At 42.7% G+C, this 121591-nt stretch overlaps 1 protein-coding gene and 1 long non-coding RNA gene across 4 annotated transcripts; one reads left to right on the top strand and one right to left on the bottom strand.

Moving 5' to 3' along the window:
• The first annotated feature begins 35115 nt into the window (after positions 1-35115).
• LOC115152419 (uncharacterized) lies at positions 35116-40192 on the top strand. The gene is made up of 2 exons (XR_003867480.1): positions 35116-36789; positions 39413-40192. It is a non-coding gene; the product is annotated as an uncharacterized LOC115152419 (long non-coding RNA).
• Positions 40193-50050: 9858 nt separating this feature from the next.
• On the bottom strand, positions 50051-108932 carry LOC115152418 (tyrosine-protein phosphatase non-receptor type 9). Of its 3 annotated transcripts, XM_029697274.1 has the most exons (14): positions 108421-108932; positions 106755-106830; positions 85497-85640; positions 82721-82810; positions 70940-71064; positions 61471-61576; positions 61192-61302; positions 55508-55824; positions 55007-55094; positions 54341-54410; positions 53376-53454; positions 52994-53144; positions 52469-52676; positions 50051-51891 (listed from the first exon to the last, which is right to left on the bottom strand). In XM_029697274.1, exons 2-14 carry the CDS (start codon positions 106818-106820, stop codon positions 51701-51703), a joined length of 1746 nt encoding a protein of 581 aa, XP_029553134.1. In that variant the 5' UTR covers positions 106821-106830; positions 108421-108932; the 3' UTR covers positions 50051-51700. The 3 variants fall into 3 exon arrangements, with proteins under 3 accessions (XP_029553134.1, XP_029553135.1, XP_029553136.1); XM_029697275.1 differs by lacking the exon at positions 106755-106830 and having other exon boundaries at positions 108421-108930; XM_029697276.1 differs by lacking the exons at positions 82721-82810; positions 85497-85640; positions 106755-106830; positions 108421-108932 and adding an exon at positions 71469-72441.
• Positions 108933-121591: the final 12659 nt, after the last annotated feature.

The raw sequence follows: 121591 nt of genomic DNA, 5'->3' as shown, positions 1-121591 counted from the left end.
TCATTAATCTGCTAAAATTACAAGTTAATTAGTGGGTGATGGTTATTTCAGAGCCAAAGTGGGGGGACAAAAAACATCATTGCCCCCTCACTCCAATCTATAGTGGTAGTGGGGAGGTAGATGCCTAGTCTCCCTTATGGCTCAGCTCAAGTGCCTACATAGTGCATACACCATAGACATACAGTACCAGTCAAAGGTTTGGACACACCTACTCATTCAAGAGTTTTTTCTTTATTTTTACTATTTTCTACATTGTAGAATAATAGTGTAAGACATCAAAACTATGAAATTACACCTATGGATTCGAGTAGTAACCAAAAAAGTGTTAAACAAATCAAAATATATTTTAGATTCTTCAAAGTAGCCACCCTTTGCCTTGATGACAGATTTGCACACTCTTGGCATTCTCTCAACCAGCTTCACCTGGAATGGTTTTCCAAAAGTCTTTAACCTCTCTGGGCTACGTGGGACGCTTGCCAGTGAAATATCAGGGTGGCAAATTCAAAAACAACAAAATGTCATAATTCAACTTTCTCAAACATACAACTATTTTACACCATTTTAAAGATACACTTCTCCTTGATGTAACCACATTGTCCGATTTTAAAAAGGCTTTACAGCGAAAGCAAAACTTTTGATTATGTTAGGAGAGTAGATAGACAAAAATAATCACACAGCCATTTTCCAAGCAAGGACATGTGTCAATAAAACCCAAAACACAGCTAAATGAAGCACTAACCTTTGACGATCTTCATCAGATAACACTCCTAGGACATTATGTTACACAATACATGTGTGTTTTGTTCAATAAAGTTCATATTTATATCCAAAAACAGCATTTTACATTGGCGCATGATGTTCAGAAAATGTATTCCCACCAAAACGTCCAGTGAATGTGCACATCAATTTACAAAAATACTCATCATAAACAATGACAAAATATATAACAATTATTTAAAGAATTTTAGATAGACTACCCCTGGATGCAACCGCTGTGTCAGATTTTAAAATAGCTTTACAGAGAAAGCACATTTTTCAATATTCTGAGTACATAGCTCAGCCATCATGGTGAGCTATACAGACACCCGCCAAGTTCGGGGCAACCTAAACTCAGAATTAGTATTAGAAATATTCTCTTACCTTTGCTGATCTTTGTCAGAATGCACTCCCAGGACTGCTACTTCCACATGAAATGTTGTTTTTGTTCCAAATAATCCATATTTATGTCCAAATACCTCCGTTTTGTTCGTGCATACAGATCACTTATCCAAAGGCATAACGCGCGAGCGTGGAACCAAAGACGAAAAGTCAAAATGTTCCATTACCGTACTTAGAAACATGTCAAACGCTGTTTAAAATCAATCTTTATGGTATTTTTAACGTAAAAATGCAGATAATATTCCAACCGGACAATAGCGTATTCATTGAAGGAGAAAAAGAAGGAACAGCGTGCTCGCGTGACCGCGCATATCCAATCCCTTTGTTGCCAGGCAGACCACTCAGTAACTGAGCTCCTATACTCTGCCCAGTGACAAAAGAATGCTCAAACCACTTTCTGAAGGCTTTAGACAGCCAATGGAAGCCTTAGGAAGTGCAACGTAACCCCACGGATACTGTAGTTTCGAAAGGGACTAGAAAGAAGAACTACAATTCTCAGATCCTCCACTTCCGGGTTGACTTTTTCTCAGGTTTTTGCCTGCCATATGGGTTCTGTTATACTCACAGACACCATTCAAACCGTTTTAGAAACTTCAGAGTGTTTTCTATCCAAATCTACTAATAATATGCATATTCTAGTTTCTGGGCCAGAGTAGTAACCTGTTTAAATTGGGTACGTTTCTCATCAGGCCGTGAAAATACTCCCCCCTAGCCCAGACAGGTTAAGGAGTTCCCACATATGCTGAGCGCTGTTGGCTGCTTTTCTTTCATTCTGCGGTCCAACTCATCCAAAACCCTCTCAATTGGGTTGAGGTCGGGTGATTGTGGAGGCCAGTTCATCTGATTCAGCACTACATCACTATCCTTCTTGGTCAAATAGCCCTTATACAGCCTGGATGTGTGTTGGGTCATTGTCCTGTTGAAAAACAAATGTTTGTCCCACTAAGTGCAAACCAGATGGGATGGCGTATCGCTGCAGAATGCTGTGGTAGCCATGCTGGTTAAGTGTACCTTGAATTCTAAATAAATCACTGACAGTGTTACCAGCAAAGCACCATCACACCACCTCCTCCATGCTTCACAGTGGGAACAACACATGCGGAGATCATCAGTTCACCTACTCTGCGTCTCACAAAGACATGGCGGTTGGAACCAAAAATCTCAAATTTGGACTCATTAGACTGTAAGAATATTTTGAAAATAAATACAACGCAGAGTTCGAGAGTATGAGAGGAGTAAAAACTAGAGTACTAATGGTCAATAGTGAATTATAAATAGGAGTTGGGTTTCAGTTTAACATCTGTTCAGAATCTGTGGAATGTCACTCCTGAACTCAGAGCGAAGTGTGCTATGTGGGCCACGTTTTCATTGGTCTGTACAATGAGTCTGGAGTGGGATGATTGGTTAACCCCAGGCTAGGGTGGGGGGTTATAAGTGGCATCCTGTTCTTTGTTCTGGGGGAAAAGCTGAGGACAGTGGGAGACTGAACATCTGCGTCCCAGCATAACATCTTGATTTGTCCTCTGAATAAACCTATTTTTCTCCCCTGATTTGCTTTGGAGTTTGTGTTATTGAAGAATAACATAAATTGCTAACAAGACCAAAGGACAGACTTCCACCGGTCTAATGTCCATTGCTCGTGTTTTTTGGCCCAAGCAAGTCTCTTCTTATTGGTGTCCTTTAGTAGTGGTTTCTTTGCAGCAATTTGACTATGAAGGCCTGATTCAAGCAGTCTCCTCTGAACAGTTGATGTTGAGATGTGTCTGTTACTTGAACTCTGTGAAACATTTAGGCTGCAATCTGAGGTGCAGTTAACTCTAATGAATTTATCCTTTGCAGCAGAGGTAACTCTGGGTCTTCCTTTCCTGGGATGGTCCTCAAGAGAGCCAGTTTCATCATAAAGTCGGCTGTTCCGGAATGACTGACCTTCATGTCTTAAAGTAATGTTGGACTGTAGTTTCTCTTTGCTTATTTGAGGTGTTCTTGCCATAATCTAGACTTGGTATTTTACCAAATAGGGCTATCTTCTGTATACCACCCCTACCTTGTCACAACACAACTGATTGGCTAAAACGCATTAAGGAAAGAAATTCCACAAATGAACTTTTAACAAGGCACACCTGTTAATTTAAATGCATTCCAGGTGACTACCTCATGAAGCTGGTTGAGAGAATGCCAAGAGTGCATAGCTGTCATCAAGGCAAAGGGTGGCTACTTTGAAGAATCTGACATAAAACACTTTATTGGTTACTACAGTTGAAGTCGGAAGTTTACATACACTTAGGTTGGAGTCATTAAAACTCGTTTTTCAACCACTCCACACATTTCTTGTTAACCAACTATAGTTTTGGCAAGTCGGTTAGCACATCTACTTTGTGCATGACACAATACATTTTTCCAACAATTGTTTACAGACAGATTATTTCACTTATAATTCACTGTATCACAATTCCAGTGGGTCAGAAGTTTACATACACTAAGTTGACTGTGCCTTTAAACAGCTTGGAAAATTCCAGAAAATGTCATGGCTTTAGAAGCTTCTGATAGGTTAATTGACATCATTTGAGTCAATTGGAGGTGTACCTGTGGATGTATTTCAAGGCCTACCTTCAAACTCAGTGCCTCTTTACTTGACATCATGGGAAAATCAAAAGAAATCAGCCAAGACCTCAGAAAAAAAATTGTAGACCTCCACAAGTCTGCTTCATCATTGGGAGCAATTTCCAAACGCCTGAAGGTACTACGTTCATCTGTACAAACAATAGCACACAAGTATAAACATCAACGGACAACACAGTCGTCATATCGCTCAGGGAGGAGACGCATTCTGTCTCCTAGAGATGAATGTACTTTGGAGCAAAAAGTGCAAATCAATCCCAGAACAACAGCAAAGGACCTTGTGAAGATGCTGGAGGAAACAGGTACAAAAGTATATCTACAGTAAAACGAGTCCTATATCGACATAACCTGAAAGGCCGCTCAGCAATGAAGAAGCCACTGCTCCAAAACCACTATGAAAAAGCCAGACTACGGTTTGCAACTGCACATGGGGACAAAGATTGTACTTTTTGGAGAAATGTCCTCTGGTCTGATGAAACAAAAATATAACTTTTTGGCCATAATGACCATAGTTATGTTTGGAGGAAAAAGGGGGAGGCTTGCAAGTCGAGGAACACAATCCCAACCGTGAAGCACAGGGGTGGCAGCATCATATTGTGGGGGTGCTTTGCTGCAGGAGGGACTTGTGCACTTCACAAAATAGATGGCATGATGAGAAAGGAAAATTATGTGGATATATTGAAGCAACATCTCAACACATCAGTCAGGAAGTTGAAGCTTGGTCGCAAATGAGTCTTCCAAATGGACAATGACCCCAAGCATACTTCCAAAGTTGTGGCAAAATGGCTTAAGGACATTTTGACAAAGTCAAGGTATTGGAGTGGCCATCACAAAGCCCTGACCTCAATCCTATAGAAAATTTGTGGACAGAACTGAAAAAGCATGTGCGAGCGAGGAGAAATGGGCCAAAATTCACCCAACTTATTGTGGAAATCTTGTGGAAGGCTACCTGAAACCTTTAACCCAATTTAATCAATTTAAAGGCAATGCTACCAAATACTAATTGAGTGTATGAAAACTTCTGACCCACTGGGAATGTGATGAAAGGAATAAAAGCTGAAATAAATCATTTTCTCAACTATAATTCTGACATTTCACATTCTTAAAATAAACTGGTGATCCTAACTGACCTAAGACAGGGAATTTTTACTAGGATTAAATGTCAGGAATTGTGAAAACTGAGTTTAAATGTATTTGCTAAGGTGTATGTAAACTTCCGACTTCAACTGTACATGATTCCATATGTGTTAATTCATAGTTTTGATGTCTTAACTACTTGACTTTTGACTGGTACTGTATATCCTGTTTTGGTGATTGATATTTTTATTGTGGCTTTGATGGTATTAAAATATTCCATCAGGAGGAATATATTATTTTAGTTATATTGCCTTAACAAATGTAGGCCTACATTATTTTGTATAATATTAGTTTTGCAAGGTGAATGAACATGATTAAAGTTAGCTTAAATAGCCATACATTCGCCAACATTCGTTATTCAAAATATTGTTACTTTGCAGATATTTCTTGCATTTATTATTGTATTTCTCATTGCTTCCCATTGCCGTCGGCTGTCGGTTAACCAGCCGGTTACAGACTCATTTTCAGCCGGCACATTTTTCCACTTCATATCAAACTAGGCATACTTTTCATTTAAAAGTTTTAGTTCACTAGTCCATCGTGCCCTCTCCTGCCGGAATGAACAATTTGCATGTTCTAGCGATCTATTGATAGGATAGGCGCCTATCAGAGACAAAGCGAGCGATGACAGGAAAAACGCAGTCTGCTGTCTGTCCCGCCTCCCGGTATTTTATTTTCTGCTTCACAAAGCCAGCTACGCGCAATCGTGGCGCACAGTAGGCTATTTACTGTGCAGTGATTATCAACTGAACAGCAAGTGGTGACGAGTTTATGAAAGGTGTCAAACTGACGGAATAAATTCAATCTTCTATATCCATTTGGCATTCATAAATCATGCAACGTGGTTATATGTCCAAGGTATCGCATCGAGACAAGTAAACCGAAAGATTTCCTAGGATGTCGGTGCTTGCCAGACAATGACGCTTAAATGGGAGGAACGTCTTGGCGATTATCAGCAGATAAATTATGAAAACATTAGATTAAGATCGTGAATCATCACTGCAGGAACAGTAGCTAGTGGAGAGCATTCTGGTCCAAATACAATATTCAGGGCCCTCAAGGAATCCAGGCATTACAATGTAATTCAACCATATACATTTTGTTATTGACCTTTAGTAGGGCATCAACTAAATATTGAAAATGTATAAATTTTCCCAAGTTTATCATAAGACATGAACAGAAAGCATCAGTGATTCGTGTTTCCTGCAACTTTCTGGAGGCAATGAGAATGCCTGTGTGTGTGTGCGAGCTGCAAGTGTCTACCACTTTTTGTAGCAGTTAGTGATGATGTTAATGAAAACAGTCTTCTGGTAGATGGAAAGGCTTTCCCAAAAACTGCAAAGTAGCCTATGCTTACCTGCCAGAATGATCTGATTATTTTCATCTATCCTATAGGTATTTGTTTTGCAAACTCTACCATCACAGGTGCGCTACAACACACCCTCTTGCTAGTGTAACAGTGTAGGTTCCGTCCCAACCCGGGATCGAACCAGGGACCCTTGCACACATCAACAACTGACACCCCAGGAAGCATCGTTACCCATCGCGCCACAAAAGCCGCGGCTCTTGCAACGCAAGGGGAAACCCTACTTCAAGTCTCAGAGCGAGTGACGTCACTGATTGAAACTCTGTTAGCGCGCACCACCGCTAACTAACTAGCCATTTCACATCGGTTACACTAGGTGCTCACTTGAATAAAGGGTAACTACACTCGAAAATCAACATTTCTCACATTTTTCACATACCTCAAAAGTGGACTTCTGATGTGGTTTGAAGCATTTTTGTACATTTAGAACATCTATGTTGTTTTTCTATGAAAAGGGGGTGATATTGAGCGCAACAACCTGAAAACACTGGGAAAAAGAGAAACCTGGGAGAAAAAAACGTTTTTTTCAAGATGTTACATAATTTGAAGAAAACATAATTATGGCAAGTCATATCTTGCAGAAAAACTAAAGACTTTAATCTCAATAGAAGACAGGTTAAATATTTAAAAATGTTTAATGTTCTCTTACGTAGAAAATACTCCTGATTGTATAGGACTAGACAATATCCAAAGCAACTAATAACACACCGAATTCATACATTTTCAGTAATTTAAATTGTAAATTAATGTCTTTCTACACAATAACACAATATATTTTTCCAATCTGGGAAGTAAACATGATAAAGTATTCAATAATTTTGCTGTGTATTTCGGCTATACTCTGTACTTGTGGAAAACATTGCATTTCTCTTTGCATTTACTTCTCTTGACAAATCTTATGTAGGACAGCTTTGAGAGACATATATTACTGCAATGTAGTCACAATGTGTGCATTATGTATAAGTATATGATTTATGGCCACATTCAAGACAATTTAGAGGTAAACATTATTTTGCCCATTTTATTATATAATTTACTAAATGACAATACCTAATTAAGTAGTGGAAAGAAAGTTTCCCTGATATGCATTTTGCATAATATTTGTGGCTGCTACAGTTGTTGTTGTACATGCCATAATTTCGATTTCAGAAGGGTCTGGGTAACTGGAATGTGTTGAGATAATATATTGACATCTTTCCTTGCTTTGCTTTTTTAAAAGAATTTGAGATAATATCTTTAATCAGTTATACAAAACACAGATCATTTCAGATGGAGTGAATATGCATTGAAAATCCCACAAACCACTAACTTTGCACCCGTGTTGTATGACCTGAACTGTAAGTAACTGTTAACTAAGGTTGATGGGATCCATTCTCTCATGTTGTTTAATGACTAAGACCTTTTCACTTTATTGTTGGAAATGTACTGTGTATTGTAAATGTATTATACTTTATATTGACTATTTAAAGTTAAGTGGCCATGCATTAATATGTAACATATATTTTTGCTTGTATATTGAAAGTGAATTATTGGGACTTAATTTTTGTTGTTATATTGAGCATTTTGGTTTCAACATGATTTGTTTAAATTGTTAACAATTGAATTAAAGGCATACCACTTTATGGTGACTGTCTGAGACAGACAGTTTGAAGCCTCTGATTTCACTTTTAAATTAATGAATGTCATTTGTTTGCATGTTTGGTGTACAGTACCAGTCAAAAGTTTGGACACACCTACTCATTCCAGGGTTTTTCTTTATTTTTACTATTGTCTACATTGTAGAATAATAGTGAAGACATCAAAACTATGAAATAAGACATAGGGAAACGTAGTAACCAAAAAAGTGTTAAACAAATATAAATATATTTGAGATTCTTCAAAGTAGCCATCATTTGCCTTGATGACAGCTTTGCACACTCTTGGCATTCTCTCAACCAGGTGTGCCTTGTTAAAAGTTCATTTGTGGAATATCACATCAAATGTATTTATAAAGCCCTTCTTACATCAGCTGATATCTCAAAGTGCTGTACAGAAACCCAGCCTAAAACCCCAAACAGCAAGCAATGCAGGTGTATAAGCACAGTGGCTAGGAAAAACTCCCTAGAAAGGCCAGAACCTAGGAAGAAACCTAGAGAGGAACCAGGCTATGAGGTGTGGTCAGTCCTCTTCTGGCTGTGCCGGGTGGAGATTTTAACAGAACATGGCCAAGATGTTCAAATGTTCATAGATGACCAGCAGGGTCAAATAATAATAATCACAGTGGTTGTCGAGGGTGCAACAGGTCAGCACCTCAGGAGTAAATGTCAGTTGGCTTTTCATAGCCGGTCATTCAGAGTATCTCTACCGCTCCAGCTGTCTCTAGAGAGTTGAAAACAGTAGGTCTGGGACAGGTAGCACATCCGGTGAACAGGTCAGGGTTCCATAGCCGCAGGCAGAACAGTTGAAACTGGAGCAGCAGCACGGCCAGGTGGACTGGGGACAGCAAGGAGTCATCAGGCCAGGTAGTTCTGAGGCATGGTTCTAGGGCTCAGATACTCCAACACATAAACCACTGCAGCATAAATACTGGAGGCTGAGACAGGAGAGGTCAGGAGACACTGTGGCCCTGTCCGACGATACCACCAGACGGCCAAACAAGGAGGATTTAACCCCACCCACTTTGCCAAAGCACAGCCCCCACACCACTAGAGGGATATCTTCAACCACCAACATACCATCCTGAGACAAGGCCGAGTATAGCCCACAAAGATCTCCACCACGGCACAACCCAAGGGGTGGCGCCAACCCAGACAGGAAGACCACATCAGTGACTCAATCCACTCAAGTGACGCACCCCTCCTAGGGGCGACATGGAAGAGCACCAGTAAGCCAGTGACTCAGCCCCTATAATAGGGTTAGAGGCAGAGAATCCCAGTGGAGAGAGGGGAACCGGCCAGGCAGAGGTCGTTGCTCCAGTGCCTTTCCGTTCACCATCACACTCCTGGGCCTGACTACACTCAATCATAGGACCTACTGAAGAGATGAGTCTTCAATAAAGACTTAAAAGTTGAGACCAACTCTGCGTCTCACATAGGTAGGCAGACCATTCCATAAAAATGGAGCTCTATAGGAGAAAGCCCTGCCACTAGCTGTTTGCTTAGAAATTCTAGGGACAGTTAGGAGGCCTGCGTCTTGTGACCGTAGCGTACGTGTAGGTATGTATGGCAGGACCAAATCGGAAAGATAGGTAGGAGCAAGCCCATGTAATGCTTTGTAGGTTAGCAGTAAAACCTTGAAATCAACCTTTGCCTTAACAGGAAGCCAGTGTAGAGAGGCTAGCACTGGAGTAATATGATCAAATTTCTTTGGGTTCTAGTCAAGATTCTAGCAGCCGTGTTTAGCACTAACTGAAGTTTATTTAGTGCTTTATCCGGGTAGCCGGAAAGTAGAGCATTGCAGTAGTCTAACCTAGAAGTGACAAAAGAATGGATACATTTTTCGGCATCTTTTTTGGACATACAGTTACTCACCAAGTTTTGGAGTCAACTAAACTCAGAATTAGTATTATAAATCTTCCCTTACCTTTGCTGATCTTCGTCGGAATGCACTCCCAGGACTCCCGCAAGAAATGTTCTTTTTGTTCGAAATACTCCATATTTATGTTCAAATACCTCCGTTTTGTTCGCACGTTCAGATCACTAATCCAAAGGCATAACGCGAGAGCGCAAAACCAGAGACAAAAAGTCAAATAGTTCCATTACCATTCGTAGAAACATGTCAAACGATGTTTACAATCAATCCTTAGGGTCTTTTTAAAATAAAACTTCGATAATATTCCAACCGGACAATAGCGTATTCATTACAGAGGAAAAAGAGGGAGCAGCGCGCCAGTGTGCCCGCGCAGTAAACAACTCACTGGTCCCAGGCAGTCCACTGATTGACTGAGCTCCTATTCTCTGCCCAGTAACAGTAGACACTTCAAACAAGTTTCTAAAGGCTGTTGACAGCCAATGGAAGCCTTAGGAAGTGCAAAATGACCCCACAGACACTGTAGTTGGAATAGGGATTAAAACCACAAGTTTCTTCCTGGTTGGATTTTTTCTCAGATTTTTGCCTGCCATATGAGTTCTGTTGTACTCACAGACATCATTCAAACAGTTTTAGAAACTTCAGAGTGTTTTCTATTCAAATCTACTAATAATATGCATATCCTACCTTCTGGGCCCGAGAAGCAGGCAGTTTAATTTGGGCACGCCTTTCATCCGGACGTCAAAATACTGCCCCCTATCCTAGAGAAGTTAAGACATGAAGGTCAGTTTCAAGAACTTGGAAAGTTTCTTCAAGTGCAGTCTCAAATACCATCAAGTGCTATGATGAAACTGGCTCTCATGAGGGCCGCCACAGGAAAGAAAGACCCAGAGTTACCTCTGCGGCAGAGGATAAGTTTATTGGAGTTACCAGCCTGTCACGTCCTGACCAGTGAAAAGGGTCATTTGCCATAGTAGAATGGTCAGGGCGTGGCGGGGGGTTGTTTTCTGTGTTTTGGGGTTTTGTGTTTCTAGGGGAATTTGTTCTAGTTTTCTATTTCTATGTTTCGTTTTCCATGCTTGGCCGAGTATGGTTGCCAATCAGAGGCAGGTGTATTTCATTGTTTGGTGAGGGTCAAACTTGGTGGGTGTCAAAATAGCTAGCCGTGATGGCTGGGCTATCTACTCAGAATATTGCAAAATGTGCTTTCACCGAAAAGCTATTTTAAAATCGGACACCTCGATTGCATAAAGGAGTTCTCTATCTATAATTCTTAAAATAACTGTTATGTTTTTTGTGAACGTTTATCGTGAGTAATTTAGTAAATTCACCGGAAGTTTTCGGTGGGTATGCTAGTTCTGAACATCACATGCTAATGTAAAAAGCTGGTTTTTGATATAAATATGAACTTGATTGAACAAAACATGCATGTATTGTATAACATAATGTCCTAGAAGTGTCATCTGATGAAGACCATCAAAGGTTAGTGCTGCATTTAGCTGTGGTTTTGGTTTTTGTGACATATATGCTTGCTTTGGCTGTGTGATTATTTTTGTCAGGGTACTCTCCTGACATAATCTAATGTTTTGCTTTCGCTGTAAAGCCTTTTTGAAATCGGACAACGTGGTTTGATTAACGAGAGTCTTATCTTTCAAATGGTGTAAAATAGTCATATGTTTGAGAAATTGAAGTTATAGCATTTTTGAGGTATTTGTATTTCGCGCCACGCAATTCCACTGGCTGTTGACTAGAGTGGGACGCAAATGTCCCACTGGCCCAGAGAGGTTAAACCCCGAACCACATAAAACAAATACCCCCTGCCACGTCCTGACCAAACTACAATAACCAATAACCCCTATTACTGGTCAGGACGTGACAGAACCCCCCCCCCAAGGTGCAGACCCCGGATGCACCTCACACAAATATAAACACAAAATAAACCACCCAAACTAAAGGGAGGGAAGGGAGGGTGGCTGCCGTCACCGATGGTTCCCGTGCTACACCCCCCCTCCCCAATCCTCCTACTGTGGAGGTGGCTCAGGCTCTGGCCTTAGTCCACCACCTAACCTGTCCACCCCCGCTGAATACCTCTGGCTGAGGCACGTCGCTGTAGACCTCGGGCTGAAGCACTTCGCTGTAGACCTCAGGCCGAAGGACAATTCTGGGAGCTCTGGACTGTAGGGCGACTCTAGGAGCTCTGGACTGTAGGGCGACTCTGGGAGCTCTGGACTGTAGGCCGACTCACTCGGTTCCGGACTGTAGGCCGTCTCACTCGGTTCCGGACTGTGGGCCGTCTCACTCGGTTCCGGACTGTGGGCCGTCTCACTCGGTTCCGGACTGTGGGCCGTCTCACTCGGTTCCGGACTGTGGGCCGTCTCACTCGGTTCCGGACTGTGGGCTGTCTCACTCGGTTCCGGACTGTGGGCCGTCTCACTCGGTTCCGGACTGTGGGCCATCTCTAGATGGGGGACTGTCGCCGGACACTCTGGACGGGGCACTGTCGTCGGACACTCTGGACGGGGCACTGTTTCCGGACACTCTGGACGGGGCACTGTTTCCGGACACTCTGGACGGGGCACTGTTGCCGGAAGCTCTGGACGAGGCACTATTGCCGGAAGCTCTGGACGTGGTACTGTCGTCGGAAGCTCTGGACGGGGTACTGTCGCCGGAAGCTCTGGACGGGGACTGCGCACTGAAAGCCTGATGCGTGGGGCTGGTAGTGGAGGTACCAGACTGGAGACACGCACCCCAAGGCTAGTGCAAGGAGCAGGAACAGGACGAGTTGGACTGGGCTGACGCACTGGAGGCCTGGTGCGTGGGGCTGGTACTGGAGATGGCAGACTGGATACACGCACCCCAAGGCTAGTGCGAGGAGCAGGAACAGGACGAGTTGGACTGGGCTGACGCACTGGAAGCCTGGTGCGTGGGAGTGGCTTTGGATACGCCAGACTAAATACACGCACCTCAGGGCTAGTGTGAGGAGCAGGAACAGGACGAGTTGGACTAGGCTGACGCACTGGAGGCCTGGTGTGTGGTGCTGGCTTAGGATGTGCCAGACTAGAAGCACGCACCTCAGGGCTAGTGCGAGGAGCAGGAACAGGACGAGTTGGACTGGGCTGACGCACTGGAAGCCTGGTGCGTGGTGCTGGCTTTGGATGTGCCAGACTGGAATCACGCACCTCAGGGCTAGTGCGAGGAGCAGGAACAGGATGAGTTGGACTGGGCTGACGCACTGGAAGCCTGGTGCGTGGTGCTGGCTTTGGATGTGCCAGACTGGAAACACGCACCTCAGGACCAGTGCGAGGAGAAGGAGTAGGACGAGCTGGACTGGGCTGACGCACTGGAGGCCTGGTGCGTGGGCCTGGTACTGTCTTCACCAGACGGCTAGCACGCACCTCAGGACAAGTATGGAGAGCTGACTCAGGTGACATCAATTTTAGGACACGCTCCGTAGGGCGTATGTCGTGCCTAAAACACCAACACAGCAGCTCTCTCATAGTTTTCTCCTTCAATTTTCCCATCAACTCCTTTACAGTCTCTGCTTCGCTCACCTCCAATTTCACCCCGACTGGCTCTGGTTCCATTCTCGGCTCCGCCAATCTGTCCGTGTGCCCCCCCCCCCCAATTTTTTTTTATTGGGGCTGCCTCTCAGGCTTAAATGCCAACCGTGTGTATAGAGCCTCATACCGGCGCCGCTCCGCCTTGGCTGCCTCTATCTCCTCCGGTGGGCAATGATATTCCCCAGCTTGGTGCCATGGTCCAGCCCCGTCCAGGATCTCCTCCCATGTCCAAATTTCCTTATAGTCCACATAATTCTTCTGTTGCTCTTTACCCCGCTGCTTGGTCCATTTGTGGTGGGAAGTTCTGTAACGGTCGTAGTACGTAGTGGACCAAGCCGCAGCGGGTCGAATGCTCATAGGGACTTTTATTGAACACAAAATTAAACAAAACAAGAAAACGATCGAACAAACAGGATTGCAGGCTACACACACAGCTATGCAAACAACAACAACTTCCCACAACGGGACAGGTGAAAACAGGGCTACTTAAGTATGACTCTCAATCAGCAACAACGATGCACAGCTGTTCCTGATTGAGAGCCATACCAGGCCAACAAAGAAATACACAACATAGAAAAACATAGAAATACAAAACTTGAACATTACCCAAAAACCCCGGAACACATAAATCAAACACCCCTCTTACATAAATACATATCCCATTAAACCCCTGTCGTGGACGAATCAGAATTAGTTGGGTAACATAGATAATTAAGATGTTTTATTAGTATAATATGCTTATTTGAGGTACTTGTCATTAGAAAGTGTCCATTGGACTCTGGTGTCTTTTCAGTTGCATGTCTACCTTAGCTGGGGCTCAGACACTTGGGGCCCAGAGAGGGGAGAGGTCAGATTTGTTGTCATGGGAATGTGTCTTTACTTATTCTTAAACCATGTGAAGGGATGGCGTGATTAATGGGGAACCAATGACTTGTCTCCACAATGTCTGTGAGCAAGTCACTCCCTCCTTTTCTTTATTGTGGGGAGGATTATGGCAGTAAATGGACCCTTGTATGTCCTCTCTTAGATCTCGCACTTAATTATCCTGTGATAATATATGGCCTAGAGGCTCACTCCCCAGTGAGCCTGTCCAGGAGTAGGGTCAAGAGGGGGTTTGCTTGAGATGGGAGTATCTAGAGTTGACAATTGATATATGCCATTGGATGAAATGGTGTTTTTGTTCTATACCGTACCAGGGAGGGACGGTTCTAAGGAGACCAGATACTGGGCTATTCAATGAACCAGGTTGACATAGCAGTTACTGTCTGCTGTGTTTTATGGATATCTGTCATACAAAACTTAACCTTTGTGAACTGTTACTAAGTATCTGTGGTTTGTCAATGTACGTTGAAGGGGGTGTATCGTTGCTATAAAAGATCTCTTTAGCCATTGTGTAATTACCTCATTCAATGGTTCATTTGAGAGAGTGCATTATTGGGGGTCAAGTACTTTTGCAAAAGTATCTTAAGTATTAAAGATGTAGTTTAACTCGGACTGGTGTGTTTGTAACTCTTCTCATTTGGTAATGCAGAAATTAGCCACCACACCCCGAACCACATAAAACAAATACCCCCTGCCACGTCCTGACCAAATTACAATAACCAATAACCCCTATTACTGGTCAGGACGTGACAGGTTAGAATGGATATTTCAAAGCAACATTCATTAATGTCGTCATAGAATGGATGTTTTGTCGGTCTTCGCATTCAATGATACCGAATTTCTAGCTGCAGACTAGTAATTAATATCAAAGACTTGATATTATTCTGTCGGTATCGATAGTCTAAAAGTTTAACCACGTGGTATGGTTAAAGTTCAGTAGAGGAATGCATGGTCAAACCTTGGCTCTCTCTCTTCTCGAGGTAAGCTGGTCTGAAGAAAGAAATTCTGGGTGGGGCTTATATACTGAACGTAGAAAAGGCTGTCACATGACGCCTTGTCCTGTCTGTGTCCCTGGGGGCGTGCCGATGACTTAGTTAAGCTTTGAACAGACACACAATTCTCTCACATTAACATAAGTACATAGCATCTCAACATATTCCAAATAGCTTTATCCTTATTCATAAATGTTATACAACCATTAGATGTAAGTCTCATCGCTGAGGCTAGTATATTAACCTTAGTATGGTAATATGGCCATATTGTCTCTAATGAGTTTCACAAAATTGTACCAAATGGACCAGTTCGTAGCTGGATTCGTCACCGATCTTTTATACCTTCTCCAGAACCTAAATGTCGATCGGTTCTCCAATCCTGTGAGGTGGAAGAATCCTTTGTTCTCTATACAAAACCCACTCTGTCTCAAAACTGTGGCCTGTGAGGCAGGACATTCCCTTTGGAATTTACGACCGCCTTCACACAGCCTTGTGTCAGAAGTATAGAGGTCGGGGGATGGTGCATAGAAAACCCAGAGGGCAACGTCATGACAGAGATACCGACTTCAGTGGAAGTCGTGACATAGATGAATGAGATGCCCAATTCCAAATCGAACACTAGCACCCTATTCCTCTTGCACTTCTTAAAAATCAAGATAAAGGATTGGATAAAAGTAAGCAATACGTAAGGCTATATGTAGTTGTTGCTGAAAGCTATCTTTACCTTTTCAGATTTAGTGCCTAGGGTTAGGGGTCTGGGGGATCATTTGGAATTAAGTCAGACACGTGTATAGCCACATTCAACATGCAAAGTTTGGGAGGATCCTTAACTGTCTGTAGTCACAAGTTGATACGGCAGTTGAATTTCTCAAGTTTGATTGAATTTCTTTAACCCTATTTTTGACATGATCGGTTAACCTCTTATGGCTAGGGGGCAGTATTTTCACGGCTGGATAAAAAACGTACCCGATTTAATCTGATTATTAGTCCTGCCCAGAAACTAGAATATGCATATAATTATTAGCTTTGGAGAGAAAACACTCCACAGTTTCTGAAACTGTTTGAATGGTGTCTGTGAGTATAACAGAACTCCTATGGCAGGCAAAAACCTGAGATGCTTCTGTTCAGGAAGTAACCTGTCAGACCTTTTATTTTCTTTGTTTGACATCTCTCCCAAAAACTAAGGATCTCTGCTGTTACGTGACACTTCCCACGTCTCCAATGGAGTCTCAGAGCCCGGGAAAAACAGGAATGACGTAATTCAAAGCCCTGGCTGAAACAAAGGAGAGCAAAAGCTAAGTGGTCACTCAGTGGACTAAGCCTTACGCTCGCGACCCGCCCCGCCCCCGGCTTTCGGTTTTTCCCTCAGTATACAGACAGGCAGATTCCCGGTCGGAATATTATCGCTTTTCTACGAGATAAATTGCATAAAAATTGGTTTTAAACAGCGGTTGACATGCTTCGAAGTACGGTAATGGAATATTTAGAAATTTTTTGTCACATTCTGCGTCATGCTCGTGGCCGAGATTTAGCGTTGGGATAGTGTCTAGAACGCACGAACAAAACGTCTTGATGGAACATAACGATGGATTATTTGGGACCAAACCTACATTTGTTATTGAAGTAGAAGTCCTGGGAGTGCATTCTGATGAAGAACAAGCAAGGTAAGAACATTTTTCTTATAGGAAATGTGATTTTGGTGAAGGCTAAACTGGTTGGGTGTCTAAATAGCTAGCCCGTGATGGCTGGGCTATGTACTTAGATTATTGCAAAATGTGCTTCATCCGAAAAGCTATTTTAAAATCGGACATATCGAGTGCATAGAGGAGTTCTGTATCTATAATTCTTAAAATAATTGTTATGCTTTTTGTGAACGTTTATCGTGAGTAATTTAGTAAAATCACCGGAAGTGTTCGGTGGGAATGCTAGTTCTGAACGTCACATGCTAATGTAAAAAGCTGGTTTCTGATATAAATATGAACTTGATTGAACAGACATGCATGTATTGTATAACATAATGTCCTAGGTGTGTCATCTGATGAAGATCATAAAAGGTTAGTGCTACATTTAGCTATGGTTTGGGTTTATGTGACATGATATGCTAGCTTGAAAAATGGGTGTCTGATTATTTCTGGCTGGGTACTCTGCTGACATAATCTAATGTTTTGCTTTCGCTGTAAAGCCTTTTTGAAATCGGACAGTGTGGTTAGATAAAGGAGAGTCTTGTCTTTAAATAGCTGTAAAATAGTCATATGTTTGAAAAATGGAAGTTTTCGGATTTTAGAGGAGTTTGTATTTCGCGCCCCGCCCATCATTGGATATTGGAGCAGACGTTCCGTGTAGATGTAAGAGGTTAAATTACTGTGCTATGTAGACACTCGCGGACATAACCATAGTGCAAATGGACATGAGATTTTAACCTTCCAAAATAAATGTAAAGAAATTAAGTTAGAACCATACTAGAAAGATTGATTAAAGTGTGAAAACAATGTAAAATGTTTAAACTACGTTGGTAACTGTTGAAAGGGCAACCACCTCTGAGGATGTTCTGTTACATGTTTAGGCGATAGCACACATACCTCCGGGATTTGGGAGTTGATTTAGCACCTTGCGATCGTAGATGATTTGTTGATCTTGGTGAGCTGTAGTTTACAGTAGGTCAAGTAGGCTTTCTCAGCCCCCCTTGAGTCACTGAAAATAGTGGTTCATTGGAAAAGTGATTTTATTTACACCTTCTAGAAAAGTCCTTCATTTCAATGGAAGCTGTCTTTATCTGACAGTTATTGTCGATTTGTGTGATTAGTTTGTGGCTAGATGGCATCAAATTTGAAGGGGGGGGGGGAAACTGTTGTTCACGGAAATATTCATACATCAACCCCCAGTCAAATTTTCTCAATGTACATTCATTAGCTAGTTAATTAGGTACACTCATCTAGTACTGGATCAGACCCCATTGCCTCCAGAACAGCCTGCATTCTTCAGAGCATAGATTCTACAAGGTGTGGTGTTCACACGCTGCTCAATTGGTATCAAGGGACCTAACGTGTGCCAGGAAAACATTCCCCACACCATTATACCACTGCCACCAGCCTGTACCGTTGACACCATGCAGGATGAGGCCATGGACTCACGCTGTTTACGCCAAAACCTGACTCTGCCATCAGCATGATTCATTGTACCAGGCAATATTTTTCCACTACTCAATTGTCCAGTGTTGGTGATTGCGTGCCCACTGGAGGCGCTTCTTTTTGTTTTTAGCTGATAAGAGTGGAAACCGGTGTGATCGTCTGCTGCAATAGCCCATCTGTGACAAGGAACAATGAGTTGTGCATTCTGAGAGGCTGTTCTGCACACCAGTATTGGACTGCGCTGTTATTTGCCTGTTTATGGCCCGCCTATTAGCGTGCACGATTCTTGCCATTCTCCTTCGACCTCTCTCAACGAGTTGTTTTCACCCACAGGACTGCCGTTGACTGGATTTTTTTTTTTTTGCACTATTCTCGGTAAACCCAAGACGCTGTTGTGCGTGAAAAGCCCAGGAGGCCGGCCGTTTCTGAGATACTGGAACCTAATAAACTGGCAACTGAATGTACATTGTAGTTTTCACTTTGCATGCAGTTGATGCATAAAAAACTGCTTCTATTGAAATGAGCAACTACCTGTTTCCTATGTGGAACAGAGTGGTGACATGTTACTTTACCAGAACAATAGGTAATAGGTCTTTAATTCAGTAGTCTAGGTAGTAATGAGGTTGGGTTTGTCATCCTGGTTGAGTGAAACCTCCTGGACCTTGGTCAAACCATTGATCATGAGTTATTTGCTCAAAGCAGAGCCATGTATAGGCTATATACATGTCTCAGACTAATTGATATGCACAGAAAGTGATTTTAAGATCATGTTTTGACAGCTGAAAGCAAGTCCTTAAGCCTATGCAGTAGACAATTGCTCATCTCACACGTCTTTACATACATTTTTCTAATTTTCGAATTTCAATAGCTCCTTGGTCATGTGACCTACTGACCTCAAACTACTTTCAGAATGTCCACGGACTGGCGGAGACGGGCGTCGTGATGTATCCAGTGCAGTAACGCGACCGATCCCGGAGAAGCTGGCGGGAGCCCTGGGGAAAGTTTCCTTTTCTTTGTGAAGGGCAGGGTGCCCTGTAATGGGTTTGTTCCGAGAGAGGGGCCCAAGCCCTGGAAAGCGGTGCGGAGTCCGGTGAGCTCTCCCTGGCCCTTGAAAATCTGGGGGAGAGGGTGTAAATCTCAGGCCGGGCTGTACCCATATCCGCAGCAGGTCTCCAAGGTGAACAGCCTCTGGCGTGTTATAACAATGTAGGTAAGGGAAGTTGTCAAAAAAGATCTGTAACTTCGGGATTAGGATTGGCTCTAAGGGCTTGGTCGGTCGGGCTTGGGTGCGATGCAGGGCTAGGCTTGAACCGTGGCTAGGGGAGCAGTCGCTCCATCGCCCTCCTCTCACCATCATTGGAAGTTTGTTGTGCGGCCCATCTTGCGGTCTCTCGTGTGTAGTCTTGGAAGGGGCTGCGTGCGGGGGTTCGTCGGGGTGGTGTCCATCGGCGGGCCAAAGGCGGACCTGTGGGGGGTTGGGTCCGGCGGTTGGGTCGCGGATCTCCCCAGCTACAGCGCTCGCCGGCCCCACACATTGTAGGTGGGGAGGTCTCCTCTACTAGACTTGAGGTGGAGACTAAACCCATTGGCCCCGCAGTGATCGGGCATGCCCTACAAAGTGGGGAGAGGTATCCAGCTTGTCTGGGAAGGGAGGCCTACATCTGATGTGGGTAGTACCATCCACGCCCATTGATTTGCTGCTGAACTATAAAATGAACGGAAGAAGCCTAGGTTCGTACTGGGCACAGATCACTGAATGTCAACTTGATGAAATTCAAAGGAGCGTACCTACCTGTCGAGGTCGCACTCAAATCACCCGTGGGTGACTGTGACCCCCTCATGTCAAAGTGAGGAAGATCTAGGAAGCGCAGGTAAAGGTGGTTCCTATGGTTCTGTCCTGGATGGCTGACTGGGAAAGGAAATGATTGAAAGGGTTATTATTTCTGTTGCTTCTTCTGACACCCGGTTGATGGTGCCGCTAGATACTGCGAGGGGTATTTTGTTCTCAAGCCTATAAATATTGAGCTGGTACTTGATGTCGATTGGCTCTAAAACCAGTTAAAGTCCGCTGAAGGTTAGTAGCGGCAACTGATGTCCAGCTTGTAAGACAGAAAAGCCTCTGATGATACCACCGGGTGTGACTCAGGGGTTGGGGGAAGCACTCAGGCTGTGGAGGTTGGGTTGGGGACTTAGTCTCTGAGCGGATAAAAACGGGCGGGTCACCAGGTGCACAGAGCTTGTTTCAGGTTACCAGGTGCGCAGAGCCTGTTCCTGACAGTGGGACTATACACGTCTTAGTAATTCCAGGGAGCATGCTATACTCTAAGGCCAAGGGAGAGGGTGTTGACCGGGTAGCGAGAGTAGGTGTGGAGCCCTGGAGGTCTGTAGTTCCAGGGAGTAAGCTATAGACTCTCAGGCCCAGGGAGAGGGCAGGCAGGCGAGCAGGGAGCGTATGCCTAGAGGCCAGAAGTCAGAGGTCAACAGGTCAATGGAGGACCTGCCTTGAGGTCAGGAAGTCCCCAGGGAGAAGGCCCAAGTGAATAGGTGTGTGAGTGACACTATCCTTCAGGGGGGCAGAGCAGGCAAATTACTGTAAAATTGTGTGAGATGAAATGGACAAACAAAAGGGTGTGCCAATGTGTAGGCCCACTGAGTGTACATTCTGAATCTTGTTTGACGTCAGTAGGTCACATGACCTAGGAGCTATTGACATTTTACATTTTGAAAAATTCATGTAAAATCGAGTGAGATGAAAATGGACCAACTAAAGTGTGTGCAATATATAAAGGGTAGTCAGTGGACATTCTGAACCTTGTTTGAAGTCAGTAGGTCACATGATCAAGTGGACATTCTCCAGCTTTGAAATTAGAAAAACTGAAAAACCTTGAAAATTCATGTAAAATTGTGTGAGATGAAAATGGACAAACTAAAAAGGTGTGCAACATGTAGGCCCGCTGAGTGTACATTCTGAACCTTGTTTGAAGTCAGTAGGTCACATGACAAAAGAGCAATTGAATTTCAAAAATGTAAATAAATAATTTAAAATAGTGCGAGATGTAAATCGACAAAAAAAGTGTGTGCAATGTGTGTCTATGCCATCGGGTTAGCTAGAAGTAGTTTTGAAAGTTCTAGGAGTAATGGTTAAAGAGCAATTGAAATTTGAAAAATTTGATTTGTCACTATGTTGACGGTCCACAACTGCTGTTGGTGGACGTAAGGAAAACTACAGGCAAATATCCGTTGAATATCCAACCTGAAACTGTCTTTACCTCGGTATCTAACGTTAGCTAGCTTGCTAGTCTAGCTGAGTAAATTTGCTAACCATTACAGTCCTGTACTGAACTCTGAAAGCCATCAGCTAAATCATATAGCTGCTATCTTTTGGGATACACTGTCAATCAATTTTTCTTATGCCATGGCAGTCACTGCTAGACTGAAAGATGCTTTCAGTGGAGTAAATATGTTTGTTCGCTCGATCTTTGACTGATGTTAGCTAAGGCAAGCTAGCTAATGTTACTCTTATTTGGTAGCTCAATTTGGTACCCATCTATTCCACCCTTGTCTGGAAAACACTCCGGTACTAAAACTAGATTTGTCGATATGCAGTTGAAGTTGGAAGTTTACATACATTTTAACCAAATACATTTAATTTCAGTTTTTAACAATTCCTGACATGTAATCCTAGTAAAAATTCCCTGTCTTAGGTCAGTTAGGATCACCACTTTATTTTAAGAATGAAATGTCAGAATAATAGTAGAGAGAATGATTTATTTCAGCTTTTAGTTCTTTCATCACATTCCCAATGGGTCAGAAGTTTACATACACTCAATTAGTATTTGGTAGCATTGCCTTTAAAATTGTTTAACTTGGGTTAAACGTTTCAGGTAGCCTTCCACAAGCTTCTCGCAATAAGTTGGGTGAATTTTGGCCCATTCCTCCTGACAGAGCTTGTGTAACTGTGTCAGGTTTGTAGGCCTACTTGCTCACACACACTTTTTCAGTTCTGCCCACAAATTTTCTATAGGATTGAGGTCAGGGCTTTGTGAAGGCCACTCCAATACCTTGACTTTGTTGTCCTTAAGCCATTTTGCCACAACTTTGGAAGTATGCTTGGGGTCATTGTCCATTTGGAAGACCCATTTGCGACCAAGCTTTAACTTCCTGACTGATGTCTTGAGATGTTGCTTCAATATATCCACATAATTTATTTTAAAATATCAATCACCAAAACAGGATATACAGTACCAGTCAAAAGTCAAGTAGTTAAGACATCAAAACTATGAATTAACACATATGGAATCATGTACAGTTGAAGTCGGAAGTTTACATACACCTTAGCAAATACATTTAAACTCAGTTTTCACAATTCCTGACATTTAATCCTAGTAAAAATTCCCTGTCTTAGGTCAGTTAGGATCACCAGTTTATTTTAAGAATGTGAAATGTCAGAATTATAGTTGAGAAAATGATTTATTTCAGCTTTTATTCCTTTCATCACATTCCCAGTGGGTCAGAAGTTTTCATACACTCAATTAGTATTTGGTAGCATTGCCTTTAAATTGATTAAATTGGGTTAAAGGTTTCAGGTAGCCTTCCACAAGATTTCCACAATAAGTTGGGTGAATTTTGGCCCATTTCTCCTCGCTCGCACACGCTTTTTCAGTTCTGTCCACAAATTTTCTATAGGATTGAGGTCAGGGCTTTGTGATGGCCACTCCAATACCTTGACTTTGTCAAAATGTCCTTAAGCCATTTTGCCACAACTTTGGAAGTATGCTTGGGGTCATTGTCCATTTGGAAGACTCATTTGCGACCAAGCTTCAACTTCCTGACTGATGTGTTGAGATGTTGCTTCAATATATCCACATAATTTTCCTTTCTCATCATGCCATCTATTTTGTGAAGTGCACAAGTCCCTCCTGCAGCAAAGCACCCCCACAATATGATGCTGCCACCCCTGTGCTTCACGTTTGGGATTGTGTTCCTCGACTTGCAAGCCTCCCCCTTTTTCCTCCAAACATAACGATGGTCATTATGGCCAAACAGTTCTATTTCTGTTTCATTAGACCAGAGGACATTTCTCCAAAAAGTACAATATTTGTCCCCATGTGCAGTTGCAAACCGTAGTCTGGCTTTTTTATGGCGGTTTTTGAGCAGTGGCTTCTTCCTTGATGAGCGGCCTTTCATGTTATGTCAATATAGGACTTGTTTTACTGTGGATATAGATACTTTTGTATCTGTTTCCTCCAGCATCTTCACAAGGTCCTTTACTGTTGTTCTGGGATTGATTTGCATTTTTCGCACCAAAGTACGTTCATCTTTAGGAGGCAGAACGCATCTCCTTCCTGAGCGGTATGATGGCTGCGTGGTCACATGGTGTTTATACTTGCGTACTATTGTTTGTACAGATGAACGTGGTACCTTCAGGCGTTTGGAGATTGCTCCCAAGGGTGAACCAGACCTGTGGAGATTGGCTGATTTTCTCATGATGTCAAGCAATGAGGCACTGAGTTTGAAGGTAGGCCTTGAAATACATCCACAGGTACACCTCCAATTGTATTAAATGATGTCAATTAGCCTGCCAGAAGTTCATAAAGCCATGTCATATTTTTCTGGAACTTTCCAAGCTGTTTAACGCACAGTCAACTTGGTGTATGTAAACTTCTGACCCACTGGAATTGTGATACAGTGAATTATAAGTGAAATAATCTGTCTGTAAACAATTGTTGGAAAAATGACTTGTCATGCACAAAGTAGATGTCCTAATCAACTTGCAAAACTATAGTTGTTAATCAGAAATTTGTGGAGTGGTTGAAAAACGAGTTTTAATGACTCCAACCTACGTGTTTGTCAACTTCCGACTTCAACTGTAGCTCAGTCACACTCTGTTTGTGTGTTGGTAGCAATGATGAATGTGTATAAATCATCTATGGTTGGTTAGTTAATTCTCAGCCAGTCTCAGGACACACCTCGTGGTTATGGAGCACAACATTGTGGGATAGAAATCCAAATAAAATGTTATTGGTCACATACACATATTTAGAAGATGTTATTGCGGGTGTAGAGAGCAAGCGTCACGACTTCCGCCGAAGTCAGCTCCCCTCCTTGTTTGGGCGGCATTCGGCGGTCGACGTCACCGGCCTTCTAGCCATCGCCGCTCCATTTTTCATTGTTCCATTTGTTTTGTCTTGTTCCCCGCACACCTGGTTTGCATTCCCTAATCACACTGCATATATATATTCCTCTGTTCCCCCCATGTCTTTGTGTGGAATTGTTTTGTTACGTGTTTACTGTTACACGCCAGACTGGTTTTTCCCCGGGTATCGTATTTTGACCCGTAGTATGTTTATTGTCATACATTTGCATTATTGTGAGTGTTTTTGCGCTTATTCCTATTTGCCATTGGCTGGAGGTTTTTTGACGCCGTTGTGTCTGTCTTTTGTGCTTCTGCCATATAAAGTGCGCCTGATCACAACTCTCTGCTCTCCTGCACCTGACTTCTTACCAGTAGCGCACAACCTTGACAGCAAGTCCATCATTACTATAAGACATGAAGGTCAGTCAATCCGGAAAAATTAAAGAACTTGGAAAGGCTGAGCTATAGTCAATGAACAGCATTCTTTTCTCTGCAGATTCTTGAAACACAATACAAACCCATCTCTACAAAATTCCCATGCGAAGGGCTACTTTGACAAGAAAAATCTGTCAAAGTCAATGGGCTGGGGGAGGTTTACAGACGGTACTTTGAGATGAGGAAGGGGGTTTTGGTTGTGCTTAGACAGTAAATGTATTGTTGTGTATGAGAGCATTTGAGGTTCCATTTCTCAATCTCCCATACACAACAATTTATACTGTGTAAGAACTTTTTACACCTTCAGCCACCCCAGCTCATTCACTTTGTTGACTGATCTTTCCTCTCAAAAGCAGCTCCCAATGTCCCCTCATTGTTTCTAAACAATACGCTTGCCGGCCCCATTCGGTTGATCCCTTTAATCAGAAGATAATCGGTCAGATATTATGATATCTGGAAAGTTATATTAGGAAAATTATAACTTTGTAATATGAATATTTTCCTTGGTGCCCCGACCTCCTAGTTAATTACAGTTACACGATTAATCAGTTAATCGCGTAATAATAATTACAGAGAGTTATTTGATAAACATGTCTTCAAGTTAATGATGCCCAAAGACACGACATCTCCTTGTTTGAGCGGCGTTCGGCGGTTGGCGTCACCGGTCTTCTAGCAATCGTCGATCCACTTTTCATTTTCCATTTGTTTTGTCTTGTTTTCCTACACACCTGGTTCTCATTTCCCTCATTATGTGTTGTGTATTTAACCCTCTGTTCACCCCCATGTCTTTGTGTGGAATTGTTTGTTGTAAGTGCTTGTGCACATGTTTACTGGTGTGCGATGACCGCCGAACGCCGCCCGAACAAGGAGAGGAACCGACTTCGGTGGAAGTCGTGACAATCTAGGTCCCCTTGAAAGCTCCAGACTTGGTAGAATCTCTTCTCCCCAACCCGGGCTCGAACCAGGGACCCTTGCACACATCAACAACTGACACCCACGAAGCATCGTTACCCATCGCGCCACAAAAGCCGTGGCCCTTGCAACGCAAGGGGAACAACCACTTCAGGTCTCAGAGCGAGTGACGTCACTGATTGAAACGCTATTAGCGCGCACCACCGCTAACTAACTAGCCATTTCACATCGGTTACACTCACCCCCCTTTTGACCTCCTCCTTCTTTCGCAGCAACCAATGATCCGGGTCAACAGCATCAATGGAACAGTGTAGGTTCCGTCCCTCTCTTCGCCCCAACCTGGGCTCGAACCAGGGACCCTTGCACACATCAACAACTGACACCCACGAAGCATCGTTACCCATCGCGCCACAAAAGCCGCGGCCCTTGCAACGCAAGGGGAACATCCACTTCAGGTCTCAGAGCGAGTGACGTCACTGATTGAAACACTATTAGTGCGCACCACCGCTAACTAACTAGCCATTTCACATCGGTTACAGTTGCTTGGTGTGTCAATCATATTTTGTACTTCTTTCATATTTAGTTCATTGACATAGCTATCAAGCCATTTTGCACCACACACTGTTCGTGTACATGCAGTGTCAATCACAGCAGATCCTAAGGATTCAACTATAAAGATGTCAGTATCAGAAGCAGATTTGTTTGAAAGCAATGTAATGTTACATTGCTCTAGCTCTGTGTTTACATTTTCCTCTGTTAGTTTAACTTGTTCATTTTTATGAGGACAGTCTTTAATCAATGGTAAGTGCTTTGACAAATAGCACAATAGCACAGTCTCCTTCCATACCTGTCCAGTGATTGTGCCGGGCAATGGCTCCCTCATCTGGTTGTCTTGAATGTGATTTATTGGAACCTTTTCTCTGCTGCTCAGTGTAATATGCTGCGCCTCACACTTGCATTCCATCTGTTATTGGCGCAACAGACGTCTTTTCAGCGACAAAAATGTGTTAGTGCCGACTTCATTGACGCAAAAGTCAGCACAGTACAAGCAGTCAAAGCCAACTGTTTCTCCCTACCATCTAGACAGGCAGTGTCTAGCAACTTGAAAGCTAACACTGCATCCGGGAGAACCATGTCGTACTTGCGCATCCTATTGTACCTCTGTTTGAAATACATTATGTAGTCCGTTATGCAACTGAAATATCTCTAGTAACACTGTCAAAGTTTGAATATGCCTTGTAGGCATGGTCTTCTCTTCTGCTAGGCTACCTGCTGCAAAACAGAGTTTTTATCCTCCCCTTATCCACCACACAAACTTCACAAAAGGTCGTACCTCAAACCTGAGCACTTCCTTGCGAACTGGAACAGACACTCTGTCAAAGTCTCTCCCATACTGAGTCACTTTGGACTCCCACTAGGAAAGAGAGGAGTAAAGAAGAGGCACAGTTGTGTTGGCATGTAAGCAATGCACATTTACTTCCCTTTTGGTTTATATGCTAATGAGTGTCCAGCTGGAGTCAAATCCAGTATACACAGTGGATCCACAGAATAAATGTTGAGAACCATTATTGTGGTGAGCAATGGGTGAAAGGCAAGTTTAATTTCAGGTTAAAATTCATGCCATAATGATATGGAGGACTGAGGGGGAGTCTTTGAAAGTAAGAGGAACAAATGCATTCATTGGCATTAGTCCCAAAAAAGATTTTCCAGGTAGTTTGTGTTTGCACTTTGTCTGGTTGCCACAGGAGACAGAACTACCTGACTGTCTTTTTAAGCCTGGGACATGTTCATTAGGGCATGCGACAGAAAATGTTTTACAACAGAAAATGTAAATAAACTTTTTTATTCGACAGATCAATATATTCCCTCCCTGTTTCAGATAGTTTTCTTCTAATTGGTGCTTAATGAATGTTAAGTTCATGTTTTAAGTATCCCTGTATTTCTTTTATTACGGGGCTATCACTCTGTCAAGAGTGCGCCTGCGAGGGAAGTCTTGCTGTTGATGGACCTAGCCTGGTGTGCGATGGCTACCTTGTAGTGTGTTCATACGGTATAGTAAACGTTGTTAAACTGGAACCTAGTCGTTGTGTCATTTCAAGTTAACATTGGTAGCAGAGGATGGCAAATAACTACCAGAGGATGGCAAATAACTACAATGTGCCACCTCGCTTCGACAAGAAGAGGTCGTACGAAAGTTGGAAAAATAAACTTGGAATCTGGACGCGAAAAAGCAAGCACTTGCGGTGTTATCGCTTGAGGGAAGATTGAGAGATACAGCATTGGAAATATCCATTGAGGATTTGAACAAGGATGATGGTATGGGAACTTTGATCAGAGCACTGGATTCTGTATTTTTTAAAGAAGAGAAAGACCGTGCCTACGAGTCATATTCAAACTTTGACAGTGTTAGGAGAGATATTTCGGTTGCAATGACAGACTACATCATTGATTTCGAACAGAGGTACAATAGGATGCACAAGTACGACATGGTTCTCCCGGATGCAGTGTTAGCAGTGCTATCCACCTGTATCCGAATACCCGAGACCCAAGCAGGTTCAGATCCAGAATTCTAAATAATGTGATCTGTGTCAGATCTGAAATGATTGTCACGGGTATGTGTAAAGTTAACTGACATGTCCAGAATGGCACGTACAGATCAGAAGTCCCGAGCAGGATAGATCCTGTGGAGGGTAAGCCTCATAGCGAGTAAGTCCCGAGCAGAATAAATCTGTGGAGGGTAAATCTCAGGGAGTCCTGAACAGAGTAGTCCTGCATTAGTCCCAGCTATAGGGGCCGGGAAGTGAGAGGTGTGAGTGTGTATGAATGTGTGGCCAGTATTAGGAAGTATCAGTAAAGAGAGCAGTGGGTTCAAGACTATCAGGAAGTGAATCGATACATTTTAGTATTAACAAGCACTAAAAAAGGTACAAAAGTGTCCAAATTACTAATAGGCGAGATAGTTATTACTTAACGCTGTTGGGAGAGTGACGCCGAGACAATAAAACTGAAATGGCTTCTAAAGGTAAAAAAAGTGTATGATCAAAACCAAGAACCAAATAAATGGTAGGGAAAATTTGCGAAATTGGGCAAAATTGGTACACATTTTCCGATAGATGGAAAGTAAAAAAATAGTCAAGAGAGTATGGATGCAATCGTACTGTGGAACACTGAGATAAGAGAACGGTCCAAACCACAATACGCAGGCATCCTAATCACAGCATTTTATCAGCAGCGGATAAAACTAGAAAAAGAGAAAAATAAAGATCTGCTAGGTAGAATGGACCAGGCAGTAGACAAGAATGAGGCGACAAAAAAAAAAACAGGAATATCCGAAGGGCATGCACGTAGATTAGATGAACAGAAACAGGAATTGGCTAATGAGCTAGAAAAGAGTCAAAACCTAAATCAAGAGTTAGAGAAAGACCTTGAGGATAGGCAAAACCAACTTAAACAACTCAGGGTTACGCTTCAACAATATCAGAATACATGTTGTGGCGTATATGCAATTGCAACTCCTACGCCGTTCACTCCATGCTATAAGGTGAAACAGGTCACAACTGGGGGATCACCATTATACCCTCTCTTAAAGAGGAAAAAGAGCGATATGGGTTGTGAGAGGCTGGGTACAGCCACATTACGAGTCCGGACATAATGGTCCCGGACTGGATAGTTGATCAGCATAATCCAGGTAATCATAGAGAGGTGAGACCGGTACGAACACACGCAACCCCGATTACATATTATCCGGGACAAATAGTACCAGGGGAGGACAACCCTATTCCAGATGATGCGCAGCCCCAAGTACGGATACAAATACAGCATCACCATCAGCCATTGAGCGTGAGCGAAATGCGTAGTATTATGAAAGAAGGACCAGATCCAGTAAGAGAGGGATGGGAATTTATCAGTTTCTTGAGGAGACAAGGTAGATTTTTGGGTTCAATGCTGGTGATTACGATCATATAGTACGCTCACTGTTGCCAAGAGCCATGTTGACAACACTCTCACTGTCACGTCCTGACCGGTATAGGGGTTATTTGTTATTGTAGTTTGGTCAGGACGTGGCAGAGGGTATTTGTTTTATGTGGTTCGGGTGGTTGGTTGTTTAGAAGGGTGTTTGGTTTATTATTTCCGGGTTTTGGGCTATGTTATATGTTTTGTGTTTCTATGTTCATTCTAGTATTAGTATTTCTTTGTTTAGGTCATTGGGTGTTGGACTCTCAATTGGAGGCAGGTGTTTCCTAGTTGCCTCTGATTGAGAGTCCTATATATAGGTATGTGTTTGTGTTGGTGGTTTGTGGGAGATTGTGCTAGGTATAGCCTTCATGCCTTACCGGCCTGTTATTCGTCATTGTGTTTTGTGTACATGTTTATTTTGGTTTTTCCTTCTTTGCCAATCTAATAAAAGAGGATGAGTGCACATAACCCCGCTGCGTTTTGGTCCGACAATGATTTTTCTTTATCATCTGACGAAGAAGAATGTGACAGAATCTCCCACCAACCAAGGACCAAGCAGCGGGGTAAGGAGCAACGGAACACTAATATGGACTATCGGGAGTTTTGGACATGGGAGCAGATTCTGGCCGGAGAGGGCCCATGGAGGAAGTCGGGTGAAGACCGGGAACGTTACCGGGGAACACGGCTGGCGAGAAAGCCGGAGAGGCAACCCCAATAATTTTTTGGTGGGGGAACACGGGTAGTTTGGCTGGGTCAAGGGTGAGCCCTAAGCCAGCTCCCCGTGCTTTTTGGGAAGAACGTATGGAGTGGAGAGCGCCTAGGTATGCGGAAGTACGCACGATCTCGCCCATACGCACGCACAGTCCGGTGCCAGGGATCCCAGCCCCTCGCAAATGCTGTGCTAGAGTGGGCATCCAGCCTGGTAGGAGGATGCCTGCGCAGCGCATCTGGTCACCGGTGCGCCTCCTAGGTCCAGGCTACCCTACGCCTGCTCTACGCTCGGCAACCATCAGGCCCCTGCACAGCCTAGTTCACCCTGTACCAGCACTCTGCTCGTACAGGGCTACTAGTTCCATCCAGCCAGGACGGGTTGTGCAGGAGGTGCGATCGAGACCGCCAGTGCTTCTCCACGGCCCGGTATATCCAGTACCAGCACCACGCACCAGGCCTCCAATACGTCAGCCCAGTCCAACTCAGCCTGTTCCCGCTCCTCGCACTAGCCTTAAAGTGCGTGTCTCCAGTCTGGTAGCTCCACTACCAGCCCCACGCACTAGGCTTCCAGTGCGTCAGCCCAGTCCTATTCAGCCTGTTCCCGCTCCTCGCACTAGTCTTAAAGTGCGTGTCTCCAGTCTGGTAGCTCCACTACCAGCCCCACGCATTAGGCTTCCAGTGCGTCAGCTCAGTCTCGAGCTTCCGACAACAGTGTCCAGTCCAAAGTGTCCGGCAACAGTGTCCAGTCCAGAGTGTCCGGCAACAGTGTCCAGTCCAGAGTGTCCGGCAACAGTGTCCAGTCCAGAGTATCCGACAACAGTGTCCAGTCCAGAGTATCTGGCAACAGTGTCCAGTCCAGAGTATCCGGCAACAGTGTCCAGTCCAGAGTATCCGGCAACAGTGTCCAGTCCGGAACCGAGTGAGTCTGCCTACAGTCCGGAACCGAGTGAGTCTGCCTACAGTCCGGAACCGAGTGAGTCTGCCTACAGTCCGGAACCGAGTGAGTCTGCCTACAGTCCGGCACCGAGTGAGTCTGCCTACAGTCCGGCACCGAGTGAGTCTGCCTACAGTCCGGCACCGAGTGAGTCTGCCTACAGTCCGGCACCGAGTGAGTCTGCCTACAGTCCGGAACCGAGTGAGTCTGCCTACAGTCCGGAACCGAGTGAGTCGTCCTACAGCTCGGAGCTCCCAGAGTCGCCCTACAGTCCAGGGTCATCAGTGAATGGCCTCAGGCAGAGGATTTCAGTGGGGGTGGATGGGTCAGGTAGGGGACTGAGGCCTGAGCCGGAGCCCCCTCCATTGTAGGTTTGGGGAGGGGGGGGGGGTGTAGCACAGGAGCCGTCGTTGACGGCAGCCACCCTCTCTTCCCTCCCTTTAGTTAGGGGTTTATTTTTTTTAATATATTTTTTTTAGAAGGGTGTTTGATTTATTATTTCCGGGTTTTGGGCTATGTTATATGTTTTGTATTTCTATGTTCATTCTAGTATTAGTATTTCTTTGTTTAGGTCATTGGGTGTTGGACTCTCAATTGGAGGCAGGTGTTTCCTAGTTGCCTCTGATTGAGAGTCCTATATATATATATAGGTATGTGTTTGTGGTTTGTGGGAGATTGTGCTAGGTATAGCCTTCATGCCTTACCGGCCTGTTATTCGTCATTGTGTTTTGTGTACGTGTTTATTTTGGTTTTTCCTTCTTTTCCAAACTAATAAAAGAGGAAGAGTGCGCATAACCCCGCTGCGTTTTGGTCCGACATTGATTTTTCTTTATCATCTGACGAAGAAGAATGTGACACTCACAGGGGTATAGAACGTCGGCTTGGTCCTCAGGACGAGAAGCATGTGACCCAGCGACAGCCAATGATGAAATTGAAAGATTCTTAACTACGGTTGGGAAGGTGTTGTTCCGACCAGATGCTAGTAAAAATAGTAACTGTATTATGTGCATTGAATGGATGATGCGTTGCGTACTAACTTGACGATGTGGGATAGATATGATCAAAATGCAGGAATATGCACGTCTGCGTTGATGACAGGTTTGAAACCTGTTATCAAAATGGCTATTACTGGGGTGGTGGATCAGCATTCTCACTGGAATGAAATAGTACAAGCAGCATTGAGAGTAGAATCGAATTCCATTTTCTACGCAGCAGTACGAGTGCTTAATGCTGCCACAGTGAAAGTCACTAACAGTGGTTACAATGGCCCAAATAAGACAAATGGACAGGGAAGGAAAGTGGTGGAATCATGTCAAGGCGTAAAGCTTTAGATCCCTGTTTTAGGTGTGGGGCTATCGGGCATTGGAAGAATGAGTGTATGGTGGTACTGGAACCTGCTGCTTTGGGAGGAAATGGCGCTGTAAAAGCGTTTGCATCTTTGTCAAAAGAACAGAAGCAAACCCTCTTAAAAGCAGTGGGACAGGAACATTTTGCATAGCAGTACATGGCCTCCATTCGATCAATAGTGGTTCATAGAGATGACGTTTTTTATGTGAAAGGAGACGTAAATGTCACGTCTCGCACAACTTTCTAATAGATACAGGCGCTCAAATATCACTAATTCCATACGATGACGGGAAAAAGTATCACGTTCAGGGGGTAACAGGGGCACAATCTAAAGCGATACAACTATTACCTATGTCTTTAAAACTAGGACCAGGATCATTTTACATGGCTACGGGAATAGAACCGATTTTGGGGTTGGATAATCTTTGCGAGATGCCGGGGGAATGGATTCTGAAAGGTAATAAATTAAAATTGGCCTTAAGAACGACGAAAGCCGAGCAATTGTTGTTTCAGGACCATCCATTATGGGCAAAAGACGCATTAGATTGTGGGCTAGTCAAAGGTTGCAAGCCTGTTGTAGTTGAGGGAGAACCGCCACCACCAATGAAGCAATACCCTTTTAAACCAGAGGCTGAGAAATCGGTGGCGGAGGACCTTCCAATATTACTTGAACGTGATCGTGATCTATTCCCTCAGACTCAGAATGGTACAGTGTGTTAGACATGACAAACGGATTTTGGTTGGTGAGGCTGAGGAGTCACGACACTGGTTCGGGTTCTGTTGCCAGGGGGAGCAATTTACGTGGGCTAGAGTACCGATGCGATTTACAAATAGTCCCACTTGGTATCATTCTGCATTGAAACAATCGTTAAAAGGGTGTACATTTGAAGGTTCTGTGTTGATACAGTATGTGGATGATTTGTTATTACTGTCAAAAGACGAAGAAACTCATATGCGAGACCTCACCACATTGGTTGACTATTTCGCAGAATAGGGTCATAAAGCATCTTATGAGATAGCACAACTAGCAAAGAAAGAGGTAGCCTATTTGGGGGTGTCGATTTCTTAGGGAAAGAAACACATTACCCGGGATCGGGTAGAAACCATGCGTTCTTTGGCACGGCCAAACACTCCTTGCACGCTCAGGAAAACTTTAGGAGTTTTCAATTTTGTTAGACATTTTATTCCGTCATTCTCTGAAATTACTGAGCCACTTACAGAGTTGACAAAAGGGGAGAAGGGTCCCCATGAGTCGATAGAGTGGAATCAAGAGTGTGAGGAAGTGTTTGTCGAGTTAAAGAAGCAATTGTGTCAAGCGCCAGCATTGGGATTGCCAAACCTAAAATTACCTTTGAAAGTTTTGTTCATGAACAAGAAGGACATTGTAGCGCGGTGGTTACGCAAAATCATGGGGGTAGAGAGAGACCAATAATGTACTGGAGTAAATCGCTAGACTCGGTGGCAAAAGGAATGCCACCGTGCCTTAGGGCGGTACAGGCGACTGAAATGGTGTTGCATAACACGGCTTCCATTACAATGGGTCAAAAAGTAGATTTGTATGTTCCACACGCAGTAGCAACCATTGTGAACAGCACGAAAGCACAACATGTTACTAGTGCAAGATGGACAAAATGGGAGTTAACGTTAAATGGGGAAAATATACAATTTCATAAGATAGGTGCTTAAATCCTGCGTCATTAATGCCGTTACCTGGGGAAGGTGAATCGCATACATGTAACCCAAATCAGATTACTCCAAAACCTAGGCCTGCTTTGCAAGGGACAGCATTAGAATCGGGAAAAGTATTGTATACAGATGGCTCTAGTTCAGTGGTTCTTAACCTGGGTTCGATCGAACCCCAGGGGTTCGGTGAGTCAGTCTCAGGGGTTCGGCGGAGGTCAAGACACACACCCGACTCATATGATTCGTGATGACACGCCCCGCTTGGCCATCATTGGCTGCAGGTGATCACGCAACATCGCTTGGCCTATCTGTGCTGCAGGGAATTTGGCGCGCTCAGTAGTCGAATTGTGACTGTCGTGATGGTACGTCGTGTGATTTCTTTCTTAATATTTTAATCCCTTCATACTAACTATGTCGAGCAAAAAAAGAAAGTGGTCGGACGAATACGTACAATATGGATTCACATGTATAACGGAACGTGATGAGAGTCAGCGTCCTAACTGCATGATTTGCAATGCCAAGTTGAGCAATTCTAGTCTAGCACCGGCAAAACTAAGAGAACACTTCCTTAAGCTGCATGGAGATGGACAATACAAGAACACAACGCTCGCTGAATTCAAGGTGAAGAGAGCCATTTTTCCAATTAAGAAGGGTTCGGTGAATGCGCATATGAAACTGGTGGGGGTCAGTACCTCCAACAAGGTTAAGAACCACTGCTCTAGTTACATGACCACAGCTTGGAAGAGAGTTACGGATTACGCTGTGTGTGATGACAGAGGAGTAGTAAAGGCTGACCCAATGTCAGCCTCGGTGTCAGCCCAGGGGGCGGAGGTACATGCACTGGCCGAGGCTTGTAGGTGGTCGGAAGGGGAGAATGTAACAATATACACAGATTCCCGGTATGCATTTGGAGAAGTTCATGATTTCAGTACATTGTGGTCAGAACGGGGCATGTTAACAGCGACAAGAACACAAATAAAAAAATTGACTAGAGGTAGAGGCATTATTAGAAGCAGTTGCCCAATAAATTAGCAGTGGTGAAATGTGAAGCTCATACTTGTCGCACAGATAATATCGCCATAGGTAATCGTAGAGCAGACGAAATGGCTAAGGCGGCTGCCTTGGTGAGAGAAAGTGTTAGAGAACCACATGTAAAAATTGTGAATACGAAGGCTGGGATTGTGAGTCTAATAGATTTACAGCAGCAAACTAACAAGAAAGAAATGTGGGAGTGGTTAGAGCAGGGGTGCCAAGTAGACAGTGAAGGGTTATGGTATAACCCTACCACTGGAAGGCCCGTGGCGCCAAGTGGGATACATGTTACTCTTTCTGAAATGTATCATGGACCAACTCATCAATCGGCTGTGAACATGTACTCTCAGTTCAAGATGACGTGGTGGGGAAAGGGCGTGTTAGGAACATTTCGGGACTGGGTTTTAAGGTGTGTGATATGTGCCCAACATAATATTGCACCAACAATGCCTACTCCTGCCTGACAGCACCCCCTGCCGGAAGAACCATTCACATCATTGTAGATTGACTTTATAGGGCCACTCCCTCGAAGCAGGGGAAAGACCCATGCATTGGTGGTGGTGGACAGATTTTCAAGGTGGACGGAAGTATTTGCAACTTCCACAGCATCAGCGAACTTTGCGGCACAAACTTTGTGGAGGGAGGTGATACCAAGATGGGGCTTATTTCGGACATTGGATTCCGATCAAGGAACGCATTTCACTTCTAAAGTGCTACAAGCGGTATGTAAGGCTTTGGGAATCTCCCATCCTTTTCATTGTCCGTATAGGCCGCAAGCGGCAGGGATTACGGAGCGTCAGAATCGTTCGATTAAGGAGAAATTGCCCAAGACTTTAAGGTACCGAAGGGAAAGACTGGGTTACAAATGTACCCGTGGTACTGATGTCAATGAGGGCTTCAACTAATGCCACTACTGGACTCACGCCACACTAAGTGGTGACTGGCAGACCAATGAGGGTTCCAGGGGCTGTTATTCACATGTCACAAATTAGTGATTTGACAATAATGGGAGAATCTATGTTGTCATATTGTCAGAAAATGACCCATGCATTGCAGTGTGTATATTCCCAGGTGAAAGCTGCACACAAGGAACAGGCGCCAGGAGATAACCGAGAGCACGGGCTGACTCCTGGAGATCGAGTGTACATCAAAATCCACCAGGCGGGGGCGTTGGGACGGCGTTGGTCAGGACCATACACCGTACTACTAACTGCACCCGTAGCGGTGAAGACCACAGCCTCTCCTTGGTGGGTTCACACTTCTCACGTGAAGCGAGATCCCACAGCATAATGGGTGAGCTAGAAGTCGCCATGATGCCTTTACCTCCCTTATCTCACCTCATTTGCTCACATTGTATATAGACTTATTTTTCTACTGTATTATTGACTGTATGTTTGTTTTACTCCATGCGTAACTCCGTGTTGTTGTATGTGTCGAACTGCTTTGCTTTATTTTGGCCAGGCCGCAATTGTAAATGAGAACTTGTTCTCAACTTGCCTACCTGGTTAAATAAAGGTGAAATAAAAAAATAAAAAAAATAAACGATAGCTGAAGCGGAGCTAAAGCGAGAGAGAAAGGGTAGAGTCCACTGTAGACAAGCAGTTGGGGTGGGTCTGGGAGCGATTTTAATCGTCACCATTTTAGTGTCGGTTGCTCTGATGGTTAATGAACCATGTAAAGACGATAGATTGACTATTAACATAGAATGGGTTGCCAAATATGAAGACACGAGAATGCATTGGGGTAAAGTCGATACTAACGCTTCGACTACTAGACAGGTCACTAATCACGATGGTATAGTGATATAGATGGAGCCACTTGATCAGAGAACTAGCACATTGGATGTAGGTTGTTCTAAACAAGGTGTGACAGGAGTGTGGAAGGAATGTACAGACAGGAGTGTGGAAGGAATGTAATAATACTGAGTTTACAAAACGAATCTAGATTTTCTCTGTTGCCACAAATAGACGTCATGTGCCAGGGTTCAAGATCAGCTAAAGCTCAGTTGATAACTTTCAGATTAATGTTACCCGAACTTAAAACATTTCAGAAGGTTAATAGTGTGGACACAACCATTGCTGACGGTGGAGCAGCAAAGGATAGTGTGGGGGAAGTGCTATCTCTTTAAAGGATGTTGTATTCACCAGTAATGCCCTTTAGTACAGCAACTAAGGTAGTGAAGTGGGCAGGGAAAGTTTTGGACACCAGTAGACCACGAACCTGGGGAAAGATAGCTTTTTGGGGTAATTATACTCTGGACAACATCCTAAGGGGGGAATATGGGAACTGGACTATTTTACTGTCAAGCGACAGGGGGAAGAAGATGCATATGAGCAGATGAAAGCATACTTACAGACACATTTAGGGCCTGAACTAGTGACAGAGACAGACATACATCAATGTAGATGGTATGATGGAGGGGTCAAGGGTCAGTCCTACGAAGTTTTAGTTGCAGATTCTGGCAGGACCAATATCAGTGCATTCTATGGGGTCCCAAAAACCAAGGCATTAACGTTACAGGGAGTTGGGAGAGCAGAATTTAATATGACTGGGGCGGAAGTTTGTGTGGCTAGTAAGTTAAGGAAGTGGGTACTAGAGTCTCTGGGGAACGATACTACTCCTTTATGTATATTAATACAGGAAATAGCTCGTAGGAAAGGGAGGACGGCTAGATGTGTACAATATAGGGACTATTATGAAGAGGAATTGAACGTTACACATACCCCGATCATGGTGAAAGTAGCAGAGATAGTGTTGTCATTTCAGACGCTGTTGTCAACTTTCGGTAATGAGTTCGTCACAGAAGGCATAACACTTGAAAGAATAGCAACTGATCCCTGTATACAGGAGGCCACATCGCCAGAAGGAAAATGTGCTGTGATAATAGCATCACATCTCTTGCAGAGTGTGATTAAGAAACATGTGACTCAGAGTTTTGTACGGTTGGATACTCTTCCAACGCCATTAATCTCTGCCGCCTTTCTGACAGCTAGTAAACACTTGACATACCTTCCAGTAGATTGGGACCGACCCACAGTAAACAGAAAATGTCAGAAAGTGGCAGCTTATCAACCATTGGGGCCCAAAGTCTACACTGTAACAAGTGTGTTTACAAACGGGTGGGGGGTAGATCGGCCTTGGGATGAGAGATGTGTACCTAACTTGAGCACAGGGATGTATTATCTGCAGGTACCAACTGTAGCAGAACACATGAGGTCATTGGAGATGTCGGTAGCTAGAGACCAAGGGATAAACTGGGAAACAGGTAGGGGGTATCAGAAAGGTTCAGTTCTAGACCTATCAGTAAACTACAAAGACAATAGGAGAGCAGGAGACAAATTCCGAGCAATAGCTATTCTCACAGCAGTCGCTGTAGGGACAGTAACAGAAGGAGCAGTAGTAGTAGCGCAGGAGGCTATAGTGACTGCATGGAACTGGACACAGCACAAATGAGGGGAATAGTGAGATATGCGTCAGGAGCAGTGTTAGTAATAGCAGGGGGTACTTTGGTGATATTGTTGGGATATCATGTGCTGAGGGCATTGATGTTAAAACCAATACACAGTGTTGAGTTACCTCAAGATGAGGTAAAATTGATTAAGGCTACCGCACGTATATATCGGGTGTCTATGGAGGTAGATGATGAGGAGCAAAGTGAGAATGACATGGCTTGGGAACACCTCTTGGATCCTGTAGTCTGATGGGGAAGACTGGGTGTAAGCATGAGGAAGCTTTTTAGCGCTTCCATTTTTGCCAAGCTCAGCAGAAAAGTATCCTGAAGGCATAGACAGGCTAAGAGAGAGTGGGAATTGTCATGTTATCAAACTTTGAGTTGTCATTCATATATAATTGTGAATATCTTAACACAATATTAATGCTATTATGTGTGTGTGTGTTTTTTTTGTGTCTTTCCAAGTCTTGTGCTATTACTCTCTTAGGAACCAGAAGGGGGAAGTGGAGAAACCACAGCCGCTCCATCTGCCATTGAACAAGACGGCAGATTCAGCTGAAATGGCATTTTGTTATGTAATGATAGATGGGAATAAAATTGTGGGATCATAGTGTAGAGGCCATACGTCTCTGAGTTTGTACACCTCGCGGTGACTGGCTGTTCATTGTTTGTTCATTTGTTTGTTTGTTTAATTTATGTTTTATAATCATTTGTTAGTTTATTTTTATTCATGCTTTATTACTATTGTTTATCCCTTTAAGTAATTTCCAAGCTTATGTAAAGTGAACATTAGGACGCTATTGTTCAAGAGGAAGGACTGTTGGAATCGGCTAAACTTTGATCATTGAGGTAGCAAATGAATGATAGGAAATGAAAGAGACTGGGTGTTATGTTAAAGTTAATGGTTCTCTGAAGAAAGACAGAAGGCTTTGGAATGTGTTTGATGGAGGAGAGGAGAGGAGAGCGAGGGGTTGATATAGGGAAGACAGATGGACATCTGTGTATTGGATGAAAGAGGGGTTAAGGTCAGGAGGTGAGGCCAGATTCTCTTAAGAGAGTAGTAAATGTTTGGAATCCTGTTACACTCTTTATTAGCTTCCTGTAGAGCCATAAAATGTAAGGATTGGAGAGAAAGAGGAGTGTCTTAAGTGGGATGTATATAACTGTGACCCTGAATGTTTTGCTGTCTGATTTCAGCTGTACAGAACCTTTGGGAAGAATAAACTTGGTTAAAGCTTCTCTAAAGTCCGTGGGTTATTTACTCTGAAAAATAAGAACCTAACTGTTTTTTAAATGTATTTATTTTACCTTTGTTTAACCAGGTAGGCAAGTTGAGAACAAGCTCTCATTTACAACTGCGCCCTGGCCAAGATAAAGCAAAGACACATACAACAACACAGAGTTACACATGGAGTAAAACAAACATACAGTCAATAATACAGTACAAAACAAGTCTATATACAATGTGAGCAAATGAGGTGAGATAAGGGAGGTAAAGGCAATAAAAAGGCCACGGTGGCGAAGTAAATACAATATAGCAATTTAAAAACACTGGAATTGTAGATTCCAAAGGAGGAATTGGCCCTGGGCGTGACCAGTAAATACACCTGCTAGAGCGCGTGCTACGGGTGGGTGCTGCTATGGTGACTAGCGAGCTGAGATAAGGCGGGACTTTACCTAGCAGGGTCCTGTAGATGACCTGGAACCAGTGGGTTTGGAGACGAGTATGAAGCGAGGGCCAGCCAACGAGAGCGTACAGGTTGCAGTGGTGGGTAGTATATGGGACTTTGGTGACAAAACGGATGGCAATGTGATAGACTGCATCCAATTTGTTGAGTAGGGTGTTGGAGGCTATTTTGTAAATTACATCGCCGAAGTCGAGGATCGGTAGGATGGTCAGTTTTACAAGGGCATGTTTGGCAGCATCAGTGAAGGATGCTTTGTTGCGAAATAGGAAGCCAATTCTAGATTTAACTTTGGATTGGAGATGTTTGATGTGAGTCTGGAAGGAGAGTTTACAGTCTAGCCAGACACCTAGGTATTTGAAGTTGTCCACATATTCTAAGTCAGAACCGTCCAGAGTAGTGATGCTGGGCGGGCAGGCAGGTGTAGGCAGCGATCGGTTGAAGAGCATGCATTTAGTTTGACTTGTATTTAGGAGCAGTTGGAGGCTACGGAAGGAGAGTTGTATGGCATTGAAGCTCGTCTGGAGGGTAGTTAACACAATGTCCAAAGAAGGGCCAGAAGTATACAGAATGGTGTCGTCTGCGTAGAGGTGGATCAGGGACTCACCAGCAGCAAGAGCGACATCATTGATGTATACAGAGAAAAGAGTTGGCCCAAGAATTGAACCCTGTGGCACCCCCATAGAGACTTCCAGAGGCCCAGACAACAGGCCCTCAGATTTGACACACTGAACTCTATCGGAAAAGTAGTTGGTGAACCAAGCGAGGCAATCATTTGAGAAACCAAGGCTACTAAGTCTGCCGATGAGGATGTGGTGATTAACAGAGTCAAAAGCCTTGGCCAGGTCAATGAATACGGCTGCATAGTATTGTTTCTTATCGATAGCGGTTAAGATATCGTTTAGGACCTTGAGCGTGGCTGAGGTGCACCCATGACCACCTCTGAAACCAGATTGCATAGTGGAGAAGGTACGGTGGGATTCGAAATGGTCGGTAATCTGTTTGATAACTTGGCTTTCAAAGACCTTAGAAATGCAGGGTAGGATAGATATAGGTCTGTAGCAGTTTGGGGAACGAATGTCCCCCCCTTTGAAGAGGGGGATGACCGCAGCTGCTTTCCAATCTTTGTGAATATCAGATGACACGAAAGAGAGGTTGAACAGGCTAGTAATAGGGGTTGCAACAATTTCGGCAGATACTTTTAGAAAGACAGGGTCCAGACTGTCTAGCCCGGTTGATTTGTAGGGGTCCAGATTTTGCAGCTTTTTCAGAACATCAGCTGACTGGATTTGGGAGAAGGAGAAATGGGGAAGGCTTGGGCGAGTTGCTGTGGGGGGGTGCAGTGCTGTTGACCAGGGTAGGGGTAGGGGTAGCCAGGTGGAAAGCATGGCCAGCCGTAGAAAAATGCTTATTGAAATTCTCAATTATAGTGGATTTATCGGTGGTGAGACAGTTTCCTATCCTCAGTGCAGTGGGCAGCTAGGAGGAGGTGCTCTTATTCTCCATAGACTTTACAGTGTCCCAGAACTTTTTTGAGTTTGTGTTGCAGGAGGCAAAATTCTGCTTGAAAAAGCTAACCTTGGCTTTTCTAACTGCCTGTGTATATTGGTTTTGAACTTCCCTGAAAAGTTGCATATCACGTTCCGTGTGGTAGAGGGGACCAATCCATTTGGCAAAATAGTTAAAGTTATAGTGGCCCAGGAAAATTGTACGATAGACCTATTCAGCTAGCAGCCGATATGCTCAAGACAGCTTATGGGCGTTCAGGTTAAGTTGCGACGGAGGGGCCAGTTGAATAACTCCCTCGGGCAGATAACGTTGGTAGTCCAGTCATTGGAGTCATTAAAACTCGTTTTTCAACCACTCCACAAATTTCTTGTTAACAAACTATAGTTTTGGCAAGTTGGTTAGGACATCTACTTTGTGCATGACACAAGTAATTTTTCCAAAAACTGTTTACAGACAGATTGTTTAACTTATAATTCACTGTATCACAATTCCAGTGGGTCAGAAGTTTACATACACTAAGTTGACTGTGCCTTTATACAGCTTGGAAAATTCCAGAAAAGGATGTCATGGCTTTAGAAGCTTCTGATAGGCTAATTGACATACTTTGAGTCAATTGGAGGTGTACCTGTGGATGTATTTCAAGGCCTACCTTCAAACTCAGTGCCTCATTGCTTGACATCATGAGAAAATCAAAAGAAATTAGCCAACACCGCAGAAAAAAAAATTGTAGACCTCCACAAGTCTGCTTCATCCTTTGGAGCAATTTCCAAATGCCTGAAGGTACCACGTTCATCTGTACAAACAATAGTACGCAAGTATGAACACCATGGGACCTTGTAGCCGTCATACCGCTCAGTAAGGAGACGCATTCTGTCTCCTAGAGATGAACGTACTTTGGTGCAAAAAGTGCAAATCAATCCCAGAACAACAGCAAAGGACCTTGTGAAGATGCTGGGGGAAACAGGTACAAAGTATCTATATCCACAGTAAAATGAGTCCTATATCGACATAACCTGAAAGGCTGCTCAGAAAGGAAGAAGCCACTGCTCCAAAACAGCCATAAAAAAGCAAGCCTACGGTTTGCAACTGCACATGGGGACAAAGATTGTACTTTTTGGAGAAATATCATCTGGTCTGATGAAACAAAAATAGAACTGTTTGGTCATAATGACCATCGTTATGTTTGGAGGAAAAAGGGGGAGGCTTGCAAGCCGAAGAACACCATCCCAACCGTGAAGCACGGGGGTAGCTGCATCATGTTGTGGGGGTGCTTTGCTGCAGGAGGGAATTGTGCACTTTACAAAATAGATATGGCATCATGAGGCAGGAAAATTAGGTGGATATATTGAAGCAACATCTCAAGACATCAGTCGGGAAGTTAAAGCTTGTTCACAAATGGGTCTTCCAAATGGACAATGACCCCAAGCATACTTCCAAAGTTGTGGGAAAATGGCTTAAGGACAACAAAATCAAGGTATTGGAGTGGCCATCACAAAGCCCCGACTTCAATCCTATAGAAAATGAGTGGACAGAACTGAAAAAGCATGTGCGAGCTAGGAGGCCTAGAATCCTGACTCAGTTACACCAGCTCTGTCAGGAGGAATGTGCCAAAATTCACCCAACTTATTGTGGGAAGCTTGTGGAAGGCTACCCAAAACCTTTGACCCAAGTTAAACAATTTAAAGGCAATGCTACCAAATGCTCATTTAGTGTATGTAAACTTCTGACCCACTGGGAATGTGATGAAATAAATAAAATGCTGAAATAAATAATTATTTCTACTATTATTCTGACATTTCTCATTCTTAAAATAAAGTGGTGATCCTAGCTGACCTAAAACAGGGAATTTTTACTAGGATTAAATGTTAGGAATTGTGAAAAACTGAGTTTAAATGTATTTGGCTAAGGTGTATGTAAACTTCCGACTTCAACTGTATCACTCGATACACTTCTAATTATCACTCGAGGTGTGCAAACTTCAATCTAAAAAAGCTCAGAGGACTGGTAAATCCCACATTTTGGCACTACTCACAATGTGATTAATGTGAAATAAAAAACAACACTGCTGGTTAAATAAAATAAGAAAATAACAAATCAAATTAGAATTACTAGCCTTAATAATTCCAATAGGAAATAATTGTAGCCCAAAATATATAGGTCATAGTAAAATAGACTAGAGACAGGTCTGTCCGTCTCATGGTCCGAATCACACATATAACTATTAATTATAAACTTTACCGTAATTATGAGTGTTTACATGTTACATATAAATCTCACCCAATGTTTCTGGGCTCTCTAGTAAAGGTGATCAGATCTCACCAGAAAGTCAGAATAGAGGTCAGAGGTCATTTAACCCCTTCAAGTGAGTGTTTCTCTCCCTTTCCTCTCCCTGTACCTCAGACTATTCAGATACTTTTGTACCTGTTTCCTCCAGCATTTTCACAAGGTCCTTTGCTGTTGTTCTGGGATTGATTTGCACTTTTCGCACCAAAGTACGTTCATCTCTATGAGACAGAATGCGTCTCTAACTATTCACTTCAATCTACTTCAAATACTTGACAATGTTCCACGTAATGGAAACAGATTTTCATTTCAAATGACATTACATTTTTGCTTAAATTCACTGGCGGTACCCAAACTATAAAATGTAATAATAATAATAATAATAAGTAGAAATTGTCAAAAACATCTCCCATTCCTCTGCTCCAAATGTCCCACTTTGTCCCTTATAGCCTGATATAGCCCAGCGAGGACGACTCACTTTCACACACGGACTAAAATATTTCATTATTAGAGTCTATTCCAAAACCACTATTAGAAGGAGTTGTTTTCATATTAGTCTACCCAAACAATGTTACTCTATATTTTTAATACCAACCTCTATTGGATATTCCCTTTCTGCTTCATGATGGTGCTTGCCTTCCCCAAGCTCTGTTTCGAGTAGATGTCCTGGATAGGTGGGAGCACAGTCCTTAGGTCCTGTTGTAACAGTATAATCGATACAACACTGCTCTTTTGATGAGTCATCAAAAACTATTAGATTCAGTGCATTCGGAAGGTATTCAGAACCCTTCCCTTTTCCCACATTTTGTTTACGTTACAGACTTTCCTAAAAATGGATTACATTTTTTCCTCATCAATCTACACACAAAACCCCATAATGACAAAACTAAAACAGTTTTTTTGAAACAATTTGAAACAAAACAAGAAAATGTATATATAAAAAAACAAATACCTTATTCTGACCCTTTGCTATGAGACTTGAAATTAAGCTCAGGTGCATCCTGTTTCCAATGATCATCCTTGAGATGTTTCTACAACTTGATTGGTAAATTCAATTGATTGGACATAATTTTGAAAGGCACATACCTGTCTATATAAGGTCCCACAGTTGACAGTGCATGTCAGAGCCAAAACCAAGCCATGAGGTTAAAGGAATTGTCCATAGAGCTCCGAGACAGGATTGCGGGGCTGGGTACCAAAACATTTTTTGCAGCATTGAAGGTCTGTAAGAACACCGTGGCCTCCATCATTATTAAATGGAAGAAGTTTTGAACCACTAAGACTCTTCATAGAGCTATCCATACTGAGCAATTGGGGGAGAAGGGCATGGCCAGGGATGTGACCATTAACCCGATGGTCACACTGACAGAGTTTCTCTATGGAGGTGGGAGAACCTTCCAGAAGGACAACCATCTCTGCAGCACTACACCAATCAGGCCTTTATGGCAGAGTGGCCAGACAGAAGCCATTCCTCAGTAAAAGGCACATGACAGCCAACTTGGAGTTTGCCAAAAGCCACCTTAAGACTCTCAGACCATGAGAAACAAGATTCTCTGGTCTGATGAAACCAAGATTGAACTCTTTGGCCTGAATGCCAAGCGTCACATCTGGAGGAAACTTGGCACCATCCCTACGGTGAAGCATGGTGGTGGCAGCATCATGCTGTGGGGATGTTTTTTTTAGCAGCAGGGACTGGGAGACTAGTCAGGATCGAGGGGAAAGATGAACGGAGCAAAGTACAGAGAGATGCTTGATGAAAACTTTCTCCAGAGTGCTCAGGACCTCAGACTGGGGCGATGGTTCACCTTCCAACAGGACAACAACCCTAAGCACACGGCCAATGGCTTTGGGACAAGTCTCTGAATGTCCTTGAGTTGCCCAGCCACAGCCTGGACTTGAACCCAATCGAACATGTCTGGAGAGACTTGAAAATAGCTGCGCAGCGACACTCCCCATCCAACCTAACAGAGCTTGAGAGGATCTGCAGTGTAGAATGAGAGAAACATCCCAAATACAGGTGTGCCAAGCTTGTAGCGTCATACCCAAGAAGACTCAAGGCTTTAATCGCTGCCAAGGGGGCTTATTTTTATTTAATCAGGTAAGTCAGTTAAGTACAAATTCTTATTTATAATGATGGCCTAGGAACAGTGCCTTGTTCAGGGGCAGAACAACAGACTTTTACCTTGTCAGCTCTGGGATTCAATCTAGCAACCTTTCGGTTACTGGCCCAACGCTCTAACCACTAGGCTACCTGCCACCCCAAAGTATCGACCCAAAGAACAAAGTACTAAGTAAAGTGTCTGAACTTGTAAATGTGATATTCTTTTTTTTTATACATTTGCAAACATTTCCATGTCATTATGGGGTATTTTTTACATCCATTTTAGAATAAGGCTGTAATGTAACAAAAGGTGGAAAAGTCAAGGGTCTGAATACTTTCCAAATGCACTGTCTAGGATTACGTATATTTTGATAATCATTATCACTATCATCGCTGGAATAGCTGACATTAGCTAGCTAGCTGTCAACTAGCTGGCTAACATTAGCCTACCTCAATACTGCTTGAATTTGGCTTGGAAACACGCTAACATTTCAAAAGAAGGCAAATAATTTGTAGGAAAACCTTTTGTCATGATTGTGATGTCGCCAGATTGACTTTAGATGGAGAATAACTTTAGCCAGCTAACTAAGATTGAGGGGACCACTGTATTTGTTAACTAGCTAACATTAGCATTGCTAGCTATTTTTAAAGAGCGTTGCTAGTAACAGTAATGGAAACATTGCGATCTCTCTATAGTAAATTTGACTACATTATAATATGGCAATGTTGTTTCCTACTAGTTATTTTCCTACTTTATCAATGTCGTCATATTTCCATGCCACTCTAAATTAGTGTAATTTAGACAAAACAGTCACAATAGCCTCTGAGGTGCAACCCATGTCTAGGGCACAAATAAATATTGGATGCAGTTATGATGGTACTAGCTAACTCATGTCTGACTAGAAGAGTGTTGCCGCTAGTTAGTACAAACTCAAACCAACCCAGGGCCATAGCAAAACATGTCACAGTTGGTTGCATAGTGTAATGGTCTGAATCTAATCCAATCTGTAGCCAGTCTGTATTGTATAGAATTATCCTCCAAACGAGATTACATAGTTTAAGAAATAATGTTTATAACTGAGGGATGATGACAACCGTTGACCCTGTTTTTCTGTTAGACAAAGTGCACAGTTGGGTGACAAACTGATCCTCTGGTTATGAACGGATGCCAGGACCTACTAGAAGGCGCAAAGGTGGGGTTCATAACATGTCCAGCAATGTGATTGCAATGGTTTAGCGACCTCCAAAAATCACTTAATATACTGTTCACTTGCTACCCTTGTGACACCTCCTCCATTGTTGCCAGTCTCCCTCGACTCTTATGATAAGGACACGCCATTGTGAATCCTCCTATAGTTACTGCCCTGACTACACAGACGGCTTCATCAACAACGATGGGTAATGTGTTATGTGAAAAGCTGTATTAAAAAATACCCGTCTTGATAAGCTAGTAGGCTCATTCCCCAGCCAAGCAGATTCAACTAGTAGGGTCATTTTGGTTGTAAAGTGTCCTTTCTTAGAACAAAATGCAGTTTACCACTTGGCTGTCTATTATAAACTCCTCTCACTGTCAACTGAGTTTATTTTCAGCGAAGTTAACGTGTAAATATTTGTATGAACATAACAAGATTCAACAACAGACATAAACAGAACAAGTTCCACAGACATGTGACTAACAGAAATGGAATAATGTGTCCATGAACAAAGGGGGAGGTCAAAATCAAAAGTAACAGTCAGTATCTGGTGTGGCCACCAGCTGCATTAACCTGTTGGGGCTAGGGGGCAGTATTGAGAATTTTGAAAAAAATATGTGCCCATTTTTAACTGCCACCTACTGTTAGTGTCTTAATGACCGTTCCACAGGTGCATGTTCATTAATTGTTTATGGTTCATTGAACAAGCATGGGAAGTGTTGAAACCCTTTACAATGAAGATCTGTGAAGTTATTTGGATTTTTATAAATTATCTTTGAAAGACAGGGTCCTGAAAAAGGGACGTTTCTTTTTTTGCTGATTTTATAACCCTTCCACAGGCCTCCGAGTCAACACCACCTCATAAGATTTCCTGCTGCAGTTGTTCAAGAGATGTCCAGTGTTCAGCCAAACATGAAGCATAGAGAATACCAGTAAGGGGGCCCTCATCAGCATCATGCAGACATGCCCTCGCTGTAAGCATTCCTGTTAATGGAACAGTCAGCCACATGTTGACAAGTATCCAGCCAGCAACCTTGACCTGTCAGCGGCAACAGCTTTCACAGGCTCATCATTTGTACAAATTACTTTGATACATTTCATAACCCAATTGTGAAACTTACTTTATGTAGACATTATTTGCTTCTTATTTTCTACTTTTAAGATGCATATAATGTCCAGTGCATAACCTAGCCTGCTGGAACCAGCCTGATCACTGTGTCTTTTTTTATTATTGAATTGAATGGTATCAGTCAATATGGGGAGGAAGAAACCTTTTTATTTTTCCAACAGGATCAGGGAACCCTGTTGTATATGGCAGGATTTCACAAACTTGGTCCTGCAAACTTGATAGGACTGTCTGGAGGAAGGGAGAACTGAAAACTAGCTGTTATTGACAAACTGGTTTAGAACTCTTTCTTATTGGTCTATTAACTAAATGAATGCCTCGTGATGTCACCAGGCAGGACAAAACGCCATCTCACCAAAACAGGCTGAAATTTCAGGCGGTCTTTGCAAACAGCTCTTAAACAAACAGTATTATTCCAACCTCAGTGTGGAAATATATATGTTGTAAGTTTACTTACACTTAGGTTGGAGTCATTAAAACTCGTTTTTTCAACCACTCCACACACGTGTTAACAAACTATAGTTTTGGCAAGTCAGTTAGGACATCTACTTTGTGCATGACACAAGTCATTTTTTTAAACAATTGTTTACAGATTATTTCACTATCACAATTCCAGTGGGTCAGAAGTTTACCCCAAGCATACTTCCAAAGTTGTGGCAAAATGGCTTAAGGACAAAGTCAAGGTATTGGAGTGGCCATCACAAAGCCCTGACCTGAATCCTATAGAAAATTTGTGGGCAGAACTGAAAAAGCATGTGTGAGCAAGGAGGCCTACAAACCTGACTCAGTTACACCAGCTCTGTCAGGAATTGGCCAAAATTCACCCAACTTATTGTGGGAAGCTTGTGGAAGGCTACCCGAAATGCTTGACCCAAGTTAAACGCAATGCTACCAAATGCTCATATGTAAATTCTGACCCACTGGGAATGTGATGAAATAAGTCATTCTCTCTACAATTATTCTGACATTTCACATTCTTAAAATAAAGTGGCGATCTTAAGACAGGGAATTTTTACTAGGATTAAATGTCAGGAATTGTGAAAAACTGAGTTAAAAGTATTTGGCTAAGGTGTATGTAAACTTCCGACTTCAACTAATATATATATATATATATATTAAAAAACACAGGAATTCACGACTGCACTGGGCATTTAAACTCTAGACACAAACCAGACTAAAATATGACAAAAGCACGCTGAATACACGTTTGGTCTTCATTTGAAATGTTATTGAACATATCCCAATCTCCTTTGGTTGGAAAACATAATTGGCAAAATAATGTATTGGGTCATAAGACCGAAGCATTTGAAAAGTACATGTGTAGACAAATTATTTTTCATACAGCAACATTTGATTCAATTGTCCTCAATCATACTACCTAATAGTAACAGAGCAAATATAATGCAATTTTAATGTATACTTTTAAAGTCTGAATACTTGTAAGAAAAAGTTGTTTAATACAATAGAAAAATACAATTGGTCACACTGTCCTTCATTGAAAGTAATCATTCTAAAATCACTAAGAGTGCACGAGGATAGCAGACTTAAACAAGGCTCCACTACAAGCAAATTCAATATGAATTCAGTAGCAAAGAACAAATTCTTTCATCCAACAAGATATGTAATATGATGCACACACAGTTCAGCAATGGGAACGGTAATATTCTACATGTAATCATGACAAGATGTCAGGGTAAGATGGTCTCTAAGTGTCCATTGAACTACCAGACAAGCCTGAAGGTCAAAGGTCCAATCAACAGTAACAATCAAGTTATGCCTATATCACATGTTTAGAACCTCCCATAATTGCAATTTGACCTTAAATGCACTATACCACCACCAGAACTGCAATATCTTAAAGCACGATGGGAAGAGCCATTTCAAAGTGCTTCAACATGGCTGTGTATAAAAGTATATTGCACTTTACTGAGGTGAGGTCTAAGACTGGGGTCTTAAGGCGGAAGCAGGGTTATGGCCTTCCTACATCATGTTCATCGCAGCATTGGCGGCTCAACAGAAGTACATGACAGTGTCTCACTGAAGCATACGTAACGACTATTGCGGCGACCAAACATTTAATTTCATGATCACAAGGTTTTCACAAGAAATTTGAACAGCCAATGTGAATAACTTACAATGAAGTCTGTGTTGTGAGGGCAGCCCTTAAATTCTTCAATCTGCAGGAAATGCATTGAGATGGCAACATTATCAGCAGCTCGCAAATGTTTTAAGGTGTAGCATTACTTTAAGTTGAACTTAAGGTCATCTATGCATTTTATCGTGGTTGAGGCTTGGATTGGGGGTAGGACAACTTCTACAAGTAGGAAAACTTCAGGACAACTTCTACAAGTAGCCATTCGATTTAATCAGATCCAGGAGAAGTTTAAGTCAAGAGGAAATTTTCCTCTTGAGTTTTCCAAGAACAATGCAAGATTGTCTCTCTGTCCCTATGTGGATATTATTGACAAAATAAAAATACAGATTTCAGTGAGGACACAGAACTAATAATATAGGAAAGACTTGAATGTAGCTAAACTATTTCTATTTGGTGGGGTTTACATTGCCCAAACTACCTAAACAAATAAATGGTGGTCCATGCATAGAAAACAACAATAACTTGAACCGTGACTTCTTGAGATACTACAAATCAGTCTTACTAGTCATTAAAATGTGAGAATCAGGAGGAATGAGTCTGTCTTAGAGGCCTCTTAAAGGGTAGAATAAGTGATGGCAATCCCTAGAAGCAGACATGCTGATTGGCTACAAAGTGTCCCCTTGATTTACAGACTGCCTGCGAGAACAACACCCAGGGCATCACTGATTGGCTGCGAGAACTATGAGGCGACCCCCTTGGCATCACTGACTGGCTGAGAGCAGGCCCTGTCTTTGAGCATGCTCCAGGATGGCGTTGTGGCAGAAGTAGTACTGGTCGGGGGTCTGGATCGTGAAGGCCCTCTGTGTTCTCATCCACCGCACCGTCTGACACACATTGAGTGTCCCCATGTCCTGCAACTGGGACAGACAAATGTCCAGGGCACAGAAGGTACCTGGGGAGAAGGAAGGTGGGAGACATCATTATCAACAGATATATTATGAACTGGGGAAGATGCAGGAATAACATTAATTCACTATGGACTCCATACATTATAGCCAAGGTGATAGCCATAGAAATAGAATCCCTATTAGAGAAATGGGGTGACACCTATGACTATCACATCAGATATTCTATTTAATTGTGTGCATTACATGTTATTGAGGTGATCTGGGGGGAATTAACTTGTTATAAGCATGTATGAGCCTTTATATTGTCTTATTAGGGCCCTGTGGTTTGTGCAATCATGTGACATGCCTGGATTTTTAACCTTTTATAGCTTTTTCATCAAACTGTCCCAGCAGATGGTCCAGCTGCATCCTCAGACAATTGCTTTCCTTTTTGATGTAATTCTAATGTCTGGATAAGGCTTAAAATACAGGATAAAATCTTGCCATGTCACATGATTGTGCAAAATACAGAGCCTACATAATATATTTTGTGTGTCTTTATTTTGGTCTCAAGGACTGGAGTAAAGTCTGACACGCATAGACTAAAGGAGTGGTGGTCATCAGTGAGAATGAATAGTTCACCTGTTCTGCCTATGCCCGCACTGCAGTGAACCACCATTGGGGGTCCCAGGGGGTGGCCTCTCCACTGGGGCCCCATGCCCTTCACCGCCTGTCTCTGCTGCCTCTTGACGGCCCCCAGGAAGTCGATGAGCGTCAAGGCCGAAGTGGGGACGCCGTAGTCAGGCCAGCTCAGGTATTGGAAGTGGGTCACCTGCTTCTGCTCACAATTCTGGTAGGGACGGGATAGACAGACAGACACACCATGATAAGTGTTAAATTGTGGTAAACAAACACTGATATGCACGAGTTCTAACATGTTCAAACTTGTTGGAAGTTTTGATGTTAGCCCAACACCAACACTAAGATAGTGTTGCACAGTGAAAATTGTTCCAGCTAAAGTGAACAGCCATCCCTATACAGCTAGCCTGTGCTACAGATAATCTCAGATTTTCATCCTTAAAAAACAACAAATCAGCAATAGGAAATGTGTTCTTCGTTGTGTAAAGGGAGCAGAGGTCACTTTAGACCTGTAGCTAGCTACTGTACCTCCATGTTGTGCAGCTCCAGGGTGGTCTGGCTGTAGTGGGAGTGGTTGTCCACTCTCTGGTTGACCACAGCCATGTGACTGTACACCTCCTGGCCACCTTCCTCCAGAGGCCAGTACTGACCACATTTCTTCCGACCGCCCTCGTCCGTCCTGCAACACACAGATAAATTTTTTTCCAGGAGGGTAATGACAATCTCTCTAGAATTCAAGAAGTGCCCCATTGTAACATATATGGGTCTGGTTCACAACAGTCACCACATAACAGCATTTCCAAATGTCAGTGAATCATTTAACAACAATCCTCCACTTCATGCCATGACAAAGACTTTATATAATTTCAACTCCCACTGGGTAAAGGAAAGGTGTAAGAAAAGTAACTACCTTGTTGTCATGACAATGACTAGCACATTTTGCTCCCAGACCATTCTCCAAAAATCACCATAGGTTTTCTCCAGTGGTCCTGTGGACAGTAGAGTAGAATGAAGGGAATGATCTACTTGTTACATCAAGGCTCATACACACTTACAAAATGTTGAGGTCTTTATGTATAAAATGTTCAACCGACTCAAAATTGTTATTTAGGCTGGATCATCAGGGGGTCATACACTGAGTGTACAAAACATAATGAACACCTGCTCTTTCCATGACAGACTGACCAGATGAATACAGGTGAAAACTATGATCCTTTATTGATGTCACTTGTTAAATCCACTTCAAGTCAGTGTAGATGAAGGGGAGGAGACAGGTTAAAGAATAATTTTTAAGCCTTGAGACAATTGAAACATGGATTGTATATGTGTCATTCAGAGGGTGAATGGGCAAGACAAAAGATTTAAGTGCCTTTGAACGGGGTATGGTAGTAGGTGCCAGGCGTACCGGTTTGTGTGAGTCAAGAACTGCAACAGTGCTGGATTTTTCACGCTCAACAGTTTCCCGTGTGTATCAGGAATGGTCCACCACCCAAAGGACATCCAACCAACTTGACAACTATGAGAAGCATTGGAGTCAACATGGGCCAGCATCCCTGTGGAACACTTTCGACACTTTGTATAGTCCATGCCCCTACAAATTGAGGCTGTTCTGAGGGCAAAAGGGGTGTGCAACTCAATATTAGGAAGGTGTTCCTAATGTTTTGTACACAGTGCGCATGCTTATGACAAGTCTTTCAATGCATCAAGCACATCATAATGCATTATACCTATCGACTTTAGTGTTACCAAAATACCAATAGTTTGAGAACCAAAGGAACCTCTTACAAATGAATGAATATCCCATCAAAACGACTAGTGCAAAGTCTCTGATGGTGAAACTAGCAGATGTAATATCATAGATGGCCATCGTTGTACCTTGAGTACCGATGTATGCATTCTTCTGTTTGTAGCCATCCATGAAGCTGGCGTTGATGTAGTCTGATCTCTGTGGGAACAAACAGGCCTTTGTCACAGCGACCGAGAGAATAGGGGTCCTATAACATCAGAGCTGTACAGAAGCAATCCAGATCACATTATAGAGCCCTGTTAGATGAATGCCAAATAAATTGAGCAAATAAAAAGAGGGGGCTATCAAGGCGGTTTTAAGCCGTTTATCAGAGGCCTTTGGTGAGCCAGCTGAGTGTAAAAGTAGAGGCTTTCTCACAAACACATGAACCAAAGATGTCCTTTGACATTCTATGAGGCTGAAAGAGAGCATTCACGTATGGCAATATTGAGCAGTTCTTTTGTGTTTTTTTTTGTCCCCTTAACAGCCTATTCAAGATGAATATTTAAAAAAAAATTGAATTAATATTTGAAGTTCTAGGAACCACATGTAATGTGCAGGTATATGTGCATTTACAAATACTGTATGGAGCCATATTATGCTGTTGTGAATGGTGACAGCAAGTCAACTAATGCACATTGTGCTTGATAAAAGGCAATATATGCACATGTGGTTACTAGAAAGTGTTACTGATATCTCTTATGATACACTAACTGCATGATGACATTGCCATATGACTTTTGAGAAGTACACACCTCGTTTTGTCGAGTTTTCAGACGAACTCTTGTTTGGTCAAGACACAGGACATCCCCATAGCGATTCCTCTCCTGGTTGTATGCAGTACTGGAGAGATTGACAGACATAATCAACCATTGGTAATTTAAGAATATAATGAATCGAGTTACTGCTCCAAGGGACTGATGCAAAGTTTTGCCATCCAGTTTGATGCTTTCCTTGGTAGTTTAATGGACAAACCCAAAGTCTCATCCTTTTCAACCCAGTGAGGGCTGGGGGGCCCGTATTCACAAAGGGCCAGAGTAGAATTGCTGGTATATGATCAGTTTAGCCATTTAGATAATAAAGAATAAGATTATAAATCGATAGGAGGGTTCTGATCCAAGAAAAGCTCTGATCAGCTTCTACTCTGAGACGCCTTGTGAATACAGGACCAGAACTCTCTAGGCTTCTCCCTATGCAGCTCAAATGCCTGGAAATGTAGATCAACCCTTTAAAAGGGATTGTACTCATCTACTCACAGGGCACAATGGAAGGTCCCTGGCGGTTTCTCCTTGCGGATTTCCACATACTCCAGGTGGATGCCAGAGCGCTGGAGCCTGCCCAGGTGGGCCATGAACTCCGGCAGGCACATGGCCTCCAGACCGGGGGTGTGGACCGACGAGTCCGCCAGTGGGATGCCTACCAGCTCGTCAACGGGGTCCACGCGGCCGTTCTGCCCAGCCAGGAGCTGCTCGTTCCAGCCGTGAGCATCCAGGGGCAGCAGCCCCCCCAGGTGCTCTGGGAGACAATCCCGGGGGAGGTGCTGGCGGAGGTCGGACATTTTGACCATCTGGACCTGGGAGAGGAGAAGGAGGTAGGAGAGTATGAGGGCTTCAATTTCCAAAGTCAAGTGATAACATCTGATCTTAAGTCCTTGCTCCGATTAAAAAATATATATATATTGAAACTGGACCACATGTCAAAAATATAGAATCCTTTTTAGGACATCCTGATTTGTAAGCTGTAGGTTTCAGTCTTGTCCTAAAATGGATTCCATGCATTAATAGGGGTTTAGGTTGATTTCATTCCCATTCAATGAATCACTGGGACAGTCAATGAATCAACGTCAAGGAATCAAACAGTGTGCTTTTCAATTATGTTCCCTGCCCTGTTCAATAAATGGATTCCGATTTGATATTGCATATTAGAGCCATTTTACAAACGTCATATCATCAATGAATAATGTGATTGTGGTGATAACACCAAGCATTCAATCTCATGACCTCAAGTTCATAAAAAAGTCAGTTAAACAAGATCATTAATGACTAAATTAACTTTGTAAAAAAATGTAAATCACTCTCCTACTGCCTTCTGCTTTAAGAGATGCAAGTCCATCAGAGCCACATGAATGATCTGTTACATCTACTATTTCTTGTGAAATCAACAGTGACTTGGGCTGAGTATAAATGGCACCTTATTCCCTATGTTGTGAACTACTTTTGACCAGGGCCCATAGGGGTAGAGTGTGGATCGAAATGATTTACACCCTTGATAAAGATGAGCAAGTTAGTGACTGTATAAAATAAGTCATTCTAATTCTGAGCAACATTTTTATGCACGAAATTATATTCTTACAATTGCTCAGAGAAAGATTTTGTTAAACAAGTAATACTTTTTTCTCAAAAAGATAGGGGTCAAAATTGACACCCCTGAAGATTTTTACAGATAAAGTAGTCAAGTTAAGTATTTGGTCCCATATTCCTAGCACGCAATGACTACATCGAACTTGTGACTAGGGTTGCAAGGGGTCGGAAACTTTCCGGTAAATGTCCGTAATTTTTCCGGAAACTTTCCATGGGAAGTTAAGCCTGGGAATTTTGCTTAAATTCATCAAAAGTTAGCTTATAACAGTAAATATTTTTTTGTGGGATACGCAAGGCAACTCTAGGTCTTGTGGCATATTTTGGTTAAACTATCCCCAATTAAATGGAATCGCAACCCTCTGCATGTACAGTGCATTCTTCCATCACATGTACAGCTGATTCTCAAGATCTTGCACACTAATGAGATGCTATTGAGCTCACACTACTAGACAGTCTGAGCCAAGGACTACATTCTTTCTGGTAAGTTTCGATTACAATACCGGGTGGGATGAATATATTTTATATGACATACATAATTTGTTTGTTAACTAGTAGCCTACAGCAAACTGTGTTTCAATAATTTCTAACTTGTACATTTTTGCTACCATGTGGGTTTTAGCTTGCTTGAGCCTGCTAACTGAGGAGTGTTAATTCACCTGTTTCCATACATGTTTAATTTTAAAACATTTATCTTACAAAGGAGTTGTTTAATCTAACTGCTTAACTATTTAACTGTACATGAAATTGTATTTGTTTTTTTTATTCTTTTTTTCTCATCTTTACATGAAAATGCAACGGGCACTATTTGATGTGTGGAGATATTTCACTGCAGCTAATGTAGAAGGAAAAGCTGTGTACATTTGCAAATACTGTGCCAAATCATGTATGAAGAATGCAACAAAGACAGAGAATCATCTGGCCAAGAGCATAAAGTTCCCTCAGCGCACCTTTGACAAAAGTTTCTCTTTTTGAGGTGAAAATGATGAATCAGACAGCCCCATCAAGAGGATCCTCCTGGATGATGCATTTTGGGAGAGAGTGGTAAGCAGCCTGAAACTCCTGAAACCTATAGCAGTAGCCATTGCACAGATTGAGGGAGACAATGCCATCCTGTCTGATGTTCAGACTCGGCTCGCAGATATAAGAGAAGAAATCTGTACTGCCCTGCCTACTTCACTGTTGCTCCAAGCAGAGGAAACTACAGTTCTGAAATACATCAAAAAGCGAAGACTTCTGCCTGAAGTCCATACACGCCGCAGAGCACATGTTGGACCCCAAGTATGCAGGCAAGAGCATCCTGTCTGGTGCAGAGATCAACAAGGCCTATGATGTCATCACTACCGTGTCTCACCACCTTGGCCTGGACGAGGGCAAGGTTCTTGGCAGTCTGGCAAAATTTTTGGCTTTTTGAGCCTGACAACGAGCCAACCTCAACAAGGTTGGAAAGTGACAGTGAAGATGAGGCCTCAGAGTCTGATGTTCAAGAGGTGGACATTGAGGAGGTCCAGGGAGAAGACATAGAAGCCTGAGAGGAAGACAACCAAAGCTTTAGTTTCTAGACTATCATTTTACAGATGTATGTTAAATGTTTTTAGGAGATGCGATGGATCATTCAATATTCCCTTTCTTTTGTTGTTCAGTGAAATCATCCCATGTGAAGAGTCAAGTCATTTAATTAAAGTTCAATTCATAACTAAATAGTTTTTTTTATTTCTATTGGAAGGATTTAATAATTTGCAATTATGTCTACTTATAATATGGTAAAAGGTTTAAGTTTGTCTCCATATGGTAAATATATCCAATGCAAAAAAAACATCTACATTTAAATGGTATTAATAATAATTTGAATATATTCCCATATGTTTCCACCTCCCGAATATTCCCCAAAATGTGCAACCCTACTTGTGACTGACTACAAACATGTTGGATGCATTTGCAGTTTGTTTTGGTTGTGTTTCAGATTATTTTGTGCCCAATAGAAATGGGTAAATAACGTATTGTGACGAGTGAATAATGATGAGTGAGAAAGTTAGAGGGTCAAAGATCATAACCACAAGACATGTTAACCATTACCAATAACAGGGGTGGTTAGCATGTCTTGGGGATATGATCTTTGACCCACAGTAACTTTCTCACTCATCATTATTCAGGATTATGCGTAATCATGGTAGCATCCACATTAATGTAGAAGTGTTTAGAAACATTCTATTCTTATTTACAATAAAGGTGACTCCAAAATGGCATAAAATAATCTGAAACACAACCAAAACAAGCTGCAAAATTCATCCAACAAGTTTGTAGTCACATTCTTGACGTAGTCATTGCATACTAGGAATATGGGACCAAATAGTAAACTTTTGACCTCTTTATTTATAAGAATCTTTAGGGGTGTCAATAATTTCGACCCCTACCTTTTTGAGAAAAAAAAGTATTACTTGTTAAACAAAATCTCTTTCTCTGAGCAATTGTAATAGTATTAAAGAATAATTTCACAATTTTCTGGAGGATACAAATATAGCTCAGTATTTAAATTATTTATTTTATACAGTCACTATTGCTCATCTTTATCGATGGTGTCAATCATTTTACAATTTCAAACACAGCCGATGTGATTTATGATCCCAAACGTTCGCTTTCCCTGGGAGGAGTTAGTTCCTGAGTAAAGGTCACAGTGGAAACGCCTTGCATCCATCCATCAATAATTTATTTATTTAACTAGGCAAGTCAGTTAAGAACAAATTCTTATTTACAATGACGTCCTACCAAAAGGCAAAAGGCCTCCTATGGGGACGGAGGTTGGGATTAAAAATAAAAATAATCTGACAGCTGAGGAAGTGCCTTGTGTATCAATTACATTGCAGGGCTGGACGGCGGTTCACCCTCCAATGTCAGGTGTTATATACTGGAAGGGAGCATAACGATCATCCCCAGGTCCCAGGAGTGTTTATCTGCTTCTAATATTGTTGATGTTCCCAAACTAGGACAGGGAGTTACTGAAGCAATGTCTGAGAGATATAGGGGGCATGTTTGGCTCTACATTGTGAGGTCCTACTTCTGCACCATGCCAGAACATCTCTATCATGCTGAATCAGAAAAAAACATTGTCTCGAAGGCTAAATTGCTTGGTCCAAACCGTTATGTTACAGCTTTATTCTAAAATGGATTAAATAGTTGTTTTCCCTCAATCTACACACAATACCCCATAATGACAAAGCAAAAACAGGTTTTTAGAAATGTTTGCAAATGTATTATAAATAATAAACTTATATCACATTTACACAAGTATTCACACCCTTTACTTTGTTGAAGCACCTTTGGCAGCGATTAAAGCCTTCAGTCTTCTTGGGTATGATCGGGTTCAAATCCTGGTTCTAGATGGGCTACTCAAGGTCATTCAGAGACTTGTCCCGAAGCCACGCCTGCGTTGTCTTGGCCGTGTGCTTAGGATCGTTGACCTGTTGGAAGGTGAACCTTCACCCCAGTAGGAGGTCCTGAGCGCTCTGGAGCAGGTTTTCATCAAGGATCTCTCTGTACTTTGTTCCGTTCATCTTTCACTCTATCCCAACTAGTCTCCCAGTCCCTGCTGCTGAAAAACATCCCCACAGCATGATGCTTCCACCACCATGCTTCACCGTAGGGATGGTGCCAGGTTTCCTCCAGGTGTGACACTTGGCCAAAGATTTCAATCTTGGTTTCATCAGACCAAAGAATGTTGTTTTTCATTGTCTGAGAGTCTTTAGGTGCATTTTGGCAAACTCAAAGCAGGCTGTTATGTGCCTTTTACTGAGGAGTGGCTTTCATCTGGCCACTACCACGAAGGCCTGATTTGTGGAATGCTGCAGAGATGGTTGTCCTTCTGGAAGGTTCTCTCTTCTCCACAGAGGAACTCTGTCAGAGTGACAATCAGGTTCTTGGTCACCTCTCTGACAAGGCCCTTCTCCCCCGATTGCTCACCTTGGCCAGGTGGCCAGAGTCTTGGTGGTTCCAAACTTCTTCCATTTAAGAATGATGGAGGCCACTGTGTCCTTGGGGACCTTCAATGCTGCAGACATTTTTTGGTATTCTTCCCCAGATCTGTGCCTCGACACAATCCTGTCTCAGAGCTCTACAGGCAATTCCTTCAACCTCATGGCTTGGTTTTTGCTCTGACATGCACTGTCAACTGTGGGACCTTATATAAACAGGTGTGTGCCTTTCCAAATAATGTCCAATCAATTGAATTTACCACAGGTGGACTCCAATCAAGTTGTACAAACATCAAGGATGAACAATGGAAACAGGATGAATCAGAGCTCAATTTCAAGTCTCATAGCAAAGGGTCTGAATAACAACATGTTTTTGCTTTGTCATTTTGGGGTATTGTGTGTAGATTGAGTTTAGAAAAAGGCTGTAACGTAACAAAATGTGGAAAAAGTTAAGGGGTCTGAATACTTTCCGAATGCATTGAGTAAGTCGGTTTGGATGGAAGCTAAATGATCATTACTACAGTCACATTCTTGACAGTTCTTTATAGATGGAATTAGTGCTTGTTTTTGAAGATACAAGTCTACCCATAGTGAGGATAGTACCATTGCACTCACCCTCTCCCTGAGTTTCTCCTTAAGCAGCAGGCTCAGCAGGTTGTAGGGCACGCGGAACCAGACAGGGGCGCCCACTATCAACACCTTCTTCAGCCTGGCAGGAAAAGCCCCCTGGTGTAGAACAGAGCAGACCTGCAGTTTTGGAACACCACTTCGCAATCCTGGCCTCTCATTCATACACATGGAGTGTACTTTTTTGTCTGTCATCAGTCAACATATTAAGCCTGGTGAACAGATATTGATAAAATACTACAATATGCTGCCTCAGTACTTTCTAACCTTGAGTAAGTTGAGAATCTTCTTGCTGAGGTCCAGCTCAAAGTTGGTATAGTTGGAGCCCGCCATGTCATAAATGAACACCAGGCCATTTCTTTGAGTTTCAAAGCTGGGGGAAGAGAGAGAAAATGTTTAACACTTTTTATGAACATTAAATGGGTATATTTATAGAATGAATGAGTTTGGAGGGGTAAAACTATTAAATATCAAGGCATAAACCTCTCAAATTGTATGTTATACTAAAACTGTATTAACAGTACCAGTCAAAAGTTCACACACCTACTCATTCAAGGGTTTATCTTTATTTGTACTATTTTCTACATTGTAGAATAATAGTGAAGACATCAAAACTATGAAATAACACATATGGAATCATGAAGTAACTAGTGCTGTTGCAGTGACCGTATTACCGCCACACTGGCGGTCATGAGCACATTGCTTATATTTACAACAGGAGTATAGCCTACCTGGCTGGTATGAAAATAAACCACGGGGAAAAGCGTAATCCATTCGCTATTTAAGTGCATAGATGACATGTATTTTTTCCTCCTGCCCCTGTTTCGATACAGGTGCATGATAATGGTCCATTCTAAATAAAAACAAATGTCACACATATAGTATATGTAAAGACAATATTAAATCAAGAAAAGTCTGAAGGGTGACAATTTTAGACTAATCAATTGTGAATTATATATTATCACTTGTGAATGAATGCCCAACATAAGAAACAATGCCTTTTGTTTGGGACTTTTTTAAATCATAGTCGCACACCTCATATGTTGCCTAGCCCATAGTGCTATATGTTTTAATAAAGTTAACCACAACTAATTTAGCACATTAATCCATTTTACAACGGGTGTAGAGCCTAACTGGAAAATATAAGCAGCCCGTGAGTTTCAAGTTTGGGGAAGTTCATTTTCAACATAAAAATGCACCTTTATAATAAAAGCATTACATGCATTTGCGGTCACTTTTGATGATGTTTTCCCCTAATGGAACATTCAAGCTTATAGCCTACTACCATGTGCGCATTGCTGCGCTTATAAATGTGAAGAAATAGCCTAATAGTTTATCAACATTGTAAGCTAAACATTCTGATCGGTTACGTCAGTCCCATTGCATAAAAAAGGCATTTTGGTTCTAGTGGTTGTATTAATTTGGGATCTATCGCATCCCACAACTGTACCAGACTATGTTTGGAATATTTATTTCTCACACAGAATTTTTGTACTGTGGGGGATAGTAGATTGACGTAAGCTAGTGCTTTTGCTGTTCGTTAGACCTACTCATCTTGTTGGCTGTCAAAGTAAATGTGGACAGTTCTTCCAATATGCACCTCGGAATTGGATAAGAATGTACGCAGTTGCATCCCAGATGTGTCTCTTCATTTGTAGCCTGTGAGAAAGACCAGATCATGTGACAGAGAGCCATGTGAGTGAGAGGGTTTCCGATTGTGCAGCACACTCAGGGAGAAGGGCACAACGCAGCACTCCGAGCCGCAAAAGTCATGGCTCTTTTTAGGGTGCATTACGGCCACAAAGGGGATATCGCCCTGAAATTTGAGGCATTATCAAGTGCTTGTCAAATTGTGAATGAAAGGGAGACTATTGGAGTGTGTATAGCCTGCGTAAAAACTAAGCAGAGCTCATGCCTTTCAAGCAACTTTTTTCAAATCATTAGAATCTCATCATGCAGTCTTACAATGTATTAAAAAGCAAAACATATAATCAAACATTTGTAGAATAACTAATGTTAGTTTAATAACTCTAAATTAAGCATATAGGAATACCCATTTCATTGTCAACCGCTCAACACAGAATAGCCGCATGTGCGCACTCCCTCAAATTGTTTGGAAACAATATTTATATTTTATTCAGCTTTGTTCAATTGTATTCTTATTACTATAAGTAATATAAACTAATGCCACGGAATTTTAAGCAAATCTTGTCTGCTAAATGAACTAGTGTAGCCCACAGCCTAAGAGGGTTTTATAAATAAGCATCAACCAGTGGGTCTTGCGGCAGTTATACAGGGATGACCAGCTTACAGAGGAGTTTAGGAGTGCAATGATGTGTCCTATAAGGAGCATTGGTGGCAAATCTGATGGCCGAATGGTAAAGAACATCTAGCCGCTCGAGAGCAACCTTACCTGCCGATCTATAAATTATGTCTCCGTAATCTAGCATGGGTAGGATGGTCATTTGAGTCAGGGTTAGTTTGGCAGCTGGGGTGAAAGAGGAGCGATTACAATAGAGGAAACCAAGTCTAGATTTAACTTCAGCCTGCAGCTTTGATATGTGCTGAGAGAAGGACAGTGCACCGTCTAGCCATACTCCCAAGGACTTGTATGAGGCGACTACCTCAAGTTCTAAACCCTCAGAGGTAGTAATAACACCTGTGGGAAGAGGGGCATTCTTCTTAAAACCTCTTGAGGATACAATCCCGATAACGGGATTGGTTGGACAACAAAACATTCAAGTATTATACGGCATTTTAAAGATACTCTACTCGTTAATCCAATCACATTGTCCGATTTCAAAAAGGCTTTACGGTGAAAGCAAAACATTAGATTATTTTAGCATAGCACCTCAACAAAAAAAATAAAAAAGCCATTTTCCAAGCACGATAGCCATCACAAAACCAGATATACAGCTAAAATTAAGCACTAACCTTTGACAATCTTCATCAGATGACACTCCTAGGACATCATGTTAGACAATACATGCATTTTTTGTTCGATCAAGTTTATATTTATATCTAAAAACCCAATTTTTACATTGGCGCGTGACGTTCAGAAAATGTTTTCTCCCCATAACTTTCGGTGAATAGGCACATTTAATTTACAGAAGAACTCATAAACGTTGAAAAAATGTATAACAATTATTTAAAAGAATTAGAGATAATCTACTCCTTTATGCAACCACTTTGTCAGATTTCAAAATAACAATACGGAAAAAGCACATTGTTCAATATTCTGAGTACAGAACTTAGCCTTCAATGCTAAGCTATATAGTTAGCCTACAACCACGGCGTCGACAAATCTCTAACATGTTCGAAATATTTACTTACCTTTGCTGATATTCGGTGGAATGCACTCGGATGGGCACCCACTTCCACAAGAAATGTTCATTTGTTCTGCAAAGTCCATCATTTATGTCCAAATACGTCCGTTTTGTTGACCCATCCAGAACACTTTACAATGCCATGTGGCGTGGACGCAAATCCATAGACGAAATGTTCAAAGTTCCATTACCGTTTGTAGAAACACGTCAAACGATGTTTACAATCAATCCTTTAGGGTATTTTTTTTACGTAAAATTGCGATAATTTTACAACCGGCCAATAACTATTCATCCCAGAAGAAAAATATAAAAACGATGAAGTCACGTGCATCATAAGACACCTCTCCTCAGACTGGCCAATGATTGACTGAGCCAAAATGATCTGCCCGGTAACAGCTGACGGTTGAAACCAGTTCCTAAAGATTGTTGACAGCCAATGGAAGAGTTAGGAGGTGCAACGTAAATCCTATGTTACTGTAGTTTTTCAAGGGATTCAAAACAAAAACTACATTTCTAATTTCTCCCACTTCCTGATTCAATTTTTCCCCGTTTTTTTCCCTGCCATATGAGTTCTGTTATACTCACAGACACCATTCAAACAGTTTTAGAAACTTCAGAGTGTTTTCTATTCAAATCTACTAATAATATGCATATTCTATTTTCTGGGCAAGAGTAGTAACCTGTTTAAATTGGGTACGTTTTTCATCCGGCCGTGAAAATACTGCCCCCTAGCCCCTAGAGGTTTTAACAAACCACATGACCTTTGTTTTGGAGGTGTTCAGAACAAGGCTAAGGATAGAGAACGCTTGTTGGACACTAAGAAAGCTTTGTTGTAGAGCATTTAACACAAAATCTGGGGAGGGGTCAGCTGAGTATATGACTATCATCTGCATATAAAAAGAGATGAGAGAGCTTCCTACTGCCTGAGCTATGTTGTTGATGTAAATTGAGAAGAGCGTGGGGCCTAGGATCGAGCCTTGGGGTACTCCCTTGGTGACAGGCAGATTTTATACACTGCACTCTTTGAGGTAGTTAGCAAACCAGGCCAAAGTCCCCTCAGAGACAGCAATACTCCTTTGTTGGCCCACAAGAATGGATTGGTCTACCGTATCAAAAGCTTTGGCCAAGTCAATAAAAATAGCAGCACAATATTGCTTAGAATCAAGGGCAATGGTGTCATCATTGAGGACCTGGTTGCTGTGACACATCCATAACCTGAGCGGAAACCAGATTGCATACCCGAGAGAATACTAGACATCAAGAAAGCCTGTCAGTTGATTATTGACAAGTTTTTCCAACACTTTTGATAAACGGCGCAAAATAGAACTAGGCCTATAACAATGAGGATGAGCTTGATCTCCCCCTTTATTTAAAGGACGAACTGTGGCTGCCTTCCAAGCAATGGGAACCTCTCCAGAAAGGAGAGACGGGTTAAAAAGGTTGGAGATAGGCATTCTCTCAACCAGATTCATCAGGTAGTCACCTGGAATGCATTTCAATTAACAGGTGTGCCTTGTTAAAAGTTAATTTGTGGAATTTCTTTCCTTTTTAATGTGTTTGAGTCAATCAGTTGTGTTGTGACAAGGTAGGGGTGGTATACAGAGGATAGCACTATTTGGTAAAAGCCCAAGTCCATATTATGGCAAGAACAGTTCAAATAAGCAAAGAGAAATGACAGTCCATCATTACTTTACAACATGGTCAGTCAATCCGCAGTCGCATAAACCATCAAACGCTATGATGAAACTGGCTCTAACGAGGACCGCCACAGGAAAGGAAGACCCAGCGTTACCTCTGCTCCAGAGGATAAGTTCATTAGAGTTAACTGCACCTCAGAAATTGCAGCCCAAATAAATTCAGAGTTCAAGTAACAGACGCATCTCAACATCAACTGTTCAGAGGAGACTGAGTGAATCAGGCTTTCATAGTCGAATTGCCGCAAAGAAACCACTACTAAAGGACACCAATAAAAAGAAGAGACTTGCTTGGGCCAAGAAACACAAGCAATGGACATTAGACCGGTGGAAAATCTGTCCTTTGGTCTGATGAGTCCAAATTAGATTTTTGGTTCCAACCGCCGTGTCTTTGTGAGACGCAGAGTACGTGAACGGATGATCTCCGCACGTGTGGTTCCCACCGTGAAGCATGGAGGAGGTGTGATGGTGTGGGGTTGCTTTGCTGGTGACAGTCTGATTTATTTACAATTCAAGGCACACTTAACAAGCATGGCTACCGCAGCATTCTGCAGCAATACGCCATCCCATCTGGTTTGCGCTTAGTGGGACTATAATTTATTTTTCAACAGGACAATGACCCAAAACACACCTCCAGGATGTGTAAGAGCTATTTGACCGAGAAGGAGAGTGATGGAGTGCTGAATCAGATAACCTGTTCTCCACAATTACCCAACCTCAACCCAATTGAGATGGATTGGGATGAGTTGGATCGCAGAGTGATGGAAAAGCAGCCAACAAGTGCTCAGCATATGTGGGAACTCCTTCAAGACTGTTGGAAAAGCATTCCTCAGAAGCTGGTTGAGAGAATGCCAAGAGTGTGCACAGCTGTCATAAAGGCAAAGGGTGGCTACTTTGAAGAATCTCAAACATAAAATATATTTAGATTTGTTAAAACACTTTTTTGGTTACTACATGATTCCATGTGTTATTTCATTGTTTTGATATCTTCACTATTATTCAACAAGGTAGAAAATGGTAACAATAAAGAAAAACCCTGGAATGAGTAGCTGTCCAAACTTCTGACTGGTACTGTAAATCCAAACTGGTTTTCTAGTAGACAACTAAGAGGCACATCCAATGTTTAAAAGGGTGCTCTTTGCTGTTATACAGATTAAAACTCAATTTTTGGTGGATTTACAGTGAAACAATTTTTAAAGTATCCATATTTTTTAAATGAAGCTATACAGAGTTGGCTACAATTCCAATGTTATCCTCCAGAAGAGACAATATATATTAGAGCAATGTGGTTAAACTCCAATGTACTGCTAGAGGATAAACCCATTTTCTTGGAGAGAATGTATAAGAAATGTATCATGTTTATGAATGGCATTGTAAACATACTCCCAATTTAATCCAGGTGTATGGAGATGTACAGTGCATTCAGAAAGTATTCAGACCCCGAGACTTTTTACACATTGTGTTACGTTACGGCATTATTCTGAAGTTAATAAAATTGTTTGTTTTTCTCATCAATCTACACACAATACCCCAAAATGAAAAAGCAAAACCAGAAATTTTTGCAAATGTATTCAAAATAAAAATACTGAAATATTACATTTACATAAGTATTCAGACCCTTTACTCAGTACTTTGTTGAAGCACCTTTGGCAGCGATTACAGGCCCAAGTCTTCTTGGGTATGATGCTACAAGCTTGGCACACCTGTATTTGGGGAGTGTCTCCCATTCTTCTCTGCAGATCCTCTCAAGCTCTGTCAGGTTGGATGGGGAGCGTCGCTGCGCAACTATTTTCAGGTCTCTCCAGGGATGTTCGATCGGGTTCAAGACTAGTTAGGAAACTATGCAGTATTTTTTTTTTATGTATTATTTCTTACATTGTTACCCTAGGTAATCTTAGGTTTTATTACATACAGTCGGGAGGAACTATTGGATATAAGAGCAACGTCAACTCACCAACATTACGACCAGGAATACGACTTTCCCGAAGCAGATCCTCTGTTTGGCCTACCACCTAGGACAATGGATCGGATCCCAGCCGGCGACCCAAAACAACGACGCCGTAGAAGAAGAGGCAGACGGAGCGGTCTTCTGGTCAGGCTCCGTAGACGGGCACATCGCGCACCGCCCGAGCATACTACTCACCAATGTCCAGTCTCTTGACAACAAGGTAGATGAAATCCGAGCAAGGGTAGCATTCCAGAGAGAAATCCGAGGCTGTAACGTTCTTTGTTTCACAGAAACATGGCTCACTCGAGACACGCCATCTGAGTCGGTACAGCCACCTGGTTTCTTCACGCATCGCGCCGACAGAAACAAGCATCTCTCTGGTAAGAAGAAGGGCGGGGGTGTATGCCTTATGATTAACGAGACGTGGTGTGATCATAACAATATACAGGAACTCAAGTCCTTTTGTTCACCTGACTTAGAATTCCTCACTATCAAATGCCGACTGCATTATCTACCAAGAGAATTCTCTTCGATCATAATCACAGCCGTGTATATCCCCCCCAAGCAGACACATCGACGGCCCGGAAAGAACTTCATTGAACTCTATGTAAACTGGAAACCACACATTCTGAGGCTGCATTTATTGTAGCCGGGGATTTTAACAAGGCTAATCTGAAAACAACACTCCCCAAATTCTATCAGCATATAGATTGTGCTACCAGTGGTAGCAAAACCCTGGATCATTGTTATTCTAACTTCTGCGACGCATATAAAGGCCCTCCCCCGCCCTCCCTTCGGAAAAGCCGACCACGACTCTATTTTGTTGCTCCCAGCCTATAGACAGAAACTAAAAACAGGAAGCTCCCGCCCTCAGGTCTGTTCAATGCTGGTCCGACCAATCGGATTCCACGCTTCAAGATTGCTTCGATCACGTGGACTGGGATATGTTCCGCATTGCGTCGAACAACAACATTGACGAATACGCTGATTCGGTGTGCGAGTTCATTAACAAGTGCATCGGTGATGTTGTACCCACAGCGTCTATTAAAACATTCCCCAACCAGAAACCGTGGATTGATGGCAGCATTTGCGCAAAACTGAACGCGTGAACCACTGCTTTTAATCAGGGCAAGGTGACCAGAAACATGACCGAATACAGTGTAGCTATTCCCTCCGCAAGGCAATCAAACAAGCTAAGCGTCAGTACAGAGACAAAGTGGAGTCGCAATTCAACGGCTCAGACATGAGAGGTATGTGGCAGGGTCTACAGTCAATCACGATGCCGGGCTCCCAGACAGACTGAACAACTTTTTTGCTCGCTTTGAGGACAATATAGTGCCACTGACACGGCCCGCCACCAAAACCTGCGGGCTCTCCTTCACTGTAGCCAACGTGAGTAAATCATTTAAACGTGTTAACCCTCGCAAGGCTGCAGGCCCAGACGGCATCCCCGGCCGCATCCTCAGAGCATGCGCAGACCAGCTGGCTGGTGTGTTTACAGACATATTCAATCAATCCTTATCCCAGTCTGCTGTCCCCACATGCTTCAAGAGGGCCACCATTGTTCCTGTTCCCAAGAAAGCTAAGGTAACTGAGCTAAATGACTACCGCCCTGTAGCACTCACTTCCGTCATCATGAAGTGCTTTGAGAGACTAGTCAAGGACCATATCACCTCCACCCTACCTGTCACCCTAGACCCACTCCAATTTGGTTTCCGCCACAATAGGTCCACAGATGACGCAATCGCCATCACACTGCACACTGCCCTAACCCATCTGGACAAGAGGAATACCTATGTAAGAATGCTGTTCATCGATTACAGCTCAGCATTTAACACCATAGTACCCTCCAAACTCGTCATTAAGCTCGAGACCCTGGGTCTCGACCCCCGCCCTGTGCAACTGGGTCCTGGACTTTCTGATGGGCCGCCCCCCAGGTGGTGAGGGTAGGTAACATCTCCACCCCGCTGATCCTCAACACTGGGTCCCCACAATGTATTGTATTTGCTGTATTGCGAGAGGAAATGGTAGAATTATGATTTATTGGGAAAGATGGGTTGATCTGTGGCTGTTTGAAGAGTGGAATTGACGAGTGTTGGAATAATTATATATACAAATGTATGTACAGTATAAAAGTTTGAGGTCCTCCAATCAGTGGTGAGGGTGGGGATGGGATTATTGTTTGTTTTGATGCTGTGAGCGGTGTGTGTTCTGGTCTTGGTAGTTATGGGTGTGCTCGCTTCCATGTGGCGGGCCTTGGTTTTTCCAACCCTTGGAAAATCCCTTTGGGCTGGGGGCAGTGCCTTGCCGGCGTCTCGGTGCAGGCGAGCGCACCCACTGACCAGAGCACCCGCTAATGGGAGTGGCCATTTGTACTGTATTGTTGTTTTAAAGAAATGGCCATATACCACACCTTATTGCTTAATTATAATGCCTTATGTGCTATACGTAAATCATTATAATTCATGACATGGGTGCTAATAGCTGCTCATCAATAATGGAGTAAAAAAGGATTCTAAAATTGCTCATCAGGTCATACAAATTACACACACTTTCACAACAAACTGTCACCGTGCAATGCCAACATCCTGTCTCAATTTGTCTGCTGTGTTGTAAAACTAAGACTGCCTTTACCCAATGGTCTTGATCAATTAAGACAATTGGTAATTTAGGTAATCTAAGACAATTGGGACAGAGACTGAGTCTCACCTACATAATTGAACAGAACACATAGGCTAATACTAAAATATGTATCTCGTTGTTCTCACCTCTCCACAGCCCGGTCCAGGAGGTAGAAGAGAGCCTGCAGGACAACATGGTTGCCTGTCTTGTTGGGGTGGTGGAGCTTGGCTGTGTACAAGGCTATGGAGGCGCCTGATGGGTCTCGTACACTCTGGTTGAACAGAACAGAGACAGGGGTCAGAGTGAGGAGAGATTAGGGTGTGCTTCTTAGCTGCACTGTGGGGCACTGAAGTCCAACATCCTGATTCAAATAGGATTCTATATAGTACCTGTGGGTGAGAAAAAAATAAGCAAATAAGCAGTAACGCATCACAAAAGTCATTTAAACATAGAAAAAAGTGTTAAAAAGTCATTTCTATTTTTCTCCATTGGCATAATACCAGAGGTGTATACAGTTTACAGTAAGGCTGGGAATTGCCGGTGACCTCACAATACAATATTATCACGATACTTAAGTGCTGATAAGATACGTATTGCGCTTCTCACTATTCTATATGTAATGTAATTCGATACTGTGATTATATTGCGTTGCGATGTTCCAAACATATTGCTCACCATATGTCTTCTGCAGAGGGACAACAGAGTCATGAGAATACGAGTTTTGATCAGTCATGGAAATAAAAGTGCTGAAAACAAAAAAAGATGGAGAACAAGCTATGAATGAAAAATACTGGCATTTTGTCGCAGGTACAGCCAACTAGCGCAAAAAGAATATTGCCAAAATGATATAATATATCATCAAAAATAATATCCTGAATTGTAACTATAGATTTTTCCCCCATCACTAGTTTACAGTAGAGGTGCATACAGAAAGGTTTGAGGCAAAACTCTAGTCTAGATTCATTGCACAATGAATCCAACATGCAATCATCAAATACATGTAAAGTCATGGCAGCCTGCATATCAAAAATGGGGTCTGGTGTTCAGTTTTACCACAGGATGGCAAAGTGGACATGACGATGAGAAGCAATGAGAGCTTTGGCCACAGGGAGGCACCTGGGTTCAAAGTCAGTAGATTTAAAATGGGCGCCACCTCACATCTCTGAAGGAGTGACTTCTATGAAACAAACTGTCAGTATGAATGGAACATCTAACTAAAAACAAAACAATTGTGAAAAACAGGGCCCCATTCAATTAAATTAAAACAGGTCACCGGTCACTGGATTAGGACATTCTTTCACTGTGAGTTACTGTGTGACCTATTAAAAATGATTGAATTTCAACTGAGTAGTATAAAATAGTTTATAGTGTGAACTGCAACACTGAAGAGCATACAATACATTTTTCCACAATTAACACTCACCCCAGCATCCAAAAAGCAGATCGAATGACTTAGTTTGATTAGGCAATAATAAAAAGTAGGGATGCACGATATATCGGAATCGCCCGATATTAGCAAAAAATGCCAACATCGGCCCAATGTCTAGTGTAACGGCGATATGCAAAACCGATGTCTAAGATTACGTGCATACCTATATAACGTAGGTACGTGACATAATGACGCCACGTAAAATGTTGCGCTACACGTGTAACACAGCATTCCTAACCTAGCCCACAATGTCTGCTGTGTGGATCGAGCAGTCAACAAGTCAAGCAGTCATTTGAAAGAGTAAGAACATTTCAGAGAGACAACTCAAAATCAATATCCATTAAAGCAAAGATAATGGAATTCATTGCCCTTGACAATCAACCGTTCTCTGTCGTGGGTGATGTCGGCTTTTGCCGACTAGTCGAGTACCATTACACACTACCAACTGCGCCATTTTTCAGATGTTGCCCTACCGGAGATACACAGTAATAGCGTCACTGCTATTAGCTTCACAACTGGCATTTGGACCAGCGATATCAGCCTCATGAGCATGCTGAGTCTGACAGCACAGTGGGTTGTTGAGGATTTCATACTGAGGAAAGTCGTATTGCATGCTCATGAATGTGCTGGTTGTCATACCGCTGCTGCCATTTCAATGGAATTTGAGAACACGTTTGAAACTTGGAAACATAAACACTAGCTAGTAGGGTTGCACATTTTGGGGAATATTCAAGGTGGAAAATTTCCGTGTGAATTAACGGAAATATATGGGAATTAATGGAAATATATGCAAATGAATATTACTACAATTTAAATGTAGATGTTTTTTGCATTGGATATATTTACCATATCAAATGGAGACAGAAACAAACCTTTGACTTTATCATAAGTAGAGATATTTGCAAATGATTAAATCCTTCCAATATAAATAAAAAAACAATTGAGTTACAAATTACACTTTAATAAAATGAATTGACTCTTCAAATGGGATGATTTCACTGAACAACAATAGGGAACATTGAATGATCCCCAATGATCCATGGTATCTCCCAAAAACGTTTTAAACATACATCTGTAAAATGACAACCAAAGCTTTAGTTTCTAGACTTTCTTCCTCTCAGGCTTCCATGTCTTCTCCCTGCACCTCTTCAATGTCCACCTCCTGAACATCAGACTCTGAGGCCCCATCTATACTGTTACTTTTCCAACCTTGTTGAGGATGGCTCGTGGTCAGGCTCAAAAAGCCAAAAACTTGCCTGGATGGCCACCAATTTTTCAACCCTTGTATTGGTCAGCCTGTTACATGCTTTGGTGCATGTGTTCCCAAACAAGGACCAGTTGCGCTCTGAGGTGGCTGATTTTGGTGGGATTTGGAGGATGATGGAGGCAACAAGGGAAAGAGCCTCAGAGCCACAAAGTCCCTTCCACCAGGTGGTTGATGAGATATGTTGGCACAACTGCCATATTGCACCTCCATCCCAAAGCCCTTACATCATCCAGGAGGATTCTCTTGATGGGCCTGTCCATATCAGCAGACTGTGATATGGCCATTTCATGGAGAGACTCCTTCCCCTCCAGGAAACTGTCAAACATGATGACAACACCACCCCAATGGGTGTTTCTGGGCAGCTTCAATCTGGTGCTTCTTCTCACTTTGCTTGGGGAGGTAGATTTCTGCTGTAACTTGATGACCCTTCACGTACTTAACCATTTCCTTGGCGCTCTTGTAGAGTGTATCCATTGTTTTCAGTGCCATGACGTCCTTGAGGAGCAGATTCAATGCATGATCAGCACAGCCAATGGGTGTTAATGTGAGGGTAGGACACCTCCACTTTAGACCAAGCAGCCTTCATGTTCACAGCATTGTCTGTCACCAGTGCAAATACCTTCTGTGGTCCAAGGTCATTGATGACTGACTTCAGCTCATCTGCAATGTAGAGACCGGTGTCTGTTGTGTCTGTGCTCTTGTAGAATACTGGTTGAGGGGTGGAGATGATGTTAATTATTCCTTGCCCACGAACATTCGACCACCCAGAGATGATTGCAATACAGTCTGCTTTCTCTATGATTCGCTTGACCTTCACTTGAACTCTGTTGAACTCTGCATGCAGCAAATGAGTAGATAAAGCATGTCTGGTTGGAGGGGTGTATGCTGGGCGAAGAACATTCAGAAATCACCTCCAATACACATTGCCTGTTAGCATCAGAGGTGAACCAGTCGCATACGCAGCTCAAGCAAGACATGCATCAGCATTTCTCTGACTACGTTCCTCCATTGAATCAAAAAATCTTCTGATGGGGGTTGGAGGGACGCCATGTGTGAGTGACGTGTTTTCTGTTTGCTCCAGCAGTATTCTTAAAGTTTATGTGAATTTTGCAGCAGAACCGTATTTATTTTCAAATATTAGTACGGTGATCCCTTTCCCTAAAAACCAAGACTACTTTACTTTCGAATGTCAGCATGTCGACCAAACATAAGGCCAAAAACATGACTTTCAGGAAACCTGGCCTACAAGACCCACTCTCATTACCGCCCTCTCCTGAGTCTGAGGGCCCGGGGACTCACACTTTACCCGGGGCCTGGCGGTGCTGAAATGAACATTCAAGGCCATCAAACTACTACGCTCTGAGATAGTTGAAATGAAAACGGAGGTAGTTGCTACGATTGAGGCCCGAATACAGGAGGTTTCTGATACTTTAAAAGCAGATCTAACCATCCTGCGGAACGAGACAGTGCCAGTAATCACATCACTCAAAACAACAAGAGTTGCACACTACAACGATTGCAGCACTGGAGACCTCCGCTACCAATGTCTCCGACTGAACAACCTCTCTGGAGGCTGACGTGAAATGCCTGGCTGCGGATTTGAAAAAGGTGCAGGAGAGTGGTGTGAGTTTAGAGGGATTCTCTCGCCGCAATAACCTGAGACTGGTATCGGTCCCAGAGGCAGCGGAAATGCCTCGCGCCACGGATTCCGTTTCTGGGCTGCTGAAGGATGTTCTTGCCTTGGATGAGAAGCCCCTGATTGATCGTGCCCACCGGTCACTGCGCCCAAAGCCCCGGGATGGTGAGAGGCCCCGTGACATAATTCTTCAAGTGCACTTTTTCCATGAGAAGATGGAGATTCTCCGACGAGCCCGCAATACCACTCTGAGCTTTCAAGGACAGAGCTTCTCTATCTACCAGGACTACTCTCCCACTGTTTCCAGGCAGCGCGCAGCTTTCGGGCAGGCCAAACAACTACTACAGGACCATCCAGGTGTGAAGTCTGGACTGCGATTCCCGGCCCGTTTATGGCTATCTCATGATGGTAAAGACTACACATTTGAGTCTCCGGATGAGGCTATGGCGCACATTCAACGTCACATCAAGAAGTCTTGAACTTGCTCATAGATCAGCAACTGTTGCTTGCGAACTGTGGATAGTAAGTAGCCCGCCTGTGGTACAATTATGTTTAGTTATAACATACTATTCTTGTATAGTTGGGGAGTTGGCGAACCCAGTCGGGCTTATTTGATGTGATCTAATGTTTTGATCATCTAGTGTGCTTGCCTTACAAGCATTCAGTCATTTTAATTTCATTGTATTAAGGTTTTACTTAACTCCATTGTTCCTAGGCGCTCATATTCACCTACTCAGTTTGTTTACATAGTGTCTCAGTGATTCAAAATATTTTTGGTTATTTGTTTACTGCATCCGTTTGTACCGACCCAGTAAACAGTAAATGTTCCGAGGCTACACGTTTTTGTGGGTCTTCACTTCAATTTTAAAGTTTTGAATGTCATTTATGCCCAGAAAACGTTCAACGTTGCGCACACGTAATTTTTTGGTCTTGGCTGTAAGGTGTCTTATCGTCAAACTAGACAATTATTATAATTTTTTTGATCGTCTTACTATGATTTACTTACTTCAAATTAGGTTTTTGGTTGAGAGCCTTTATACATTTTATTTATTTTCTCTCTCAATGCCTGTTATAAGACTGGGAATATAATTATATACATCTACAAGTGGTGCTTTTGTAATTTCGTTTGCACAAGGGATTCACTTTTATTTCTCTCTCTTTTTGCTGCTTGATCCACTAACATAAAACGCGACTTTAAAGAGCAGGACTGTGGGTTTGGGTTTAACGCCGCACTCTCACAGACATACTGTGCGAAGAGAACATGTTCTATTTAGGCTTGTACCTCGTTTGGGGAGGTACTGTCTGGGATGGGGAGAGGTGGTTGGGGGGAGGAAGGAGGTTGAATTGTTCAGTTCTAATGTTGTCGTTCTGTCTTTTTTTGTTTTTTTTTCTGTGCTTTTTCCAAATATATTGCACCGTACATTATTACTCTGAGACAAGTTAATCTGTGGTTTTTGGGTACTGATTGCTTTTCCACTCTATGCTCTAATGATAGGGTTGTATAACGGGAGTGCTCAGGGTGGCCGAAACAATACAATCAAGTACATTTCGTGGAACATCAAAGGGGTTAACAACACTGTGAAGCGTAAGAGGGTGCTGACACACTTAAAGGGTTTGAATGCAAATTTTGCATTTCTACAAGAGACTCACTTGAGGACTGGTGAGCATTTAAGGATGCGTAGGGACTGGGTTGGTCAAGTGTTCCACTCTAACTTTCATAGTAAATCAAGGGGTGCTGCCATTTTGGTTGATAAATCTACTCCCTTTGTAGCTTGAGGTTATTGCTGATCCTAAGGGACGATACGTCATAATAACCGGTAAACTGTTTTCCACCCCTCTTGTTTTGGCTGGTGTTTATGCTCCCAATTGGGATGACAAGTTTAATTTCTTCCTTTTTATCTGCTATACCCAATTTAGATTCCCATTTGTTGATTTTAGGGGGGGGATTTCAACTGTACAATGTCCCCAGTTCTTGACAAGTCCTCACAGAGAACTACAGGCCCATCTAAATGTGCCCTACTTATTCAATCTTTCCTTCAGAAATATGCTGTGTGTAAGGCCTGGTGTTTCCTACACCCTACAGATAGACAGTATTCCTTTTATTCTCATGTTCATCAAACATACTCCCGGATTGATAACTTCTTTTTGGACAAAAATCTTCTGCCTAACCTTCGGCGGTGTACTTACGAGAGAATTGCCCTTTATAGATTTGGCTTTGGCCCAAAAATGAATTGCGTGGACAAAGATTCTTTATTTTTCTCCCATGGCTTCGGTACGGACTAACAACTTGTCCTCTGAATATTTTCCCTTGCACTGCGTATCCAGACAGAGTTGTCTACTCTCCCCCTTGTTGTTTGCTTTGGCAATCGAGCCTCTCGCTATTGCACTACGCTCTAATGATGCCATTCAAGGTATAATCAGGATGGGCTTAGAGCAGGAAGTCTTGCTCTGAGGACCTCCTTTTGTTTATTTTTATTTATTTTACCTTTATTTAACTAGGCAGGTCAGTTAAGAACAAATTCTTATTTTCAATGATGGCCTAGGAACAGTGGGTTAACTGCCTTGTTCAGGGGCAGAACGACATATTTGTACCTTGTCAGCTCAGGTATTCGAACTTGCAACCTTTCGATTACTAGTCCAACGCTCTAACCACTAGGCTACGCTGCCGCCCCAAAATGTCCAACCCTGATACCTCAATGCCAGGTGCCTTATCTGTTCTTATAAAGTTTGGATCAATCTCAGGGTACAAGCTGAAACTAGGCAAGAGTGAGCTTTTTCCTGTAAATAAACCTGCTTTAAAGTGCTCTTTTGCAAGTTTTCAGTTTAGGATTGTCGGGGATCAATTCACATACTTGGGAGTTAAAGTGACATGGAAATATTCAAATTTGTTTCACTAAAGGTTTGTTGCTCTAGCTGACAGTTTGAAACAATCTTTCACTTTTTGGAATTTGCTACCTCTTTCTCTTATTGGAAGGATTAATGTCATTAAAATGAATGTGTTGCCCAAATTTTTATGTATTTCATTGTTTACCCATTTTTATTATAAAATATTTTTTTAATTCACTGGATCAAACATTCATGTATTTTATTTGGGATGGCAAGGTACCACGGATTGGTAGAAAACATTTACAGAAGCCTAAGGCATTGGGTGGTTTAGCTCTACCAAATTTTCAGACATACTATTGGGCTGCAAATTTCAGAGCCCTTTTGTACTGGCTGCAGACTGATCCTACTGGCCCTAGACCACTCTGGGTCCAGATAGGAGTCTGAATCATGTAAACCTGCTGCACTTTCTTCTGTGTTGTGCTCGTCTCTCCCAGTGTCCCTAGGCAAAAGGTGTGTTAACCCAATTGTAAAGCAGTCTCTTAAAATTTGGAATCAGTTCCGTTTAGCCTTTAGCCTCTGAGGCTTTTCTCTATCAGGTCCAATCAATCAGAACATTTTATTTCCTCCATCTTTGAATGATGGGGCTTTTGCCATCTGGCACTCACTAGGCCTCTCCTCACTAGCCCAATTATTCTTTGATGATACATTTGTCCCTTTTGCTCAGCTACATGAAAAGTTCAACCTCCCCCAATCCCACTTTTTCCACTCTCCAGACTAGGAACTTTGTCAGAGCTAACACACCTGAATTTCCCCATAGGCCTGCGAATACAGCTATAGAGAGAATCTTTGAGCTGAACAAGCTTCCTAGGGGCGTAATTTCAGATGTATATGCAATCATTAAAGGCACCAAAGAAGGGTTCTGTAAGTCATTAAAGACTCGATGGGAAAATAATTTGGGGGAGGAACTTGGGGAAGACACCTGGGAATCTGTGCTGTACAGGGTGCATTCATCCTCTTTTAGCACTAGACACAGCCTCATTCAATTCAAGGTGGTTCACCGTATCCACTGGTCCGGGGCAAAACTTGGAAGAATATTCTCTGATTTTGATCCTACCTGTGTCAGATGTAAAACGGAACCAACCACACTGTTGCATATGTTTTGGGGCTGTCATAAACTGTCAGGTTTCTGGGAATTAATATTTAAAGGTTTCTCTGATATATATGACGATGTTATAGATCCGTCTCCCCTTACAGCCCTTTTTGGTGTACTGCCCATAGGTACCCCCCTGTCAAGAATCCAGTCGGACACTGTTGCTTATACAACTCTTTTAGCTAGACGGCTAATACTTCAGAACTGCAAGATGGCATCTCCCCCATCTTGTAAATTTTGGTGAGAGACGTGGGAACCCCAAACTGTTTTATGGGGCTTGGGCTCCATTCCGGTCTTATTTTAAACAGTCCATCCTCTGATGGCATTCATATTAAAACAAAAATAAGTCTGTATTTGACTCCCCTGTGACTCAAGGGTTGGATGAGCATTTCTTTGTGGGTTTTTTTTTTTTGGGGGGGGGGGGGGGGGAATTAAGGTTGATGATGTGCTTATTGATTGTGACCTGCAGATGCCTTGTTCATCTTGCCCGGTCAGAGACTAAAAAGTTAGCTTGTTTTGCCCTGTTTTTTTTTGTTTTTTTTAATTACATTTTGTTCACGCTTACATAAAATGACATTTTTTTTTATTTTAAAGTATTGTAAAGTTTCTTTTTAGTCCAGTGGATGGTCGGTCTGTGGCCATGACTGTCTGTGAGTGGTTGCATTTCTCCACCCCTGTCCCTTGACTGTTTAAAGGAACAATGGTGAGGTGTTTGCTCTGTCCCTGTACTACAGATTGCCCTTTAACCTTTGTAGCCTTCTGCCCGGTGTGTTTAAGTTGTCTAAAGTACGCTATCTTTTTTCTAGTTGAGTATATTATTTATATTGTTTTGTGTCGTCTTGTGTTTAAAACTGAATAAACAGAGTTTAACAACAACAAAAAACTTTTGATTCCAGGAGGACCATGAGCTGTTGCTATCGATAAGGTGTCTGATTCATCATTTTCACGTCGAATAGAAGTAAAGGGACTTTTGTCAGTGGTTGCTTGTTGTGAGCGCTGAGGGAACGTTATGCTCTTGGCCAGATGATTCTGCATCTTTGTTGCATTCTTCACATATGATTTGGCACAGTATTTGCAAATGTACACACCTTTTCCTTTTACATTAGCTGCAGTGAAATGTCTCCACACATCAGATAGTGCCTGTGGCATTTTTCTGTAAAGATTCCCCCAAAAAATTCAATCTGTAAAAAATAACAAATACAATTCCATGTACAGATAAATAGTTAAGCAGTTAGATTAAACAACTCCTTTGTAAGATAAATGTTTTGAAATTAAAGATGTATGGAAACAGGTGAATTAACACTCCTCAGTTAGCAGGCTCAAGCAAGCTAAAACCCACATGGTAGCAAAAATGAACTAGCAGAAATTGTTAACAAGTTAAATTATTTAAACACACTTTGCTGTAGCCTACTATTTACTAGTTATTAAAAAAGCATGTTAGTCATATAAAATATACCCCACCCAGTATTGTAATCAAAACTTACCAGAAACCATGTAGTCCTTGGCTCAGACAGTGTAGTAGTGTGGGCTCAATAGCATCTCATTAGTGTGCAAGATCTTGAGAATCAGCTGTACATGTGATGGAAAAGTGCACTGTGCATGCAGAGGGTTGCAATTCCATTGAATTGGGGATAGTTTAACCTCTCTGGGCTAGGTGGGACGCTTACTCAACAGCCAGTTGAATCCCGTGGCGCGTTATTCAAAACCTTAGAAATGCTATTACTTCAATTTCTCAAACATATGACTATTTTACACCATTTTAAAGACAAGACTCTCGTTAATCTAACCACACTGTCCGATTTCAAAAAGGCTTTACAACGAAAGCAAAACATTAGATTATGTCAGCAGAGTACCCAGCCAGAAATAATCAGACACCCATTTTTCAAGCTAGCATATAATGTCACATGAACCCAAACCACAGCTAAATGTAGCACTAACCTTTGATGATCTTCATCAGATGACAATCTTAGGACATTATGTTATACAATACATGCATGTCTGTTCAATCAAGTTCATATTTATATCAAAAAACAGCTTTTTACATTAGCAGGTGACTAGCATGTGACTAGCATTCCCACTGAACACTTCCGGTGAATTTACTAAATTACTCACGATAAACATTCACAAAAAACATAATTATTTTAAGAATTATTGATACAGAACTCCTATATGCACTCGCTATGTCCGATTTTAAAATAGCTTTTCGGTGAAAGCACATTTTGCAATATTCTAAGTAGATAGCCCGGCATCACAGGGCTAGCTATTTAGACACCCAGCAAGTTTAGCACTCACCAAAGTCAGATTTACTATAAGAAAAATGTTATTACCTTTGCTGTTCTTCGTCAGAATGCACTCCCAGGACTTCTACTTCAATAACAAATGTTGGTTTGGTCCCAAATAATCGATTGTTATATCCAAATAGCGGCGTTTTGTTCGTGCGTTCAAGACACTATCTGAAAGGGTAAATAAGGGTGACGAGCACGACGCATTTCGTGACAAAAAAATTCTAAATATTCCATTACCGTACTTCGAAGCATGTCAACCGCTGTTTAAAATCAATTTTTATGCCATTTTTCTCGTAAAAAAGCGATAATATTCCGACCGGGAAATAATTTTTTATTACAAAGAGAGCGAAAGTAAAAGCATGGGATCCCCTCATGCACGAGCCTCAGTCTGATGGCCCTCTGATAGAGCACTTGCCAAAAGCGCTAATGTGTTTCAGCTTGGGGCTGGAATTACATCATTCAGCTTTTTCCCGGGTTCTGAGAGCCTATGGGAGCCGTAGGAAGTGTCACGTTACAGCAAAGATCCTAAATGTTCAATAAACAGAGGCAAGAAGCCCAAGGAATGGTCAGAGAGGGTACTTCCTGTTTGGAATCTTCTCAGGTTTTTGCCTGCCATATGAGTTCTGTTATACTCACAGACACCATTCAAACAGTTTTAGAAACTGTAGGGTGTTTTCTATCCAAAGCTAATAATTATATGCATATTCTAGTTTCTGGGCAGGAGTAGTAACCAGATTAAATCGGGTACGTTTTTTATTCAGCCGTGCAAATACTGCCCCCTATCCCCAACAAGTTAACCAAAATATGCCACAACCCCCACACCCCACCTACTACTGTCTGCGTAACTACTACAGCAGAAAGCAGCCTAGTCGGCACAGCTCCATATATCTCATAGTCGTAAAAGAAAAAAACAGATGATCCCAGAGCATTTCCTGCACTGTTCCCCCCCATCCTGACGAGAGCATCCTCCTAATGGAATGGGAGTGAGAGGCGTTGAGACGGTATGTGTCATGACATTACCGTCTCTGTCTGCGAGCCATGCATGGCCCATTGCACTGACTGACTAATGGCCCCGGGGAGGAGAATCGACATCCGCTACCCGCTCCAGACAGAGGATAACCAATGCAATGAGTCTGGTCCTGGAGTTGTTTTAGCGTTTATCTTTTTTCAGCATCTGGGTCGTGTTCAGTAGGCACGATGCGGAAGAAAACATTTTGACACGGAGTGAAACGAAGAGATAGTTAAGATGGTTGTTGTAGGCTTAATGCCACAGAGGGTTGCCAAAACTGCCATACGCCTTTGCACACACAACACACAAACACTATTAAACTCACCAGCACAGTGAACTTCCCACTGAGCAGCTCCGAATGCAGAGGTTCCTCCTGAGGCTGTAGTTTGACGATGCCCTCTTTCAGACGCGTCTCCTGGACAAATGAAAAAATAAGAATTAAGGGAACATCAGGCCTGTGAAGTCTACAGGCTTTTGTTCCAGTCCAGCACTAACACACTTGATTCAAATTATCCAAATCCACCTAAACAGTCTTCAATGTAGGCCACTACTATCAGTTGAATCAGGTGTGGTAGTGCAGGACTGCATTTCCCCATCCCAGACCTAGTGTGTCTCAGAACTCTTCAGTGATTGGTCTTTCCTTCATCTGCATTGGTTAAAGGCTGGAAGGATGAAAGGGGAAAGGGGGATACCTAGTTGTCCAACTGAAATGTGTCTTCCGCATTTAACCCAACCCCTCTGAATCAGAGAGGTGCGGGGGGCTGCCTAAATCGACATGTCTTCTGAGGCAATATATGGATGAGTCCTACCAGCAAGTGTGCTCTCAACCGCCATGTGATTAAAAGGGAAGTTTAGCTGAAAGGAAAGAGAAAAGGAAAGGAAACCATTTCTGAGGAGATTTTCAGGATGTATGGTATTGCAGAGATACCGTGATAGCCAAGCAGATAAGGTATAAATAAATACCTGTGGGAAGCTGTGAATTGAACCTTGTAGGCTACATGACAGTACTGTATATTTACCAAGAACTACCTGTCCAAGTGACTAGAAAGCCTTTACCTTGATCCACGTGGAGCAGAGCTTAAACTGACTACCGTGGCAAACAATTGGATACCCGTGGGCTCAAGGATTATGACGTATTACTTAACATGCTTACACACTGAACAAAAATACACTACATGACCAAACGTATGTGGACACCTGATCGTCAAACATCTCATTACAAAATCATGGCCATTAATATGGAGTCGGTCCCCCCTTTGCTGCTATAACAGCCCCCACTCTTCTGGGAAGGCTTTCCACTAGATGTTGGAACAGTGCTACGGAGACCTGCTTCCATTCAGCCACAAGAGCATTAGTGAGGTCAGGCACTGATGTTGGGTTATTAGGCCCGGCTCACAGTCGGTGTTCCAATTCATCCCAAAGTCGTTCGATGGGGTTGAGGTAGGAGCTCTTCCACACCGATCTCGACAAACCACTTCTGTAATGGATGGGGGCTCCTGAGTGGCGCAACGGTCTAAGGCACTGCATCTCAGTGAAAGAGGCGTCACTCCAGTCCCTGGTTCGAATCCAGACCATCACATCTGGCTGTGATTGGGAGTCCCATAGGGCAGCGCACAATTGGCCCAGCGTCGTCCGGGTTTGGCCGGGGTAGGCCGTCATTGTAAATAAGAACTGACTTGCCTAGTTAAATAAACCTTGCTTTGTGCACGGGGAGATTGGACCTCGCTTTGTGCACAGGGGAATTGTCATGCTGAAACAGGAAAGGGCCTTCCCCAAACTTTTACCACAAAGTTGGAAGCACAGAATTATATATAATGTAGGCCACTACTATCAGTTGTAGCGTTAAGATTTCCCTTCACTGGAACTAGGGTGCCAATCCAGAACCATGAAAAACAGTCCCAGACCATTACTCCTCCTCCACCAAACTTTACAGTTGGCACTATGCATTCGGGCAGGTAGCATTCTCCTGGCATTCGCCAAACCCAGATTTGTTCTTCGGACTGCCAGATGGTGAAGCATCACTCCAGAGAACGCGTTGCCACTGCTCCAGAGTCCAATGGTGGCGAGCTTTACACCACTCCAGCCAACACTTGGCATTGCATATGGTGATCTTATGCTTGTGTGCGGCTGCTCGGCCACGGAAACCCCTTTCATTAAGCTCCCGACGAACAGTACTGCTGACGTTGCTTCCAGAGGCAGTTTGGAACTCGGTAGTGAGTGTTGCAACCGAGGACAGACAATTTTTACACGCTATGCGCATCAGCACCCACCGGTCCCGTTCTGTGAGCATGTGTGGCCTAACAATGTTGCTCCTAAACATTTCCACTTCACAATAACAGCACTCAGGGGTGCAACTCCGGTTTTAGAAGTGGGGGGTAGGACATAATAACCTATTACTTTTTTATCCAGTCGGATAAACACTCCAAACAACCTTCCTGACTGCTCGGAGGCGTCCGCATGGTCCTAAAGCACACAGTTGCCTCATTTTGTATCACATTCCAATGATAAAACTGGGGGGGACAAAAACGCAATTTCAGAATGTGGGGGGGACATTTCACAAACTGATATGTTGGAAAGGTGGCATCCTATGACGGTGCCACGATGAAAGTCACTGAGCTCTTCAGAAAGGCAATTCTACTGCCAATGTTTGTCTATGGAGATTGCATGGCTGTCTGCTGGATTGTATACACCTGTCATCAACGGGTGTGGCTGAAATAGTGGATTTGGCTAAGTTTCCACATACTTTGTATATATAGTGCATCAACGCAACATGTAAAGTCTTGGTCCAATGTTTCATGAGCTGAAATAAAAAGATCCCAGAAATGTTCCATATGCACAAAAAGCGTATTTCTCTCAAATTTGGTGCACCAATTTGTTTATATCCATGTTAATGAGAATTATTCCTTTGCCAAGATAAGGGAGGAAGAGGAGGATTGTCCCCCTCAAAATTGAGGAAAAAAAGACATAACAAAAATATAAACAATGCTCCTAAAATGTTTATTTAAAAATAAATTAAACATCATTCTCCCTAACTTTACAAGTTACCAGCCACCACTGACAAGCATGCATGCATGCATGCACACATACATACATACACTTACCCTGTAGCTGTGGAAGAGCTCAATGGCTCGCAGCACGTCGAACTTGCGCGCCATGAGGAACTTGACGGCCACTTCCCAGGACAGCTGGGACACTCCATGCTGAGTGGTCCACTTGTTGATTTCCTCCAGAAACTGTTTGGTAGCCTAAAAACACACAGAGATGCGGCCACACACCATGAATGTGTCCCAAACGGCACCATATTCCCTAGCACACTGCTTTTGAATGGCACCCTTTTCCATATATAGTGCATTTCCTTTGATCAGAGTCCTATGGGCCCTGGTCAAAGGTAGTGCACTATATAGGGAATATGGTGCCATTTGGGACACAATCTATGTACTCACTCCACAGAGATAAAAGAGACTAGAAGAAGTGAAAGAAGAAGTTAAAAATGATACATCCTATGAGGAAGTGGTGTTGGTGTATGGTGTCCGTATGGCCTTTACCATGAAAGAGCATTTAATTTCATAAAGAGAGAAAGGGTGTTGGAAGACAGAGGTGACTTGGCTGCATGAAAAAAATATGATACCAACAAAAACAGAGGTTCTAATTGTAGGCATAGCACTTTGTGCTTCCACATTTCTGTACTTCCAAGCCTTTTGTTAGCTGGGACTAGCAGTTGAGTAAAACGTGCTGGGCTATTAATCTAATCAGAACAACTTGGATTCCATAAACCCTACCTCTATCAAACATGCCATAAAAAATACACTGAGCTTGTATGCAGAAAACAGACTTGCAGTCCTCCAATCTTGAATAGTTATGGTTAAATTATTGAGATCCAAGATTGCACCATCAGCATCAGTTTCAAGAAATTGTGTGCGCTCTTGCACTTGATTTAAGGAATAGGGTCTTAAACAAAAATGAATGTACACTGAATAAAAATATAAAACGCAACACGTAAATTGTAGGTCCCATGTTTCATGAGCTGAAATAAAAAAAATACCCAAAATGTTCGACGCACAAAAAGCTTATTTGTCTCAAATTTAGTGCACAAATTTGTTTATATCCCTGTTAGCGATCATTTCTCCTTTGCCAAGATAATCCATCCACCCGACAGGTGTGGCATATCAAGAATAATAAAGCACTTTTGTGGGGAAAAACTCACTCTGATTGGCTGGGCCTGGCTTCCCAGTGGGTGGATTAGGGCCTAATGAATTAATTTAAATTGACTGATTTCCTTATATGAACTGTAACTCAGTAAAATCTTGCAATTGTTGCAGGTTGCTTTTATATTTTTGTTCAGTATAGATTTCACGCACACCCATGTGCACACACACTTTTCACAAAGATGGACAGACACACACTTTGGCCACCAGGAAGGTTTAGCAAAATTACCTTTAGGTAAGTGATTACAGCAGCATCATTTTACATGAACACTGCCTGGGACTGTTTTTTCTCATGTTGATTTACCCAATCAATTATATAACTATGTACACAAAATTCCCATTTCAGCACTCAGCTCAGTTACCTATGCATTCTTTATGAACTACAAGGCTGAGTTGATATTTTTTTATTTCACCTTTATTTAACCAGGTAAGCTAGTTGAGAACAAGTACTCATTTACAACTGGGACCTGGCCAAGATAAAGCAAAGCAGTGCGACACAAACAACAACACAGAGTTACATGGAATAAACAAGCGTACAAGATAAACAAGATCAACGTAATGTTTTTCAAAGAGTAAAAAGTAATGTGCATAGAGTTAATGTTTTATAGAAGAATGCTATGAAAAATAACATTACCTAGGTGCTAGATTTCAATATTGAGTCTTTTCAGAATTTCATCCCTTTATCTGATAGCTGACTGTCAAGGTGGACCATTCATTTCCTCTCTCATATCACGCCATCTTCCACTCCAGACACCAGGCCTGAAGTTGCTCATTCAAAGCTTCTTCAAACTTCCCCATTATACCCATTCAATAGAATAACTAAATATTTAACCAACACATTTGGACAAAAATTGTTTAATAACACTATCAGTATTGAATAACACTGTCAGTATTGAAATCTACAGTAGTGTGAAAAGGCACTAGAGAACCCCCAGCTATATTATGTTTCAGCTAGCAAAGAGACCAATCTAAGCGTGCACACCCTCTCTGTCTATGTCCTCCCAAAAGGCTTCCGGAATTTTGTTGGTGGGCGAGCCCAGCCAGGCAGCACCAGCGAGCTGTCACAGAAGATAGAGGCTAATGAAAGCTCACCCTCAGAGCAAGTTCCGCTTCCCCAGCCAGCGAGAGGGGGAAGTCAACTATGGGGAGTCAGAAACTCTTCACGAATACAGAAAGCTACTGATGAGCAGAGCTGAAAAGGACAGGATGCCACTGTCCTCCTCTCACAAAGCTCTGGATTTCAAAGACAAACTGATGCACGTCAGAGGCTCCAGCACTATTCAAACCGCTAAAAGCCGAGGAGGAAGCTAACTTTTAACTACATAATTGTAAAAAAAATAAAAATCTCACTGTGTGGCTGCATTGTTGAGTTTTCACCATGTGATTGTTTCATTCTCATTCGGATGTTTGTTGCCCTGTGTATCATTCAATTATTTTAACTGGTAAATCAAAGCAAGCGTCATATTGGCCCGGTCCTTTAAGACATCTCATGTACAAAGCATTTCCTCTGGATGCAGGTGGTTTTTAACTAAAGGAAGTGGGCCTATATCTAATATCAGATTATCAGTACATTTTAAAGTGCTCTGGTTTAACATGATACTTTATTGTTAACTCTATGTAAACAATATTGGTGGTTTAAAGGCAAATTCGATATAAATCAGTCATTCTTTTTAGCTAATATCGGGCGATAATATTGATCAACTTATATATCGATTTGACTCTACATAAAATTCAACCAGGAACCCTGGACTCCCAGAGCAGATGAAGGGATGCTAGTCTTGATGCTATTCAAAGAGCCCAACTACCGGGATTCGATTCCAGTCGATTCCAAGTAGCCACCCTTTGCCTTGATGACAGCTTTGCACACTCTTGCATTCTCTCAACCAGCTTCATCAGGTAGTCACCTGGAAGGCATTTCAATTAACAGGTGTGCCTTGTTAAAAGTTAATTTGTGGAATTTCTTTCCTTAATGCGTTTGAGCCAATCATGCCTTCATGGTTAAATTGCTGCAAAGAAACCACTACTAAATACTCAGTCTCTGCAGATGCAAAAATATTGAATCTTAGGAGTTGATTCCTAGAGGAATCTAAGCCTGTCACCCAGAAATGGGAGTCGACATCGGGAGATGACAGGCAAAGAGTCGAGGAATCTATTATTTTGGAGTCATCTCCCCACCACTAGCACAAAGTTGGATGCAACCAAGTTGCAGATGAGTTGTATTGGGGTGTTTCACAAAGCAATCAAGTAGTAACTCCGTTGCAAGCACCCAAAATTGTGGGAAAGTTGCTTTGTTTAACTCCAGCCTACGGTTACAGTTAAAATAAGGGTTAAGTTTAGGGTTAGGATAAGGGTTAAGGTTTGTGTAAAAGCTAGGGATAGTTGTAATGTTGTTGACATTTATTGAAGATCAACAAACTATGTACTTGGGACTATCCAAACAAAATGTTACCGAAACAGGTTTTTGTGTGTGAATAAACTAGTGAAAATTAACGTAGTTCAATATTCATAAATATTCTGGAACTTTCTTGTTCACCAAAAAACATTGAACCTTCACAGTTCACACTTGAAGTCGAACCAAGAGGAGGACCCATTATTGACTTCAAGATAGTCCACCTGAATTACAAATGTACCTAGGTGCAGGAACGGATTCCTAAAAAGTAGTCTATGGACCCTGAGTGTCCCCAACACAGATTATGGGCCTGTTTGCTTAACTACAGTTTATAGCAGTCATAAGAATTAGGTCTAAACAAAGAGTTCTACTTTGAAGGAAATATTCTGGCACAAATTCTGTGAATCAAGACGATACATGCAAATATTTACATATCTTTGAGGAATTCAGTATGCACTTCCTCAAATGGGGGTTCTGCTGGTTACACATGCTGTAATAAAAACAAACATTTGTGAGCCATTTTCTTTTCAATTCAAATCTTCCGCATCTCGATCCCTCGGCATAAAACCAAACTTGACTGCTTTCTCTATGAAGAGGTCACAGCCTTCCCATATACTCTGCCCAAAGTCTGTTGATTCTCCTTAAAAGCCTAAGATATCAAGGAGGGAGAGAGAGCAGCTATCAGACATTAGTAGTTAGGTTAATATTAGTCAGGAAGTTATCTTTGGCTCACACGGAGAGGGGAGAGTCAATCAATATCAAGTGAGTAGACAGAGACTGCACATTTCAAACAGTCTGAACGATATACGAACCGCAAGTGACAGAGTTCATATTAAAGCCCGACCAATTTTTTTATTTTTTATATTTGGGTTCAAAACGATTGATTTTTTGGGGGGAAAAACCTTTCCAATACCTACACATCTGGCGATATACTGTTAAAAGCAGGGAAATTAAAAAAGGAACATCTTTTCCACACTGAGTTCTCATAAATTGCCATCCAAAACAGCAATTATCCAAGAAATATACTTCAAATGTTGACTTCTTACATTGTGACAATAATGACACCATAGGAATGGCTGCATGGGTTCAGATAAGCTTGAGATTCCCTTTTTCCATCATATTTATTGAATATCCGTTATTGGTGGAATTATCGTCCGGTATCGGTAAAAGGCCAACAGTGGCCGATAATATCGGTGAAAGGATGCATCTGTTTGGCTCTAGTTCAAACATCAGTTGAGCATTCCCAGCCCAAGTCTACCATCAGAGTATCCATTCAAGCAATAGGAGTACAGTTTGGTCTGTATTTGAACAGTCACCGCTGTCTATACAATGCTCAATCCAGTCCAAATCTAGTCAGCCACCAAACATTCTAAGAACTCAAGACTTAGGCCTGAATGTGTAAAAACATTTCCATGGATTTACAGTGCATTTGGAACATATTCAGACCCCTTGACTTTTTCCACATTTGTTATGTTAAAACCTTATACTAAAATGCATTAAATTGTTGTTTTTCCCCCTCAAACTACACACAATACCCCGTAATGACGACGTAAAAACAGGTTCTTATAAATAAATAACTGAAATATCACAATTACATAAGTATTCAGACCCTTTACTCAGTACTTCGTTAAAGCACCTTTGGCAGCGATTACAGCCTAGAGTCTTCTTGGGAATGACGCTAAAAGCTTGGCACACCTGTATTTGGGGAGTTTCTCCCATTCTCCTCTGCAGATCCTCTAGCTGTCAGGTTGGATAGGGAGCGTCGCTGCACAGCGATTTTCAGGTCTCTCCGGTGATGTTCGATTAGGTTCAAGTCCGGGCTCTGGATGGACCACTCAAGGATATTTTTCAGCGGCAGGGACTGGGAGACAAGACAGGATCGAGGCAAATATGAACGAAGCAAAGTACAGCGAGATCCTTGATGAAAACCTGCTCCAGAGCACTCAGGTCCTCAGACTGGGGTGAAGGTTCACCGTGCAACAGGACAACGATCCTAAGCACACAGCCAAGACAATGCAGGAGTGGCTTCGGGACAAGTCTCTAATGTCCTTGAGTCACCCAGCCAGAGCTCGGACTTGAACCCGATCAAACATCTCTGGAGAGACCTGAAAGCAAAAATATTATTCCCCCTTGGCATGTTTCCTATTTTGTTGCATTACAACCTGTAAATTAAATGGATTTTTATTTGGATTTCATGTAATGGACACACACAAAATAGTCCAAATTAGTGAAGTAAAAATTTTTTTTTTAAAAAACAACGTTAAAGTGGTGCGTGCATATGTATTCACCCGCTTTGCTATGAAGCCCCTAAATAAGATCTGGTGCAACCAATTACCTTCAGAAGTGACATAATTAGTTAAATAAAGTCCACCTGTGTGCAATCTAAGTGTCACATGATCACAGTATACAGTGGGGGGAAAAAGTATTTGATCCCCTGCTGATTTTTTACGTTTGCCCACTGATAAAGAAAGGATCAGTCTATAATTTTAATGGTAGGTTTATTTGAACATTGAGAGACAGAATAACAACAAAAATATCCAGAAAAACGCATGTCAAAAATTGTATAAATTGATTTGCATTTTAATGAGGGAAATAAGTATTTGACCCCCTCTCACTCAGAAAGATTTCTGGCTCCCAGGTGTCTTTTATACAGGTAACGAGCTGAGATTAGGAGCACACTCTTAAAGGGAGTGCTCCTAACCGCAGCTTGTTACCTGTAAAAAAGACACCTGTCCACAGAAGCAATCAATCAGATTCCAAACCCTCCACGATGGCCAAGACCAAAGAGCTCTCCAAGGATGTCAGGGACAAGATTGTAGACCTACACAAGGCTAGAATTGGCTACAAGACCATCGCCAAGCAGCTTGGTGAGAAGGTGACAACATTTGGTGCGATTATTCGCAAATGGAAGAAACACAAAAGAACTGTTAATATCCCTCGGCCTGGGGCTCCATGCAAGATCTCACCTCGTGGGGTTGCAATGATCATGAGAACGGTGAGGAATCAGCCCAGAACTACACGGGAGGATGTTGTCAATGACCTCAAGGCAGCTGGGACCATAGTCACCAAGAAAACAATTGGTAACACACTACGCCGTGAAGGACTGAAATCCTGCAGCGCTCGCAAGGTCCCCCTGCTCAAGAATACATATACATGCCCATCTGAAGTTTGCCAATGAACATCTGAATGATTCAGAGGACAACTTGTGAAAGTGTTGTGGTCAGATGAGACCAAAATGGAGCTCTTTGGCATCAACTCAACTCACTGTGTTTGGAGGAGGAGGAATGCTGCCTATGACCCCAAGAACATCATCTCTACCATCAAACATGGAGGTGGAAACATTATGCTTTGGGGGTGTTTTTCTGCTAAGGGGACAGGACAACTTCACGGCATCAAAGGGACGATGGACGGGGCCATGTACCATCAAATCTTGGGTGAGAACATCCTTCCCTCAGTCAGGGCATTGAAAATGGGTCGTGGATGGGTATTCCAGCATGACAATGACCCAAAACACACAGCCAAGGCAACAAAGGAGTGGCTCAAGAAGAAGCACATTAAGGTCCTGGAGTGGCCTAGCCAGTCTCCAGACCTTAATCCCATAGAAAATCTGTGGAGGGAGCTGAAGGTTCGAGTTGCCAAACGTCAGCCTCGAAACCTTAATGACTTGGAGAAGATCTGCAAAGAGGAGTGGGACAAAATCCCTCCTGAGATGTGTGCAAACCTGGTGGCCAACTACAAGAAACGTCTGACCTCTGTGATTGCCAACAAGGGTTTTGCCATCAAGTACTAAGTCATGTTTTGCAGAGGGGTCAAATACTTATTTCCCTCATTAAAATGCAAATAATTTTATTACATTTTTGACATGCGTTTTTCTGGATTTTTTTGTTGTTATTCTGTCTCTCACTGTTCAAATAAACCTACCATTAAAATTATAGACTGACCATTTCTTTGTAAGTGGGCAAACGTACAAAATCAGCAGGGGATCAAATACTTTTTTCCCCCACTGTATATATACACACACACACAGTCTGCAACACCACTAAGCAAGGGGCACCACCAAGCAAGAGGCACCATGAAGAGAACAAGGAGCTCTCCAAAATTTCAGGGACAAAATTGTGGAGAAGTACAGATCAGGGTTGGGTTATAAAAACAAATATCCAAAACTTTGAACATCCCACAGAGCACCATTAAATCCAATATTAAAAAATTGAAAGAATATGGCACCACAACAAACCTGCCAAGAGGGGGCCGCCCACCAAAACTCATGGACCAGGCAAGGAGGGCATTAATCAGAGAGGCAACAAAGAGACCAAAGATAACCCTAAAGGAGCTGCAAAACTCCACAGTCGAGATTAGAGTATCTGTTCATTGGACCACTTTAAGCCGTACACTCCACAGAGGTGGGCTTTACGGAAGAGTGGCCCAAAAAATAATTCTTAAAGAACAAATAAGCAAACACGTTTGGTGGTGTTCACCAAAACGCATGCGAGAGACTCCCCAAACATATGGAAGAAGGTACTCTGGTGAGATGAGATTAAAATGAACTTTTTGGCAATCAAGGAAAATGCTATGTCTGGCACAAACAGTGAAGCATGGTGGTGGCAGCATCATGCTGTGGGGATGCTTTTCCATTGGCAGGGACTGGGAAACTGGTCAGAATTGAAGGAATGATGGATGGCGCTAAATACAGGGAAATTCGAGGGAACCCTGTTTGTCTTCCAGAGATTTGAGACTGGGACGGAGGTTCACCTTCCAGCAGGGCGATGGCCCTAAGCATACTTCTAAAGAAACACTCCAGTGGTTTAAGGGGAAACATGTTTATGTCTTGGGAATGGCCTAGTCAAAGGCCAGACCTCAATCCAATTAAGAATCTGTGGTATGACTTAAAGATTGCTGTAAACCAGCGGAACCCATCCTACTTAAAAGAGCTGGAGCAGTTTTGCCTTGAAGAATGGGCAAAAATCCCAATGACTAGATGTGACAAGCTTATACAGTCATGGACAAACGTTTTGAGAATGAAACAAATATTAATTTACACAAACTTTGCTGCTTCAGTGTCATTAGATATTTTTGTCAGATGTAACTATGGAATACTGAAGTATAATTACAAGCATTTCATAAGTGTCAAAGGCTTTTATTGACAATTACATTAAGTTGATGCCAAGAGTCAATATTTGCAGTGTTGAACATTCTTTTTCAAGACCACTGCAATCCGCCCTGGCATGCTGTCAATTAACTTCTGGGACACATCCTGACTGATGGCAGCCCATTCTTGCATAATCAATGCATGGAGTTTGACAGAATTTGTGGGTTTTTGTTTGTCCACCCGCCTCTTGAGGATTGACCACAAGTTCTCAATGGGATTAAGGTCTGGGGAGTTTCCTGGCCATGGACCCAAAATATTGATGTTTTGTTCCCCGAGCTACTTAGCTATCACTTTTGCCTTATGGCAAGGTGTTCAATCATGCTGGAAAAGGCATTGTTCATCACCAAACTGTTCCTGGATGGTTGGGAGAAGTTGCTCTGGGAGGATGTGTTGGTACCATTCTTTATTCATGGCTGTGTTCTTAGGCAAAATTGTGAGTGAGCCCACTCCCTTGGCTAATAAGCAACCCACACATAAATGGTCTCAGGATGCTTTACTGTTGGCATGACACAGGACTGATGGTAGCACTCACCTTGTCTTCTCCAGACAAGCTTTTTTCCGGATGCCCCAAACAATCGGAAAGGGGATTAGTCAGAGAAAATGACTTTACCACAGTCCTCAGCAGTCCAATCCCTGTACGTTTTGCAGAATATCAGTCTGTCCTTGATGTTTTTCCTGGAGAGAAGTGGCTTCTTTGCTGCCCTTCAAAGACACCAGGCCATCCTCCAAAAGTCTTCGCCTCACTGTGCATGCAGATGCACTCACACCTGCCTGCTGCCATTCCTGAGCAAGCTCTGTACTGGTGGTGCCCCGATCCCGCAGCTGAATCAAGTTGAGGAGACGGTCCTGGCGCTTGCTGGACTTTCTTGGGCTCCCTGAAGCCTTCTTCACAACAATTGAACCGCTCTCCTTGAAGTTCTTGATGATCCAATAACTGGCAGCAATATGCTTGCCTGTGAAGCACTTTTTGTGCAAAGCAATGATGACGGCACATGTTTCCTTGCAGGTAACCATGTTTGACAGAGGAAGAACAGTGATTCCAAGCACCACCCTCCTTTTGAAGCTTCCAGTCTGTTATTCAAACTCAATCAGCATGACAGAGTGATCTCCAGCCTTGTCCTCGTCAACACTCACACCTGTGTTAACGAGACAGTCACTGACATGATGTCAGCTGGTTCTTTTGTGGCAGGGCTAAAATGCAGTGGAAATGTTTTTGGGGGATTCAGTTCATTTGCATGGCAAAGAGGGACTTTGCAATTCATCTGATCACTCTTCATAACATTCTGGAGTATATGCAAATTGACATCATACAAACTGATGTAACAAACTTTGTGAAAATGTATATTTGTGTCATTCTCAAAACTTTTGGCCACAACTGTAGAGACATATCCCAAGAGACTTGCAGCTGTAATTACTGCAAAAGGTGGCTCTACTAAGTATTGATTTGGGGTTGTAATTCCAGGTTGTAAGGCAACAAAATAGGAAAAATGCCAAGGAGGGTGAATACTTTCACAAGCCACTGTAGCTGTGCATCAATGCTACCCATCCAACCTAACAGAGCTTGAGAGGATCTGCAGAGAATGGGAGAAACCACCCAAATACAGGTGTGCCAAGCTTGTTGCGTCATATCCAAGAAGAATCGATGCTGTAATCGTCACCAAAAGGTGCTTCAACAAAGTACTGAGTAAAGGGTCTGAATACTTATGTAAATGTAAAACATTTATTTATATTAGCAAAATATTCTAAAAAACAGTTTTTGCTTCATCATTACGGGGTATTGTATGTAGATTGTGAGGGGATAAACCGATCTAATACATTTTAGAATAAGGCTGTAACGTAACGAAATGTGAAAAGGGTCAACGGGTCTGAATACTTTCCGAAAGCACTGTACACACACACACACACACACACACACACACACACCTGTATTTGGGGAGTTTCACCCATTCTCCTCCGTAGATCCTCTCAATCAAAAACAGGTTTGTAGAAAGTTTGGAAAATGTATTCAGTCAATACATGTTAGAGTCACCATTGGGAGCAATTACAGCTGTGAGTCTTCCTGTTTAAGTCTCGAAGAGCTTTCCACATCACTTATTCCAGTATGTGATGAAAAGCAGACAACCAGGTTTTCCTCTAGGATTTTGCCTGTGTTTAGCTCCATTCCGATTATTTTTTTTATCCTCAAAAACTCCCCAGTCCTGAACAATTTCAGGCATACCCATAACATGATGCAGTCATCACTATGCTTGAAAATATGAAGAGTGGTACTCAGTAATGTGTTTGTTGTATTGGATTTTTCCTAAACACAACACTTTGTATTCAGGACAAAAAGTGAATTGCTTTGACACATTTTTTGCTGTATTACTTTAGGGCACGTTCCAGACTTAGAAAAAAGGCACCTATGCACTTCTCAGTATTTGGTATTTAGACTTACCTTTTTCAATGACATAACGTGCTCTGCAGGTGTGGCTACCTTGCACACTCTGAATAAATGTAATTCAACAGCTAAAAACCCTCCCACTTGCTGGCCAACAGATTTTCTCGTGGAGTTTTCATTCAATGGGGTTTTCAGTACATTTAGCTTAAGCCATCCCTTTAAATACAGTGTATCTTTAATTATAATTTTGTCAGACAATAGAATACAGAGAGAACAGGCCAGAATATAGTGATCAATGAAAGAAGCAATCTATGCATATTTGTCTCAGTTTCAATACCAACTGGTAGATTTTAAAATACTTTGATCTTGTAGATTGTTTAGGCAAATCTTAGGGTTAGGAAAGTCTGCATGAATAATAAAATATTTTAAAAAATGGGTTGGAGAGCCTTCACAGAAAATAAATTGATGAATAAAATAAATAAATGGATTGATTCATCCTGAAAATTGTCATATTCAATCCATATAATATTGGAAGGTGGGGGCAAAAAAAGAAGAAGTATACAATAGGGTTTGAACAATAATCCTACCCTAATTCTCACTACTCGTGGAACTGTATAACACAGGTCCATTCGTCATGAACCGTGTGCCAGGCTTCAGGTTTAACCTGCTACGTGTGATCTGAGTTCCACAATGATTCAAATAGGCTACATGTCCCAAATTATTGGGACATGTGGACTACTATGATCCACTACTGCTAAAAAACCTCAGGGACAACTTAAAAGGACGTGACAGAGGAAAGAAAAGTACATGGAATGCAATGATGCAAAAATAAATGTATGTGGTGTTACTGACTGTGGCTCTTGATAGTGGCTAATATTTAACATAATTCAAATTGTAAAATAAAACTGATAAAAGCCCTGGCATATAATCAAAACATTCTAAAGCACATACATCAACCTCGACAGGTCCATCCCTACAGAAGCCTAGGTCTCCAAATTTTCATCCACACACGTTATGAGGGCACATAATAACAATTCAGATTAACGGCGCATCTATTTATTTCCTGTTGAAAAGGGGCCGCAATACATGTCCTGTTGATATGATCTTCAGTTTGCTTCCATATGGCTGGTTTCACATCTGTCTCCAGGGATAATAAGGGAAAAATGTGTATTTACAATTCCCTTCTCCAAATGGATTACTAATTTACCTAGCTCTTAACAATTTCTAAATTACAGCGCATGGAGAATGCTGTTATTTCGAATAAAAAATGATAAAAAAGCTTTTTCCACTTGGAACCGGCCGGTTCGATCAACCTTATTCATTGTTTCCACATGCGTAAAGGTGGTGGAATGAGGGAATGAAGTAATGGTCAAAATACGGCGTATCTGTAGATACATTTCCACCACACCTTAATTTGTTCTAGCCCCACCTCAAATGAATAGCAGGTGAATAGCATGCTTAAGTTCAATGTCAGAATAGGAAGAGAAAAGTGCATAAAAAGCGAATACGTTCTATTTACGTACGCTTAACTCAGGTTGGGATCGGGGCCTTCCTGCCTTGTTGCAAACAGAATGCATGTTTTGGAATATTTTTATTCTGTACAGACTTCCTTCTTTTCCCTCTATCAATTAGGTTAGTATTTTGGAATAACTACAATGTTGTTGATCCATCCTCAGATCTCCTATCACAGCCATTAAACAAACTGTTTTAAAGTCACCATTGGCCTAGTGGTGAAATCCCCTCCGGCAACCGAGTTAGGAAAAAGCCAGTATCTTTGTAGTGACTGGGTGTATTGATACATCATCCAAAGTGTAATTATATGCTTTATATACACCATGATTTTTAAATTCACCCCTCTACCAACAAGTGCCTCTACCAACAAGATCTGATCTTCATCTAAGTCACAAAAAAAGACAAACAGTCTGCTTAAACTAATAACACAAACAATTATACATTTCCATGTCTTTATTGAACACAACGTGTAAACATTCACAGTGTAGGGTGGGAAAAGAATGTGAACCCTTGGATTTAACAACTGGTTGACCCACAGCATTTTAAGTTGGGTTGAGGTCAGGACTCTGACTGGTCCAGAAGGTGTATTTTCTTCTGTTGAAGCCATTCTGTTGTTGATTTACTTCCGTTTTGGGTCGCTGTCCTGTTGCGTCACCCAACTTCTGTTGAGCTTCAATTGGCGGACAGGTAGCCTAACATTCTCCTGCAAAATGTCTTGATAAACTTGGGAATTCATTTTTCCATCGATGATAGCAAGCTGTCCAAGCCCTGAGGCAGCAAAGCAGCCCCAAACCATGATGCTCCCTCCACCATACTTTACAGTTGGGATGAAGTTTTGATGTTGGTGTGCTGTGCCTTTTTTTCCTCCACACATAGTGTGTGTTCCTTCCAAACAACTCCACTGTAGTTTCATCTGTCCACAGAATATTTTACAGCAGTGGCTTCTTCTGTGGTGTCCTCCCATGAACACAATTATTGTTTAGTGTTTTACGTATCGTAGACTCGTCAACAGAGATGTTAGCATGTCCCAGAGATTTCTGTCAGTCTTTAGCTGACACTAGGATTCTTCTTAACCTCATTGAGCATTCTGCACTGTGCTCTTGCGGTCATCTTTGCAGGATGGCCACTCCTAGGGAGAGTAGCAACAGTGCTGAACTTTCTCCATTTATAGACAATGTGTCTTACCGTGGCCCGATGAACATCAAGGCTTTTAGAGATACTTTTGTAACGCTTTCCAGCTTTATGCAAGTCAACAATTCTTAATCTTAGGTCTTCTGAGATCTCTTTTGTTCGAGGCATGGTTCACATCAGGTAATGCTTCTTGTGAATAGGAAACTCAAAACTTTCATATAGGGCAGAGCAGCTCTAACCAACATCTCCAATCTCATCTCATCGATTGGAGTCAAGGTTAGCAGACTCCTGACTCCAATTTGCCTAGGAGTTCACATACTTTTTCCAACCTACAATGTGAATGTTTAAATTATGTATTCAATATAGACAAGAAAAATACAATAATTTGTGTGTTATTAGTTTAAGCACACTGTGTTTGTCTATTGCTGTGACTAAGATGAAGATCAGATCACATTTTATGACTAATTTATACAGAAATCCAAGTCATTCCAAAGGGATCACATACTTATTCTTGCCACTGTAGGCATGCCATAAAGGGGTTGAATACTTGACTCAAGACATTTCAGCTTTTCATTTGCAATTAATTTGTAAAAATTTCAAAACACATTATTTCACTTTGTGTAGGCCACTGAAAAAAAAATATTTTAAATTCAGGCTGTAACAACAAATTGTGGAAAAAGTCAAGGGGTGTGAATACTTTCTGAAAGCACTGTATATCACATTAAGACTTGGCCCTGACTGCAAAAAATATATGGCCATTTATATTTAGTGGGAGTGTGACTCCATTACCACGTGACCTTGACCTGCGACAAAAAGTGTCAAAAGGCTTAGGAAGAATTCAAATCCTAAAATACTTTTTTGTACATATACATTTTCATTCTTTCTGGCGGTGACACTTTGGTTGATATGATGTCACGTGCTAGCTTGATCTCAGTGGGTCAAATTTAGCTGAAAACTCCCTTCTGAGAGAGTGAAAAACATGAAACCCCAAACCTAGCTAATTAATGCCTACACAGCCATTAAACAATTCCACGAGATCAAAAGATGAATGCAGGTAAATGATCCTGCAGAGCGCCTTCTAAACCAATTCTAATGGAAATGGTTTGCAACTTAGGCGATTCCATCAAAACTGGTCACCAGTTTACAAGATGAAGCAGAAAATTATATGTAGCCCATGCCGTTGTAATTATTTGTCTCACACTGTAAAATGTTTTTTTTTTTTTTTTTTATCCAAATGCACAATCTTACTGTGGAAAACCACTTAAACCTTGTACTTATCCCAGAAACATGCTTCGAATTAGATTTAATATTTTGGCACCCTAGCTCTCTAAAGATATGCGACTCCTCTAAAGAGTTCCATTTCAAAGCAATGTGGTCTTGAGAAGACTCATATCACCCAGAAGACTGACCTGTTCATTCAATTAAAACCCCCAAGCTAGGACACGATGTGATGCAAGTATTGCACACATAACAAAAAAGTGCACAGCAATGGCCAGAATTGCATAGTACAGATATAGGCTATGAAACGAGAGCAAGGTTCTAGTCTAATGTCATTGGAAATGTTTTAAATGATTGGCTCTTAAAACATCAGCATCTTCATTTGACATTGTTTAAGAAAGTTAAAAAACAGATTACGTTGACAGCATAAGACATACAGGCCAGAATCTAAAAGAAACAAGCCAGGCCTTATAGTCTTGCTAAATGTTTGAGCTGATAAGTATAACAATGTTAAGGGTGATTCATACGTAACATGATCATGATTATTGCTGATCCACTTCTCTCGACATTAGCCACATGTGGAAAGTGCCATCCTATTATGTTCAGTCCAGTCAGTCCCATTTGGCACGAGTTGATACTAAACAGGAAGTGTCATGTTGCATTCTTTCTATCCCCCACTTTTTCTTCCTGTGACGGTTCCTGGGAGACAACTACCTGCCCCTCCCCCAACACACACAAATTAACCCCACAATGGCAGTATCACTCCAGTCCAGTCGAAATGCTTTTAACAGCTGCCTGAAAGTGAAGTTCCACCATACTAGCACAGTCCCCCAGAGGCCCCCTGCTACAACCGGACCCAGCCAAGCTGAGGAGCTAATAACCCAGCCTACAAGCCTCCAGCCCTCCACCATGGCTGGGCCTGCAGAGGAAATGAAGTGCCCAGATAAGAGTCTCTACGCACTTCACTCTGCTGATGGACGTGCGTGCGCATGGGCGGAGTCAGATGTTTTTTTTTAGCACCGCACACTTTTGTCCTATTCATCAGTGTGTTCCACCCAGAGAGGAAGTTCACCTTGAGTAGTGTATATCCACTAGGGGGCTTGGGGTTCCCGAGTAGCTTACCAAGCAAGAGGGTCTGAAGCGCTTGATTGTAGCTAGTGATGACATTTTAAGTTCCGGATCCGGTGTGCTATATGCCCTTTGTTTACAAATACTAGCTAGCTACATGTATGGCTAGTATGGTGTTCTATGCTTTTTGATGCTACTTAAGGATTTAACTAGCTACAGAAGCAAACACATCTCTACAAATTGGAAGAGCTTGAAATGCTCTTACTACTCACGAGGAGGAATAAAAACGAGGGAGAAAATTACGTTTGTCCACTGAAAACTACATGAGAGGACAATGGAGAATACAGGTCTCTTGTCCAACCTATGTGAAGCATTGACGTGGGAAAAGACATTTTCAATACTTTTGGACGTTGGCTGCCAGATTTGACGACTTGCTTCAGTAGCTTGCCCCTCACATCTCGCATGAGAGAACACAGGATTTTGTTGCTTATTCCTCAGCGGCAAAATGGGCTGAAATCAAACTTTGAACTTCCGATCCGGTGTAACGCCAGTTTACAAATACTAGCTAGCTACACGTCAGCCTGGTATGGTGTTACATGCTTTATGACACTAGGTTTTAGCCACAGAAGCAAACGTCTCTTTTTGAATTGCAATTGCTGTAAAATGGGCAGACATTTTGGGGCCAATGGAATGATCAGTTTTGTGCAGGAGCTGTCGGAAAACATATTCGGATATGAGCTCTGGTAAACTCGGGCAATCGAGTACTACAATGGCTTTTTCTCAATCCCGATGGCAGTCTGCGACGCAAGGTACCGCTTCACCATGATTGACGTGGGCGCATTTGGTCAGGAGGGAGATGCGGGAATCTTCTTGCGAGGCAAAGTCAGCTCCCAACTCATTGCAGGCCACTTGCCGCTACCTAAGTGCTTGCCGGAGACCCAGACACCGAGCCCATATATCTTCATGTGAGACGAGGCATTCCCTCGGAGGGTAATCATGATGCGACCATATCCAGGTAAGATACATTTTAGCATGTTACTATACATGTGCATGCGAATTCTGTAGTTGCCATGGCGCCCTAGTAGCAGCCTAAGCCGAGAAATATGTACATATCATTTTATTATTTTTAATATTATCAGCTTTTTTGTTTTTGATAACATTGAGTTTTATTGTATATTTATAGTGGCTTTGACCCACAGATCTGTAGATGAACTGGCAGGTCAACTCTTTTTGGCTTGGCTAGCTGGCAAAACATTTTTTTAAATGATGCATCTGCACACTGTACCAGCTTTTTTGTTTCACCTGGCTGCTGGTTCCTGATATTTTTAAAAACACCAATTGAAGAGTCACATGACGCTTGAGAGGAATGGGAGATGCAGTAGAAATGCAGTGCTTAGGCAGCGGGCTCGTAGTGAGGACGACTAGCTGCTACTCTGAACTGTGGGTGGTGAGCATTCTGTCACCCAGAGCTGCTGAGGCATCACCCAAGTGGGTGCTACAAAGAGTGAAGGAGGAGAGGTCCAGTAGCTACATGACTCTGGCTGGTTCCCAGTGTAGCCCTCTACATGATCATCACCAGACTCTTCATTAACCATCTCCCAGACCACCTTCTTCTGATCATTAACTGTCCCTCTCCATCTTTGGAGGATGCATGCATTCAAAGACTTGGCCTCTATTGGTGGAACTAACTATAGCTAGCCTAATCATGATAATGTATTGCTTGTTTATTTTTTGAAGCACATTGAGATTGCCATGTTATACATATGTGAAAATTATACCAATATAGAACTTATACTGAACAAAAATATAAGTGCAACTTGTAACAATTTCAATCATTTTACTGAGTTACAGCTGATAAGGAAAATCAGTCAATTGATATAAATTCATTAGGCCTAATCTATGGATTTCACAACTGGGCAGGGTCACAGACACTGGGGAGCCAGGCCCAGCCAATCAGAATGAGATTTTTCCCCACATAAGGGCTTTATTACAGACACAAATACTCATCAGCTGTCCGGGTGACTGAACTCAGACGATCCCGCAAGTGAAGAAGCCAGATGTGGAGGTCCTGGGCTGGTGTGGTTACACGTGGTCTGCAGTTGTGAGGCTGGTTGGAAGTACTGCCAAATTCTCTAAAATGACTGAGGCAGTTTACGGTAGAGAAATTAACATTAAATTCTCTGTCAACAGCTCTGGTGGACATATCTGCAGTCAGCATGTCAATTGCACATTCCCTCAAAACTTGAGACATCTGTGGCATTGTGTTGTGTGACAAACCTGCACATTTGAGAGTGGCTTTCTATTGTCCCCAGCACAAGGTGCACCTGTGTAATGATCATGCTGTTAAATCAGCTTCTTGATATTCCACACCTGTCACGTGGACAGATTCTTGACAAATGTGTGCACATAATTTGAGAGAAAGTAAGCTGTGTGGATATGGAACACTTCTGGGATCTTTCAGCTCATGAAATATGGGACCAACACTTTACATGTTGCGTTTATATTTTTGTTGAGTATATATGCTAGGGATGTGACAAATGTAAAAATAATTATAATAATCTTAACATTTTAACTGATTTCATCAAATGACATGAATTCATATATGGCCCTGTGTATGACTGCTAGGGGGCAGTGCAGTTAAATCTACCGCAGTCCTGGCTACCTACCAGATGGCACTCAACTTACTGTTGTCCCCCACCCACTCAGCAACGATGGTATGAATGCAGTTTTAGGTTCTCTGTTGTGTACCTCTCCTCCATGTTCTCAGTACATGGGACTTCTCATCAATGTGATGGCTTGTTGGAGTGATGTATGACAGGGTGTTCATAGATGTCCAACAATCTGTACACAGTACAGAGCTTGCGCTTTGTACTTGCAGAGCAAGGTTTGGTTTTTTTATGGCATCTTGTAGTCTGGTTCTAGATATGCCCTTATGGTATTGAAGCAGACATCCTCTACCATTAACAATGGCTGCATATCAACTGCAATCTTTTCTGTAATCAGCACTGCGATTCTCACTCCGTCCCTTATCACACTGATCCCAGAAAAGGGTTGGGAATCACGGTGCCTCCCTTTCAGCATTGCACCTGTACCACCACTGTAACTCAAATCCACCTTGCAAAGTTTGCATTTCATCACCTTCTCATTTACCTTCTCAAAAAGTATTGCCATACAGGACTTCGCTGCAGTCGCTTCCCTGTCTCTCACTGTGCCATTTTTCCAACTGTTAACAACGATGACGTGCAGAGCGCTTTAAATACATGGCAAATCATTTAAAAAAATGCATCTCTCCTACTTACAACATTGTTGAGTTAGGTATTTGTTTAAAAAATATATATATTCTAGGGGGCAGATCAGCTTTAATATTGCAGATAGATTGTGGCTTCCATCAATGTAATAGTCTGCAGTCCCCATATATATTTTGCGTAAATCTACAGTACCAGTCAAAAGTTTGGATACACCTACTCATTCAAGGGTTTTTCTTTATTTTTACTATTTTGTACATTGTAGAATAATAGTGAAGACGTCAAAACTATGAAACAACACATATGGAATCATGTAGTAACCAAAAAGTGTTAAACAATTCAAAATAAAATGGTATATTTGATATTCTTCAAAGTAGTCACTGTTTGCCTTGACAGCTTTGCACAGTCTTGGCATTCTCTCAACAAGCTTCATGAGGTAATCACCTGTAATGCATTTCAATTTACAGGTGTGCCTTGTTAAAAAGGTAATTTGTTGAATTTCTTTCCTTGTTATAATGGGTTTGAGCCAATCAGTTGTGTTGTGACAAGGTAGAGGTGTTATACAGAAGACAGCCCTATTTGGTAAAAGACCAAGTCCATATTATGGCAAGAACAGCTCAAATAAGCAAAGAGAAATGACAGTCCATCATTACTTTAAGACATGAAGGTCAGTCAATCCGGTTTCTTCAAGTGCAGTCGCAAAAACAATAATGTACTATGATGAAACTGGTTCTCATGAGGTCCGCCACAGAAGATAAGTTCATTAGAGATTCTGGAGGCGAAAGAAACTGTACTAGCCCTTGACCTGTTTAGAAGAGGTGCTGACTAGCGGAGTAGAGACAGTTTGCACTGTACGAGATCTTCAGTTTCTTGGCAATTTTTCGCATGGAATAGCCTTCATTTCACAGAACAAGAATAGACTGACGAGTTTCAGAAGTACTTTGTTTCTGGACATTTTGAGCCTGTAATCGAACCGACAAATGCTGATGCTCCAGATGCTAAACTAGTCTAAAGAGGGCCAGATTTATTGCTTCTTAAATCAGAACAGTTTTCAGCTAGCTAACAATTGCAAAAGGGTTTTCTAACGATCAATCAGCCTTTTAAAATGATCAACTTGGATTAGCTAACACAACGTGCCATTGGAACACAGGAGTGATGGTTGCTGATAATGGGCCTCTGTACGCCTATATAGATATTCCATAAAAATCTGCCGTTTCCAGCTACAATAGTCATTTACAACATTAACAATGTCTACACTGTATTTCTGATACATTTTATGTTATTTTAATGGACCCCAAAAAATTATAATCTTTCCAAAACAAGGACATTTCTAAGTGACCCAAAACGTTTGAACGGTAGTATATGTAAATAAGTTTGTTTTTAATTTTTTTATACATTTGCACACATTTCTAAAAACCAGTTTTTTGCTTTGTCATTATGGGCCATTGTGTGTAGATGGAGGACATTTTTTTTATTTAATCCATTTTAGAATAAGGCTGTAACACAACAAAATGTGGAAAAAGTCAAGGGATCTGAATACTTTCCGAATGCACTGTAGGTGTCTGTCTGACGATGTTTCACGTAAACACGAAGCCAAGTCAGTTGTCAGACAATTTACGGGACACACAAACAGCAGCAGCCACACTCCTCATCTCTTTCAGATTGCGAACATACCGGTCCCAAATCTTTCTCCAATTTTCTTTGATATCGGTGATATCTACCTAGCTGTTATCTTTTGTGTTCTTGTCCAAATACAACTGCATCGAAGGATTGTAGATGTATAATTGCACGTAGCAAATATTTATATAAAAGCACAAAAAAAGCTTGCAAGTAGATTAACGTCCATTGCTTCCATGTTTATACTAGAAGGGATGATGTAGACACAAGGCGGGATTTACGTTGCAAAACTCACTCAATACTGCCCCTCAAGTCTTCACAAGGAATGATACAGAGCATCTCAATTTTCAGGTATCACAAAAGTATGTTGCATGAGGGAGCGTATTATCCCTTTTGTGAAGTAAAACGAACCTTCCGTCTCCATAGTGATAAAATCAGCCCTAAGACTCACTGCCTGCTGTCCAGATGAGCCATGAGGAAAGGGTATTAGGGCCTGGAAAGGTGTTAAGACCATCATTACCACCAGGCTGGAAAAAAAAATCAGTCAGGGAGACAGAGAGAGAATAAACAAGCTGATCTCTCTCAAACTCATGTGAAAGAGGTACTACTCTTCACCCCCCTCATAAATATCCACAGTTCTTGGTACTGGACTTGTTTATGTGTTTGGAAACATCTATCTAGTGTAATGAGTAACCCACATGTTCATGCATGTTGGGGATAGCATGAATAGACCTACAATAGGCCCACCAACTCATTTTTATGCTGTGGAAACATTGTCATCATATGGACAATACGCACCCTAGCAATAGATTATTATATAATATCCGTTTCCTGCCTTTTAGGACCTGGTTGGAAAAACACAAGTGGCAGTGAGCGCAGCTTGGCATGTGATTAACAACTGTACTAGCCCTTGATCATGACTCTCAGTTCCATTACATTACACACAATAGTTATTGGATGAAGGCATCTTCTGTAAGGGAGTTCAGAGCCCCCCCTACACTCAATCTGAACATTAACATGTTTCACTTGCGGTATTGTTTTGGAAGCATAAGAACCTTATCTTTCATATATCAGCGAGAAGTAATATTCATAAAAAACAAAAAGGCTAAATTTATACACACCTTGATTGGGTATAATCAGAGGAGGCTGCCGAGGGGAGAACGGCTCATAATGGCTGGAACGGCGCGAATGGAATGGCTGATAACGTTCCACTAATTCCGCTCCAGCTATTACCACAAGCCTGTTCCGACAACCTCATGTGATAGGGTTAGAGTCAGTGTTCCCACACCGCCATATCTCCATGTTACAGCGCTTGTTTACAGAAAACAGACTGAAGCTATCCAGTGTACGCCAAACATCTGTGTGTAAGCATAGCTGTATGGATCTGTGCAAAGATGCTACACTGTATATTTTTTTATTTTATTTGAAGGATTATTTGTAGCTGATGAAAGATATGGGCCAAATGTTTCGAAAGCCGTATCGCAAGCAATGATTATTGACGTTTTAAAACACAAAAACAGCGTCGGGATTGTAGTTCCCTTTAGCGAGTCATGGGCAAAGCTAATGGCTGTAAACTGTAAGGTGAAGGCAGAATGCCGCCTAGAGTTTGAGAGCTACATCTGTACTAGCCATATTGTTGTAATGTGTGGTATGTAAAGGGAGATGTGTGGACTAAGTGCATCAATGCAAATGGGAAAATCATAGCTTTTTAGATTCTTGCCCTAATACTGATAATTTATTATTCTATATCATTTGATAGACACTTGGTCTACATTCGCGGAAATGATTCAATCAAATTACCATTGCATGGTGTGTTTTTCATAAGTCAAAACATTACATGTGATAATTTTTAATTCTTTACCAAAACAAGTCACCAATGTAATATTTTGACATTTCATGTTAGAAGCATCTTCAAGGTAGGCAACAATGTTGACAATGTAGATGGATACAATGTTTGTGTTCGTTAAGCCTGTCTGTGACGATGATTTCGCAACAATTTAACAATTTAAAGAGCATAACTTGCAGTGGTGTAGGCTAACTGCAATACAACAACTTGACACATATCATGCATTCTTACTACGGAATGATCAAATATTTAATATTCTATTCAAAATTACCTGTTCTTCCTCCGCTGACAAACTGGCTGCCATTCTTCACTCTCGTTCTTGAGATTTTGACACCTTAATCCTTCAATTTGGTCTCCTTTCTTCTTTTCCTCTTTTCGTAAAGGTAAACAGGTAACGTTTTTGCTAGGTTTACTGGTATTTTACCAAACTTAAATGTGTCTCGTATATAAATGGAAAGCTTTATACTCTTTCTTCGTTTGACTGGCCTGTTTTAGTAGTCGAATAAGAAATTATTTGTAATCTTCCATCAAAATACTCATGCATGAGAGAAAATCGCTGATGTGTCAAATCTTATCGAGAGCTGAAGAAGAGTCCTCAACAGCTTGCCGTTTGTCTGTGACGAATCGCTGCTGATAGAATTAACCGATTTGTCCAGTAAAGCCACCCACCTTTGCTTTAGAATCAAGACTAAAGGCATTCCTGTTCTCTGGTTTGCAATCATTTAACTCCGTGTAGGCTTGACGAGACCTGTGTGAAGCTGCCCACAATAAGGTTTGGCCACAATAGTGGCGTTTGCGGTTGGCCTTCAAAATAATAGTCCCCCATTGAAACTGATCTAAACTGATACAAATGGTGTTTCTATTTAACTTCAAAATAAATACAATAATTAATTAATTTGACAATAAACAGTAAAACATGTCAAATCCAACTGTGGATGTATGACTGCATAATTGCATTAGGGTAATACATACAGTATATGCACTGTACAGCCTTGGTGTCTGGAAATACACTGAACAAAAATATAAATGCAACATGTAAAGTGTTGGTCACATGTTTCATCAGCTGAAATAAAAGATCCCAGAAATGTTCCATATGCACAGAAACCTTTTTTCTCTCAAATGTTGTGCACAAATTTGTTTACATCCCTCTTGGTGAGCATTTCTCATTTGCCAAGATAATCCATCCACCTGACAGGTGTGGCATATCAAGAAGCTGATTAAACAGCATGATCATTACATAGGTGCACCTTGTGCTAAGGATTTTTTTGGGGGGGCCACTTTAAAATGTGCAGTTTTGTCACACAACACCACAGATGTCTCAAGTTTTGAGGGAGTGTGCAATTGGCATGCTGACTGCAGGAATGTCCACCAGAGCTGTTGACAGAGAATTGAATGTTGATGAAACTGGGGGTTTGCACAACCAAAGAATTTCTGCACAAACTCTCAGAAACCGTCCCAGGGAAACTCATCTGCGTGCTTGTCGTCCTCACCAGGGTATTGACCTGACTGCAGTTCGGTGTTGTAACCGAATTCAGTGGGCAAATGCTCACCTTCGATGGCCACTGGCATGCTGGAGAAGTGTGCTCTTGACGGATGAATCCCGGTTTCAACTATACCAGGCAGATGGCAGATAGCGTGTATGGCGTTGTGTGGGCGAGCGGTTTGCTGATGTCAACGTTGTGAACAGAGTGCCACATGGTGGCAATGGGGTCATGGTATAGGCAGGCATAAGCTACGGACAACGAACACAATTGCATTTTATCGTTGACCATTTGAATGCACAAGATCCCTGAGGCCCATTGTCGTGCCATTCATCCGCCGCCATCACCTCATGTTTCAGCATGATAATGCACGGCCCCATATCGTAAGGACATGTACACAATTCCTGGAAGCTGAAAATGTCTTCCATGGCCTGAATACTCAGACATGTCACCCATTTAGCATTTCTGGGATGCTCTGGATCGATGTGTACGACAGCATGTTCCAGTTCCTGCCAATATCCATCAACTTCACACAGAGAATTCCTGGAAAGGCCACAATCAACAACGGTCGACCTCAATCTCACCCAAATTATCATGGAATTTACCAGGTACAACCCCAAATCCGTAAACACGGGCACCCTCATAGATATCATCCTGACCAACCTGCCCTCTAAATACACCTCTGCTGTCTTCAACCAGGATCTCAGCGATCACTGCCTCATTGCCTGCGTCCGTAATGGGTCTGCGGTCAAACGACCACCCCTCATCACTGTCAAACACTCCCTAAAACACTTCAGCGAGCAGGCCTTTCTAATCGACCTGGCCCGGGTATCCTGGAAGGATATTAACCTCAATCCGTCAGTAGAGGATGCCTGATTATTCTTTAAAAGTGCTTTCTTCACCATCTTAAATAAGCATGCCTCATTCCAATTTTTTTTAACCAGGAACAGATATAGCCCTTGTTTCACTCCAGACCTGACTGACCTTGACCAGCACAAAAACATCCTGTGGCGTACTGCATTAGCATCAAATAGCCCCCGCGATATGCAACTTTTCAGGGAAGTTAGGAACCAATATATGCAGGCAGTTAGGAAAGCAAAGGCTAGCTTTTTCAAACAGAAACTCCAAAAAGTTCTGGTACACTGTAAAGTCCATGGAGAATAAGAGCACCTCATTCCAGCTGCCCACTGCACTGAGGCTAGGAAACACTGTTACCACCGATAAATCCACCAAAATTGAACATTTCAAAAAGCATTTTTCTATGGCTGGCCATGCTTTCCACCTGGCTACCCCTACCCAGGGCAACAGCTCTGCACCCCCCACAGAAACTTGCCCAAGCCTCCCCCACTTCTCCTTCACCCAAATCCAGATAGCTGATGTTCTGAAAGAGCTGCAAGACCTGGACCCCTACAAATCAGCTGGGCTAGACAATCTGGACCCTCTCTTTTTAAAATTATCTGCCGCAACCCCTATTACTAGACTGTTCAAACTCTCTTTCGTATCATCTGAGATCCCCAAACATTGGAAAGCTGCCGCGGTCATCCCCCTCTTCAAAGGGGGAGACACTCTAGACCCAAACTTTTACAGACCTATATCTATCCTACCCTGCCTTTCTAAGGTCTTCGAAAGCCAAGTTAACAAACAGATCAATGACCATTTCGAATCTCACCGTACCTTCTCCGCTATGCAATCTGGTTTCCGAGCTGGTCATGGGTGCACTTCAGCCACGCTCAAGGTCCTAAACGATATCATAACCGCCATCGATAAAAGACAATACTGTGCAGCCGTATTCATCGACCTGGCCAAGACTTTCGACTCTGTCAATCACCGTATTCTTATCGGAAGACTCAATAGCCTTGGTTTCTCAAATGACTGCCTCGCCTGGCTGATCAACTACTTCTCAGACAGAGTTCAGTGTGTAAATGCGGAGGGACTGTTGTCCGGACCTCTGGCAGTCTCTATGGGGGTGCCACAGGGTTCAATTCTCAGGCCGACTCTTTTCTCTGTATACATCAATGACGTCGCCCTTGCTATTGGTGATTCTCTGATCCACCTCTACGCAGACGACACCATTCTGTATACTTCTGGCCCTTCTTTGGACACTGTGTTAACTAACCTCCAGACGAGCTTCAATGCCATACAACTCTCCTTCCGTGGCTTCCAACTGCTCTTAAATGCAAGTAAAACTAAATGCATGCTCTTCAACCGATCGCTGCCCGCACCTGCCCACCCACCTAGCATCACTATTCTGGACTGTTCTGACTTAGAATATGTGGACAACTACAAATACCTAGGTGTCTGGTTAGACTGTAAACTCTCCTCCCAGACTCACATTAAGCATCTCCAATCCAAAAATAAATCTAGAATTGGCTTCCTATTTCGCAACAAAGCATCCTTCACTCATGCTGCCAAACATACCTTCGTAAAACGGACTTTCTTACCGATCCTTGAGTTCAGCGATGTAATTTACAAATAGCCTCCAACAATCTGCATGCAGTCCATCACAGTGCCATATGTTTTGTCACCAAAGCCCCATATACTACCCACCACTGCAATCTGTATGCTCTCGTTGGCTGGCCCTCGCTCATATTTGTCACCCAACCCACTGGCTCCAGGCCATCTATAAGTCTCTGCTAGGTAAAGCCCTGCCTTATCTCAGGTCACTGGTCACCATAGCAGCACCCACCCTTAGCACACGCTCCAGCAGTTATTTCACTGGTCACCCCCAAAGCCAATTCCTCCTTTGGCCGCCTTTCCTTCCAGTTCTCTGCTGCCAATGACTGGAACAAATTGCAAAAATCACTTAAGCTGGAGTCTTATATCTCCCTCACTAACTTTAAGCATCAGCTGTAAGAGCAGCTTACAGACCATTGCACCTGTACATAGCCCATCTGTAAATAGCCCATCCAACTATCTTATCCCCATATAATTATTTATTTTTGCTCCTTTGCACCCCAGTATCTCTACTTGCACATTCATCTTCTGCACATCTATCACTCCAGTGTTTAATTGCTAAATTGTAATTATTTCCCCACTATGGCCTATTTATTGCCTTACCTCCCTAATCTTACCTCATTTGCATACATTGTATATATACTTTTCTATTGTGTTATTGACTATATGTTTGTTTATTCCATGTGTAACTCTGTGTTGTTGTTTGTGTCGCACTGCTTTGCTTTATCTTGGCCAGGTCGCAGTTGTAAATGAGACCTTGTTCTCAACTGGCCTACCTGGTTAAATAAAGGTGAAATAAAAACTCTATGCAAAGGAGATATGTCGCACTGCATGAGGCAAATGGTGGTCACACCAGATACTGACTGGTATTCTGATCCACGCACCTACCTTTTTTAAGGTATCAGTGACCAAATGCATATCTGTATTCCCAGTCATGTGAAATCCATAGATTAGAATTTATTTCAATTGACTGATTTCCTTATATGAACTGTAACTCAGTAAAGTCTTTGAAATTGTGCATGTTCCATTTATATTTTTGTTCAGTGTAGTGCACATGGTTCGTTTCACAAAAAGACAAAACGTCTCCTCATGTTTAGCTCTTGGCTACTTTTGGTTTGCTTCCTTTCATCTTAAGATAGCTAGGTGGGACAACCACATATCACAGGCATAGAAAGTACATTTTCCCTCAGTAACGTAGCTATCAGTAGAGTCAGAGCTACAGGGAGGGGGGGTCAAGGCGAGGAGGAGGATTATTTAAGGTACTGTTTGAAGAGGTAGGGTTTCATATGTTTTCCTAAGATGGGCAGCGATTCTGCTGTCCTAGGTTCAGGGGGGAGCTGGTTCCACCATTGGGGTGCCAGGACAAAGAAGAGGTTGGACTGGGCTGAGCAGGAGCTGCCCTTAGGGGTGGGAGGGCCAAGAGACCTGAGGTGGCAGAATGGAGTGTTCGGGTTGGGGTGTAGGGTTTGAGCACAGCCTGAAGGTTAGGGAGGGGCAGGTCCTCTTGCTGCTCCGTAGGTAAGCACCATGGTCTTGCAGTTGATGCGAGCTTCGACTGGAAGCCAGTGGCGTGTGTGGAGGAGTGGGGTAACATGAGAGAACTTGGGAAGTTTGAAAAGCAGATAGGCAGCAGCATTCTGGATAAATTGCAGGGGTTTGATGGCACAAGCAAGGAGCCCAGCCAACAGCGAGTTTCAGTAGTCCAGATGGGAGAGGACAAGTGCGGTAGGGTCATGTTCTGCGGATGTTGTAGAGCATGAACCTGCAGGGGCGGGTCACTGCTTTGATGTTTGCATTGAACGACAGGGTGTTGTCTAGGGTCACGCTCGGGTTCTTTGCACTCTGGAAGGGCGACACAGTGGAGTTGTCAACGTGATGGAGAGGTCTTTGAGCGGGCAGGCCTTCTCCAGGAGGAAGAGCAGTTCTAGCTGGCAGCCTGGCTACATGCGTGTATGCACGTGGGTGCACGTGGGTGGAGTGGTATTTTTAGAGCAGCGAACACCTTTTGGTAACATGATATCCTCACCGGTCCCACTCCCATTCACAACGGGGCGATAGCAACCTTTATTTTTGTAATTTCATTTTGTGAAAGTAAGGAAGAGTTGGCTTCCCTTGCTAGTAGTAGCTAGCTGGCAGAATGGCTAGATGGCTTTATCCTGGCTAAAAACATAGCAAGCCAGCTAGCCTTTTGAGCTTACCACATCTCTATGTGAAATTAACAGATTTATAATAAAAATATGTCTTGGCAAATATTCATATACTTGCCGGTTTAACCTAAAACATTATCCCAGTTTCATTAATTCCGAGTATGATGGGACGGCGGCACGGTGCCAGGGTTTCCTGCTACAGCTGGACCTATACCTGGGCACCGTTTACCCGGCTCCCTCGGGAAGGGAGAGGGTGTCCACCCTCGTCTCGTGCCTCTCAGGGAGAGCTCTGGAGTGGGCTAATGCCGTGTGGGGAGAAGGAGATGCAGCGTTGGACGACTTCACGGAGTTCACCCTCCGCTTCCGGGCGGTCTTCAACCACCCGCTCGAGGGTAGAGCGGCGGGTGAGCGTCTTTTCCACCTGAGGCAGGGGATGAGGACCGCCCAGGAGTGCTGCGCTCAGGGAGGCCAGAGGAGGGGCTTTCACGTGTACCACCTGTGGCCGCAGAGGTCACACTGCTGGTCGGTGCTGGGCTGGTTCCTCTAGGGGTCGAGGCAGCAGGCAGGGCACTCTAGCGTCACCCCAGGTGAGCATGCACCACTCTCATCCAGAGCCCTCTGTTGTGCACTTGTTTGTGCATGTTTACTTTCCTGAGTTTTCCCCGCATTCCCAGCATAAGGTGCTCGTCGATTCAGGCGCGGCTGGGAGTTTTATCAACAGAGCATTAGCCCATAGGTTAGGGATCCATATTGTTCCAGTGGTTAGGCATTTCCCAGTTCACGCTCTGGACAGTCGACCATTAGGGTCAGGGGTAATTAGGGAAGCTACCATCCCCTTGGGCATGGTGACGCAGGGGGGGTCACGAGGAGAGAATCAGTCTCTTCCTCATTGACTCTCCTGCGTTTCCCGTAGTACTAGGCCTTCCCTGGTAAGCTCGTCATGACCCCACCATTTCATGGCAACAGAGGGCTCTCACAGGGTGGTTGTGAGAGTGCTCATGGAGGTGTTTAGGGGTTTCTGTTGGTGCTACTACAGTGGAAAGTCCAGATCAGGTCTCCACCGTGCGCTTTCCCCCTGACTATGCCGATTTGGCTCTCGCCTTCTCCAAAAAGAAGGCGACTGAATTACCACCCCATCGACGGGGGGATTGTGCGATAAATCTCCTGGTAGACGCTGCACTTCCCAGGAGTCACGTGTATCCCGTCACAGGCGAAGACGGCGGAACATATGTTTCTGAATCCCTGCGTCAGGGGTACATTCGGTCCTCCACTTCACCCGCCTCCTCAAGGTATTTTTTTGTGAAGAAGAAGGAGGGAGGTCTGCGCCCGTGTATTGACTATCGAGGCCTAAATCAGATCATGGTGAGGTACAGTTACCCGCTACCTCTTCACCAAAGTAGATCTCAGGAGTGCTTACAACCTGGTGTGTATCAGGGAGGGAGACGAGTGGAAGACGGCGTTCAGTACGACCTCAGGGCATTATGAGTACCTCGTCATGCTGTACGGGTTGATGAATGCTCCATCAGTCTTCCAAGCCTTTGTAGAGAAGATTTTCAGGGACCTGCACGGGCAGGGTGTAGTGGTGTATATTGATGACATTCTGATATACTCCGCTGCACACGCCGAGCATGTGTGCCTGGTGCGCAGGGTGCTTGGTCGACTGTTGGAGCATGACCTGTACGTCAAGGCTGAGAAATGCCTGTTCGTTCAACAGTCCGTCTCCTTCCTAGGGTACCGCATTTCCACCTCAGGGGTGGAGATGGAGAGTGACTGCATTTCAGCCGTGTGAAATTGGCCGACTCCCACCACAGTAAAGGAGGTGCAGCGGTTCCTAGGGTTTGCCAACTACTACCGGAGATTTATCCGGGGTTTTGGTCAGGTAGCGGCTCCCATTACCTCACTGCTGAAGGGGGGACCGGTACGTTTGCAGTGGTCGGCTGAGGCGGACAGGGCTTTTGGTCACCTGAGGGCTCTGTTTACCTCGGCTCCCGTGCTGGCCCATCCAGCTTCCTCTTTGGCATTCATAGTAGAGGTGGACGCGTCCGAGACTGGGATAGGAGCCGTGCTCTCTCAGCGCTCGGGTACGCCACCGAAGCTCCGCCCCTGTACCTTCTTCTCGAGGAAGCTCAGCGCGGCGGAGCGAAACTTTGACTTGGGGGACCGGGAGCTGCTGGCTGTTGTCAAGGCTCTGAAGGCATGGAGAAATTGGCTTGAAGGGGCTAAACCCCCTTTTCTCATCTGGACTGGCCACCGCAATCTGGAGTACATCCAGGCAGCGAGGAGACTGAACCCTCGCCAGGCAAGGTGGGCAATGTTTTTCACCCGTTTTGTTTTCACACTTTCTTACAGACCAGGTTCCCAGAACGTGAAGGCAGATGCACTGTCCCGGCTGTATGACACAGAGGAGCGGCCCATGGATCCCACTCCCATACTCCCGGCCTCCTGCCTGGTGGAACCGGTAGTGTGAGAGCTGAACGCGGACATTGAGCAGGCGTTACGTGCAGAGCCCGCTCCCCTCCAGTGTCCCACTGGGCATCTGCACGTTCCTTCTTATGTCCGTGACCGGCTGATCTATTGGGCCCACACGTCACCTTCCTCTGGTCATCCAGGCATTGGACGGACGGTGCGCTGTCTGAGTGGGAAGTACTGGTGGCCCACTTTGGCTAAGGACGTGAGGGTTTATGTTTCCTCTTGCTCTGTGTGCGCGCAGTGTAAGGCTCCTAGGAACCTGCCCAGAGGTAAGTTACACCCCTTACCCGTTCCACAACGGCCATGGTCGCACCTGTCTATCAATTTCCTGACCGATCTCCCCCCATCACAGGGAAACACCACGATCCTGGTTGTTGTGGATCGTTTCTGTAAGTCCTGCCATCTCCTTCCTCTGCCCAGTCTCCCTACGGCCCTACAGACTGTGGAGGCCCTGTTTACACATGTCTTCCGGCACTACGGGATGCCTGAGGATATAGTGTCTGATCGGGGTCCCCAGTTCACATCGAGGGTCTAGAGGGCGTTCATGGAACGTCTGGGGGTCTCAATCAGCCTTACCTCGGGGTTTCACCCCGAGAGTAACGGGTAGGTGGAGAGAGTTAACCAGGATGTGGGTAGGTTTCTGAGGTCTTATTGCCAGGACCGGCCGGTGGAGTGGGTGGCGTTTATGCCCTGGGCAGAGATGGCCCAGAACTCGCTCCGCCACTCCTCCAGTAACCTCTCCCCCTTCCAGTGCGTACTGGGGTATCAGCCGGTTCTGGCTCCTTCGCATTAGAGTCAGACCGAGGCTCCTGCGATGGACAACTGGTTCCGGCGTACGGAGGAGACATGGGACGCCACTCATGTTCACCTTCAGTGCGCCGTGCTGCGCCAGAAAGCCAGCGCAGACCGTCACCGCAGTGAGGCCCCGGTGTTCGCACCGGGGGACCGGGTCTGGCTCTCGACCCGAAACCTGCCCCTCCACCTTCCCTGCCGGAAGCTGGGTCCGCAGTTTGTGGGGCCATTTAAAGTCCCAAGGAGACTTTAAATGAGGTGAGTTACAGGTTACAGCTTCCTCCCGATTACCGTGTTAACCCCTCGTACCATGTGTCTCTCGTCAGGCCGGTGGTGGCTGGCCCCAGCATACTCCATTCGATCCATACTGGATTCGCGACATCGGGCGATGGGCCTTCAGTACCTCGTGGACTGGGAGGGGTACGGTCCGGAGGAGAGATGCTGGGTTCCGGTGGAGGACGTGTTGGACCCTTCAATGCTGCGGGAGTTCCACCATCTCCGTCCGGATCGCCCTGCACCTCGCCCTCCGGGTCGTCCTCGAGGACAGTGTCGGCGTACTGTCATGACTTCCGCCGAAGTCGGTTCCTCTCTTTGTTCGGGCGGCGTTCGGCGTCACCGGTCTTCTAGCCATCGTCGATCCACTTTTCATTTTCCATTTGTTTGTCTTGTTTTCCTACACACCTGGTTCTCATTTCCCTCATTAAGTGTTGTATATTGAACCCTCTGTCCCCCCATGTCTTTGTGCGGAATTGTTCGTTGTAAGTGCTTGTGCACTTGTTTACGGGTGCGCATCGGGTTTTGTACCCATATTGGTTATGACTTTATGCCGTTGGTTTTGATATTAAACTGCTCCGGCTATTACCTAGTTCTGCTCTCCTGCGTCTGACTTCACTGCCACCAGTTACGCACCCCTTTACACTGACATTCCTGTCTAATTAGCCAGTTTGCCCTATTGATGCTTTTAAAGGTTGGGCCTTTACACATGTAAATCAGCAATGGAAACAACACAAAACGAAATGATTTAGCCTATATGACACAGTAGCCTAGTAGTTTAGGCTTCAATCAAATCCATGATATATAATGTTGTACATAGCCCGTAGCATACAACCAATGACTTCATTAATTGGTTCGAATCTCTGCGCAAATAACCAAGTTTTAGGACTGACAATCGCATGGATCCTTGTTCAAGCTCGTGTTTAAATGTTATTTGTCTCTTCCTAAATAATATATGCTCATTCATTATAAGCCAGTGGTGGCTAACACTGCTCTCAGAGCCACAGGATGATCAGGTTTTTGTTCAATCACCACTCTTCCACACCATTTTAACTTATCAACTGCTCAACATGAGTAGTAGAATCAGGTGTGATAGGACTGGTCTTGAACAACATTTTATTTTAAATAGTTAATGGATGTATGTTGACGCTTTGTGTATTTTCCAGGAACTCGATTGTCTTATAAAAACATTTATCAGTTTCTCCCATATTGGCTCAAATGGGTTTCTGTTTTTTGTTTCCCTCTGTAATATATATTTTTAATAAATACTGATTTCTAACATTATTTATATTGTAATTTCTGAATATTGTGTATTTTAAATGCAGATGGGTTAAACATTAAAGGTTATTTACATGTGGAAAAATGATTTTCCATTACATGGGTGCACAATGGGTTGACTGGTGAGCTAATGTCTTATTTCACAGTGAGTCCTGCAATAAGAGCTATAACGCTAATATTGGTGTAGACTACATAGTTGTGTTCTGTTGGTGTCACTGAGTTGACTGATATCCCATTTCATGGGTGCACACTCCATAGGTAAGGCTGTACAGTCCAATATGAATGTCCAATACAGGCAATAGACTGACTGGGGAGGTGATTTCCCACAGTCAAAGTCCTGCAATAAGAGCTATGACTCTAATATTTATGTAAACTCTTTGGAATTGTAATCGGTTGGTGTTACAGAGTAGGATTATACCCCATTTAATGCACACTCTATAGGTAAGGCTGTACAGTCCAATACTAATGTTCAATACACACAATAGGTTGACTGGTGAGCTAATGTGACTAATTTCACAGTGGTTTCAGAGTCCTACAATAAGAGCTACAGTATGACGCTAATATTTGTTAAACTCTTTGGAATTTTAATCTCTGTGTGCCAATGAGTAGGCTGTTACCCAATTTCATTGGTACACACTCCATAGGTAAGGAGGTATAGTGCGTAGATGTATGTCCCCAATGAAATTATGCAGTATACTATATCGACAGTGGGATGTTTTTTTACTGTTTGTCAAATTAATTAATATTATATTTTTATTTTTAAGTTATATAACAACATTCTAAACATGTTTAGCATTATCTACCCCAAATATGGCATTATTCCACTATTTGTAAACATTTGGATCAGTTTCAACGAGGTAATTTTATTTTGAAGGCAAACCCCAAATTCGACTATTGTGGCTAATCCTTATTGTGGCTAGTTTCACACAGGTCCTGGTGATGCACGTTCTCTGAGCTATAGTAACTCCTCCCTCTGGTGGCCACAATGAAGAACAACAATGAAATTCACACGAACTGCCTTCCTTCATTCATTAAAATGGCACACAGGAAACTCACCATTTTGTTTATCACACACACCTTGATGTGAATGGAATGAATAATTAAAAACAGTTTGACCAATTATATGAAACCAGTTGATAATGATTCAAACATTGCAATTATTTGGCATTTTCAGCGTTGTTTAATAAAAAAGTGAGTCACCAAATCAAATTGTATTTGTCACATGCTGTGTAGACTAACAGTGAAATGCTTACTTATGGGTCCTTCCCAACAATGCAGAGAAAAAAAACTGTTCCTTTAGGTGCTCAGTTTCTTTGTGACCATCACCGCCAATCAGTAGGAAAATGTTGTTGTCTACATGTAATATGCTTAAATTGAGCAATCCATTGCCTTTAGAAGTCAAGAGTCAGAGGCACCACTTACTCACATGTAGTGCATACCAACAAACTTTGGGAAACTGCAATAAATGTTCTCAAATTGTCCAGCTTGTCAGATTGAACAGACCTTTCCACATGAAAGCCTTCATAATGATAAAATCTGTGTTCCAGTTATTAAATATAGGGACTGACAGTGCAATGGCTTGTGTGAGCACCTGTACATTTACCATGAAATTATCATTCACACAGATTGTCTTCTAGCATTTTTAGAGGAATAATTGGATAACAACCCTGCTACTGCCAATGTGTGTATTGGCAGGTATAATAATGATTTTACACGTTATTCATGGTTTAAATGATAACAGCTCAGAATAGCTGTAAATAATGAAGCCTGAGAAAGCCTATGTTGGAAACCAAGGGAACAGGGACTGGACAACAATAGATTTCCTGTCAATGGGCTTACATGTCATTTGGGACAACTTGATTGGCAGGCCCTAGAACCACCTACCGCCCATGTCAGGAATGGGTGGATTTGATTATTCTGAGCTGCGGGGCACTGGTCTATGGCCTGTGACCTGAACGGGCAAAAGAGGTGAGGGAGGAGCGCCCTTCTCAAATCAAACAGTAATCTGTGTCGCTCAGTCATGTTGTAAACAAGGCATCATTGTGCATTGTCCAGAAACATACAACATCTCTTTTCCATAAAGTATACGTTAAACTAGTTTTCATTGGGAAGGCAGATAACGCGTTGTCATGACGTTGCCCTGTTGGGGGAGGTTTATGACCCCCCATAAATACCTTTCCCCCTTTTTCTCTCCACTCAACAGACTGGACTCTTGGAAAACCCTTTTGTTAACATAGGGAGAGTATTGTAACATCAAAAGGTTGGGGAAAATAACAACCTTTAGCTAATCCAACCAGTTGAAAGTATCTGCTGGTACTTAAAGAATATGTCAAATCAGTTGTCATCTGAGATATTATTACTGATGATAGGACGACATAAACTGTATCTCGGAAAGTCTACACATTCTAGTTATCAGATTCACATGGAATTGCTGTGCAATTTAATTGTTTAAATATGAAACTATTTGTGAAAAGATTAAATGTAATTTTATCTTCTAAATGAAAGAATTGTTTTCATAACTGAACTATGCTCACTCAGTGGCCCCGCC

The sequence above is a fragment of the Salmo trutta genome, chromosome 17, assembly GCF_901001165.1.
Source record: "Salmo trutta chromosome 17, fSalTru1.1, whole genome shotgun sequence".
Taxonomy (NCBI): domain Eukaryota; kingdom Metazoa; phylum Chordata; class Actinopteri; order Salmoniformes; family Salmonidae; genus Salmo; species Salmo trutta.
The sequence above is the reverse complement of the archived record's forward strand: the minus strand, read 5'-3'. Positions and strand labels throughout refer to the sequence as shown.

Bases quoted from the DNA above. Each gene is read 5' to 3' on its own strand.
- LOC115152418 (XM_029697274.1), bottom strand. From the start codon at position 106,820: ATGATGGTCTTAACACCTTTCCAGGCCCTAATACCCTTTCCTCATGGC. The intron at 61,577-70,939 runs GTGAGAACAACG...CTCTTCCCCCAG, and splicing joins CTGGACCGGGCTGTGGAGAG to CTTTGAAACTCAAAGAAATG. The intron at 52,677-52,993 runs GTACAGTAGCTA...CGTCCCTACCAG, and splicing joins TGGAGCTGCACAACATGGAG to AATTGTGAGCAGAAGCAGGT.